The sequence below is a fragment of the Peromyscus californicus genome, unplaced genomic scaffold, assembly GCF_007827085.1.
Source record: "Peromyscus californicus insignis strain IS unplaced genomic scaffold, ASM782708v3 Scaffold_10__1_contigs__length_136768540, whole genome shotgun sequence".
Classification (NCBI taxonomy): Eukaryota; Metazoa; Chordata; class Mammalia; order Rodentia; family Cricetidae; genus Peromyscus; species Peromyscus californicus.
In genome coordinates, this window is record NW_026294391.1 from 122856160 (window position 1) to 123000338 (window position 144179).

A 144179-nucleotide genomic window follows, 5' to 3' on the forward strand; every position below is an offset into this window, starting at 1 on the left:
AATCTAAAACTTAGGCAAGAAATTGTGGGAACCCTAAATAGTTCAGATAACCCAAAATACAACTTTGGACAAAGAACAAAACAATTCAGAGATTTAACTTGGTCTCTTCACTCAGTAGCATGGAGTCTTTACACCTCTGGCAAAAGCTAAGTAGGAAAGGACCAGTAACCCTGATCACAACAGCACACACAACCTTAAGAGGTATCTATAACACTTGCAAGCTTTAAAACCAGTTACCCAATCTTACTGATCTGATGTGGACTCTTCAATTCCAGCGAAGGTGTTCACTTTGGACCTGCTTAACCCTTAAAACACCAACTGCTGCAACTACCACCATTATGCATTATTTTGATTTAGGGGATGTCAGCTTAATGTTTGACCTTTCCAAAAGCAACTGTTCTTTGTGAACCTTATTGGATGGAAGATAGCTCACTCAAAATCATACAGCTTCAGGACAGTGGCCAAAGACCCATCTATATATTCCTGTGTTAATTAGGAAATACATACATTCAAGTCAACTATCTAGAAACTGCAGTCATTTTTGCAAAATACCATCTTTAGTGAAAAAAAAAAACTTCCATGAAACACAAGAACAAGAAAAAGAAAGAATCTCTGAAATAGATAATTGGTATCTTGAATTAATATTGATGTAGCCAGACAAAAACAAAACAATTTAAAGAAATCTTATTAGACTTGTGAAGTACTCTTAAGTGAACAAATGATTGCATTATGGGAATTTTCAGAGAGAAAATACAGAAAGGAAAGGCATTGAAATCTTATTTCATAAAATAATAGCTACAACACTTCCAAATCTTCAAAGATATATGAATATCCAGATTCGAGGAGCTTAAAAAATCCTAAACAGATTTACTAAACACACCTTCACATAAATTGAATATTGAAAAAAAAAACAAGACAAAGAAGCCTGAAAGCAATAAAAGCCTCAAGTCATGTATAAGGAAAGATCCATCAGACTTAGTAACAGATTTATGAGTAGAAACTGTATGCAACATAAAAGAAGGAGATGATACATTCAAGATACCAAGGAAAAGCCTGCTAATCAAGAATACTAAGTGAAGCAGAACTATCCTTTGAAGCTAAAGGAGAATTAGTACTTCTCATAAAAGCAGAAATTTAAGGGCATATGACACTAGAAATGAAGCAAAAATATAAACGAATGCTGATACAAGAAAGAGAAAATAAACAGAATAGAATCAAACATTAATATGATGGAATAGCATTAAATTACAAAGACAAATACTAAGAAAGATGGAAATGAAGAAAAATAAATAAGATAGGCAGAAACTGCTAAATGATAGAAAATAATAATAAAAAAATAATTTTAGTGAAAATAGATTAATTTACTAATCAAAAGGCAGGCAGGGCAAAAAAAAAGAAAAACATGATAAAAAGAAAAAGATGCACTGCATAGCAGATAGTTATGTCACTGTGAACACATATGTTAGAAGACATTGAAAACTTTAAATAATAAAGCCAATGTTATCCTGAAACTATAAAACTAAAATTCTTGATGATCAAATTGGTGAAAAAAATTGTAAAACATTGGCAAGTACTTTATAAAAGATCTTATCTTATGATCATATCCTAGATGCAAAGATGTTTTAACACAGTCGAATGAATAAATCTGATCACATTAACACAATTTCTGTATATATAATTTGTATACATTATAAAACAATCCAATCCAATGTAAAGTATTTAAAACTAGTAATTGTCTTTTCTTTTCTTTCTTTTTTTAAGCAAGAACCTTAAATCTAATTTGCTTTGCTTAGCCATTTTCCTAACCCTTGACAACAACTTGTAACCAACCCTCCTAAACAATGAAAATTATCCCAGATGCAAAACCCATTAAAAGACCAAAAAACCACGCATCCCACACCACCTCTTTGGGAATATGGGCATCCTATTCTTAAAATTGCTTCCTGCTGGGTATGGGTGAAGGTATCTTTATTCTGAAAAAAATTTTGGGTTAATTGTCAAATTCTAGGAAAGGTAGCTATATCCTTTGTTGTCCAGTTTGAGCATAATGCCAGAGTTCAGGGCTTATCTCAAGTCCTTATTCAAGTAGTATTTGAAACTGGATCATCTCAGCTACCCCTCTCAAAATTGCTCCGAACAGTTTGTAGTCCAAAGCTGATCTGTAGATGATGTTTGTCAGCTTATTGGTATTATCATTTTACATGTTCTTTGTCTTCCAGCAGTCTTTAGTTGTCTGTAGTTCTTTGTCTAGGAGGTGGGGCCCCATGAGATTTTCCCCTTCCTTATTAACATGCATATTGATAGTGTCTTGCTCAGGTCTTGTTTACGCAACAATATTAATGGAGTGTCATGGATCTTAGAATAGGACCTACTACTACCACTTTCCTAAAAACAAATTGATTATTTTTTTTTTTTTTGGTTTTTTGAGACAGGGTTTCTCTGTGTAGCTTTGCGCCTTTCCTGGAACTCACTCTGTAGCCCAGGCTGGCCTTGAACTCACAGAGATCCACCTGGCTCTGCCTCCCAAGTGCTGGGATTAAAGGCGTGTGCCACCACCGCCCGGCAAAACAAATTAATTCTAAATATTTATCCTTATACCTACAGATAAGTATATTTCTTACCCTTCATATAAGAAACTTTTCTTTATAGCAGAGACCATAACAGAAAAGCACAACTGGTCATAATGTAGAGATCAGTGATTTGTGGAGAACCTAGTCTCAACATAAGGCTCAGAGAATGTTGTGGAAGAGGAAACAGAAAGATTTTAAGGGCCAGATCCCCTGCTGTAAGCGTATATCTCCTAGAACTATCAGCTTGAATTTTTAAGAATAAAAAGAATTTAAGAAATGATTGGCCAATGACAAACTTTTGTGAAATATGCTATGAGGTAATCCCTCCCCCAGTTTATGGCACTTCTATAACTTTAGGAAGAAACTTCAGTGGAAATTTTTAGAATTTTTTTTCTGGATGCTGTCACCTTGCTGTGCAGGGACATTGGTCCTACTTGAAGAAGAACTTTTTGCATGCACCTAATTGACCATCTAATAGAAACTGCTTATAAAAGTCCCCTGTACTACAAGAAGTTGCTTCATTCACACCTGTTTAATCCATCAGAGAAACCCTCAAGTTGTAATTACTTTCATTCTTCTCCAATCAACCTGGGCCAGATTTAAACTCCTGACCCTGAGAAAAGATTGTCATCACAAATTTCAGGATGCAACTTTATGATGTCTTCTGGAATGTTCAGAATAATAATAAACAATCAATGAAGGGGATTATTTTATTTTACATCTTCTTGTATAATAGTAGTGGGTCCAGCCTTAATATTATACATCCCAGGGGCTCAGGAGAGAGAACTACTAATGGCGAGGACTATTTTCGGGAAATAGAACCAGCACACCAAGCTCTAGAGTCCACTTGCTTTAATTCCTCTGGCATAACATCATATATACACAGTTTTAGTTCTGTTCTCATGCCTAGCTCCTTTCTTGTCTGATTTCTCTCTATATTTATCTACTGTTCCCTCTAAGTTCTAGCTTAATTCTCTCATCTTAATTCTGCCTCATCTAGGTCCTTTTCATCTTGTTCTTACCCAGCTAGTACTTCCCCATCTGACTCTTCCTCATCTTCCATCTCTTTCCTCTAGTACTCTCTTCTAGCCCTTTCAATCTAGTTCTTCCCCATATCAGTTTGTTCCTCTCAAGTTCTTACCCATCTAGTTATTCCATTCTCTTTTCTCTTCTCCATCCTCCGTTCTCCACGTTCTACCTAAGTGTTAGTTATTTGGTGGCACTCTTACCCTGCGAGGAAATGTCACGAAACATGACAGAATCCACTAACAAGAGTTTCCTTACTGCCTGAATATTTCTGATGGTCCTTTTTGCCTCCAGCTCTGTGTGGCCCTAGTTGGGAAAGGAAGGGGTGATACTTTATTCCTCTGGAATAAAAGACCTGGTGTTAGAACTGGCCTTCCATACATTAGTTCAAATGGAGAAATTGAAAGAGACTTTTTAGGAAGAGCCCTGAGCCTGAGAAGAGCTAGAGGCAATAATCTTACCCAGTCAAGGTGAAGTTCCTGTGACATCTTAGTAATAATAGTTTTTAAAGACCAGTTGGTATGCTCCACCTTTCCTGAGGATTGAGGACGGTATGGGATATGAAAATTCCAAACAATGTTAAGAGCCTTAGCTAGTGTCTGAGAAATCTGAGAGGTGAACTCTGGGCCATTGTCAGACTGAAGAGAAGCAGGAACCCCAAACCGAGGAATAATTTCTTGGAGAAGGAGGTCTGCAAATGTCTGAGCCCGCTTATTAGAAACCGGATATGCCTCCACCCAATGTGAAAATGAGTCCACCATCACAAGGAGATATTTAACTTTCCTGACAGTGGGCATATGGGTAAAATCGAGCTGCCAGTCAGTCCCTGGAAGGGAACCTCTAGCCTGGTGGGTGGGAAAAGGCTGACTCCTGTATTTGGTATTGGGATCTGTTTTTTGGCAGATCTTCACAAGAGGCAGTGATAGTTCTTAAGAACTGTAAGTCCTCAGAGGTGGGCTGCAGGTGGGCTTTTATGAATTGAGACAGAGCAAGATTATTAGGATGAAAGAGCTGATGTATATAGGAAAGAATTTGCCTAGTGTCAGGGGTTCCCTGTGAGGGTGTAGGCTGTACTGTATGGATTCCCTGTGGTGGGTGAGGTGATATTTGGCCCTGGAGGGCTGCTGTTCTGGCTGCCTGGTCAGCCCAATTGTTTCCCTTAGAGATGGTGGAGCTATCGGTCTGATGAGACTGGCAGTGGACAATTCCTACAGCCTTGGGGAGGAGGGAAGCCCCCAGCATGGCTGTTTTTTGGCCTGAGTTAGATATAGATCCCCCTTTTGCTGTGAGGAGGCCATGCTCCCTCCAAATAGCAGCACGGGACAGGAGGATATGGAAAGCATATTTGGAGTCTGTGTAAACATTTAGGGATTGCCCCTGTGCCAATTGGAAGGCATAGGTGAGAGCTATCAGCTCAGCCTGTTGGTTAGTGGTGTGTGTGGGTAATGCCTGTGCCTCTATTATCTCAGTATCTGACACTATGGCATAACCCGCTTTACAGTTCCCTTCACATAAGAAGGAGGTGCCATGTGTGTACCAGGCATAAGTAGCCTGAGGCAATGTGACCTCCTGTATGTGTGAAGGGTGAGGTAACAGTTCCTCCACAGTTTCAGTGCAGGATTGAGAAGGAGAATAGTTAGCATTAGGTTGAGGGAGGAGGCTTGAAATATTAAGTCATAGACAGGTCTGGAAAGTAAGTGTGGCATCCTCTAGTAATGCCACCTGGAGAGTGTAGTGGGCAGCCATTCCAGCTTTGATCTGGAAGATCAAACCCCCATCGATGCTTTGGTAACTGTCACGCCTACAAGGCAGGGTGAAGAGAGGACCCTGAAGACCTGAGATCTGCTTCTGCCACCTCTCTTCCTGCTTGGACCGGGGACACTAGAGGTAGACCTAGGAAAGTTCTCCAGAGAACACCTCAGAACTGCGCTGCATCTTTCACAGAACCCACAACCTACCAATCCCTTCATTTGTAAGTTATGCCATTAAATATATCTCCCTTTTCACTACGTGGAGTGGCCTTAATAATTTCACCAATATCTGGCACCCAACGTAAAGGACAATGACTTCAAAATTGTGACAATACACAAGATATTTATAACAGAGGTAGGAATGTATAGTGCAATATACAATATGACAATAATCTTAAATATATATCAATATACAGAATATCCTAAACAGAAGTAGAACATATGTAAAGTATGACAGATATAAATTTACATTTGTATCAATATACAAATATTTCAAATAAGAGTAGAAATATATGTACATTATAACAAATATAGTTCTGTATTTGTATCAATATACAAATTATCTTAAACAGTAATATAAAATAGTTTACATTTGTATCAACATTTAAGGATCTATAATAGTGCAAATTACAGTGCAAATTATCTAAGGCTGCTATTTTACTAAATTTGTTTACTAGTACATACAATAATCTACCATAATATCTTATACCTATTCATTCCATTTCTTCTTTTCCCTTTTTTTCAGGAGACACTTTTTCTTTTCTTAAGGAGAATACTGAGTCTAATAATTTCTTCCACCCCCAACCCTATAACCATCATCCATAACCCTGAGAAATATGAAACCTTAGGGAGAAAGGGTGTCATTTTCTTAGAATTGCTTCCTGCTGTTTTTGGGGTGATGGTATCTCTGTTGTGTATTGTGAGAAAGCTCAGATAGTTGAATCTCAGTTATACTAGCTGTAGATTCCATAGCAAGTCTTAGAGTAATGGGTAAAATTGTCTGAAATTCTAGCAAGAAGTGTAGTATGATGATGATTACCATGGTATCATTCTGGATTGGGTAGAGTTGTTATTGTTGGGGCCCCATCTTCCTTCTGGAGACATCAGAGATTGCTATTGGAAAAACTTATTTTTTATCAAAATGGAAAGCTTGGATATAAAGAGGACATAACATGTAAGAAAGGATTCCGAGAACTCAAGGGTGAGCATGGAGAGAATTAGAATCTTGGAGACAATGGTCCCTTTTTATTGGTTTCCTTCTGTCCCACACCAGAGGGATCTTCTGATATGGGGCTGAAGAATCTCTCAACCTTTTCTTTCAGCAATATGCTTGGGTTTAGAGAAGGAGTGAGCCAATTCCATCTCCAAAGCCAGCTTGGTTTATAATTGAATTGGAACCACAACTATTCTAGATTGATAGAGATATAGATATTAGACAGTGAGATTTTACCCTGTGTAGATTGGTATCAATAGATTCTTTCTTTCTGCTGTAAACATCTGGATATCCAAGGCCTTATGATTTCTGGAAGATGGGTATTTCCATTATCCTGGAAAGACAAAAACAGAACCCTACCCCAACCTTTGATTGTTAAATTTGTCTTACAACTTGTAGAGATGTCACATTGGTGGATGATCTTTTACTTCTCCTTATCAAGGGTTTTTTCCTGTTCAAATCAAATTTTTATTAATTTTGTTGGTATCCATAGCTTTTCTTCTCCTACATAAACAAAAGCAAAACCACTTCCCCAGCATAGAACATATCCAGGTTTCCATTCTGAGGTCAGCAATCCTTGAAATAAACCAGTTGGTTTAGCTTAGGAGTTTTGTCTGTCGTCCAATGTCTCTCCGCAGTCATTGTTCCTTTCTCATCAGCATTGAGAAAATTGAAGGTTAATAAAGCACTATACAATCCGTTTCAAGGAGTCATTGTTACCTGTTGATGTTTATTTAGCATATCCTTTAAAGTTCGATTGGATCTTTCTATGACTGCTTGGCCTGTGGGATTGTGTGGTATACCTGTAACATGCTTTATATTGTAATAAGCAAGGAATTCACTCATTTTATTGGAGACATATGCTGGGGCACTGTCTGTTTTAATTTGTACAGGTATTCCCATGATGACCATAACTTCTAATAGGTGTGTAATCACAGAATCAGCCTTTTCAGAACTCATATATATATATATATATATATAGGATGTTCCCTTTTTCTGATGATTTCCTGCAATTGTATGAATAATGAAGTTAATTCTGTATTATCGGGAATAAATTCAGCAGTTTCAATATGTAAAACAACTCTCTCTGCATATTGAGAGTCAGTGACTATATTGAGGGGTTCTGTGAAGTCCATCAGTACCATAAGAATGGCATACAGTTCTGCCTTTTGTACAGAGCTGTATGGACTTTGTACCACTTTACTTAAGTCTCCTGATTTATATCCTGCCTTCCCTGATTTATTTGCATCAGTATAGAAAGTGAGGACTCCAGAAATTGGCTTTTGTCATACAATGTGAGCAAGGACCCATTCAGTCTTCTTTACGAATTCTGTTCTCTTACTTTTGGGATAGTGGTTGTTAATCTCTCCCAAAAAGTTACTGCAGGCTCTCTGCCAGTATTCATTATGTTACCATAGTGATGACAATTCCTCATTAGTTAAAGGTACTACAATTTCTGCTGGGTCCATTCCTGTCAACTGGCAAAGTCTTAATTTACCTTTTTGAATCAAATCAGAGATATTTTCTATATATGTCTTTAATTTCTTATTTGGTGGTAGGAATAGCCATTCCAATATAATATCTTCCCTCTGCATGAATATACCTGTTGGGGAATGTCTGGAGGGGAATATGACAAGAATGCATTTAAGTTCTGGATCCACATGATCCATGTGTGCTTTTCAAATTGTCTTTTCTACTAAAGCCAATTACTTCTCTGCTTCAGCTGATAATTCTCTTGAACTATTTAATTCTTTATCCCCTTCTAGAGTATTAGCCAAATTTTGTAGTCCATCTTTGGGTATTCCCATGATACCCAGTTAGTTGGAAATGCTTCCTAATAACTTTTGAAAATCATTAAGAGTCTTTAATTGATCTCTCCTTAGTTGTACCTTTTGGGGTCTAATTTTTTGTAGCTCTATCTTATATCCTTAGTAATTAATAGAATCTCCTCTTTGTATTTTTTCAGGAGAAATTTGCAGTCCCAGGTGAGGCAAAACCTTTTTTTTTACTTCTTCAAACACGCTTTTTAATATATCTAACTTTGGATCGGCTAATAGGATATCATCCATATAGTGATAAATTATGGATTGTGGAAACTTTACATGAATTATCTCCAATGGTTTTTGCACAAAGTATTGGCACAAAGTAGGGCTGTTTAGCATTCCCTGTGGGAGGACCTTCCATTGATATCTCTTGACTGGCTGAGAATTGTTATTATTAGTTACTGTGAAGGCAAATTTTTCTCTATCATTTTCTTGTAAGGGTATGGTAAAGAAACAGTCTTTTAAGTCCATAACTATTATAGGCCATTCTTTGGGTAGCAGAGAGGGCAAGGGCATCCCAGTCTGTAGGGAGCCCATTGGCTGAATTACTTTATTAATAGCTCTAAGATCTGTCAGCATTCTCCAATTACCACACTTTTTTTAAAAAAACAAATATAGGAGAATTCCAAGGGCTGGTAGATTCTTCAATGTGTTGAGCATTTAACTGCTCTTGAACCAGCTGTTCTAAAGCTTGTAGCTTCTCTTTTGTCAAAGGCCATTGTTCAACCCAGACAGGTTTATTAGTTGGCCATTTTAAAGGTAAGGCAGTTGGTACTTCTGAGAGTTCAACAGCAGTTGTGCTCTGCTTGTGTACAGCCTGAATGGTTGGTGACTGCTTTTTATAGCATGTCATATTATTCCTAGAAACATGCATTGGTCTGTATTCCTTTTCTGAGATTGTAGGAATTTTAATCTGGGTATTCCACTGTTGTAACAGATCTCGGCCCCAAAGATTTACTGCTACATTTGCTACATATGGCTTCAGCCTTCCTCTCTGTCATTCTGGCCCTATGCATTCAACCCATCTTGAACTCTGTTTTATCTGAGATAGGATGCCAAACCTTAAAAGTTGGACATCCACCTCTTGAAGAGGCCAATTCGGATGCCATGATATTGGTGTAAAAAAAGTCACATCCTCACCTGTGTCTACCAGTTCCTTCAGAAACAGGCCATTAATTTGAATTCTAAGCTTTGGTCTTTGTTCATTTATGGAAGTCTGCCAAAATATTTGTTTTATAGTGTTCCTTGTAAACTGTGATCCATCTATCAGAGCTATTTTATCATCCATTGCAGTATCGGTTTTTACATTAGGCATTGGTTTATTCAGTTGTCCTGGAGAGGAATTTCTTCCACAGTGACTGGTAATGTTCATACTACATTTGATTTGGGGGACTGCAAGAGGCCTCCTGAGGCATTTCCCACCAGTAAAGGGTTGCCTCGTATATCTATTTTTGATCTGCACTCACTGGTTCAATGTTGGCCTTTGTCACACCTTCTATATTATCCAGGAGGTGGTTGGGGTCTCCTGTTTAGGCTATTCCTAAAAGGAGTATTACTTCTAGGAGTACCCCATGTACAATTTTTACTTATATGACCTGGTGTACCACATTTCAAACATTTGGTACCACAGGTCCTTCTTTCACCTCTGGGATTTGTCTCTCCTATGCAAACCACATTACTGTAGTTAAGAGACTCAATACCATTAGTATACCAAATCCATTCTTCCAAAGGAACTGATCAGATCTTTAATGGTGTAAGTATTCTTCTGCATTCTGCATTATCGAACACCGAGGACTCAGTTAATACTTTTCTTAATTCTTTATCTGATACAGCTTTTGTTATAGCTGTGTTCAGCCTTTGTAAAAAATCAGTGAAGGGTTCATGCGGTCCCTGAAATATCTTTGTGTATACCTCAGTTGGTTTTCCAGGTTCTGGAACTTTTTCCAAGCATTTAGAGCTGCTATACAGCATAGGGATATTGTATGCTCATCATAAGTGGCTTGTACATTCCTGTCAGTGAAACATCCCTCACCAAGTATTTGATCTTGGGAGATCACAAAACCTCTGAGTTTACCTGGTTGTTCTAAATTTTTTGCCTCTTCTCTCAACCAGCTTTTCCACTGTAACTGCTGGCTATATTCTAGAACAGCTGAAATTAACTGATGCCAGTCATCTGGAATGATTCTATGTGAGGTAGACCATGAATTTAGCATCTGTCTTATATATGTGGAGTGTATCCCATATTTAACTACCATTTCCTTTGTATTTTTAAAGTCCCTTGTTGAAATTGGTTGTAATGTATATGTATTATATGGCTCAGGGTGTGTGTCATCTGCTGGCTTCTCATGGATGATAACAGGATAAGCCATTGTATGAGAGCCATTTGGAGATGTTACAACCTCTATGGTCTTGCTCTTCTGCTTATTAGGTCCCTTGTCATGTTTACTGAGAGTTTCTTCTAGAGAGTGCAAACGAGCACCTAGGCTCTGTACTAGGGAGTGAACCTTCTCTCTTGCAAGGGATGCCTGATTTCTCATGGAATCATAGAAGTTTTTATGTTCCTCAGAAACACATGATTCCATGGACCTTATCTTATCAATTAATGATCATCTTTCTTCCTTATATAGTGTCTGGAGTGTTAGTGTTCTATCCATTAAATATTCACATTTATTATCAATAAGATCAATTTTTGGTACAAGCCTGTTTTGTAAATCCTGATCAGCAGACTCCAGAGAAAGAATCTTTTTCTGTAAGCTTTCATTGCTATCTTTTAAAGCAGATTCCAGAAAGAGAATCTTTTTCTGTAAGCTTTCATTGCTATCTTTGAAAGCAGATTCCAGAAAGAGAATCTTTTTCTGTAAGCTTTCATTGCTATTTTTTAAAGCCTGTATCAGTCCCAATAATGACACATCTTTGTTCTTATTATTAAACCAGTGTTTGAACACTGTGTGAATTATTACAATGAATGCCAAAATGGCACAGGCCAAATATGCCTGAGGAAGGTCGTATATTTCTAGGAGAATGTCATTCATCATACAGACAAAAAAAAATTTAAATTCCTGTGAGGTAATGTTGTCGGCAATATTATAAGAATTACTCAAAATTTGTTAGTCAATTTTAAGGTATAAAATTATCAAGTGCTTTTACTTGAAATAAGACACTGCTTTGCCTATCTTACCTTTCTGTGGGTCTGGGGGTGTAGTAGGACTTTTCAGCCAGAAGGAGGCATTGGTATAGCGCTAAAGCAGGTCCTGTTGAATGCCTTGGCTGGCAGCAGAGTGAGCACTGGCAGGCAACATCAGTTTTTCCTGTGACCCCCTGGAGCTTCAGGGCATGGAGACTTCCAGGCCACTGTAAGCCTCTCTCTACCTCTACAGATAATAGATCTGCCAGCAGTCACAGCTCCAAACCCCCACCTGGACAGGGGACAGTGCCCTGTCTATTTTAATTAGGTGAAACTGTGGAAGTCTTGGGCTAGGGTGGGTAGCTGGCACTCAGGGAGCCCCACTCACAGTGATTTCACTAGTCTGGGGCTAAACATGCTTCAGAAGTGAGATCAGATTAGTTCTTTTTTAGGAATGGAACTGTGTAGTTTTTTCCTGGTTTTACGGAACTCTGCAGGTGGTAACCTGCAGCTTCTAGTGCCTGGCAGCTGGGGAGGAAGCTGAGGGTGGGAGTCACCCAGGCCTTTGGAATTCGCCCCACGTTGGGTGCCAGATATTTGTGAAATTATTAAGACCACTCCACGTAGTGAAAAGGGAGATTTATTTAACGGCGTAACTTACAAATGAAGGGATAGATAGGTTGCAGGTACTGTGAAAGACGAAGCGCAGTCCAGAGGTGTTCTCTGGAGAACTCTCCTTGGTCTACCTCTAGTGTCCCCGGTCCAAGCAGGAAGAGAGGTGGCAGAAGCAGATCTCAGGTCTTCAGGGTCCTCTCTTCACCCTGCCTTGTAGGCGTGACAGTTACCGAAGCCTCAATGGGGGTTTGATCTTCCAGATCAAAGCTGGAATGGCTACCCACTACAGGAGAGAATGAACCCGGGAGGGAGGTAAAGTTTTTAAACCTTTGTAAGTTAAGAGATGGGACAGGTTATGGGGAGAGAAGACAGTAATAGGTGACCCAAAGCTTAGTTTCTTTGATTACTGAATAAGGAGCTCTGCAGCTGCTAAGGCACGGATGCAAGGTGCCCAGCCCTGACTGGTAAGGTCTAACTTCTTTGACAGATAGACTACAGGTGCAAAGGAGGGTCCCACCTGATGCCCTAGAGTTCCCAGGGCAAATCCCTCCTTCTCTGCTACATAGAGGGAGAAGGGAGGAGTTAAGTCTGGAAGATGAAGCACTGGGGCCTGAAGAAGAGCCTGTTGGAGCTTCTGGAAAAGTTTAGTGACAGGATGGAGGAGGGGCTCATGTGGCAAGGCCCGAGCTGCTTCATATAAGGGGCGAGCAAGGAGAGAAAAAGATGGAACGCAAGGCTGTAGGAAGCCAGCTATTCCTAGGAAAGACAGAATCTCCTGTTTAGTAGAAGAGACTGTAAGAGACTGGATTAGATGCTTTCTGTCTACAGTAATAGCCTTATGGGTTGTTGCTGTGGGATGTTTTGTATGGCAAATATGTTGCTGATTGGTCAATAAATAAATCATTGATTGGCCATTGGCTAGGCAAGAAATATAGGTGGGACAAGGAGGAGAATTCTGGGAAGTGGAAGGCTGAGTCACAGAGACACAGCCAGCCGCCATCAGGGCAAGGAAGATGTAAAGTACCGATAAGCCACAAGCCACATGGCAAGGTATAGATTAATAGAAATGGATTAATTTAAGCTGTAAAAACAGTTAGCAAGAAGCCTGCCACGGCCATACAGTTTGAAACCAATATAAGTCTCTATGTTTACTTGGTCGGCTTTGAATGGCTGTGGGACTGGAGGGTGACAAAGATTTATCCTGACTGTGGGCCAGGCAGGAAAACTCTAGCTACAAATGGCGCCCAACGTGGGGCAAGAGTTTCCACCTAAAAACTAAGAAAAGATTCTAAAACGGAGCTAAAAACAGTTCCTAGTTGTCTCTTTCAAGCTAGCTGCAGCCTGTGTGTTTGAGCTACTATGGCGGGTTCCTGGCATGCATGCTTGACCTGCAATATGGTGGGAATGAGGCCTCTACAAATGGCACATTAAGCTATGTGATGGATTTTGCCATTGCTAGTACAAAACAAAACAAAAAAAAAAAGAGGTTTCTGGGCTACATGCTGCTTTGATAGAAGCATAGACCCACTATTTTTGAGAGTTGATGGCTCCCAGAGCTGGCGAAAAATGTATCACCGCCATGTTGGGAAGCTAAAATGGGCGGAGCCAGCAGCGCCAGCGCCATTTCAGGCTTAGAAGGCTGCAGTTCAAAGCAATAGGCTCAAGCTAATATAAAAAAAATAAGCCACATAAAGATGGCTACCACACAAAGAATCTGGATTATGTTCTCTTTGATATTCATAACTAAAGAAAAACATTTGATTACAAAAGCTGTTGAGTTATGCCAAAATATATATTTTAAAGGTACCTTGACTTCAAAATTTAGATATAAGGATATGTTGCTTTGGAAAGGAGATTCTGCTTTTGTTCCCACAGAAAGCCAGAGGCTATGGATTTGTTCCAGATTAAGATACATCAGGTTTGACCAGCCAAGACCACCTGAAAGGTCTCTGATGACATCATGGCCCAGATGATTCAACATCCAGAATGGTTTGAAGGCAACTGGCTCAGATGATACACCCTCATGGACTATTCCATAATCCTAAAATTTTCTTTATGTCCCTATAAGATACAGCGCCCCCCTCTAACAGGATGTAGTAAGAGAAGCTATGCCCAAATTCCCAAATTTTATGTAATTTTATTTTGTTAAGGTTAAAACCTTCCTTTTTAAAAAAAGAAAAGGGGAAATGCTGTGGGATGTTCTGTATGGCAAATATGTTGCTGATTGGTCAATAAATATATCACTGATTGGCCATTGGCTAGGCAGGAAATATAGGCGGGACAAGGAGGAGAATTCTGGGAAGTGGAAGGCTGAGTCACAGAGACACAGCCACCCACCATCAGGACAAGGAAGATGTAAAGTACCGATAAGCCACAAGCCACATGGCAAGGTATAGATTAATAGAAATGGTTTAATTTAAGCTGTAAAAACAGTTAGCAAGAAGCCTGCCACGGCCATACAGTTTAAAACCAATATAAGTCTCTATGTTTACTTGGTCGGGTTTGAATGGCTGTGGGACTGGCGGGTGACAAAGATTTGTCCTGACTGTGGGCCAGGCAGGAAAACTCTAGCTACAGGTTGTAGTAATAGTTAGACCCAAATAGGTGACCTGGGGAGTTACAGGAGATACCCTGTAACCTCGGCTGGATAAGAAATTTAGGAGATCAGAGGTGTCAGTTTGGCTAACCTGTAAGGACATGCTACAGAGTAAAATATCATCTACATACTTTATTAGTTTAGAGCCAGGGAGAGACAGAGAATGCAGGTCAGAGGCCAGAGCCTGACCAAATAGGTGTGGACTGTCTCTGAATCCCTGTGACAGAACAGTGCAGGTCAGCTGTGTCAACAGGTGAGTGTCAGGGTCAGTCCTGGTGAAAGCAAAGGTATTTTGAGACTGAGGACTGAGAGGAATAGAAAAGAAGGTGTCTTTGAGATCTAGAACTGAGAAGTGAGAGGTTCCTGAAGGGATAGTGTACAGGAGAGTATAAGGGTTAGACACTGCAGGATGGAGGGGGACCACTGCAGAGATAATGGGCTGGAGGTCTTGAACCAGGCAGTAGGTTCCATTAGACATTTTAACTGCATGTATGGGAATGTTAAAAGATGAAGAGGTTAGGTGGAGCAGCTTTTTCCTTAGAAGGTCAGAAATGACAGGCTTAAGTCCTCTTAGGCTCTGGAGTGAGAAAGGGTACTGAGCTTGGGTGATATATCTGGTAGGGTTTTGTAGCTGGATAGTAATAGGCTGATAGTGCCTAGTGATAGAAGGGTTCTGGGTATCCCAGACTTTTGGGTCTACCTGAGAGGCTGGCAAGGGAAAAGAACTGTTTGAGTCAGTAGAGTGAGTGGCTAGGAGAAGGAGGAGGGGAGCTGCTGGTGCATTTGGGGTGAGGCGAATGTGTGGAGTGAAAGAAAAGGACTCTCCTACCTTAGTTTGAAGATCCCTTCCCATTAAAGATACAGGGCAACTTGGCACCACTAAGAATGTGTGTGTGAGAGGGATGCCTCTAAAATGCAATTAAGTGGTGGTGTCTGATGAGGTAGGTAAGGCTGTGCCCCAACCCCAACAGTAGGGAGAGGAGAAGGAGAGATAGGCCCCCAAAACTCTCTCTGGACAGAGTAGGTAGCTCCAGTGTCCAAAAGGAATGAGATGGGGCGCCCATTTACTTTTATTACTACCCTTGCTTCCCTGTGTGAGATGGGAGTGACTGGGGTGGAAACCAGGCAGCATCAGTCGTCACTGTAGGTCAAGCCTAGAAAGTCAGCTGGAGGGTGGTCTTTGGCATTCCTATGTCACTTGAGACATTAGGACAGTCAGCTGACCAGTTACCCTTTTGGCAACATTTTGGACAAGGCCTTCTCAGGGCCCTTTGTGGGGTGGTGGTGCAAGCCTGGGCCCAATGGCCTTCTTTCCCTCACTTGAAACAGGGACCAGATGGCTTTCGAGGACCCGGTCGGATAGTGTTTGCCAGCATCTGGCAGTTCCTTTTTTGGGCCTTCTCATCTCTCCCATGGTATATCTTAAATGTTATCACCAGCACATCTGCCTGTGGGGTCAGAGGGCTGTTCTCTAAACATTTAAGTTTATCCCTAATGTTGGGGAAGCTCTGTGAGACAAAGTGGGCCATTAGGAGCTGCCTGCCCTCAAGGCTTTCAGGGTCTAAGCTAGTGAACTGAAGTAGCTTGGTGAGCTGCTCTAAGAAGTGAGACAGATTTTCGTCCTTATCCTGAATTATCATTTTTAGTTTTCATAGTTTATTGGTTTTAGGGCAGTCTTACAGTGGCCTGTCAGGAGACAGGTAATAAACCTATCTCTGGCTAGAGAGCCACCTTGAATGTTATAGTCCCAGTGTGGTTCTTGATCAGGAAACGCCTTGGCTCCTGGAGGATGTGAGGGGTTAGTCTGCTGAACTTCATCTGCTTGGGTCCTAGCCTGTTCCCATACCTGCCTGCGCTCCTCAGGAAGTAAATTATTAGAAAGTATCATGTATATATCATGAAAGGTGAGACTATAAGATTGAGTTATATATTGAAATTGTTTAATAAAGGAAGCAGAATTAGAAGTATAAGAACCCAGCTTAGTTTCTATCTGAGAGAGTTCTGCAAGAGAGAATGGAACATGAACCTTAATCAGTCCATCCACACCAGCCACCTCTTGCAAAGGAAGAATAGTGGATGGGTTTGGATGGCTGGAATCAGGCACTTTAGCAGTTTGGGAACAAGTAGTAGGAGAAGTGAAAATTGGAGCCAGGGCAGGGCCTTTGGAAATGGCCATTGCTGAGGAAGAAACAGCTGTTGCTGAGGAAGAATCAGCTTTAGAGGAAGAAGAATCCAGAAGAGGAGCTGAAGGAATAGTTGCCCTAGGAGTAGAGGTGGGAGCAGGAGGTCAGATAGGTGGAAGTTCATTAGCAGGATCTAGAGTCAGAGATTGCAGAGTCAGAGAATCCTCCAGTTTAGGCATAGCTAAGAGCATATGAGTAGGAGAGAAGAAATCCAGAAGAGACAGTTTAGCACTGAGAAAGAAGAAAGCTATGATATAGGGCAACGTTTTCCATTTGCCTGTTCACTGGCAGAAATTAGATAACTCCTGTAAAATATCGGGATCTAAGGAGCCACTTGGCGGTCATTTTTTGTTATTTTCTAAAACATATTTTGGCCATCTATTAGTACGGAGACAGATAAGCTTAGGAATCTTTAAGTACGGCATTAAACTGAGAGGTTTCAAAGCTTCAAGAAGACAGCTTAAGGGAGAAGTAGGACTAATAGGGTTGGAAGCCTTATTTCCCATGTCTGCAGCAGAGGCAGAAAAGTAAAAAAACAAACAAACAAACAAAAACAAAACAAAATAAACAAACAAACAAACAAACGTAATCCGGAGCCAGAAGTCCCTAAGGCCTAGGACAGATACTGGGCACAGGCTGCTAGATAGCTCATCAGCTGAAAAGCAGCCCCCCCCCCCCATGTGAAGCAAGGATTCCCCAGGAATCCCGAACAGCGTCTACCGCTTCAAGTCGGAAAAACGTGCTGCCCTCACACAGCCCCCAGGATGCACCCAACAGTAGTGGTCCAACCACGAGGAATATCTCAGGCTGCAGATGTGGGAGATGGCCAGAAATTTAGGCCTGCAATAGGGGCCGACTGTAGCCAATAAAGACCATGGCCAGGGGTTCCCCGGTTTCAAGAATACTCAGTGAGGTACCAGACGCTCAACAATTGTTCTCACAGATTCAGGAAACTGTTTACACTGGCCGAAAAGTGGGGGACTCACCAATTGGAGTAGCAGTTTTGCATGGAGGTTCATGTGGCCAGGCAAATGGACAGTGGTCTGTCACATATGGAGCAGAGTCCCCGGTTTACGGGTTTCCAGGTGCAGAGTGCCCAGTAGCGCCCATTTCATTACGACACCAGATGTTAGTTATTTGGTGGCACTCTTACCCTGTGAGGAAATGTCATAAACATGACAGAATCTACTAACAAGAGTTTTATTAAGATGAGAGAGAGAGGCAGATGTGCTCAGGCATGCGGAAAAGACACATGCATAAGGAGAGAAGCTGGGAATATGGTGCCTGCCTATAAAGGCTTGGCTATGCCTACGTACACAGGCCCATGTAGCTACTCCATGCATGAGTGAAGATCACATGGTTGCGCTGCGCACTTTATGCAACCACACAAAGCCAGGGGGTCCTGGTCACACGAGATGTTTTGACCCAGAAATGGCTATTTTTGACCCGGAAATGGCTAGGCAGAAGTGTCTAGGTCCACCTGGCATGCCCAACCATGGGGGCATGTTTTGAATTCATATCACTAAGTCTCCCCAGAATCCAGTTATATCAAGCCCCTGGTCCAGCAAGGTCACCAGGCTTGAATTCTACAGGGTCATAAAGGCAGGTAAGAATTTTTCCTCCAGCAGTGAGCACCAGGCTTTCTTTAACAATCCAAAATGGAAGTGGTAAAAGAGAAGGTCAACTGTGTGCTAATGACCAGTTAGCATATCACTGATAGTCCTTGAAAGTGCTAAGAGAAATATCTGATTCCAGAGAAAGCCTTTCCTGAGGCTGTTCTCCAAATACCTGGAATGTGTATGTCCAAAGAGTGATCAGTACACACTGTTAGCCCTTCTTAGGGAAAAGTCAATTGGGAAAACTATGAAGGCACACATGATTTTCCTAACAGAATACAGCTGATATATAACAAGCCAAACAACACCCAAAACTCCTTGGAATTTGGCTTCCTCTGGAGGAATTCCCTGATCCCTCCAGGTAGTAACTTTGCCATAACCAGCTGTGTTCTTATGATATATTCCTTACCTCACAAACTCTGCAACTTCTAAACGTGAGTTCCTTCCTGTCTACCCACACCTTTATTGCCTTGCTGTTCTGCCCTTTCATTGGCTCACTTAGCCCAGCTACCTCACTTTCCTCTTCCTACACAGCTCTATCACTTTCTGTCTGTCTGTACAGACCTCCAGGCCTCTATGGTTGGTACTAGCATTAAAGGTGTGTGTCACCACACTTGGCTGTGTTCCCTAGTGTGGCCTTGAACACAGAAATCCTGCCTGCTAAGTGATAGGATTAAGGGTGTGTGCTACTGTGTGCTACTGCTGCCTAACTTTTTGTTTACTTAAAATGGCTTGCTATTTCCTCTGATCTCCAGGGAAACTTTATTAAAGCACAAATAAGATATCACCACATTTCAGCACAAATAAAATATCACCACAGACAATAATACCTAAAAACACATTGTTGTTCTTATAAAGTATGAGGAATGAAATCATTACGATTTGTGCATTGTTTCATGCAATGCCAGCATAAAACAAGTACATAAGTATTTAGTGGACAAACTGTGATTTGTTATTCTAGTTATTCCTATATCCAAACTACTTTATCCTTCAGTATTTCAAGAAATGTAATTTTATCCTCAATTGATTACTCAGACACTTATTCATTCATCATCATATAATGTTCTTTTTTTCTTTACTACTCCCCAATGCATTGCAGAATTGCCCTTGCCACAAAGCTCTCCACATTTTCAATGTCACCACTGAACTGTCACTATCCAATCTCAGTGCTTTTCTTCTGTCCCATTGTACTTTAATGGATTTTAGTGTTAAATATTTCTTAGCAAATGATGCCTTAATTTGTATTATTTTCAATATAACTTATATTATTCCCTTTAGTTTAATAATATTTTTAATGAAAATAATAGCTTGTTCCAAACTAACACTAAACAAGTAAAGAGAACTTGAAAATCAAAATAAAATATTATTTTCTTCTTTTTTAAAAAAATTTATCTTTTTCTTTTTAATTTTTATTTATTTATTTATTTGTCTTTTTTTTTCCAGAACCGAGGACTGAACCCAGGGTCTTGTGCTTGCTAGGCAAGCACTCTACCACAGATCCATAAGAATGGAATCAAATTCAGAAGACTTGAAAAATAAAGGTTATTTGAGATAGAAATTGAGACTGCATAAGTCCCTGAAAAATAGAAAGTACTGCGTATTGACAGATGAGAACTGATTCACTGTACTATATGCCTGTGTTCAATGGGATAAAATGTATAGTAATAGTTGGTTTTGTTTATTTTTCCAATGTAACAGTCATATTACCTTTCAGGTTATAATTCTCTTCACAGTAACTTGGCTTGATAAATAGTTAAAAGCAGAGTCAGAGCTAGTTGTTTCACATCTTTAAGTCTCAGTATCTTCAGCTATAAACAGCATATGTGAGGACATGACTTTGATCTCAAGAACCCATGAAAAAGCTGGATACCTTTGTGTGAGCATCTATAATCTCAGAACACATATGTGGATATAGAAGGTAAAGTCAGGACAATCCTAGAAGCTTTTTTATGGCCAGAACTGACATGAGAAATTATGTTCTGACCTCCACACATGGGTTGTGGTATTTATTCATTTAACTACTCTCAAGCACAAGGATTCACACACACATATCATACATACACTCATAGTGTGTATATATATATATATATATATATATATATATATATATATATATATATATATATACATGAGTGCATAGATATGATATCAAATATCACTTAAATTCAGGGATTAAATGAGTTGACACATATAAGGTACATAACACAATATGTGTCATATAATTAAGTTTTAGCAAATGGTAGATTCTCATTCTTCCTCACCAAATTATAAATCTTACCCAAAACAATATTTTTGCCATTGTAGCTCCCACAGAATACATTAGATTGTTTTATATGTAGTAGGTTTGCAATATTTATTACTTTAAATAGATATAAGTACTAGCAAGCACATATTTTTGTCAAATAAAAGGATACTAGCAAATGTAATTATTTCTTAGAATCTCTGATATTTCTCTGTAGCCAATTAATTTTTATAAGCTCTAGTTCAGTGAGAAATGCATCAACTTCCTATACTTACAATTGTCCACTTACAGTATAAATCCATTTGCATGTAATATCTTCTACATATTTTATACAACTATTTAATTAAAACTGTGGGATTCACTGTCCTCAGTTCATTAGCTCCAAAAAGAATGAACTTGACATTATTTCCCCCTGAGGAAGGGGGGATAAGAAGTAGCTTTATCTAGGAAATCTGCTCTGTAATTTTGTTCAGGGATTTTGGAGTATACATGAATTCTTCTCTGCTATCAATAAAGCAAGGCAACTTCTCTATCTTAGGTACAGCTGCTTGGACTTCACAATAATACATAGAACTTACATGGACACCTGTATAGTTATAAGGGGGCTAATTGTGAACACATGGATTCTGATCTTCTCTTTCTACTATGGTGATATTATATTTGTATTAAAATGTTATTTGTATATTAATAAATAAAGTTGCCCGGGGGTCAGAGCTATTAGCAAGCCATAGGAAAGCAGGGCAGTGGTAGCGTACCCTTGTAATTCCAGCACTTGGTAGGCAGAGCTCGGTAAGTCTCTGTGTGTTCAGGGATACAGCCATTATTGGATACACATGCCTTTAATCTTAATACCAATCATGGAAAACCTGGAGGCCTATACAGGCAGGCTGTGAGGAGGCGGTCATGTGGTTGGGTTTACAACCAATGAGAAGGCAGGACAGGAACTCTATATAAAGACTTTAACACAGGGGTAGCTCCGGTTCGGAGAGGTAGGACTACCGCAGGAGGAAGGGTAAGGTTTTAGCTCTTAGCTCTGACCTCTTGGCTTTCTTCTTTGCATTGGTTCTGTGTTTCTTATTTAATAAGAAGGTTGGATACATCTACATTTGGCACCCAACATGACAAGAATTCATTAAAAACCGCTTTGCTTGGCTTGGCGGCAGGTCCGGTTTCCGGCCTGGGCGGCCCGGCTGCCTAGCTTGGGCCCAGGCCTGACTGACCTGCAGCTGGAGCTACTTGCAACTGCTACAAACAACTCAGGCCTGCCCTGCCGAACAGGGCCCCTGCCTGTAAAGCCAAGACTTGACTCAGCTCAAGCGGCTACGCTTTCTCTCTCTCTCTCTCTCTCTCTCTCTCTCTCTCTCTCTCTCTCTCTCGCTGGATTCACACCTCGAACACCAGGTGGCTGTGAAATTCCCTGGGATTCTACTTTTCTAACCAGACTTGGTAAGTCAATTAACATATCTATTTAAAAGAGAATTTTTTTCTACATTAAAAAAAATGGGCTTTATGTGTACATTGGAAGAAAATTGGGCTTTGTTTGAAATTTTAGGCACTCTGACAATGGAACAACTATATGAAAAGATTAATATTGATCGAATTATTCAGTTTATTACTTTTCTTATCCTCATTTTACTATTTAAAAAGATCATCAACTTAAGTGCCAGGATAACAGTCTTAGAAAAACTTGTTAAACTGGTAAAAATGAATTATAGAGAAATTCAAATTCAGACAGAAGAAATAAATAGTGAAGTTGTTTCAAAATTGGATCATAAGGTTACAGAAAAAAAGCCAGTTTTCAGACAATCACCCTTAATTTATCCAGTAGCCGTACAGCAGCTACCTGATGAAGAGAATGAACAAAATACTTGGATTCCAGTTGAAATGTTAGACTTACAAAGATTTAAGGAGGCAATAGCATCTTATGGCATGCACTCCCCATATGTAAAGCAAATGTTAAACTCCTGGTCAACTTGTAATAGGATTCTACCAAAGGACTGGCGGGAATTGGCACAGGCTGTTCTTGAACCCAGACAAAACCTCCAGTGGAAAATGTGGTTCAGTAATGAGGCTAAAAATATAGAAAGACAATGGAGGGATAGCGGAATACAAGTCTGCCAGGATCAGCTTATTGGAGAAGGCCAATATGCTTCAGTACAAACACAGTGTTCATATGATGTCCAAACCCTAGTTCTATGTCGAACGGCAGCTTTGAATGCATGGGACAGAGTTGCAGAACCAGGAAAAAAAAACTGAGTCATTTACAAAGGTTATACAGGGCCCCAAAGAATCTTTCACAGATTTCTTACAAAGATTGACTTCAGCAGTACAAAAAATGGTCCCGAATTCAGAGGCTAGCCAGATAATAATTGAATCTTTAGCCTTTGAGAATGCAAATGCAGCATGCAAAAGAATAATCAGGCCGTTAAAGGCAAGATCTGCACCTTTGGAAGATTGGATTAGAGATACAGTTAATGTAGAGGCTTATGACCATGATGATATGTGGGTAGGAAAAGCAATTTCAAAAGGTTTGAGCAATGTTAGATGTTTTGGATGTGGAAAGCAAGGACATTAGAAAAGGGATTGTAAACAGGTCATTCCTAGGAATGTTTCTTCAAGGAACACTGGCAACAGAATGCCCCTTCCTTCTGGAGTATGGAGAAGGTGTGGGAAGGGAAAACACTGGACCAACGAATGTAAATCAGCAAGGGACAGACAGGGTAACCCTCTGCCTCGAGCTTCGGGAAACTCCCAGAGGGGCTTCAGGCAGGCCCCCACAGTAAATCCAGTTCAAACCTTTCCTGCAGTTGTAGAGGAAACCCCTACTCAAAGTAACTAAATAACCAAATGTCTATTGGAATAAATCATGTTAGTCGAGATGATGAAACAGAGAAAATAGGAAATACAGGAAAAAACATAAAGAAAATTTTTTGGCAAACTTCTATTAATGAACAAAGATCAAAACTAACAATAAAAATAAATGGTGTTTTGTTGTCTGGTCTGGTAGACACAGGTGCTGACATTACCATAATTGCACCAGAATTTTGGCATCCAACTTGGCCTCTTCAGGAGGTAAACATTCAACTCTTAGGAATTGGGACATTATCTAGAGTGAAACAAAGTACAAGATGGCTTGAATGTATAGGTCCAGAAGGACAGAAAGGAAAATTAAAACCATATATGGCTAACATAGCTATTAACCTGTGGGGTTGAACCTGTTACAACAATGGAATACTCAGATTAATATCCCTCCAATCTCAGAAACAAATCATAAATTAGTACATGTTTCTGAGAGAAATATTAAAAGATATTATTCTAATGAGTGCTCACCAGCCATCCATGTCATACAAGAACAGGGCACAACAACTGATAATCTTCCAAAAACACTAACAGCCCTACCTTTAAAATGGTCAAGAGACAAGCCTGTATGGGTTCAGCAATGGCCTTTAACAACAGAGAAACTCCAGGCTTTAGAAGAGCTGGTAGAAGAACAGTTAAATGCTCATCATATTGAAGAATCAACCAGCCCTTGGAATTCTCCTGTATTTGTTATAAAAAAAAATCTGGTAAATGGAGAATGGTAACAGACCTTAGAGCAATTAACAAAGTAATTCAGCCAATGGGCTCTTTACAATCTGGAATTCCTTTGCCTACTCTGTTACCAAAAGGATGGCCTCTCATAGTTATTGATTTAAAAGACTGTTTCTTTTCAATACCCTTACAAGAAAAAGACAGAGAAAGATTTGCCTTCACAGTGCCTACTTATAATAATTCTCAACCGGTTAAAAGATTTCAATGGAGGGTTCTCCCACAGGGAATGTTGAATAGCCCAACTTTGTGCCAATATTTTGTAAAACAGCCATTAGAAGTGGTACGTAAAAAATTTCCTAAATCTATAATTTATCATTAAATGGATGACATTTTCTTAGCTGATTCAAATGCAGATACTTTAGAAAGAATGTTTGAAAAAGTAAAGAAAATTTTGCCTTGCTGGGGATTACAAATTGCTTCAGAAAAGGTACAGAGGAGATTCTATTAATTATTTAGGATATAAAATAGAACTTCAACAAATTAGACCTCAAAAGGTGCAAATTAGGAGAGATCGACTACAGACTATTAATGACTTTCAAAGATTATTTGGAGACATTTCTCATCTAAGAACTATTGTTGGGGTAAAAAATGATGAACTGAATAATTTGTTTAAAACCTTAGAAGGTGATAAGGACTTAAATAGTCCAAGAGAATTATCACCTGAAGCTGAGAAAGAATTGGCCTTGGTAGAAAAGAAAGTAGTACATGAAGGGCACGTAGATCGTATTGATCCAAAGCTGGATTGCATTTTAGTTATTTTACCTTCTAGGCATTCCCCAACAGGAATATTAATGCAAAGGGAAGATATTATATTGGAATGGATATTTTTACCAAATAAACCAAATAAAAAATTAAAAACTTATGTGGAAAAAAATCTCTGACTTGATTTGGAAAGGAAAATTGAGACTTCGTCAATTAGCAGGAATAGACCCAGCAGAAACTGTTGTACCTTTAACTAAGGAGGACATTGAAAAATTATGGATAGAAAATGAAGCTTGGCAAAAAGCTTGCTTGGTTGTAATTCCAGCACTTGGTAGGCAGAGCTCGGTAAGTCTCTGTGTGTTCAGGGATACCGCCATTATTGGATACACATGCCTTTAATCTTAATACCAATCATGGAAAACCTGGAGGCCTATACAGGCAGGCTGTGAGGAGGCGGTCATGTGGTTGGGTTTACAACCAATGAGAAGGCAGGACAGGAACTCTATATAAAGACTTTAACACAGGGGTAGCTCTGGTTCAGAGAGGTAGGACCACCGCAGGAGGAAGGGTAAGGTTTTAGCTCTTAGCTCTGACCTCTTGGCTTTCTTCTTTGCATTGGTTGTGTTTCTTATTTAATAAGAAGGTTGGATACATCTACATTCTACCTTTAGTGTTTATCATTCATTAAGAGAAGCACCTTGAAGTTCTTCCTAGGCTCTGAAAAGCTTTATAATCATTGACTGGCTCTTGCTTTCCTTTCATTTGGAGAGACAGAAAATGTTGTTTCAGAGGTGGAGAGACTGCTCAGCAGTTAACAGCACTTGCTGCTCTTACAAAGGATTGCACTTAGGGTCAGCACCAACATAGGTGGCTCAAAACTGCCTGTAAATTCAGTCCCTAGACATCTGATGATGCCCTCTTCTGACTTATGTGGGCATTGCACACATGTGGAACACATGCATACACCCAGGCACAGACACATGCACACATAAAAAATAAATCTTTTTTTAAGATATTATTTTAGTATTATCTAGGAAAATCATTATCATTAAAATTATCTATCAACTATACCCAGTAAATTTGAAATAACTGTTTTTGTGCACTCTAAATCTATTAAGAAACCTCTGTGAAACTTAACAGTTTTTATGATTGGAGCTGATGAAAGGGAAAAAATGTGATTTCATACATTTATTTATTTACATCTTCCATCTTCAATGTGAAAGGTATCCAAAAATAAATTAAAGATCTTGTTATTCAGTGTTAATACTAAGTCTTACTGGAGTGTTACTAGATGTGAGAGAAATTTAATATAGTCATTAAAAAGCAAATGTAACAAAGCAATCTGAAAAAATTACACATAAAGAAAATGAAACATTAAAGACAAGAACAAAACTTTTATTTGTGGACAGTCTTGAAGTGAAGATAAAGCAACCAAGCAGATGAGCATAAATTTAAAAGAAGCATAATTAAATAATACAGTAGATATTAGAATCCTCATGACTAGACTTGATTTTGAAGAATTTGGAAAATTTGAAGTGACTACATTTGAAGACTTTGTCAATTTATACTAAGCATTTTAATATATCATTTTGGTCACCCTTTAAGTCTGTCTATATTGCCAAATGATGATGGAATCTAAAATGCATCACTGAAAATGATTACCTAGGGAATGGAGAATCATGGAAATGTGCAGCGTGCCATTCATTAGCATGTCAGAAATGCCTCCTCAACAGGATGACATTAAATTATTGTGGTGATAATTGAGACACTAAAAAGAGACAGATGCAGGGCCTGTAGTTCCAAAGATCTTATAACCCATTAGCAATTCAATTTCAATGGGTTGACATAACTTTACTCTCAGTAAATTAACAACTGGGAATATTCTTTTTGAAGCTGCCTTTTTTAAAAAATAGGTTTTGCCTGATTTTAAAAGCAAATTCAAGCTCTGCTGTAGGGCCAGAATCAGAAGACACAGGATATATAAATACAAGGAAGCATTCTACTCTCAATATTGGAATTTGGGTGTCAGACAACCAAATCAGAAAATCTGTACAGTATAAAGAATATGAACTATAGAACCATATAGTCATTTGATTAGTTATTCTAGAGACTTTTCACTTATTTGCTAGCTGTTGTAGTTTGAATTGCAAACACCCCTTTATAAGTTCATGGATTGAATGCTTTAGACGAAATTTGTCATTTTTTAAAGGCCAGGGAATCATTTATTGTTCAGGTATGCTTGGAGGGAGTATGTAACTAGAAGCAAGCCTTTGTAGGTTTTACTCATCCATGGTACCTGCTGTTTGGTCCATGACATATGAACTTACACCAACACAATAGAAGCTCCCTTTCTCATGCCTCTTCCACCCCAATGGTTTGAAAATTCTGAGCTTAAATAAGCCTACCTTCTCTTAAATTGTTTCTGTCAGGTGTTTTGTCATGGAGACAGAAAATAACTAATACAGAAAATTAGTTTGAGACACATGGAGTCATTGATATACTAAATTTGACCAAGTGGTTTGTGGGCCATTGGCTCTGGTTTGTGGGAAGAATGTTGTCGAGTTTGGAAATGTAGATTAGAGGAGCCCTAAAATGCTATGAACAGAGCTTACTGGATGATTCACAAAAATGGAATAATAATAATAAAATTGTAGATAGTAAAGAATGTGCTCATGGGTTTCAGATGAGAATAAGGACCTTAGCAGGCTTGGAGACCATGTTACATCCTGGTAAAGAATCTGACTGCATTTTACCTGTGTCTCAACTATCTGAGTGAAGGTAAATTAAAAATTAATGGGTTAATTAATGGAGGACTTCAAGACAGCATCACATTTAGACTATATCATAGTTGTTGTGACTGCTTATAGATAGGTTTATAATAGAAAGCAAGAGCAAGATGCAGAACATGAAGATGGGAAAAATTGTGTTTTGGCAAAGAAATGAGTTTGAATACATTTAAAGTTATAGTCAGGAAAGTTTGGCCAAAGCAGAGGTGATTTAAAAAAAACAGGTACCATTAAACATAAGTCTTAAATTTTGGAGTGGAACTATAGAAAAGGTGGTTTGGTGTCAAGGGTGCACCAACTGAATGCTGTATGGTAAGAACATGTAAAGTCCTTTGAAACAAAGCCATTCATCTGAAATTCATTTGAATCCTACAAAATGCCATAGCTGGAAAGGGAGCCTCCTGGGAAACACATAGCAAAATGGCCACATAGGGAAGTTCTTTTCAGGTTTAGCTGCCCAGGCACTCAGAAACCTCCATTGTGGTGGTTAAAGAGGACCAAGCTACATCAAAAATTAACAGCAGAACTTGGCATTATGCATATAGTGTTGGTTTTGTATGCATGAAGAATACATGACTTTCAGGGTTGTGAAGGCTTTTACCAGGATTGCAAAGAGAAGCCTCAGGCTAGACAATATGTGGCAAGGCTGGATTTCCTGAAAAAATTACACATAAAATAAAAATTTGAATTAAAAGTAAATAAATAAATAAATGGAGTCAGCATGAGATGGCAAAGACACAACAACAAACAGAAAGCAAAAACAAAAGCAAAACAAAGAATAATAAAAAAAGATGTGCAAAATGAAGTCACTGGAGAGGGCTCTAAGCCAATATGAGTAATGCCTTTATAAGATGAAGAGATTGAGACACAGAAACACAGACAAGAATAGCCATATCAAGATATCCAAGTGAAGAAAAGAGATTATAAGAAAAAATAAAGCGTGTTGACACCCAATTTAGGACTGCATCCCCATAGAATTCTGAAAAAAAATTATTTTTAATTGATGCATTTAGTGTACCTTTTTATGTCAACTCCAGAAGATGAATTCATGTGAAAAAAATATAATATCAGTATATGCTCATTTTTCTGTAAAAACATACAAAAATCACAAAAGTTAATAGGATACTAAACCATGTGAAAAATAATTTATTCACAGATTCAAAGGTGATAAATATTGAAGGATGATGTTCAGGAAGATCCCTGATAGAAGTAACACTAGAGTAACTGAACCCTAAACAAGTCTTTACTAAATGAAATATCCCTAATATGCTCATGGTTTGAAGTAGAGTCAATATGTAAAGACATTATTGTGCTGTTTATAACAAAGGGGCACAGAAGTGAACACTCACATAAGTACTAAAAGTAAATGAACAATATTTTCTTTATTGTGTAATGACATCATAAAACACTCAATAACCTCGTCATGACATTTCATTGTGTTTCAAATGATAACAATGCATTTAAGACCTTCAGTGAGTTTAAATGTGAATGCAGTGCCTTCACTGAGGACATCTGAATATAAAGAACAATTCATTTTCTGCACAACTTCTTGTGCAAGCCACTTTTCTCAATTATGAGGAATAGAGAGGTAAGTAAGATCCAGTTCCTGGTCTCAAGAGCTTGCAAAACTTGGCTGTTTGTAAATGATTCTTCTTTTTTCATACAAATAAGCAAAATATAAGTAAATGTAGCTAGAGAGTTTTCTCTCTGGGTCCTGCCAAGCCCTGGCAGTCCGACAACCCACTTATAAAATAAACACACAGATGCTTATATTATTTAAACTGTTTGGCCTAATGGCTCAGGCTTTTTGTTAACTGATCTTATATCTTAAATTAACCCATTTCTATTAATCTATACTTCGCCACATGGCTTGTGACTTACCGGTACCTCACATCTTCCTTGTCATGGCAGCAGCTGGCAGCGGCTCTCTGCCTCAGCCTTTCACTTCCCAGAATTCTCCTTTCTCCTTGTCCCGTCTATACTTCCTGCCTGGCTACTGGCCAATCAGTGTTTTATTTATTAACCAATCAGAGCAACACATTTGACATACAAAACATCCCATAGCACTTCCCCTTTTCTTTTTTTTAAAAAGGAAGGTTTTAACTTTCACATAGTAAAATTACAGATAACAAAACAATTATCAAGCAAGAATTACAGTTATAATATCTAGTCTATTTATAATAATTAGTTCATTTGGCAAAATTAAAGAAGATATTCTATATATCTTATATTTGTGAGTCTAAGGTTTTATATCTAACTTATCTTTTATCATAACTAAGGAAAATTATAACTATCTCTCGTCTTCAACAACATCAAAGACCTCAGAAGGATATAATACTACCTGAGAAATGGGAGAAGGATGCAAGCAACTTTTGGGAGTCTTGCAAGAGTAGACAGAGACAGCTGGCAGCCTAGACCGTCACCTAATGTTCCTTTGTAAAGTTGGGGCACCTGTCTTAAGCCCACAGGCCTAGAGTCTCTCTGTCACTTCTCTCTGTGTCCTGTGGAATGTCTGGCAGTTTCTTCTGCGAAGCAGGAACCTGAAGGACCATTTTGTCAAGCAAAGTTCAGTGGTCACCTTCCTATGGGTCCTGCATGTCCACTCGATCAAGCAGTCCAGGCGAGAACAGTTTCTTGACCAAATGGCTATTTTTGTCAAGAAGAAGATAAACTTTATATAGAGTGTCTTTGATGCCCATCCTCCTCTCTGAAGTAAATCGGTGCTGCCAGGACCAGACATGTCTTATTGTCCAGAAAGTCTAAATTTTTAAAACATTTTAAATGTCATATTCTGTAGGTCTTTGAAGTGTTTGAAGATCACCTATCTATCTGAAATATATCTATGTGTACCTAGAAGACTTAACTAGCATGGCTACAAGTATGATTGTCATAGATGACTATTATTCTATTTCTTAATTATCCATTACAATTTTAAATGAACTGCACAAACATAATACCTTAAACAAGAGTAGACATATACACACAGTATAACAAAATTAACTTTAAATTTGTATCAATAAACTAAAATCTATACCAATGTAAAACATTTTAAACAAGTTGTTGCTCTTTAAAATAGGTTCAGCAATTTACCCTTTTATCCTCTCATATCTATATCATATCCCCTTTTCGTCTTTAGAAAGAGATTGCATTTATAATCAACCTGTTTTAAATAAAATATTGTTTTTTTTTCTGTCCCACACTAGAGGGCTCTTTTTTTTATTTTACAATACAATTCAGTTCTACATATCAGCCACGGATTCCCTTGTTCTCCCCCCTCCCGGCCCTCTCCCCTTCCCCCCAGCCCGCCCCCCATTCCCACCTCCTCCAGGGCAAAGCCTCCCCCGAGGACTAGGATCAACGTGGCAGACTCAGTCCAGGCAGGTCTAGTCCCAGAGGGCTCTTTTGATTTAGGACATAAGAATCTGTTATCATTTTGTTTGTTTGTTTATTTGTTTTTTTAGCAATATGCCTGGGTTTAGAGACAGAATGGAAACTCAAGCCGTTGGGTGCCATTTGTAGCTGGAGAGTTTTCTCTCTGGGACCTGCCAAGCCCTGGCAGTCTGACAGCCCACTTATAAAATAAACACACAGATGCTTATATTATTTAAACTGTTTGGCCTAATGGCTCAGGCTTTTTGTTAACTGTTCTTATATCTTAAATTAACCAATTTCTATTAATCTATACTTCACCACATGGCTCGTGGCTTACTGGTACCTTACATCTTCCTTGTCATGGCAGCAGCTGGCAGTGACTCTCTGCCTCAGCCTTTCACTTCCCAGAATTCTCCTCTCTCCTTGTCCCATCTATACTTCCATCTGGCTACTGGCCAATCAGTGTTTTATTTATTAACCAATCAGAACAACATATTTGACATACAGAACATCCCACAGCAAGCAAATACACACCTGTGTTTGTATAGTCACATAAAAATAAATAGCTGTGAGGCTAATCTGGAAAATAATAATTGCATCTCAAATAATCCCCCTGAATGTAGCACAAATCTTAGAAGGTTTTATTAATAAAAACAAACCTGGAACCAGGTATTGTGAACACAGAAAGATCAGAGAAACAGAACCAGCTACAGCTAATCTCATTTTGCCAATACCTCAGCTGATCTCGTTTCCTCAAACTGGAAGCCTCTGTGTTCTCATCTGAATGGATCTCAGCTGAACTGCTGCTCAAAAGCCTAAAAGCTTAACAGAATCTAGTTCCTGGTTTTCATGCCTTATATACCTTTTTGCTTCCTGCCATCACTTCCTGGGGTTAAAGGTGTGTGTCACCATGCCTGGCTGTTTCTAGTGTGACTTTGAACTCATAGAGATCCGAATGGATCTCTGCCCCCAAAATGCTAAGATTAAAGGTGTATGTGCCACCATTTTCTGGCCTCTATGTCTATCTAGTGGCTGTTCTCATCTCTGTGCCCAGATAAGTTTATTAAGGCGCACAATATACCCGGGGACACAATATCACCACACCTGAAGCCTAAAATAATTTATTTGCATTTTCAGATAAAGAAACTGAAGTTAAAATATACACAGACCCATAGTAAGTGTCAATTGAGTTGAACAGACTAAATCCTTGTTATGACCAACAGTAAAATACCTTCAGGCCATCTAGGAGAGTTAAGTCAAGGACACAGTAATCTCTAGAAAATGGAACAGAACAGTTGTCCTAGATTGTCACTGTACCCAAGGATACCAGGATGTATTAATTTTCTTTCTTTCAAAAGTAGGTAACTATGTAAATATTTAATTCCCATTTTCCAAAGACTATCTTCAAAATATTTGAAAATAATCTCTTTGGCATATTCAAAATGTTTAATCCATCATTACTTTATCTCTGCTGTGAACTCATAGATCTATGTTTGTGATAGGTACATAATTGCAAACACAATGTAATTTTTCTACTTGAAATTACTTTCATTATTAGCCCTTTGCCCTTTGCCATTCTAGACTGCAAGAGAATAGAATGTCTTACAGATGATCTACAAAAGTATGAACTGGTACTTTGAGCAGCAGTTGTAGACAAGTCTTGTGGTCATAATGATGAAAGCATTGACTAAAATGTACAAGATTTGAAGGTAAAATGAAAGAAACAGTGAGAACATCTAGACATAAACTTGGATATTATATCTGGACTTTGCTTTGAGTTGGTATTACTGTGCTTAGAGTAGGGATGGTACTAACAGTAATAGCAGTAGCAATCACATGCGCTTACATATTAAAATTCATATGTTGTCTAAAATGTCCATATGCTCTTCATCATTAACCAAGTAATAAAAAACTGAATCCCAGAATAAATGCCAAAGTAAAAATAAACAAACAAACAAAAAACTGCATGGTGTGCCTTAGTTACTTTTCTATGGCTATTAAGAGACTCTATGACCAAGGCAACTCATAGAAAAGTGAGTTTAATCGTGGCTTACATCTTCAAAGGGTAAGTCCATGACCATCATGGCAGGGGCATGGCAGCAGGTAGGCAGGCATGGCACTGGAGCAGTGGCTGAGAACTTACATTTTGATTGCACAAAGAAGAAAGAGAGAGACGAGGGGAGAGCTCACACAGAATCGCATGAGTTTTTGAAACCTCACAGCTCACTCCTAGTAACATACCTCGTCCAACAAGGCCAGACCTTCTCAAATAGTGCCACCAATTGGAAACCAAGTATTCAAATATATGAGCCTATGGGGAGCATTCTCATTCAAACCAACAAAAAGTGAAAACAGTAGATTTTTACTTAGGACAGTATGATTTATTGTCCCCAAATATCTCATTACAAAGCAGAGATGAAAACACCACAGAACAATAGTGGTATGGCCATTCTCAGCTTTGGTTTCTAGATTCATCATTGTACTATTATTAGTTTTCATGTCTATCAAAAATAATGGTGCTCTGATGAGTATTTGAAATGTGGTTGGTATCATTTGCTTGCTTCTGTTATATATATATATAGTCAGTTTTAGGCAATTCAGGTAAAGTCATTGAACATGTAGATTAAGGAAGAGGTACACCGAACTGAGTTATTTAGGACAACTTCAGCATACTATGGGATGCAAGCACATATCACAGCTGCAGAATGAACTTTTAAATAATGGTTTAAATATTTCAATGAATTAAGAATGGATTTACATGAGTGGACTAAACAGTTCCAAAGGTAAAGGTGCCTACTACTAAGCCTGATAACCTGAGTGAAAGCCCAAGGACCCATATGATGGAAGCAAAGAATAGACAGACACATATTGTTCTCTGATCTCTACCAAATCCAGTGGAACACACACATCTTTACCCTCACAAAGTCCATAAGCAAAATGTTTAATAAACCGACCAGTAGTATTTTACCTCAAACCAAGTAGGGTCAGGAATCTCTCTAAAATGTAATCCAATTTACTAATACAGAAGTTTGGCACACACCCAGCTCCTCAGTGAGGATATCTTTGTGTCACTGGTCTAGTACCCTTAATATTTTTTCAAAAGTACCCTAGTCTTGATGATGATAAAAATTGATTCCCACAGGATAAGCAGAAACTGAAATAAACCTACTAATATACCCCAAACTGCAGTACTTGTAATGTATTTAACAGTAACACAAATAACATTGTAAGTGGATATTAAGATGTTAAAAAAAGTAGTTTATAAAAAATTGGGAAGTGAGACAACAGATTAGGCTATGAAAATGAATTATTGAAATATTTTATAGAACACTATTCTAAGTTCCATATATATCCAAATAGAATCCATATGCAGTTCTGAAACATAGGTCAGCATGAAAACTTATTTGTCTGCAGCTAAGGTATTTTAGAATATGCTCAAACAAGAATCTTAATATATTTAATACATATATATATATATCCATGTCTATATAACATACAAGATAGCAAAGCATAAACACTGCCATTTTATTAATTGTTGTATATACATATATACTCATGAGTCATTATGAAACAAGCTACATATAGTCTCTATTATCTCTCTATGTATGTATGTATGTATGTATGTATGTATGTATCTATCTATCTATCTATCTATCATCATCATCATCTAGACATCATTTGTATACTTATTTTTATTACTATTTAAATTTATTCTCAGTTAATTTATCTTTCAAAGATTAAAAATAAATGGCTTCAGAGGATATTTGACCAATGGCACATAGTTATTTGATCTAGGACAATGGTTTCAAAGGTCATTAAATGACAGAAAAGATTTCAGTGTTGTGAAAGCATTCTAATCTTGTTCATTTGTGTTTTCCTAATATAAGACATTTGAGACCTTTCCTATGAGACCTATTGTCTCTAAACTTCTGAATGTATAATACTGGTTTCCATAAATATTTTCAATGATAAACCCCCTTTCTAGAATTAAAAACTTCATTTAAACCTCTCTACATTATGCTAACACAAAAAATAAACAGTAAAATTAGAGAATTATGTAGTATCAGAGTCTTGATTATTAAATACATTATAGTATCTGATAGGTTTAACCTTCTTGGAACCATTAGGTATGGTAGAAGCCAACTGTTGTATTCTGAATGGCCCCACAGAGGGCTCAGCTGTGGATATCTGTATGCTGTGAATGTGTTGCTCTGATTGGTTAATTAAAAAAAGTGCTGATTGTCCACTTACAGATGGCAACTTACAGATTAATAGAAATGGGTTAATTTAAGACATAAGAACTAGATATCAAGAAGCCTGAGCCATTAGCCTTAACAGTTTAAATAATATAAGAGTCTGTGTGTTTATTTGGGTCTGAGTGACTGCAGGCCCAGGAGGGACTGGAGATAACTCCAGCTACAGGATCAGACACATAATAGGGAAAAGAAACCTTCTATCAATAGCTACTGAATTGAGGGTAAGACAGCTTTAAAGGAATACCTCCATCTTTGGCCAAACCTTAAGATGAGTGGAAAGGACTGCTTGATCTTAACTCATGAGAAATTGGATTCCAAAACCACTTTCTAAATTGACCAAAATTCCTACCCAAAGAAACTATGTGTTGTATCAAAGATGATTGCTTTTGTCACAATTGGTTGCACAATAATATAACATTTTCTTTTAGTTAGCAATTTTGGCCTAGCCAACTTGATGTCAAAAATATGTTTTTCATTACTTTGTCACAGTGCATATGCATATCTATATATCTATATCTATCTCTACCTCTATCTCTATCTCTATCTTTATCTATATCTATATCTGTATGCATGTCTATATCTATATCTATCTGTCTGTCTGTCTTTCTGTCTGTATATCTATCCATCCATCCATCTATCTAATCTATCTATCGATCTATCCATATATACATAAGTACAATAGCCAAGTTTTCTTTTTAACTTTGTAAAAAGCACCTTTAAAATACAAGCGTTATACAGTTCAAACTTTCCTAGTGTTTGCTCCTATTTAGATATTTAAGGATACTGGATGTGGTGGTTTGAAAGAAAATGGCCCCCTTGCAGGCCAATATGATGTAAGAATTGTTAGTGATAATTAGCTGCATAATTTTTTCTGTTCCTCTACCAGCCAATCTTTTCCTATCCACAATCATTGATTTATATGTCTACAAATGCTAATAATAGAATGACACCTTTTCTCAATCTTGTACTCATCTACAGAACCAAATACATGATATAAAGACAAAAACCTATAATAGAATATAGAATTAAAATAATATAGGAACACTGGGAATTGTATATCACTTCTAGTGCTGCCTTGTGACTTAAAATAATCATTTTTGTTATTTTCATTCTTTATCTCAAAGACTTCATTGATAAATGGAGGTAACAATGGCGGTAATAACACATTCCTACAGAGTTATTTTGATGCTCAACTCACAAAGTGATATCTATGCCAAGCTCCATAAATAAAACTGAGTTAGTCTATTTAAATGTTGTAGGGATTCAGATCATGCTTTTCTAAAATTATGACTCAAGTTTCTTTAAATATGTCAGCTAATAACTGTTATTCCTTATTAAAGCTAGAGTCTGGTGTGCCTTTTAAAGAACAAATAAATCATAAGGAAATCCTGATATAATCTAGCAATATAAGCATAAATATATAAGGGGGAATTCCAGTAGTTCATGCATGCTTTGCTGCTATTGCATTTATGAACTACAAGAGTGAATACACATCCCTACATGTCCCTAAAATGCATGATTCCAACTTAAAAATCTATTCTGGTCTCTTAAAAAATGTGATGTTAAAAATATTCTCTCTCCAAATCATGTGCTGAGATGCCTGAGATGCTGCATTTTCTTTCATTCCAATTCGGTCCCCTTGCTCTAAATCCTTCCTTGTTTCATTGCCTTAAACTAGGAAATCAGAGCATGCTGCTTAGAAATGGATTTGCTAGTTGGTATTTTCTGGCACAGCAGTAACCTAACTAAATAATTCACAGTCCATCACTCTAAAGGAGATTCAGGTTTAGCATTGCCCTGAGGTGTCAGGGTATTATTAATTTAGAAAATATACAGATTCTTATGAATGACCCAAGTTTTTCAAATACAAACAAGCAGGAGAAAACCTATGATATTGAAAATAAAATGGATCATGTAAAAAAAGTTTGCTAGAAGTTCTGTTCACAGACTACACAAACAAAATATTCACACAACTTAGTAGAGTTTGGATTCAATTCACTCATAAAAGAATGCTTTATATATTCAAATACAATTTAAAATATTTATAATATTAGATTAAATTCAGTGTTATTCTCCTCATTTTATGTGATAGACATGTTTCCATGTTCTCCTCTAGGGACTTAGAAACTAGAAGATTTCTATGTAAATATAATGTATAATGTGAAACATAATGGGAAAGTGAGGATAGTACTTTGGATGCAGATCAAGCCTATGGGAAGAAGAATGTAAGACGTGGGGAAAATGAAGTTATGTGGCTATTCTGTCAAAGGTATAAGAGATGCTAACCAATGAAAATAGAAGTCACTGAAAGGATTTGAATAGCATTATTTGAATTACCACCTTTGCTTTATTATGAAAATGATAGAATCATTATGAATATTGGACTAAGGAAACAGACTAAAGCTAAAAAGGCTAGTTGGAAGGATGATGTCTTGCAGTGAAAGATTTAGTCCACCTCTGTGGGGAATAATAATGAACATGTCCAGCCTCCAGCATCTGAGTCACTGTTTCACCAAGGAGAACTAGACTTTCAGCTTTCAGTTGAGATAGTGTGGCCTTCTAAATGTTCTTAAAAACCCCACAGGATAAAATGAAAACTAGTATTGGAGGAGTGATAGGTTGAAAGTCAAGATAGTTTCATGAAGCAGGAAGGCAACCAAACTGAAATGACTTGCTAGGTGTTCAGGCGGGCTGAATCAGATCCAGTACTCACTCATCAACAGAAACAGTGACTGTTATACTGGAAGAGTTGGTAACTATATTTTTAGGGCAACCACTGAGATAACCCTGTTTTGTCTTAAATATAGCAATAACACTGTATAATGAGGGTACATTTATTATATTTCATTTCATTGGTAGATCTGGTAGCTTAAGATTGAAGTATTTGGCAATTATTCAACAATGTAAGAAACTAAGAAAAATAGCAACGATTTTATGAGCATTAATATAAAATAAGAAACAGACACTGGTGGGTTCAGCAACATGTCTCAGCAGATAAAGGTACTTGCCACCAAGGCTAACAACTTGAGTTCAGTTTCCAAAACCCATGTAATGGAAGGAGAGAAGCAGTTTCTGAAAGCTGGTCTCTGACCTTCATATATATGGGTGCATATGTACCTGCCTATATGACTGTATATACAAAAATGATAATAAATAATATGAAATTTTATTTTAAAAAGAGAAATAAGTACTAGCAGTAATAGCTGGTGGATGAGACACTAATAAGTACCATAGAATCACTTTCCACTCAGGCATATCAACATTAACTCATTTATTAAATGTTCACCATATTTCTCCTGTTTCAGATACTGCTTGGTAAATGATGTGTTTGTTTAGGAAGGGTAAAGTGAGAGCAATTTAGCAATCACGTTTGTTGTCTATTTCTAAAGCTAAAATTTATGCAATAGCAACATAACAAAAGCTGCATATATATAGCCTTGATTCAGCATCTATCATATGACACATGCTGAGCTAAGAGTTATGTTGTTCATATCTACTTACTCTTCATGGTACAAAGTAAAGGTTGTTGCCCCAGAAATTTAGATACAGAGATTCAATGCAGTTTTAAAAATTCCAATAAGATTATAAGATAGAATTGTTACAAATAGCAATTAAAAATAGATCTCCTTTAAGTCAAAAGACATTTTTTAAATCCATATTCCACATAATCACTTGGGGATTTATAGCTAAGGAGATATGAGGAAGAAAATTTAGAATGTCAGATTTTCTAGTCATGTCTGGGTAAAGGTAACCTGTAAGTGTTGAGTATAAAGAGAACTAAGAATTGACAGAAGTCACTCCAGGTAAACACATGAAGACTGAGAAGGTAGGGAAAGTGTTGGGCTATATAGACAGTATCAATGAAAGCACTATGAAGTACAGCAGAGACACAGTTGTTTGAAGTCTAGTGCCATATTGAGCATCTAATTTCCCAAACAGTGGCCCAACTTTCTCAGTGAATCTCCAGAAATCTTAGCTTGAGTGTATTATCAATTTAGTTCTTCAAATTCCACCTCTGCCCAAATTCTTAATTAATTGCAGGCTCCTAGAAATTGGTGAAAATGTTAACAAGCTGAAAGCATCATCTCTGTGAAAGCATCTTCCAGCTGGGAAAAGCTTACTCTGTGGGTGACTGCTTTTAGGTTGGTGATAAGGACAGTGCAGTTCTGAAGCCCTGCTGGAATGCTGTTGCCTCAGATGTGTGTGTCAGCAAACAACTGGGGCATTTCCCGTCAGGAGGCTACCTGAGTCACAGTGCCCACTGGGACAAGTGCAGGCCAAGGCCTTAGCTTCATGAAGATCTGGCTGTAATGTAATGCTATCATTTTAGGTTCTGATTTTCTACTTGATGACATGCTTTAATCAGTTGATTCAGGACCAAAAATGATCAGAGATGTTATAAGATCAACTCATTCCAAAATTTGTGCTTGATTTAATCCCTGTGCTCATATGAGAAAGCAGAATGGAATATAAATTTATGAAAATGCATAAATATCTCTCCAGTTCAAAACCTGCAGTAGAGAGAGAGAGAGAGAGAGAGAGAGAGAGAGAGAGAGAGAGAGCGCTGAGCACAAACATTAACAATTTAACACTATTACATCTATTCTTTACATAAATTACTACTTAGAAATACAATGTATTCTCAAAGTGATATGATGTCATACTTCTCAAAATGACTACATAGTCATAATCTCAGGGCCCTAAGGTTAATTTATCAGACGGAGTATATAGACAAATATTGCTTTATCAACTCTCCAGAATACAGTAAGCAATACCAGGCTACTTTGGGTCAGCCACAGAAAAACTTCAATATACCATAATATTGAAACTTGGAATCTGATTTTGCTTTAAAGAATACCATTATGAAGTTTGCATGTATGTTGTTTTTAATCAGTTGGTACCAATCAGCAGTAGATGACCAACAGAAAATTAACTCAATGCTATTTTTCTAGGCATTTCATCTTCTACTGCTTTTATTCACATCTGTCTACCTATCTATCTACTATCTACCTATACATGCTGTGGGATGGACTGTATGTCAAATGTGTTGCTGATTGGTCAATGAATAAATCACTGATTGGTCAGTGGCCAGGCAGGAAGTATAGGCAGGACTAAGAGAGAGGAGAATTGAGAGAACAAGAAGCTGGGTGAGGGAGACACTGCCAGCCGCCATCAGGACAAGGAAGATGTAAAGTACTGGTAAGCCACAAGCCACATGGCAAGGTATAGATTAATAGAAATGGATTAATTTAAGCTGTAAGAACAGTTAGCAAGAAGCCTGCCACGGCCATACAGTTCAAAACCAATTTAAGTCTCTGTGTTTACTTGGTCAGGTCTGAGCGGTTGTGGGACTGGCGGGTGGCAGAGATTTGTCCTGACTGTGGGCCAGGCAGGAAAACTTAGCTACAAATGGCGCCCAATGTGGGACAAGAGTTTCCACCTAAAACCTGAGAAAAAAGATTCTAAAACGGAGCTAAAAACACCTTCCTAATTGTCTCTCTCAAATGAGCTGCAGCTGCCGATTTGAGCTACTGGTGGGTTCCTAGCGTGCGTGCAAGCTCTACCTGTAGTATGGCGGGAATGAGGCCTCTGCAAGTGGCACATTAGGCTGTGTGGTGGATTTAGCCTTTGCTAGTACAAAAAAAAGAGGTTTCTGGGCTGCACGCTGCTTTGATAGAAGCATAGACCCACTATTTCTGAGAGTTGATGGCTCCCAGAGCTGGCAGAAAATGTATCACAGCCATGCTGGGAAGCTGAAGTGGGCGGAGCCAGCAGCGCCAGCGCCGTTTCAGGCTTAGAAGGCTGCAGTTCAAAACAATAGGCTCAAGCTAATATAAAAAAAATAAGCCACGTAAAGATGGCTACCACACAGAGAATCTGGATTATGTTCTCTTTGATATTCATAACTGAAGAAAAACATTTGATTACAAAAGCTGTTGAGTTATGCCAAAATGTATATTTTAAAGGTACCTTGACTTCAAAAACAGAAAGCCAGAGGCTATGGATCTGTTCCAGATTAAGACACATCAGGTTTGACCAGCCAAGACCACCTGAAAGGTCTTCGATGACACCATGGCCCAGATGATCCAACATCCAGAACCGTTTGAAGGCAACTGGCTCAGATGATACACCCTCATGGACTACTCCATAACCCTAAAATATTCTTTGTGTCCCATAAGATACAGCGCCCCCTTCCAGCAGGAAGTAGTAAGAGAAGCTATGCCCAAATTCCCAAATATACCAAGTTGACTTTGGAGATGTGTAAAGGTTAAAACCTTCCTTTTTAAGAAAAGAAAAGGGGAAGTGCTGTGGGATGGACTGTATGTCAAATGTGTTGCTGATTGGTCAATGAATAAATCACTGATTGGTCAGTGGCCAGGCAGGAAGTATAGGCAGGACTAAGAGAGAGGAGAATTGAGAGAACAAGAAGCTGGGTGAGGGAGACACTGCCAGCTGCCATTAGGACAAGGAAGATGTAAAGTACCGGTAAGCCACAAGCCATGTGGCAAGGTATAGATTAATAGAAATGGATTAATTTAAGCTGTAAGAACAGTTAGCAAGAAGCCTGCCACGGCCATACAGTTTAAAACCAATTTAAGTCTCTGTGTTTACTTGGTCGGGTCTGAGCAGTTGTGGGACTGGCAGGTGGTAGAGATTTGTCCTGACTGTGGGCCAGGCAGGAAAACTTAGCTACATATACATATATATGTAGATAGATAGTATAAGAAAAATTTTATTGTAGATAAGAGAAAGAGTGTAGCCAGAGGCAGGGACATCTGGGAGAATCCAGAGTGGACATGACCCTGAACCACGTGAGGAGACAAGGGAGGGCAAGAGAGAAGAGAGAGAGGGGAACCTGATGCCTCAGCCAGGAGGCCCAAAAGAGGGTAGACAAAAAGACTAGGCAAACAAAATAGCTGGATTATATATGGAAGGACAGCTGTGGGTAGGGCAGCTCAGCACATACCCTGGGCTGGAGAAATCTAGGGCAGGAGACACGGTATGCCAGCTAGGAGGGCCCTGTAGTAGGTATGGAGTGAGGGATGCAGGGAAAACATGGTGACCAGAGTCGTTTTCATATGTTAATGTTTGCCTCAGTCATTTGCCCCAGGTTTGAGACTTAACAGCCTGCATCAACTCTATGTTCAATGAGCTGTGGGGATGTTGTCTTCCGCCATGGGGCCTTCTGTCAGTTTTCAGAGAGCCACCTTTTGTCCTAGCATCAGCTTGGGGTGTTTAATGATCTACACTGGACCTCCTCAGCGAACCACTCAGATGAATATAACCAATTCTCACCACTAGAAGCCTTGCCTGAGTACAAAAAATGGCCAGTTCAGAATCCATGTCCTCCATTACTAGAAGTCCCCACTAGGGTCACCCTGATAGTTTCCAGGAAGTTTTCAGTGCACTATGTTTCCATTCCATCCACCCCCATGCTCCCCAGTTGCAGCTGTATCTTCCTGAATTCTATTCCTCCAGTCTTCCTTCCTTACCACCTGATCCTTCCTGCTCTCTTTTTTTGGGATTTTGCTTGTTTGTTTGTTTTTTACCTTACCAATATTTTGCTTGACTATTATGGTTTCTGATATCTTGTTTTTATAGCTTTTACTTGTGTGCATTTCTTGTGCTCTTTCTTTTTTATTCTGTTTATTTTATGTTTTACCTGTTTCTTTTCTAAAGAGAAAGAAGGTGTGATTGGGTGGAGAGGTGGGGATAATCTGGGAGTAGATGAATGAGGGGAAACTGTAATCAGAATATACTGTATAAAATTATTTCCAATAAACAAAATCAGTGTTCTGTCATATGTCTGTGATGGTATGTTGTGTACCCTAATAAATTTCCCTGAAGATCAGAGAACAAAATAAACCACTAGATTAAACATAGAAGCCAGGCAGTGGTTTAATCTTAGCACTGGGAGGCAGAGATCTGAACCTCTGTGAGTTCAATGTCACCCTAGACTACATGAGATTGACTCAGTCTAGGAAAGAAACAGAGCCAGGCAGCGGTGGCACACACCTTTAATCCCAATACTTGGGAAGCACACATGCCATTAATTCCAGCACTAAGAAAGTTGAGATAGGAAATGATATGGGTAGGTGGAGAAAGGTATATAAGATATGAGAAGACAAGAACTAAAGTTTTCAGCTAAGGAAAGCTTTTTCAGGCTGAGGAGTCCTAGAGGTAAAATGTGGCTTCTTCCTTTGTCTCTTTAATCTTTTAGTATGTACCCCAATATCAGGCTACAGGTTTTTATCATAAGACCATTTAGCAATTTGTGTTACATATGTCATTATCTATTCTGCTTCTACCCTTAACTATTCTATTAAAAACCATCAATGATGTCAAACTCCAAAGCTCTCAGCTTTATGGCTGCTCACTGCTCCTTAGGTTAATTGACTTTTCAAAGGTATTTGAGAGACTGTTTCTCCTTTCCTTATTTTTTAAAATTACCTTTTCACCCCTACTTGCAAATATTAAGACACTCCTGTCTTCAACCTGTCTGGCTATTTTTTTTCTTACTCTCCTGATACAATTATTATTTGCCTGCCTGTTCAGTATATATTTATTGAGGCTTCTAAAAGCTTTTCTCTACTTTCTGTTCATTATTAACATTTCTTGTACCTGACATGTGGAAATTCATGGGCTTTTGAGGCAGTGGCTCTCAACTTGCCTAATGTTATGACCCTTTAATACAATTCCTCATTTTATGGTGACCTCCAACCACAAAATTATTTTCATTGCTATGTCATAATGTAATTTTGCTACTGTTATGAATCATAATGTAAATATCTGTGTTTTCTGATGGTCTTAGACGACTCCTCTGAAAGGGTCATTTGACACCCCTCAAAGGAGTCATGACCTACAGGTTCACAACTATTGTTTTAAGGCTTCAGTCACTCTTTACACGGTAATGGCAATTTTTATTATGTAAACACATTACATTTTTTAGCTTCAAATCTGTATCTGTAAGTCTGCACTTGGAATCCCTAGCTGAATGATTCATAGATGTTTCAGATATAGGATATGTAAAACTGAACTCATCAGGTGCATACATAAACATTTTTACATACTCCTCAGTTCCACATTTTCTGACTTTCCCTGTTTTGTGAATAGCAGCTATTCCTAATTCCTCCTGTGTTTTTTTAATCATGTACAGAAATATGCAGTAGATATTTAGAAATGAACTCAAGGATTGGGTGTGGGTTAAACAAAAGCAAACAGAAACTATGGGGTTAAGAGTACAGGCTGTTCTCCCTGAGGATCTGGATTAAATTCCCTACACTTACATGTTAGTTGACAATTATATCCAACTCCATTCCCAGGAGATCTAATGACCTCTCTGGCCTCCTTGGCCACCAGGCACACACATAATACAAAGACATACATTCAGGCAAAACATCAATATACAAAAAAATTAAAGAAAAAAAAACACTAAGGCATAAACTTCATCAGTTCTTGTAACATTCACATTCAAACTCACATCTATAACTTCTTTAACAAATTTTTAGGGATTATATCATTTTCTTTCCTTTCTCCAAACCCTCCAATGTAACTTCATCTGCTACACAGTCTTTGCTCACTTTCAAATGCATAGCATGTGTTTATTTAATTGTTGTTATGTATATATATATATATATATATATATATATATATATATATATATATCACACACACACACACACATATATATATATATATATATATATATATATATATGTATTCATAAAACAACATACTCAGTTCATATAATGTTACTCATATGTAGTTTTCAGGGCTGACTATTCGGCATTACTTAAGGCTTAGGATTCATTGTCAAAGAGGAGGAGAAAAGAATGTAAACAGGGAGTTTGCTCTGAGATTGTGTCTTCTAGTAATGTGAGAGGACCTATACTCATTAAATCTCATCAACACGCTGCCTAAACATGAGCTAAATAAGAATGAAACCAGTAGACATGCTAATGTGGACAGGGGAAAGGTCAGGACATCTTAATCCTAGAGAAAAAACAACAAGCAACTAAGGAAATTTGAAAGTGGGGAGACATAGTCTTTCCCAGGGAAGAGCACACCAATTGCAACTTCTTTAATGTCAGTTCTAGTTACTTTTTTCATCATTGTGAGAAAATACCTGACAGAGGCAAGTTAAGGGAGGAAAGGTCTATTTTGGCTCATAGCTTCAAAGGATGCATTTCATCACTGTAGACAGGTAGGGTGGCTTGAATGACTACTCTGTTACAGTAGCATAGCTTGTAGATTAGGAAGCAGATAACAGGACTAGAAGTTGGGATGGAATAAATACTTCAAAAAATAATTCAGAAGTCTGTCTGCAATGACCCATCTTAATAAACCATTTCCAAAGATTCTTCAACCTCTCCAAACTGGACAATTATCTAGGGACCAGCTCTTTAAACACAACTACCCATGAGCTTTTCAGTTAAAACTATACCATTTATTATAACAATTGAGGGAAATTTTTATTTGTCTTTCAATCATTTTTCAAACTCTAGCAAGGATGGGATTTTGTTGTTGTTAATTTTCTACATCATTCTTTCCTGAAACATGGCAAAAAACTGCATTCAAGAGGTATTTGATAAATTGATGAGTGACTGATATCATGCCACATCTTCCCTTCTGACCTCTTTGTAAAATGGTGAGTATGAGGGAAGGAAGTAAGAAACAAGTTACACTTGTTTAGCAATGATAAATAGATGATGGTAAACTTGAGGCTGTAGAAGTTGACCTTTTTAAGATCTAATTGTGACAGTCATTTCCTACAGGCTCACCATCTGACCCTCAGGAAAATAAATTTTTTTTATTTTATTTTCAGTGAACAAACTCCAGAAGAGCAGGACATTCAGTGAAAAACTTTTTTTTAGTGTGTAGGCAGAGATAAATTTAAGACATGATTTTTCAATACCCAATATTTTCAGATAAGAATCAAAGGTATCTCAGGGAACACATGTCAAACTCCTCTTGAAACACTCTTGGATGTTGGATGGCTCTCCGGCCCCACCAGGGTCCCACAGTTCTGCAGCCCACTTAAAAAATAATTACTCAGAAGCTTATATTAATTCTAACTGCTTGGCCATTAGATCAGGCTTATTACTGACTAACTCTTACACTTAAATTAATCCATAATTCTTATCTATGTTTAGTCATGCAGCTTGGTACCTTTTCTCAATTCTGCCTTGACATCTTGCTTCCTCTTTGTCTGGCTGGTGACTCCTGACTCTGCTCTTTCTCTTCCCAGCATTCCTTTAGTCTGCTTGCCCCTCCTATACTTCCTGCTTGGTTACTGGCCAATCAACATTTTATTTATCAACCAATCAGAGCAACACATATCACAGCATACTAATTTGATTGGAGGTAGACAGCAGTCTGTTTTTCCCCACACCCATGGGAGGCAAAGTATATCCACTTGTACCTATAAAGAAAGCTGATTCTGGGGCTTCATTATCTCATATGAATTCTTATTCTTTTGTTAAGACTCCTCAATATGACTCTAGAACTACTGTTAATAAAAATGGTTTGTGGCCATCCTTTTACAATTTCTATGAAAATGAACCCATGTATATGTATGTATGTATGTATGTATGTATGTGTATATATATATATATATATATATATATATATATATAATGATATAATGTCAATCTTCCTCTTAATTCTTTCTCTTACCCTCAATTTTATAATTTTCCACAGTATTTTCTGATATCTCAGGCATACAGATATACATACAACTCCTAGAACTAAGTCTTTGAAACATCCTTGTGCATCAAAACTTTGCATATAATATCCTTTCCTAGAAGATTCTCCCTTTCATGCCATCCCTTCCCATTCCTCATGATGTTCTTCTTCAACTCATCTAAATCATAACTTACTCCATTTTCTACAGGATTAAGATTTACCCATCATCATTAAACTTTCCCAGCATGGTTAGGGAAAAGATGCCACTAACAGAAATATCCTAAATAGTACTTTATGTCTAATAACACTGCTGGAAAAGCCTCTGCTCACTCATACATTTACTCTAACTTCATCTCTTGGTATCAATCATCATAGATGCTAGAGTTAGGAAATTGGGAGGAACATTTATTTTTACTATTTTGCTTGCTATGGTACCCAAATTTGTCCAATGATTTTTAGAAAAAAAATGAGGTCAATAAGAGGTTTTTGGGTTTTTGTTTCTTCCTTGAAAATAGTTGGTATATGTTCTATGAATACAGCTGAGCCTTTAACAGTTCTTAGTGAGCTTAACTTTTGATGTTAGGAACTCAGATAATAAATCCAATAACACCTCAACCAACTTCTTCTGAGTGTATTATTTCATACCCATGAAGATTATTCAAGAAAACCTGAATGAGCAGTAAGAAAAGTAAAGAGAGATCTATCATGATAATTCGAGCAAGAACTCCTAAGAGTAGGATGGGTTTTGTAGCTAGAGTTTACCTGCCTGACCCACAGTCAGGACAAATCTCTCTCACCCGCTAGTCCCAAGCCGCTCAAACCCGATGTAGTTTTCCGCCAGCTCTGGGAGCTATCGTGGGTCTATGCTTTTATCCAAGCAGCGTGTAGCCCAGAAACCTCTTTTTTTTTTGTTTTGTACTAGAAAAGGCTAAATCCACCATGCAGCTTAATGTGCCACTTGCAGAGGCCTCATTCCTGCCATACTGCAGGTCAAGTGCACACGCTAGGAACCCACCAGTAGCTCAAATCGGCAGCTGCCGCTCATTTGAGAAAGACAATTAGGAAGCTGTTTTTAGCTCCGTTTTAGAATCTTTTCTCAGGTTTTAGGTGGAAACTCTTGCCACCACGTTGGACACCATTTGTAGCTAGAGTTTTCCTGCCTGACCCACAGTCAGGACAAATCTCTCTCACCCGCCAGTCCCAAGCCGCTCAAACCCGATCAAGTAAACACAGAGACTTATATTGATTACAAACTGTATGGCCATGGCAGGCTTCTTGTTAACTGTTCTTACAGCTTAAATTAATCCATTTCTATTAATCTATACCTTGCCACGTGGCTTGTGGCTTACCAGTACTTTACATCCTCCTTGTCCTGATGGCGGCTGGCAGTGTCTCCCTCACCCAGCTTCTTGTTCTCTCAATTCTCCTCTCTCTTAGTCCTGCCTATACTTCCTGCCTGGCCACTGACCAATCAGTGATTTATTCATTGACCAATCAGCAACACATTTGACATACAGTCCATCCCACAGCACTTCCCCTTTTCTTTTCTTAAAAAGGAAGGTTTTAACCTTTACACATCTCCAAAGTCAGCTTGGTATATTTGGGAATTTGGGCGTAGCTTCTCTTACTACTTCCTGCTGGAGGGGGGCGCTGTATCTTATGGGGACACAAAGAATATTTTAGGGTTATGGAGTAGTCCATGAGGGTGTATCATCTGAGCCAGTTGCCTTCAAACGGTTCTGGATGTTGGATCATCTGGGCCATGGTGTCATCGAAGACCTTTCAGGTGGTCTTGGCTGGTCAAACCTGATGTGTCTTAATCTGGAACAGATCCATAGCCTCTGGCTTTCTGTTTTTGAAGTCAAGGTACCTTTAAAATATACATTTTGGCATAACTCAACAGCTTTTGTAATCAAATGTTTTTCTTCAGTTATGAATATCAAAGAGAACATAATCCAGATTCTCTGTGTGGTAGCCATCTTTACGTGGCAGGAGGACAGTGAATTCAAAACCAACACTGGTTACATTGCAAATTGGAGTTAAATGTGTTTGATGATCTGACTTCAGGACTTCAGCAGTCACATAAGAAACCAGGTATGTATTGTGCAACTATAACCACAATGTTGTTGTTGGTGGGTAGAAACAGGGACTTGTAGGATACCAGCCTAGGTCCTGTGTGTGTATATATTTCTGAGTATATGCCATATGTGTACAGGAACATGAGAAGTTCAGAAGGTGTTGGGTCCTCTGGAGCTGGAGTTTCAGGCAGTTGTGAGCTAGCAAGTCCATATGGGTGCAGGGAACCAAACTCAGATCCCATGTAAGAGCAGCAAAATCTTGTAACTGCTAAGCTGTGTTTCCAGCTCTCTGACTCTACTCTTAAACCAACATCATCTTCAATATCAAAAATTTCTTAATTTTTACAGATAAGCATTTAGTGTGGTTATGATTACTAACTAGCCCTGATGCTATGATTGTAGCTAGAGTTTTCCTGCCTGGCCCACAGTCAGGACAAATCTCTCTCACCTGCCAGTCCCACAAATGCTCAGACCTGACCAAGTAAACACAGAGACTTATATTGCTTACAAACTGTATGGCTGTGGCAGGCTTCTTGCTAACTGTTCTTACAGCTTAAATTAATCCATTTCTATACCTTGCCACATGGCTTGTGGCTTACCGGCATCTTCACATGCTGTTTCTCATCATGGTGGCTGGCAGTGTCTCTCTGACTCAGCCTTCCACTTCCCAGCTTTATTCTCCTCCTTGTCCCACCTACACTTCCTGCCTAGCCAATGGCCAATCAGTGTTTTATTTATTGACTAATCAGCAACACATTTGCCATACAGAACATCCCACAGCACTTCAATATCAAAAATTTCTTAATTTTTACAGATAAGCATTTAGTGTGGTTATGATTACTAACTAGCCCTGATGCTATGATCATATATTTCCTTTAGATTTCATCATGTATCTGCTCTGAGGAAACTTACTAAAATGAATATCCTTTTTCATTTTCATACCTTCTTTACTATTTTCCTAAGTCTCCTAACGCTCACTTTCCTCATTTCCAACATCCCTGTAAAACCCAATTTTAATATATAATTCTATTCAATAGAAATTGCTTTTACAATACTTAAGAATTTGGTCATATTTGTAGAGCTCTTTTAAATTTAATGCTATTATACAGATCAATGATATTAATTATTATATTCATATATGGAAGAGGGTGTGGCAGGAGTAAAAGTAGAAAGGTAAATGAATATGATCACATGATCTATATGTTTTGAGTATTTGTGGCCATGTCTTCCTAATTCACATGTTGAAACAAAATCTGCCATATTAGTTTACCATAGAAATGCAACTGTCTATGGACTAGTATGCTGGTTTCATCAGATTACCATATATGGGCAGCTTGATCTTACAGTTCTCAGACTTCAGATATGACATATCTAAATGAATGTTGCTTCTGAGGCACATGGCTTACAGTATTGTTTCACAACAACAGGAACAGTCTATACTGGAACATTTACACAGAACAAAGAATTAAAATATTTTCCTAGATCACATCAGCATTAATATTTCCATAGATGATGGTATTGAGGCAGTGGCATGTTGCTAAATGTGTAACAACTGGCAGGAAGAATGAGAAATGGGGACAAGAATTTCAGATATGTAACATTTGCTAGTTTCTACCATCGTCAATGATAGAATATAACTGGCATCATTCTGCACAGAACTGGTCATATGTATAATCAGGCATTTTGAGGTGCTGTGAGTTATTTCAAGCACACATCTTATTGCTCTCTTCATGAAACTTTATGAAGGCCTCTCATAATCTCAAGATCTAAAATAAAGGATTATTGTTTCCCAAGACATTTATTCATCATCAGTGCATGTCACAGGACATCTTTGTGATCTAGTCATTCACTTTCAGATATGATTGACAGCTTCAGTTTAATATATTCTGAATAATTAATTAACATTTGAAAACTATACCAAAAACAATATTTTCTTCTGAAGTTTCATTTCTTTCAAAGACTACATACTTCAAAACTAAAGAACCATTCTTGATGTAAAAATTACTTAAAGTCAAACAATATCTTAATTATGTTTGTAAAGAAGTTGGAACTACTTTGATGAGAAAAAATAGATTGTTTTATTCAAGAAGGAACTATTTCTAAAAATTCCTGAAAATAAATAATTATTTATAGTTCTTGTTAGACTTTAATGACTCTCAGTCATTATTCTGTTTAGTAACAGCAGTTATACATAGGGACATTTTGATGAAAATGCTATTACATTGGTACTGATTATTTTCAATAGTTCTGAAACAACTGATAAATTTTAGAATCCATCACAGACAAATCTCACTTTCTATCTTAAAATCTGGTCCAAGTCAGCAGAGATTTGAGAGCCATCTTATTAGTAATACTTTCACATCTCATTATACATCACACCCACTCAGATGCTGCTTTATGTAATTTGGGAGATTACCGAGAGCCCAAAGTGGATTTTCCCTTTTGAAATTATATAGTGACAAATGGCTTTCAAGGGGCACCATACCATTAAGGAGGAAACTATACTCCCTGGAAAGAAATGTCAAAAGCCCAACTTCTATTTCTTATTAATGCATTTTTATTGCTCTCTTTCAGATGCAGCCCCATGAAGACAGATTCACTAAGGTCACATTCAATTCAATATGGTTGATATTCTTATAAGAGAAAAAGAGACAGTGAATCTCATGTATAGTGATAATGCCATATAACACCTTATAGAGAGATTGCTTCTTCCTATTCTCATGTGGTCTTCATTTACCATGGTCTCCTATTCCTTGTTCTCCCTCTCTGTTGTTGATCCAGCTGGGATCTCCCACTCCCCCAAGCTCTCTTTCCATCAACCCTCGCCCTTCATTACCCCAACTCAAGTCCAGACTGTTCATGTAGATCTCTTCCATTTCTCCATCATTGGGCGATGTCCGCTAGAGAAGCCCACAGAAATCCACAAAGATACCCCCACAACAGACTGCTGGCAATGGTCGAGAGACAGTCCGAACTGACCTACTCTGGTGATGGGATGGCCAAACACCCCAATTGTTGTGCTAGAAACCCCATCCAACAACTGAGGGATCTGGATGCAGAGATCCATGGCTAGGCCCCGGGTGGAGCTCTGGGAGTCCAATTAGTGAGAAAGAGGAGGGTTTATATGAGCGAGAATTGTTGAGACCAAGGTTGGATAAAGCACAAGGACAAATAGCCAAACGAATGGAAACACATGAGCTATGAACCAATGGCTGAGGGGTCCCCAACTGGATCGGGCCCTCTGAATGGGTGAGACAGTTGATTGGCTTGATCTGTTTGGGAGGCACCCAGGCAGTGGGACCGGGTCCTGTGCTCATTGCATGAGTTGGCTGTTTGAAACCTGGGGCCTATGTAGTGTCACTTGGCTTGGCCTGGGAGGAGGGGACTGGACCTGCCTGGACTGAGTCTACCAGATTGATCTCAGTCCTCGGGGGAGGCTTTGCCCTGGAGGAGGTGGAGATGGGGGAGTGGGCTGGGGGGAAGGTGAGGGGGGCGGGAGGGGGGAGAACAAGGGAATCCGTGGCTGATATGCAGAACTGAATTGTATTGCAAAATTAAAAAAAATAAAGAATTTTGTTCAAGAATAAAAAAAAAGAGAGAGATTGAAGTGAAGTTGCTATGATATGAATAACTCATGGAAACACCTGAAGTTGGAAGAAACAAGGAGAAACCATTCCTAGAAGTAACAGAAGGATCATGATCTTTCCCAAACCTTTGCTTTAGACTTATCTCCAGAACCGTGGCTGAATAAGTTGCTGTAAGTTAAATTTTAGATCTCTGATTGCCCTATTTGGTGACTACCCCAAAGAGAAAGATGTCTCAATGTTTAGATAGTGAACAAGCTGTGTGGTTGCATTTCCTGGCATTGTAGTCTCCCAGGAATGTTATTTCTCCCGCAAATGTCCATGTTTCTTACCCATCTATTGCCTAGAAAGAGCATGAGAGGCTCTGTATCTTTCTTTCATAGGGTATACTATCTAAAGGAATTTCCCATCCCATGATTACAATCTCATGATTTATATAGTGATCAAAGATAAAATGAAATAAGGTGCCTACCTAATCTGGAATCAAAGCCCTGACCATTCTGTAGGTTTGTTTATTTTCTGGAGCTCATAGAAGCTGTTTTGGATGTGGGAGGACTACAACTTCCCATTATACTATTCATCCTTCTTAAAAATTGCTTCAATAATATAAATTTCCATTCTTCAGTTTGTTATCTTTCTTATTTTGACTTGGCAAGAAATCAGGCTTTCCTTGGCCTCATTTTTTCCTTTTACTTCCTTTATATGCATGACTATGTTCTTAAGTTATTTTTGTAAGTTTACATCTATACAACAAGACAGAGAACATTTCAAATGAGTCAGCCTCTGTCCCCGACCTGCTCTCCCTCTTCTACCTTACAGGTGTGTCTGTATTTGCTACATTGATCACTCCTATTATGTCACTTTCAATTTTCTTTTGAAGAGAATTGAAACTTAGCACAGCTATTTCTAAATCCAGGATATTTTATGAAGTAGGAAAAATCAGAAATCTGCCATACTGATAATTCAATAATAGGACAGCAAAATAATCAATCTATCTTGACATTTTCAAAATAATGATGGCCACAGAAATATTCCATTTATTTATATGTAATACATGGCTACATATAACAGTATTAATAATTCTTCAGATATTTTTTGATGTGAGGCTAATTTCTCATCATTGTAAGGCACAAACAAAAACTAAAAATAGACTTTTACACAATAAACTGTACAGTTTGTACTTTTTCATTGGAAAGATTATGAATAAGCTATGAAGATACAGCAATGTGGTACCACATGAATGGCTTAGAGGGTAAGAACACTTGCTAAATGAGTATGATGAGTACTTCAGTTTGAATTTCCAGCACACACGTCAAAAACAGATATGTGTGAACAATTGCCAGTAACTCCAGCATTGAGAAGTGACAGAAGCAGGAGAATTACTAGGATTTCCTGACCACCATCCTAGCTTCAAGTTCAATGAGCGATCTTGCCTGAAGGGAATAAGGCAGAGAGTGATAGAATAGGACTCCTGAAAATCTCTTCTAGCCATCACATGTACACAAGAGTGTGCATCTGCACACATATATGCACATATACAGCACACACACACACACACACACACACACACACACACACACACACATCCCAAAAAACCAATAGTAATGTTTACCCAAAGCAAAACTATTTAATTAAATCCATTTTTAGCATTACTTTCCCATTTTGACAATATAGATATTGATTACATGTGGAAATATTCCACTACGTATAACCTTTCACATCAGAACTTCTGGGACTGAGGCCTAGTTGTCTGTCTTTCAACAAGGCTTACAGATAATTTATACAAAACTCATCTTAGAATCACTAAGGACATAACAGAGATAAACTGTTCCAACAAGGTTTCTAGTGCAATTTCCTAAAAGTCTACTGTGTTTAGTCTTTGGTCACACTGCTGTTTTCCCTTATCTTCTCCTACCTGCTGCTTCAGTCTAATTTTTCCCTTTGCCTTGAAGATGAGTAATGATTATATTGTGAAAGGCTTATAACAAAGGAAAACCTCCAAATACTTCTTTGCATTTCTGATTGTTTTTCCTACTGAAATACACAGAAAGCAGAAATGCTGCCTGAAGTAATCCCCTATAAAAATAGAATATGATTGAAGTTTCATATTTTACTAGGAATATTTGTGTATATTGCCTTTGTACTTCTTATACATCTGGTTGTTCCAAAAAAAATCAGTTCCTCTAATTTGAGTGAAATTTGACTATCTGAGAATGTTTGTCCACCATATATTTTTGCCTTTTTCCATCATGCCAATGGCGTAGACATCCACACATTTACAAAGTACAAAGGGAAATATCTTATGTAGTCTTCATCACAATCTTATGAAATATTTGATTCTATTCATACTTTTAGGGTAGTCAAATAAGATGCCTTGATTTTGAAAAGGACTCAAACAGCTTAAGAAATATCACCAAGAATGTGACTACATGAAATAAAATGACAAAGCTTCTACACATATTAAAAAAATAGTCACGTGAATGGGAGAAAAATATTTGCAACCTATAAATATCAAATTGAGGGTGAATAACTAGAATATGTAAAGAACATACAAACTAAATATTAAAATACCAAATAGCCCTTTAAGTAAATTGTCTAATGAAATGAACAGATGGAACTCAAAAGATGAAATAGGAATGTTCAGTAAACATAAAAAATGTTCAATATCCTTATTCATTAGAAAAAAGCAAATTAAAGCATCAAGATTTCATCCTTTCCCAGTCAGAATGGCTATCATTAACAAAATAAATAATAAAAAATGTTGGTAAAAATGCAAGAAAAATGAAAACATTATACACTGAGAAAGGAAGTGTAAATTACTTCACCTACCATGGAAATCAGTATGGAGGTTCTTCAAAAACTTGAAAATAAAATTACCACATGGTCAATAACCAATGTATACCACCTCTGGGTGTACAGCTAAAGGACTCTAAGTAAATAGTATAAAGATACTTGTAGTTACAGTTACATAATTAGACAAGTTGCTGATAAACAAGTGAATTAAAAAAGAAATCATGTCATTTGCTGGAAAGATGGATTCAATCATAGATCATCAAACCAATCAAAATAATCCAAACTGAGAATATTTATACTGAGTTTTCTTTCACTTGTGTTTCTGTTTATATAGATAAATAAACCACATGTCTCTATGTCTATCTGTGTATCATATGACATGATAACTAAAGAAGGACTGGGTAAACAAAGGAAGTTACTAGAAGGGCCAAGGAAAAGAAATAAAAAAAGGAGCAGGTCTTAATATGCTTGAAAGAATTGTTTTTATGGAACAAAGAACTATGTACAATGAATATACAATAATAAAAGTAAGAACATATTTAAATAAATGGAACAAGAGAAAATAAACTACCATTGCTTATGACTCTGGCTTATCTGTAAGTTCAAATAAGATAAACCATATAAACACTGAAGGCTCAAACTCAACCCCTAGATTTTTACCATAGCTTATAGAAGGGAGACAGATTGCCAATTCACTCTCCTGTAGTTACTATAGGGGGTGGGATGTGGGGCAGTAATTTCTGTTTTAACAGGCTTTTTAGTTCTAATGTTCACTAAAAATTGAACTGAAATAGGTACTCTTTCTGTGTATGTGTAACCATGCATATTTGTGTGTGAACATACAATATATCAAATACTCTTAAAAAGTATTGTTTCTTCTCAACAATCCCCTTCAGTAGTAGGAGAGGCAGACATCTATATTACTAAAATTCTGGGAAAATTTGAAAACATTCTAAACTAGCAATATATGTGATGTACACATACTCACATTTCTTACCATGAGGGCTAGTAAAAGTCAGCGGCATTGAAGCTAGATCCTGAAAGAGCAGTACTGTAGAAAAACATATCTTAGCACTCAATAAATAGTAGAATATTATGAGTCTGAGTATCACTGTAGCTGCCATATGACACAGAATAGTATTTAAAATGACCATAATAATGACTCATCTGGGACATTTCCTCAATTCACTCCTTATCCAGTTCAAATTCAGCCTGAAAACTTTTAAAAATACCTTAATCATACAGATGGATATGAGTAGACAATTCCAAATTTCTTGGGATATATTTTTCACATTTAGAGACAACTACTTAGGTGACTACAACTCCCGTAAGTTTGTCAAGTTCCATGCTGTTTTTCTACAGTATAGTCTTAGAAATATGTCTTTGAGCCAGCCTCAGTTGGGCTGTTTAGGGGAGAAAGAGGATGTAAACAGCATTGTTATTTTAGATTCTCAGATCAGGCTATTTTTTTCAGGTTTTTCCTTAATGAACAGATGGTTCTTTAAAAGGTGTTTCTTTGCCTATATCCTTTGAGTGTGAAACTGTGCATATTATGCTGAAGGCAAAATAAAGTAGATAAGTACATTGGACCAGACATTCTTTGGAATGGATCTTTGGATAGGATCATTAAACTCCCATAAAGTTTTCATTACAAGGTCTCTGGAGTCTTTATAAAACAATTTGGGGGTGTGTTTAGAGTCCCTAGATGTTGTTGCTTCCTCTACCACAACACTAGTATGATTTATAGGGTCTTGTACAAATTGATTCATAAGGTCTCTGTTCATCTCTTCAAATCAACAGTGAAGTATATACTATCACCCCCAAAATCCTGTAAAAGAAGGCATGTCCTGGAAGATAGATGTAATAGGTAGTTGTATACATTTGAATCTAACAAGGATTTAACACTCAGATAATCCAACCATTATACTTTAAGAAGAATGTACCATTTTTTTTTAATCAGTGAAGAAGGACTTTTCTGAGGGCTGAGAAAACATGCATAAACACACAGCCAGCACACACAGAAAGACCCTCTACAAAGCAGAATGGGCCTCATGTGGTTAAAAAATCTAATATTTCCTTGAGTACTAATGTTTTTAAAGTCTTTGAAGGGTCTTTCTCTTCTCAGTTGGGGTTAGTCAGCATTCTGAATAAAAACAGGATGGCTGATTGGCCCATAGCTTTTGTGTAAACACATCTTGATCTGGTTTTGAATTCATCTGACTCCATCATCAGGGGAGGGGGAAACTTACCAGTAAAATGAAAATACCCAGACTTTTGTTTGAAGCTTCCAGGCCTCAGGTCAGGTGGATGAGGAAGAAGTCAGCCATCTCAGAAAGGAGGAAGCTTGCTTTCTTGGAAGTTCACTATTGTTATTACCTAGTCATGGCCCCTTTCCCTATCTGTCTGCCTATGAGAGGATCTGTCTAACTTTTAATGACACTCAATGGTCACCTTAACTATTGTTAGGGGGTTAGGGGATGGCCACTTTAGCTTCTTGGATCTGATAAAAAAAAAAAGGGTGACGAGGGAGTCCTAGTAGTCAGAGATCCTCAGAGAACTGTCGATCAGTAAAGCATAACCAGGGGTGAAGATCCAAAACAAAACACAACCATTTGGTGATATCCTTGGAACACAATATGTGAGTGAGGTAGTGTACAGAATCCTTGGCAAGCTTTGCCATACCCATTAGTGAGACTGATGCTTTCTTTTATACTTCTGTTAACTATAAGATGTACACCATGAAGAAGGTCATTAATTTGGCTCAATAGCTTGAGACACTTTTCACGGTCTGGTGTAAGTTCAGAAATTTACCATCAGGTTTCTGCAATGACAACCTCATGGGGAATATTAAGAAAAAAATTAATGAGAAAATTTAGTTGACATTGTGACTAACATAAGTCTTGTTCAGTAAGGCAAAGTATAATTTTAAACTGACTGAGCCTTGTACCAGAACCTTGTAGAGAGATAAGATCAGAGAAATGATGACCACTATATCTAGATGGACATAAGTTTTGTTTGACACATCAAAGCATAGCTATAATCAGCTGTTTGGTACAAACTTCTGCATAGGGAATAAATGTCTAGAATTTTTTAATAAGTAGGTAAGATGCAGAAATTAGGTATTCTCTGTAAAGTTCATGCTTAAAATGCTTCTCTCAATTATTTTTCAGATTGTTTTAAATGAGAAAATGAAGTTTTAAGGCCACTGTACATATGTAGGCACATAGTAGTCTCTGAGAATATAATCCATTGTCTCTCACTTCTGAACAAGATAAAAATTTATGAAAGAAATGGTGGCTATTAAGTACTAGGGTCATATGATTCATCCTAATTCCTGCACTATCCAGCTTTGAAGGTTGATAGGATAAATGTGGATCTGAGGATTACTGTGTTAGATAATGGCAAAAAACCAATAAACATTAAATCACTCAAAAGCCTTATAAAGTAAATACCATTGATGTCCTCACTATACAGACGAGGTAACTTAGATTCAGATTTCATATTATTTTACTGTATTTATAAGTGTGTGTTTGCAGTTCTGTTAAAAATCACATATGTAGTTTTGTGAAATTGTGATTGTGTGTGTGTGTGTTCCTAAGTCCTGATTTCAAGTGCATTTATTTTACTAGAATCTAAACTCTAACCAATTAAGAATTTACCAGAGACTAATTAGTAATCTGTACAGAGAAAAATTCCCTCACTCTAGAATGTTCTTGTTATAATGGAAAAAGAGTTTGTCAAATTCATGCCCCAAACAAACTTCCTGTCTCAATGGGAAAGGATCTATTGAAATCATAGACCAGCTATACTAAAAGACTGAGACATAATCATGCTGACCTAAAGGCATTTTCTCTCCCACATCTTGCTGCTCAATTTTTTGGGTGTCCTGTAAAATTACAATAAGCATAACTAAAAAAAACTGCTTTTCTTAGATCTTTAATATTTAAATACTTCAGTGAAACACATAGATGAAAAGAAAAGCACAACCAGGACAGTACAGTAGCCACTGGTTCTCTTCCAGGCCTATCCAACTGTAAGTTATTGACTGAGTTAACTGTACTAGACATGATTTCAGTCTTGTGTAGCAAACCTTAAATACAAACAGATAGTGAGTAGTTACACCAATAATATTCATGCCACTATTGTACTATTGGGCATATCTTGCAAGATTATTTCTTCTTGTAGTTAGAATGGTTCAAAGTAGGCAAAACTATTCATTAATTATCTTCCCAGCAGTCTGGATAGCATCACTGGAACTGTAAAAGCTGGCCAGTAGAAAGGAAACTTCTAGGTCAGTACCAGCTTGGATTCTCTATTATTTTATGACTCAAACATATGTTGCTTCAACAATAGGGCCTTACCAGCAAGTTATGGTGAATAACCAAGAACAATGGCAATAATATCAAATTGTCCTTTAAATACTTTTCATTACACACATAGATTAGTGCATCTATCAATCATCATCAGAGAAACATCATTTGGCCCTAGATGGTGATTATTACAGGGATGAGGAGCTGGGAAAGAATGCAGAGAATAAGAAACCATGGAGTGCTCAGCCCTAAATGGGACATCTATATAGCAGCCTTTTCCACAAATTTCAAGGATCATCATGGAAGAGGAGGTGGGAAACTGGAAGGACTAGACACTACAGTGGACTGCTGACACTCTTTTACAGACATTGCAGGGCAGTTGCATACAAGAACTCACAACATTGTGACCACACTCACACAATCTACATAAGATCAAACCCAAAAACCTATCAGCATGGATGGGACAGGGGCTCATCAAGTCTCAACCCTAGTTGATGAAATATTGAAAATTGATGACTACTAGTGGATGGAGAGCCTATTTTCTTCAGGGAAAGAGTACCTGATAGGCTAACCATGCTGCAGTAGATTGTCTCATACCCATTCACATACAGAAAGCAGTAAGTAGATTCAATGAGTTGATAAATAAAAGAGAGGCGAGTCACATAAAATTGAGAGCAAAAAGCAGTAAGAGGAATTATGGTGGAATTGGAATGTAGGGAATGAGGTGCTGATTTGGTCAAAACACATATGTATCCATAAAATTATCACACTATTAATTAAAATATCATAAATAAATAAACCAGGGTAGGCAAAGAACATTTTATTTTCTGAAATCACACAGAAAAATAAAAGCCAGCAAAATGCCTAAACTATAGTCAGATAGACATCTATTCTTAATCTAAAACTTACTTCAAAATTCTTTAGCTTATATATGCTCCAATTCCAAAACAAAAAACAAAAACAAATCCTTACTTATAAATCATACAAAAATAATGTTTGCAGAGACAAAGGAAGCATGCTAACTAATCTGAAATACGGCAAATGCAGTGGAACTGACATATTAGGGATCTAAAACCAGGAATGTACTGAGGAGTCTATTGAGAAACAAATTTTATAACATGTAAGTACAAGAGTGTAAGAAGAGAGATGTAAGTGGAAGGAAAAACAAAAGTTTAGAGTTAAAAAAAAACTTCCAGAGAAATGTAGACTGCTTTTTTCAGGCTCCATAGAGACTGTATATGACGAAGGGAAGAACTAACAAACTTTAAAAAAATGTCACCAGAAGTTTCTAAAATTACAGTGTAATAAGAAATCAGAATGGAAGAGGAGAACGATAGTATCCAAGAGTGGTGTGATAAAAGTACAAAGTAAACTTAGAGAAAAAACAACTATGAAAAAGGAATAGGCTGCATGAATGTTCTAGAAAATAGAAGGAATAATTAAATTTAAGTCACTTTTTTCCCCAAAAATAGGAGTCAATAGACAATAAATCATTAAACATATTTTTCATAAACACTGGGAGTTGAACCCAGAGACAAACACATGCAAGGCAGGCACTCTAATCCTGAGCTATACTTCCAGTTCATCAGCTATCTTATAAATAATAACAAGTAGAAACATACACAATAATGACTACTAACTGGAAAACACTCATGATAGAAAAGAAACCAAAAGATGCACATGACTGCTTTTTTAAATGCCATGTAAACAAATGTGCACATAAATTCAATACAGGTATTTTAAAGGCATAAAAACCTAAACAAAACTTATATCATAGAAGAAATAAAACTGCCAAATAGCAAATCTCACCAAACCTCATCAGATACAGATGGTTTCACAGGTGACTCTTCCTAAACCTTTATAAACTACTGTTTCATGAGGGAAAATGCTCTCAATGTTGGAAAATAAAGAAATCCTCAAAGTGGTTTTTTATGAACTTCCTTCTACATTCATAACAAGAAAATATTGCACAGAAAATATTCCACAAAAATCTAGATGAAATATTACTAGTCATAAATGTAAATTTGAGTTAAAATAGTAGAGATTAGCCACAAAGGTATTATATATAAACTCTTCTTTTTTGACATACTGAATGAGGTGTCTTGAACAAGAATGGATCCTATAGGCTCATATTTTTCAATACTTTGTCCCCAGTTTTGTGAAACTGTTTGGGAAGGAATAGGAGGTGTGGTTTCATTGAAGGAGGTGTGTCACAGGGGCCAGACCCTGAGGTTTCAAAAGTCCACACCATTCCCTATTAGGTTTCTCTGCCTGACTATTGTGTCTTAAATTTGAGCTCTCATCTACAGCTACAGCATCATGTCTGCTACCTTAGTCCCTTCCACATTGTTCATGAACTCTAAAACTGTAAAACTCCAATTAATTATTTTCTCTTATAAGGTCAAGGTGTCTTCAAGTAACTAAGATAATGAAGTAAGTATCTTAATTTCTTCTCCTGTTGTCACTTAAGGAAGAGAAGATTCACTTTGGCTCACAATTCCAGGTCCCATTTCACGGCAGGAAAGTCATAGCCACAGGAGCTTGAAGCAGATCATCACCTTGCATTAACAGACAAGAAGCAGAGAAATATGAAACAGCTAGTACAAAACTCCCATTTTAATACAGTCCAGGATCTATCCCTGGAAATAATCTCATTCACATTTATGGTGGGGTCTGCCTCTTAGTTTAAATAAGAAAATTCCCCATGGACATGCTCAGAGACCTATCTCTTGGGTGATTCTATATTCTGTAAAGTTCATAAATAACACTTTACACTTTGTCAACTTGGCATCCAAACTGAATTTTAAAGGCATAGCTTTTTCATAAGCATGTTATAATGTACCATGCATTCATTCAGTCCAACTGTTAAAATTTATGCCATTTTAATAGTCCCAGTAATAAAAATACTTTGTACTTACACTTTATATATTTATTAAGGTTTGTTAAATTGTACGTTTCATGAACAAGAGAAAAGCCTCTTTGTTTTTGCTTTTTATAACCTTTCCCTCTCCCCAAGGCCTACTAGAAATTCATCATTCTAAGGAAAAATTGCAGAAATTCACCCATAATGATAGAAGTTATGTTCAGGCATGCTCTGTGATTAATGGACCTCTGACCTAAGTAAACAGAGGTCTTTTAAAGCTTCATTTGTATATGAAACACCTGGAGAATCCTTTTTTTTAAATCTTAACAGCTTTCCTTGTACATATTCACTGTATATGGTACTGGGTTCCATGAAGATATTTACTTATTAGTATACATTGTATATAGAGAGTATTTACTCTATATTCAAGCACCTTCTCCTTTTCTTACACTTCTCCCATTTTTGTTCCATTTGTTCCCCAGACAGATTAAGTTCCACTTTATTGTTATGCCTACTTTATGTATCTATTAAAAGGCATGCTCCAGCATATCCTCTTTGGACTTCCTAAATGTGACATCCTAGTTTCTTCCTTTGCGTCTTAGTCATGCTATGTTCTCCTTCCAAATAAGAAAACACAGACTTCAATTTCTTCATTAGCTGCTAGGGAGTGACCAATATTTTAGTGGGCCTTTACAATTACTGAAGGAAAAGATAAATGGATCCTCACCAGAACAGATTCAGAATCTAATGCTGACCCAAAGAACTTTCTTTTATATACATCTGATGAAATACCATACTTGACCTTTCATTCCCATATGTTCCTTGCTTACAATCATCAAAAATGCAATCATCTGCCTCTACATGTACTTCTTTCAGTGGACTGTGAGTTTCTAAAATAATGCCTGGCATCTCTGTGACTTGAACAGGAAGACCAATACTATCACTGACTGAGTCATGATCAGAGGTTATTACATCGAAGGTGTGTGAAGACTGTTTTATTCATTTCCCTAGAACTTGGGAGGCTGAAATGTTATTTCTGTTTTCCTTAAGGCAGAGAAAAGTCTTCTTAGATTGAATTTGCTTTACTACAGTTATATCATACAGTTTAACATATTTTAATTATTTGTTGGTGAAATTCACAGCTTGAGGTAAGTTTATGATATCAAGTACAAGTTTGAAAGTCTAATAAAGACAGAATGGTGGTGTTTTATATTTATAGTGTCACTAAAGGGATAAAATTAAATTATGAGCTTCCAAATTATTTCAGAGATGATATTTAATTAGAAATAATTGGTAAATAGGAGAGTTTGTGTTTCTGTTATTGAGATGGAGTTTCATGTCAACCAGAGTGACCTTGAACTTACCATATAGTGGAAGATGGACTTAAATTCTTGATGTTTTTACTTCTGCCTCTGGAATGCGGTATTACAGGTATGTGTCACATATCTAGCTACAAGAATGTTTTTTTTTAAATAAAGTTTTATTAACAACGGCCATACCTCTATATACATATTAACTAAGGCTGTTTTCCTACTAAAGCAGAATCCTTTCTATGATCCTATTATGATTCTATAGTAGAATGCTACTAAGATCCTACTATGATCAGTTTCAGTGAAGAGAGTATACCCCAGAAAGCCAAAAATACTCACTAAGTATACAGGCATTTATAGTTTCAGACCCCTTCCATTATCACTAGAGGGGCTTGATTTTCCCTCAGACAGTGGTATAGGAATTAAACACTACTAAGCATTGACAAATACTGTTAGCCATTATTAAATGCTGTTGAAAATGTTAGTTTTATGTGTTTAATTTCTTTTTCTCTGTGAATGAGTGACATCACTGCAGTGGTGACAGTAGTGGTGGCAGCAAGCAGCAATTAATTGCAGCAGCAGCAGCAGGGGCAGCAGAAGAAAGCTGGTGGTTAAAGAACTCCAGAGACAAACCAGCAGAAGCAGCTTCAAGGAGTAGAGGCAGCTGAGGCTACAGAACAATGAGAGGTGTGGAAAGCCAAGACTGTGGAAGGCAGAGGCCTGTGAGGAGCTGAAGGTGCAAGACTCTGAGTCCCGTCACTGGAACCAGGACACCAGTGAGAACTAGAACAATACTCGCGGCTGGGGGCTGAGGGACCACTTCCTGCTGCTACAGCTGCTCTGAGCCATGGACCTTCAGTTGCTAAGTGTGGGGAACTGGATGATCAAGGTGGCCTGATATGAAAACCTAGAGCTGTATGTCTCTGGCCTTTCAATCTCAGGACCACATGCCTCTTGTTCTCAGGACTAAACCATAAGTGTCTAGGTCTGTTAGTGTCCCCACAGCACTTGGTCTTGGAGGAACTGGAATTGCTAGCACTTAAGATAAGCAGCCTTTTCCCAATTCACATTTCAATAAAGACCTAGCAAAACAAACATACAACAAAACCAAAACCAAAGAAAAATCCAGGCAGGGCTGGAGAGATGGTCCAGTGATCAAGAGCACCAGATGCTCTTCCAGAGGACCCAGGTTCCATTTCCAGCACCCATACTGCAGCTTATAGCTGTAGGCAACTCCAGCTCCAGGGGATCAGATGCTCACTTCTGGCCTCTAAAGGCACTGCACATATATAGTATATAGACATTCATGCAGGCAAAACACTCATACCTGCAAAGAGAAAATTTTATATGAATTTTTTCTATGAGGGGTTTTGAAATATTTGTCTTTGTACTTTTATAGAATTATAATTTTCTGTTAAAATTGTCTTTTGTTCTACATAGTTAGCATTCCAAAGTACAATAAACCGTAAGATTCTATTAAAGACATAATTCTCACAGTGGAGATGTAACTCAGAAATAGAGCCCTTGCCTGGTAAGAATAATGTGACACTGGACTCAATCTCTACTACCACAAAAAAAAAAGCAATCAAAACCACATAATTTTCCTATGATTTCCAGAACCATTGATTTGGGTTAAACATAATGTTAACTCCACATTGTTGAAGTCAGAAATATAAGATCAAGTTTGGCTGTAAACTGTTGTAAGAACTATGAGGGCACTTGTCAAAAGAGCATATCCTCATTCAAACAAAAAGCTTTTGTTAATCCCTCCCCTTCCAGGGAATTAGAATAGGGTCCTGTCCCCAGCATAAGTTTTCCATGAACTTCTGATTTCACATGCAAAGGAACACTGGCCACACGTTTTAAATTGTGGCTTCAATTTTTAATTGTTTTAAACTTTTTGCCTTCTTTGTTTAATGAATGATGTTTTAAATATATCCTCCATAAACAGCATGAAAAGAATGGAATGAGAAGAGTAATGACTGTGGGGCAACTTGGATCTTTTCCCATGAGAGTTGAATACAGAATAAAACTACTTGTGAGGCCAGTTTTCTACTCTGTATTTAGAAAAGTCCTTTTCATCCTTGAGTGTTTAACTCAAATTGTCATGTCAGTTTTGTTGTGAAGACCCGTTCAATGTAATTGCTCATCCTGTACGTTTTTCTACACACATTTTTCTACTTCCTACATTCTATAATAGAACAGAGGTAATATACTTTTGCTAGTTAGCTAGTGTCTACCTAAGAAAATGCTTTAAGTTGGGAAAATAGCTTGATCAGTTAAATATGAGAGCAATAAAACTTGACCTTGGTTCCCAGAAATTTTGTGTGCACTTTGATTAAGGACTAAGAGGAGATAAATTAAAAGATATCCAGTGTAACAAAATGAAAACAGTTATTGGTATTCTAGAGAAATTTCAAAGTGATAGGGTAAAACTCCTAGTAATTGAGAGGAGAAACAGGGATAAGGAATAGGAAGACAGGCATGATAGGGAGCTACTTCAATCACTACAAAATTCCTTGAAAACAAGAATGTCCACACGAGAGAGGTGTAATCTATGAACTAAGCACATTTGTATAAGAACAGCTTTTAAATAAACTTCCTTGCTGTTCTGTAATTTCTAGTATGTTGCCTGTAAATTCTCCATATTCTATAAATCTATACCTTGAGAAAAACATTAGGGTAAATCAAGGGAAGAATATTAGATTTCCTGTTGATAAATAAATGTATTATGCTAAATTAAATTTCAGTTTTAAATAAAAATGGAAATTAAAAATAACTAGACTTATTTCATCCTGCCACAAGGATAAGATAATTCTCTGCAAGCAAAACCAAAGGTAAGGAACAGCTGCATGAGACCTCTGAGATGCTGAACATGGAATGTAGCCTTGATTTTCTTTGTGGGGCTGTAGAGTTTTTAAAACAGGAATATTCTATGAAAATGTAGCTTCGAAGAATTAGGAAACTTGGCAGAAATCAGCATCAGAGTTAATTGAATTTCGTATATAATATTACTTTCTAAAGCTTGGTCTCATACTAGAAGGGAGCCTTAGATGCCCACATGTCACAGGAGTGATACTGCTCAGAACATGAATGCATTTGAGAAAGTCAAGAATACCACAATTTGCCGTATACTTCTTATTCTTTTTTTTCTTTTTTTGTGAAAATAGATTTTCCCCACAAAATATATCCTTATTATCTTTTCCCTTCCCTCTACTTCTTCTAGTTCCTTCCCACTTGCCCAGCCATCTGCATCCACCCCTATTCTGACTCTCATTAGAAACAAACAGGCTTTTTAGGGATAATAATAAAATAAAACAAAAACTAACACATCAGAATTGGACAAAACAAACAAAGGAAAAGAGCCCAAGAGAAGACACAGAATCAGAGACCTACTTGTTTGCACACTTAGGAATCATATAAACCCACTAAACTGGAAGCTATGGTATATATGCAGAGGACCTGGTACAGATTGATGCAGGCCTTGTGCTTGCTACTTCAGTCTCTGTGAGTTCATATGAGCTTTGCTCAACTGATTCAGAGGGCCTTGTTATCCTGTTTTCCTCCATGCCCTCAAGCACTTACAATCTTTCTGCCTCCCACTCTACACAGTTCTCTGATCACCGCACGGGGATGGATTTGATGGAGACATCACATTTAGGGCTGATGCTTTATTTTATTAATAAAGCTAAGGCCATGTAACTAGAATAGGGATATTTGTGGTTTCCTAATGGAATTGAGTTTGTGAAGATCACAAAATCTCAATATAGATTCTGAATAGGACTCCAGGGTCTGGTGAAGTTGTCCTGAGCACAACAAGGTGCCAGTTTTTTGTTTTGTTTAGTTGTTGTTTCTTTAGCTTAATCATTTGCAAATAGATGTGCAAATGTGTTTCTTACTTTAACATTTGTCTATGAATTCTATAATTTAAAGGTCATTATATTTATTCTTTTTGAATATTTACTATACTATCACTCCCTTTACCTTTCTTGGATTGGATAATTATTTCATGAATTCATTCATTCAAAATTGTGTAATTTTCCAATCAAAGAAATGCTTTACTGACATTATTTTCTGTCTAAACCTACATAGGAATTGATTTCACTTAATTCATTGCAAGGATTTTAGAAAGAAAGTAGTTGCCTATATTTACCTATTTTCTTTATAGCAGAGTATGTATACTTGTGATGAAATGTCATTCTATGTAAAAGTTGCAGAAAGTCCTAGGATGCTTTGCTTGTAATTAAAATATTTAACGTATGGTGTGACTATTTTTATGATAAACCAATGGTTGTATTTCTATGAACAAAAAGATACAGTAAACTTGGGACTGAAAAGTTAATATAAAGAAAGTACCCTAGAAGAAATGAGACTCTCTTTAGGGGGAGAAAATAGTAAGGTAGGTAAAAATGAATGCCTAAAAAGTAAATATAAAAAAGTGAAGGACTTCCAGATACAGTAAACAGTATCAATGAAAGGGGTAGTCAGCAATGAAAGAAGGATTTTTTTCCCTAGAGAGCTACTACTTTAGTGTGATAGTAGTTGAGAACTTGAAATGCAAGTTTTATAAAGATATAGCAGGTGTACATAATAACTATGTCAAAGAAGTATGGAATACAGAAGTAAGGGATACAAAAGATATTGGGTTGAAGTATGAAAGTCTGTCCTGAGGAATTACAACCCACTCTTGTTTTATTGCAATTGTTCTTGTTATATCAAGGTATCCTTTTTGGGCACCAATCAGGCAGAAACAATGAGAAGAGTTAATTTAGCTTTTACAGATCAAAAAAGCTGCAAAAGCATTTCCCTTTTCCTTTTGAACAATGCAATCAGTTAGTTGCAAGGTCTGAACTTTTATATGGTCTCTCCACTGTTCCAGTTTTTGAATGACCAGGATGAACTTAGATTTCACACTTTCAAATAAAAATGATATCTAACTCAGATCTACAGTGGGGATGTTCATTCCTATCACAGGTCTGTGTATCACAGCTGCAAGCAATAAGTTACAAGTTTCAAAAAATCATGGCACTTACAAACACCAATGACATGTCACATATTTCAATACCAGTAGTGAAAGATATGGTATAGTCATCATTATTTTAAAATTTATCAGTTAAATTCATTGAGGGTAAGTAACAAAAGCTTCTTTGTACTATTTTAACTTATGTGAATCTGAAGGAGCCTAATGTAAGACATTTAATATTGACTAACTGGATATCATCTTAATAAGTCTTGTCAGATAGAAAGTTCTCTATTGCATGAAAATCATTGTGCCATCACATATCAGAGGCTAATTATAAAAATTGATTTTTCAATTTGCTTTTCACTCTAATTACCCAATTATTTACATTATTTGCTTGCAGGAATTTTCTGTTACATAAAATGGTCCTCTCTGGTCATAAAGGGAAGGAGGCAGACAAAGAGGCAGGGAGAGAAGCAGTCTCACAGCATTGAGGATTTGTCACCACTTGGAGGGCCTGTGCTTATATTATTTTTATTCTAATACAGATAATTTTTTGAGCAATAAGATGAGGAAGGATTACACACAAAGCAGGATCACAAATATTTCTCAATTATTTCTAGAAATAATGATGTGTCCTAAAATACGAACCTCCAAATCATGTTTGTCGATATAGATTACAGAAATATAAAGTTCATAATAAAAATGTAGGGGAAAAGGAGGTGCTCTTGCACTTTATTACATCCAATCTGCCATTCCCTGCAGCGTCAATAAATAACACAAAGGTCTGATAAAGTATATATCCTTATAAGTACATAATTAAGCTGAGTGTCATTTATTTAAATTCCCTAACTGAAAAGCCTTAGATGTAGGTTTCAAATGGAAATCAGCTCTATTCAGGTTGCCATGTACTTTCCATAGCATTTGACTCAGAGCCAATTCCATATCCATTTCCTTTAACACTGGTGCAAGAATCAGCATGGAGTGAGGCAGCTAGCCAACTTCTCTGTGGAACCAGCATTTTTTTTTAAAGAAACTAATGCCATCAAAAGGAAATACAAATACTTTGGGTGAATTGGTTGATCATTATTTTCCCTACCTGTTTTCTAAAAATAAGGACACAAATATTCTAGTACAAAAGTATACAATTTACTATATTTAAGGCTTTGTTCTAAACATTTAAAGATTTTTGAAATTGTATAATTGTGATAATGAATTACATATTCAAATTTAAAGACTGCTATACTTTAAAGAATCCCTGAGAAAGTTGCTTCAGCTTGTAATCTGCTAGTTTGTGAAATGTACCCTATCAGCAAACTTACCCAAGTTAGACAACTTCTTGGAACAGTTACGCTCTTCTTAAGAAACTGCCTAGTTTTGTAAATTTTACTGTCTCTATTGTTTTTGCAAGACAATGGGTCCTGGGAACTACTCACTAGTTTTGCTTCTGCAAAAACTGTTTGCTTGCTGGACATAACTGAGGCATCCACAGGGTGTGTACTGTAAAAATTAGACACTGTGGGATATGAGCTAAGTCGACCCCTCAAAGCTGTAACTTTGCAACTTTGTGATTTCTGCCTTTATAATCCCAGGGCAGATTTAGTTATTTGCTGCATCCTGAGAGTGCTCTTGGATGTAGACATTGCACCATGAGTATCCAGTGCCAGTATTTAATGAAGCCTCTTATTTGTTAAAACTTAGTCATGGTCATGGTGAATCTCTGAGTGACCCCAGAGCCATAACAAAATGTCTTCCTGACATGTCTGCCATGTCCCTTGGAACTGTAGTTATGTAAGGTTGTGAACCAACATATGAGTGCCAGAAACTGAACCCATGTCCTCCAGAGAGCAGCAAATGCTAACTGCTGAGCAATCTCTCCAGCCCCCTAAGCATTTTATTTTAATCATTACAGTAGCTAGCAATGTGTGATTGACATTTTGATTACCATTATTTTAGAAAAGAGGAAACTGAGACACTAACAAGATAAATCATGTAATTGGTATGAAAAGACCACACAAACTGTGTGTGCCAGAACTGGAATTAGAACCCCAAATGGTCTACCGAATTCCTGTTCTTAGCTATTATATTGTAGCATTACACTGAATCATAAATTGAATAATTATTCAATTATGGAAATCTTGCCAGAGATTGCTCTTGCACTTATTAATGTCAACTTTGTTTCTTTGTTTTTCTCTGGGCTGTAAACTTTTAAATTATCTGCAGTTCTTCTTGGGTAAAATACGCTGATTTGACCTGTGGGATTTTTAAATATATAGAACGTTTAATAATTTTTAAAGAATCTGTGCCACCTCAGAAACTCACTCTCATGCAAGCTTTAAAATCCTTTAATACAAAAGTAGGCAAGAATCTGGGCCGTTCTGTTCCTTTATCCCCATCTTTATATCCCCTTATAGAGAAAAAAATTTCTTCCTGTTTGTCTGCATAGAGCAGTTAATCTTTTAAAATTATGTAAAATAAAATATAAATTTATGTGGCATTTAGGTGGTATTCCAGTCATAAACCCAGGCATAAATCCCACTCTACCAGATAGTGTATTCCCTATGGGAAACACACAAACATACACACAAAGACACACACACACACACACATACACACACACACACACACACACACACACACACACACAGGCATACATGCACACACACATGTACTAACAGTAAAACAATGTCTCTTTAGTTTAAAAGGTGCTAGAAGTGCTTCACTCTCCTTATCAGGATGGATTTGCAAAATTGATCAAAACATACATCCTTTCCAATAGCAGTGAGGACCTCTGGTACCTTCAAGGCAAATCCCAATGTCTCTCTGATTGTAAGAGGCATACATAATTTTAATCAATTTAGTATATCGTGAAGATGTTTCCTGTATAATAACTGCTAGAAAACAAGGAAGGAAACAAGAAGGGAAATTCAATGAGTGGAACAAAGATTTCCTCCCTCACAGAAACATTTTCTTCACGAGCTAATTAAACCATTTCCTAAATTGGATCTGTGACTCTAAAATCCATTCTCCATGCAAATACTAGAAGCTTTTAGTGTATAACATTACAATGAATTACCCTCCACCAGAACCACCCAATGCATTGTATCCAAGCAAAAGTTTTATAAATTTGAGAGATAATAGGGGCATACAAAGAACAACGTATGAAAGATGGTGACAGAAATGACCACAATTCCCTGATCTTTCTGTTGTTCTTGCAGATATGAGTGTGTGCTTGAAATCAATACTCTAGTGAAAGTCTTCCACTCTTGTTCTTGTACTTTTTACTATAATCTTGTGACTATGTGGTTATCTGTGCTGGAATATGTTTTGAGCCTTCTACTCTCATTTATGGACCCACAAGCAACTACATAGACTAAAGTATGACAGAAACATTTATAATGGAAACTAAATTTACCCACCCTAAGTATTTCAATTCATGGGCACACTATTGATGCAATTGCTTAGTGCATTTGTGCTAAATTGTAATTTCCATTGCCATAATGCTATAATTTCTCCTTGCCATTATTTCTTGATCTAAGAACTTGATAAAATAAAGGCTATATTTGTCATTAATCCCTTCTTTTTCACAAATGTTGGTGGAATTTTGTAATCATATTTTAATTATTTTTTTAAAAAATTCCATGCTTTTAAACAAAGTATTTTGTGCATATCCAGACATCAGTACCTCCCTTCCACTCCCTCTAATGTTCCCCACCTTCTCTCTTTCCCAATTTTATGTTCTCCTTTTTCAAATTGTGATTATTGATCCCTGAGTTCAATTAGTGCTGCTTATACAAATATGGCTATAGGGTCATCTATTGCAGCATGGGTAACCTATCAGAACCCTTAACCCAAGAGAGAATAATTCTCCCTCCCTTAGCTGCTATCAAGAAACATTGATTCCTCTACTACAGTTGATACTTCATGTGGTCTTTCCCTATCCATGTTGGAATTTTGACTGACTTCATATTTTGAAGGTAATCACAGATGCCAGGAGTTGACATATGCAACATCTGATCCAGAAGTAAGAATTTCACATCAGTCCTTCCCATCTGCCAGTTATTACATCCTTTCTGTCTCCTTCTCCATGATATTCCCTGAGCTATGGATGGGGTCAGGGGAGACTGATGTGGATAATCCATCCATATCTCTGCACTCATACTTACTTATACTCAGCACTTTGACAAGTTGTAAGTCTCTACATTAACTGTTAACCACTGCAAAAGAAGCTTCTCTGAACAAAGTTGATGGCAACACAAATCTATGTATATGAACAAAAATACTTAGAAGGCAGTTTGGCAGCATGATGGTTTAGCAAATCAAAACAACAGTAGGTTACCCCTTAGGGACTATGTTTTCCTCAGCCATGGGCTTTTGACTAGGTTTATGCTGTGGATATCACTCTGTATGCTGTGAATGTGTTGCTCTGACTGGTAAATAAATAAAATGCTGATTGGCCAGTAGCCATGCAGGAAGTATAGGTGGGATAAGCAGAAAGGAGAATTCTGGGAAGAGGAAGAACTGAGGAGAAGACACCAGCCTGACATCTAGGGAGCAGCATGTAATGTCACACAGGTAAAGCCACGGAACACATGGTGACATATAGATTAACAGAAATGGGCTGAGTTTAAGTGTAAGAGCGAGTTAGTAGTTATCATGACCTAATGGCCAAGCAGTTTTAATTAATATAAGCTTCTGAGTGATTATTTTATAAGTGGCTGTGGGGTCCCTGAGGCTGGGCAGGACTGGAAAAATCTTCCAGCTACAAATGGCGCCCAACAGCTCAAGTTTCCACCAAAAACCTGAGAATACTTAATAAGCAATTCTATATGGAGCCAAAAACAGGTTCCTACCTCATGTCTCATGCGGGTGGTGAGACACTACAACATGCAGGCTTGAGCTACTCTATGGCGGGTTCCCGGCATGCAGGCTAGAGCTTCAGCATGGCACATTCTCACTGAGTTACACAGAGGTTTCTGCAAGCTGTGCAGCATGAGGCATGGTGGATATTGATAGAACCATAGCCCCACTTCCTCCCAGAGTCCAGAGGTGAGAATGGTTCCTGCAAAGCTGGCAGTAAACATAGTTCTGCCATGTTGGAAAGATGAGGTGGGCAGAGCCAGCTGCCACAGCTGCCATTTCAGTCCTAGTAATGCTGCAGTCTAAAGCAATAGATTCACAATAAGGCAGATTCAGATGGAACAAGACTTAAAATGGTTTATAATGTGTATAAAAATGTACATAAGCTTGGAAGAGAGAATAAAATGAATATAGTTATATAAAGAAACAGTTTTAAAAAATAAAGTCTTTAAAGAGACAGTAAAGGTAGTATAAAAATAAGCCACATAAAGATGAATATCACACAGAGAATCTGGATTGTGTTGTCTTTGGGATTTTTAACTACAGAAAGACATTTCATTATAAAGGCTGCTCAGTTAATCCAATATGTATATTTTAAAGGTATTTGACTTCAAAATTTGGATCTAAGGATATGTTGCTTTGGAAAGGAGGTTCTGCTTTTGTTACCACAGGAAGCAAGGGACTATGGATTTGTTCCAGGTTAAGATACATCAGGCTTAACCAGCCAAGACCCCCTGAAAGGTCTCTGATGACACTATGGCCCACATCCAAAAACGGCTTCAAGGCAACTGGCTCAGACAATGCAACCTCACAGACTATTCCAGTCAGGACTTGACCATAATTCTTAATTTTCTCAGGATTCCCATAGATTACTAGCACCCACAACCAGCAGGAAGTAGTATGAGAAGCTATGCCCAAATTCCCAAAATATTGTTTAGAAATGATTATTTTTACTTAAAGGGGTTGATTATAAAGGCAATCTCTTTCTAAAGAAGAAAAGGGGGATAATATAGATACAATAGGATAAAAAGGTATGTAGATGTAACCAACAGTCTTATTAAATAAGAAACACAGAGCCGATTCAGAGAAGAAAGCCAAGAGGTCAGAGCTAAGAGCCTCACCCTTCCTGATTCAGGGATCCTCTTCAGCCAAGACAGCTCTCCGAAAAAAGGGGCCTACTTCCTGAGTGTATGACTTTATATACTCTAGCTGTTCTGCCTTCTCATTGGTTGTAAACCCAAACATGTGACTGCCTCATCACTGCCTGAATGTACCGCCCTCCATGTCCTTAAAGGCGTGTGCCACCATCGCCACGCACTTGCTATGGCTCTAATAGCTCTGACCCCCAGACAACTTTATTTATTAACATACAATTAAAATCACATTTCAGTACAAGTAAAATACCACCACATTTGCCCTTTTCTATTTTAATAAAAAGGAAAAAAAAGAAAAAGGTTATAACTAACAAAAGAAAAACTATATACAAAAGTACAATGACTATATACAATATATACAAGTAATAAATGTCTAAACAATGTCTAGTCCATTTGTATTTGACAAATTCAGAGAAAATAATTTCATTATCTATCCTATTTTGTTAAGTCCAAAATGTATCTAATTCACTTTCTATCCTAATTAATCTTCAACTATAACTAACTAATCTTCAACTCCCTCAGAGACCCAAGAAGGAAATAATATTAGCTAACAAAAATAAAAACGGGAAGTGCATGCAAGCAACTTCCAAAAAATTTGTGAGTTGACAGAAACAGCCAGCTGCCTGGACAGTCACCTGAGGTTTCTCCACAGTGTTGGGGCATCATCTTCAGCCTATAGGCTTAGCGTATCTGACAGACTCATTTGTGATGTAGGATGTACACAAGGTCATCAGTTCAACCTCATTTTGGGTGAGAGCAGTCCATGTACCAGAAACACCTGAATTCCACTAGTGTCATGTCATGATTCAGGATTTTAAATTCTAGAAATTGTTGATGGTTTTTTAATTCACCGGTCCATTCTTCTTGGCTGTGTATATATGGCTTCATCTCAGCATCCCATTCTTCTCCACATCCCTCTATCAAATGCCAGTCTACTATTGAGAGGCGTGAGCTTAGTTACTCTTCAAGAATAACTGTTTCAGCTGCTGTTCCATTGCACATCAGAAGCCATCGGCAAACTGCCTGTTCAGCTGCCTTTGAAGAAAAGGGCACTGTACCTTTTCCGAATTGCAAAGGCCACTTCAGGGATGGTGCCTTGTTCTGGCCTCTGAAGATGCCTTTTGATAAAGCCATAACCACACTTGTTTTGGCAAGAATCAGTAGTCCTTTGTTTCATGTCCTGTCTGTCCATTTCGTCAGCAGTTGATTCGAGGATACTTTGTTGTCCAGTGGCTAACTTTTGCCACAATGAAAGTTAACTCCATATGCAGTTTCTTTATTGCCCATATTTTCTCTGAAGTAGATTGGTACTGCCAGAAGCCGACATGTCTCATAATCATAACAAAAAAGAAAAATTTTCTAAGTTATTAAAACATTTTAATTGCCATATTCTGTAGATGTCTGAAGGGTTTGAAGATGACCTGTCTAAAATATATCTGCTCAATTTCTAAAACATATCTAATATGACTGCAAGTTCCATTGTAATGTCTAACTACTAACTTTCATTTCTTTATATCCTAATAGTTGGTAATAATAACATTCAAGGATCAGAAAATTGCATTGTTAAATGAACGGTATAAGTACAATTAAAAATATACATATAGCATTTTCTAACAATATCAATTCCACTATATATATATATTGTATACAATATAAAACAATGCAATCCAATGTAAAGTATTTAAAACTAGTAATTGTCTTTTTCTTCTTCTTTCTTTCTTTCCCTTTTTTTTTAAAAACAAGAAACTTAAATCTAATCTCCTTTGCTTAGCCTTTTTCCTAACCCTTGAAAACAACTTGTAACCAACCCCCTAAACAATGAAAATTATCACAGACCCAAAACCCATTAAAAAGACCAAAAAACCACCTGCCCCACACCACCTCTTTGGGAATGTGGGCGTCGCAATCTTAAAATTGCTTCTGGGTATGGGCGAAGTTATCTTTATCTTGATAGAAAAATTTTAGGTTAATTGTCAAATTCTAGGAAAGGTAACCATATCCTTCATTATCCAGTCTGTGTATAATGCCAAAGTTCAGGGTTTATCTCAAGTCTTCATTCAAGTAGTCTTTGAGACTGGATCATCTCAGCTAGTCATCTCAAAATTGCTCTGAGCACCTTGTAGTTCAAAGCTGATCTGTAGATGATGTTTGTCAGCTTAGTGATATTATTATTGTCCACGTGGAATTGTTGTTGTTGTGGGGCCCCAACTTCTTCCTGGAGACTTCAGTTGATGTTAGTCCTGGCCGTGATTTCCTGCAGAAAACTGATAAGAGACTCGAACACAAAGACATATACATGCAGCTAATTGAAGCCTTTTTTCTAGAATTAATTAGTACTCTATATGACCATTCATATCTTAAAGTTTAAAATGTATATATAACTGTATATCTATATATATTAATCTTGTAAATTTTGATATAAAATTTATACTTTAAGAAAAGTTTTAAAGAATCAGAATAAAATCAAAGAGTTGAGATTAGTAATAGAATAGTCCCTTAGTTAATTTGGCTTTTCTCCTGTCCCATTGCAGAAGATGGCTCTTTTATTCTGGCATGATATAGGGGGTTTGCATTTTCCTTTTAACAACATGCTTGAGTTTAAACAAGGAGGGAGCCATTCTCCAACTCTAAAGTCATATTTAAATTTTAATTGAACTGGGACTATTAGAAGACCAATAGTGTTAAAATTTTAGAGAAAAGCAGAAACAAACATTTAGGAAGACATAAAATTTTTTAGATAATATATACCCATACGCCATTTCACTCTGTTTCCTGGGATAGATGATTTGTCCCTTTTCTTCAGTTGTCTCATTTGTCCAGTGTTCTTCAGATTCCTTAACCTTCATTCCCCTAAAAGACAAAAACAAAAACCTTTCCCCAAGACTAATTTTGGGGATGTTCCTTTTTGGCAATTAATTATCTGATTAAATGAAAAGACATGTATTACTGGTATAAGTTAGTTTAAATTGGATGTTCATGCTGGTTGATGAACTATCACCTCCTCTAATTAAGAGGTTTCTCTTGTTCAAATCGAACCATTATCAATTTTGATGGTACCCACAGCTTATCTTCTCCTGTGGAAACAAAAGCAAAACCTCGTCCCCAACGTAACACATACCCTGGTTTCCATTCTGAGGTCAGCACATCCTTAAAGTATATAGGCTGATTTAATTCTGTAGTTTTTTCTATTATCCAATGTCTCTCTGCAGCTGTTGTTCCTTTCTCATTGGCATTAAGAAAATTCAAAGTTAATAGATCATTTTGCAGTCTGTTTCTGGGGGTTTTTGTTACCCCTTTCTGTTTATTTAGCATATCCTTTAGAGTTCTGTTTGATCTTTCTATAACTGCTTGACCTGTAGGATTATGTGGTATGCCTGTAATATGCTTTATATTGTAATAAGCAAAAAACTGTTTAATTTTAACAGAGACATATGATGGAGAATTCTCAGTTTTGATTTGTGCAGGTACACCCATGATGGCCATAACTTCTAGCAAATGAGTGATTACAGAATCAGCTTTTTCAGAACTCAAAGCAGTTGCCCATTGAAATCCTGAATAAGTATCAATAGTGTGGTGTACATATTTCAGTTTTCCAAATTCTGCAAAGTGAAACACGTCCATCTGCCAGATTTTATTCCTTTGAGTACCTTTTGGGTTACATCCAGCTGGTAATGGCGTTTGACTGTAGAAGGAACAAGTAGGACATTTCTTTACTATTTCTTTGGCTTGTTGCCAGGTTATGGAAAAATCCTTTTTTAAACCTTTACTATTGACATGATTTTTTTTATGAAATTCTGAGGCCTCCGGCACATTTTGTATCAATAATTTATCAATTTCATCATTGCCTTGTGCTAGAGGGCCTGGCAGACCAGTATTGGATCGAATGTGAGTTATATATAAAGGATGACTCCTTTTTCTGATTGTATCTTGTAATTGAATAAATAGTGAAGTTAATTCTGAAGCATCAGGGATAAATTCTGCAGTCTCAATATGCAATACTACTCTTTCAGCATACTGAGAGTCAGTTACTATCATGAGAGGTCCTGAAAAATCCATTAATACCAACAGAATAGCATACAATTCTGATTTTTGAACTGAATTATAAGTACTTTGAACCACTTTACTTAAATTTTCTGATTTGTAACCTGCCTTTCCTTGTTTGTTGGCATCTGTATAAAATGTACGAACTCCAGATATGGGTTTTTTCCTCACAATTCGAGGCAAGATCCAATCAGCTCTCTTTATAAGATCAATTCTATTGCTTTTGGGATATTTGCTGTTAATTTCTCCCAAAAAATTACTGCAAGCTCTTTGCCAAGGTTCACTTTCTGTCCATAATTTTTCAATGTCCTCCTTAGTTAAAGGTACGACAATTTCTGCTGAGTGTATTTCTGCTAATTGACGAAGTCTCAATTTTCCTTTCCAAATCAAGTCAGAGATTTTTTCCACATAAGTTTTTAATTTTTTATTTGGTTTATTTGGTAAAAATATCCATTCTAATATAATATCTTCCCTCTGCATTAATATTCCTGTAGGAGAATGCCTAGAAGGTAAAATAACCAAAATGCAATCCAGCTTTGGATCAATACGATCCACGTGCCCTTCATGTACTTTCTTTTCTACCAAGGCCAATTCTTTCTCAGCTTCAGGTGATAATTCTGTTGGACTATTTAAGTCCTTGTCACCTTCTAAGGTTTTGAACAAATTATGCAGTTCATCATTTTTTACCCCAACAATAGTTCTTAGATGAGAAATATCTCCAAATAACCTTTGAAAGTCATTAAGAGTCTGTAGTCTATCTCTCCTAATTTGCACCTTCTGGGGTCTAATTTTTTGTAGCTCTATTTTATATCCTAAATAATTAATAGAATCTCCTCTTTGTATCTTTTCAGGAGCAATTTGCAATCCCCAGCAAGGCAAAATTTTCTTTACTTCTTCAAACATTCTTTCTAAAGTATCTGCATTTGAGTCAGCTAGTAAAATATCATCCATATAATGATAAATTATAGATTTAGGAAATTTTTTATGTATCACTTCCAATGGATGTTGTACAAAATATTGGTACAGAGTTGGGCTATTCAACATTCCCTGTGGGAGGACCCTCCATTGAAGTCTTTTAACCGGTTGAGAATTATTGTAAGTAGGCACTGTGAAAGCAAATCTTTCTCTGTCTTTTTCTTGTAAGGGTATTGAAAAGAAACAGTCTTTTAAATCAATAACTATGAGAGGCCATCCTTTTGGTAACAGAGAAGGCAAAGGAATTCCAGACTGTAGAGAGCCCATTGGCTGAATTACTTTGTTAATTGCTCTAGGGTCTGTTACCGTTCTCCATTTACCAGATTTCTTCTTAATAACAAATACAGGAGAGTTCCAAGGGCTGGTTGATTCCTCAATATGCTGAGCATTTAACTGTTCTTCTACCAGCTCTTCTAAAGCCTGGAGTTTCTCTCTTGTTAAAGGCCACTGCTGGACCCATACAGGCTTGTCTGTTAACCATTTTAAAGGTAGAGCTGTTGATGTCTTTGGAAGATCATCGGTTGTTGTGCCCTGTTCTTGTATAACATGGATGGTTGGTGACCATTCAGAATATCGCCTTCTAATATTTCTCTCAGAAACATGTGCTAGTTTATGATTTGTTTCTGAGATTGGAGGGATGTTAATCTGAGTATTCCATTGTTGCAACAAGTCTCGACCCCACAGGTTCATAGCTATGTTAGACACATATGGTTTTAATTTTCCTCTCTGTCCTTCTGGACCTATACATTCGAGCCATCTTGCACTCTGTTTCACCTGAGATAATGTCCCAATTCCTAAAAGTTGAATGTTTACCTCCTGAAGAGGCCAAGTTGGATGCCAAAATTCTGGTGCAATTATGGTAATGTCTGCACCTGTGTCTACCAGACTAGACAACAAAACACCATTTATTTTTATCGATAATTTTGGTCTTTGTTCATTAATAGAAGTTTGCCAAAAAATTTTCTTTGTTTTCTCCTGAATTTTCTATTCTCTCTGTTTCATCATCCTGACCAGCATGACTTATTCCAATAGGCATTTGGTTGTTTAATTGCTCTGAGTAGGGGTTTCCTCTATGACTGCAAGAAAGGTTTGAACTGGATTTGCTATTGGGGCCTGCATGAGGCCCCTCTGTGAGTTTCCCGAAGACTGAGGCAAAGGATTACCCTGTCTGTCCCTTGTTGATCTGCATTCGTTGGTCCAGTGTTTTCCCTTACCACACCTTCTGCATACTCCAGAAGGAAGGGGCATTCTGTTGCCATTGTTCCTTGAGGAAACATTGTTTCTAGGAATGACCTGTTTACAGTCCCTTTTCAAATGTCCTTGCTTTCCACATCCAAAACATCTAACATTCCTCAAACCTTTTGAAATTGCTTCTCCTACCCACGTATCATCATGCTCATGAGCTTCAACATTAACCGTGTCTCTAATCCAATCTTCCAAAGGTGCAGCAGATCTTGCCTTTAACGGCCTGATTATTGTTTTGCATGCTTCATTCGCATTCTCAAAGGCCAAAGATTCAATTATTATCTTACTAGCTTCTGAATCCAGGACCATTCTCTTTACTGCTCAAGCCAGTCTTTGTAAAAAATCTGTGAAAGATTCTTTTGGGCATTGTACAACCTTTGTAAATGACTCCGTTTTTTTTCCTGGTTCCTCAACTCTGTCCCATGCATTCAAGGCTGCTGTTCGACATAAAATTAGGGTTTGGACATCATATAAACATTGTGCTTGTGCTGAAGCATATTGACCTTCTCCAATAAGCTGATCCTGGCAGACTTGTATTCCTTTATCCCTCCACTGTTTTTCTATGTTTTTAGCTTCATCCTTGAACCAAGTTAGCCACTGAAGCCTTTGACAGGGTTCCAGAACAGCTTGTGCCAGCTCCCACCAATCCTGTGGTACAATCCTATTATATGTTGACCAAGAGTTTAACATTTGCTTTACATATGGGGAATGCATGCCATAAGATACTATTGCCTCCTTAAACCTTCATAATCTAACATTTCAATTGGAGCCCAAATATTTTGTGTAGTCATTTGATCAGGCAACTGCTGTACGGTTACTGGACAAACTAAGGGTGACTGTGTGAAAACAGGCTTTCTTTCTGTAACCCTATGATCCAATCTTGAAGCAACTTCACTGTTAGTTTCTTCTGTCTGAGTTTTTACATGTGTATCAAGTTTTTCTAAAGCTGTCACTCTGGCACTTAAATTGACTATCTTTTTAAATAGTAAAATGAGAATAAGCATAGTAATAAAATGCATAATTTGATCAACATTAATCTTCTCATATAGCTGTTCCATTGTCAGACTGCTTAAAATTGCAAACAAAGCCCAATTTTCTTCCAATGAACACAGAAAACCCATTTTTTTTAATGTGGAAAAAAATTTCTCTTTTAAATAGTTTCCTTTAAATTATCTGATATGTAAAGTGACTTACCAAGTCCTCGTAGAACAGTACGAATCCGAGGGAATTTCAAAACAGCCACCTAGTGTCCGAGGTGTGAATCCAGAGAGAGAGAGAGAGAGAGAGAGAGAGAACATGCAAGAACCATAGCTGCAAGTTCTGCCTAAGAGCTTGAATCCAGCCATGTGTTCCCGCTTGAGCCTAGTCAAGCCTTGGCTCTGGCTACCTTAAGCTCCAACCACGTGCGTTGGCTTTACAGGCAGGGGCCCTCTTCGGCAGGGCAGGCCTGAGTTGTTTGTAGCACCGGCTTTAAGCAAGTAGCTCAAGGTTAGTCTGGCCTGAGGCCAAGCCGACCTGGGCCTGGGCTAGGGAGCCGGCTGCCCTGGCGGGAAACGGGACCTGCAGGCCGCCCTGGTGGGAAACTGGACCTGCAGTCAAGCCAAGTTAAGCGGTTTTTAATGGATTCTTGTCACGTTGGGTGCCAAATGTAGATGTAACCAACGATCTTATTAAATAAGAAACACAGAGCCGATTCAGAGAAGAAAGCCAAGAGGTCAGAGCTAAGAGCCTCACCCTTCCTGATTCAGGGATCCTCTTCAGCCAAGACAGCTCTCCGAAAAAAGGGGCCTACTTCCTGTGTGTATGACTTTATATACTCTAGCTGTTCTGCCTTCTCATTGGTTGTAAACCCAAACATGTGACTGCCTCATCACTGCCTGAATGTACCGCCCTCCATGTCCTTAAAGGCATGTGCCACTGCCGCCACGCACTTGCTATGGCTCTAATAGCTCTGACCCCCAGACAACTTTATTTATTAACATACAATTAAAATCACATTTCAGTACAAGTAAAATACCACCACAAAGGTATATTATTGAATCTACTTTTAATGAGCAACAACTTCCTTAAAATATTTTACATTTCTATGGATTTTGGGTTATTGATACAAATTTGAAGTTAATTTTGTTATATTTTAAGTATATTTTTACTCTTGTTTAAGGTTTTATGTTCATTTAACTCAATTAAATTGTAATGAATAATTAAGAAATAGATTAGTAATTAGTCATCTATGATAATCACACTTGTAATCATGTTAGTTAAGTTTTCTAGAAAAAAAATAGATATATTTCAGTTAGGTAGATAATCTTCAAACATTTCAAAGACCTACAGAATATGGTATTTAAAATGTTTTAAGAACTTAGACTTTTCTGGACAATGAGACACATCTCCTCCTGGCAGCATCAAAAACGTCAAGGAAGATGATGGGCATTGAAGAAACTCATTATAGAGCTTGCTTTCTTTGTGGCAAAAGGTAGCCACTGGGCAAAAAAGTGCCCTTGCATCGACTGATTGACAGTATGTTATACAAACTGGACATGTAGGTCTCATAGGAAGGTGACCGCTTAACTTTGCAAGACGAGATGGTCCTTCAGGTTCCTGTTTTGCAGAGGAGATTGTCAGATATTCTACAGGACACATGGGGAAGTGACTAAAAAACTCTAGGTCTATAGGCTGAAGATGGATGCCCCAACATTGCAGAGGAACTCTGGATGACTGCCCGGGCAGCTAGCTCTCTCTGTCATTCTAGATTTTTGGAAGTTGTTTACAATGCACTTCATGTTTACTTAGATAATATTGTATCCTTCTGAGGTCTTTGTTGTAGTTGAAGACTAGATAGTTACAATTTTCCTTGGTTATGATAAAAGATAAATTACATATGAAACTTTAGACTAACAAATACAGGATACATAGAATATTTTCTTTGATTTTACAAAATATAAATATACTTGATATTGTAACTGCAACTCTTGCTTAATAACTGTTTGCAATATATAATTTTACTATGTTAAAATTAAACCCTTCCTTTTTGCTTAGACAGAAAAGGGCATATCTGTGGATATAACTCTGTATGATGGGGATGTGTTGCTCTGATTGGTTGATAAATAAAATGCTGATTGGTCAGTAGCCAGGCAGGAAGTATAGGCATGATAAGCAGACAAGAATTCTGGGAAGAGGAAGAACTGAGGAGGAGATGCCAATCCACTGTCCAGGGAATAGCATGTAATAGTACCCAGGTAAAGCCACAGAACACGTGGTGACATATAGATTAACAGAAATGGGCTGAGTTTAAGTGTAAGAGCTAGTCAGCAGTAATTATCCTGAGTTAATGGCCAAGCAGTTTTAATTAATATAAACTTCTTTTTATTATTATTATTTTATAAGTGAATGTCGGGGTCCATGGCACTTGGCAGGACTGGAGAAATCTTCCAGCTGCATGTTTACAGTAACAGTCATGAAGTTCTGCTTGTGGAATGGGCCTATCTAAACAAAACAATTTTTCCTCCAATATTGTTATGCCACTACTGAAGCAATGAGTATATCTAGGCTGCCAGGTTATTACTGCAGTTTTCAGAGTCCAACACTAGCTAAAGACCATTAATGTCTTTTTTTTTTACCAGTAGCCTTGTAGAATCACAAGTTCATATTTTTACTGCATTGCTTCCCTGCCGAACCACATACCATATACACAAATCTCCATTTTTATTCCATTATGTTTAGTAGTAGTTTTTGATGACCTATTATGTTATAGAGATGTTATTGACCTTCACTATCTCCTTCACTTTCTGCTTTTTCTCATAATATTATTTGTGCCAGCAAGATCATTTTTTGCTGTAATATAAATTCCTAATCTCCCTAGAGAAGAACACCCCTTATTTATTTAAGGTACATTTGAAGCTTCCTGTTATTATGACACAAATCCTTATACATAGATAGGAAATAATAAAGTTATTCTGTAAATAATTTCAAGTAATCTTCATTTTTAAACCCTGATACCTATACTTTTTAACTCTTGGAACAGAACTAGAAAATTGATAGGTAGTTTCTTAAGTTTTCCCTTAGGCTGTTCTTCTTCTATTTGAATTTAAATGGCCAGTGTTTTTATTTTCCATCTTCTAGTTTAACTACCAGTAACATACTTCCCATTCTCTCACATCTTGGACATGTATTTCCGTTTTTGTTACCAATAAACTCAATTAGCGTTGCACACCAATGAAACACAAAACTTAATATCATATAACTATAAACATGTTAATAGTTTATTCTTCACCATGTGTTCACCTGCATTCAGCTCTGCACAGTTCATTTTAGCTGGGCTCATTCTTACATATGCAATCAACTTGAAGTACATTTAGTTACTGTTTTGGTTTGATGAATACTTGGTCTCCAGCTGTTGGCATATATGCTGAGAAGTGCTGCATACAGAGAGTACAACCAACTCGTGAGTGAAAAGTATGTATACAACCAAGAGCTACTTAGATCATTTGAAACTGAATCCTTAGCTGCCAGACATGATATTGTAAGATGTGGTGTTTGTCCGTCTGGAGTTTGGGTCTTTTTTGGTACAATAATTCCTCATTTAGCCTCAAATCATTACTTTTAGAATTTAAATGGACATTCCATGCCATCACATGTTAGATGTATATAATTTATTTTTGTTTTCCATTTTACAGGCAGTCACAGATTTTCTTGAACTTCAGAAGAGATTTTAAAATAGTATTAGGACTGCTAAGGACTGTGGTACCATTTAAAGTGGGACTAAATGCATTTTACATTGTGATATAGCCATAAAGCTTAGAGAGATTAGGGGCAGAATATTAAGAGTTGAGAATGAAATGTCCCCCATGGGCTCATGCATTTGAGCACCTGGTCTTTACTTGGTGGCACTGTTTTGTATGGTTATGATACATCTAGTAGACAGAACCTTGCAGAAAGAAGTACATCATTGAAGACATGTTTTGAGGTTTTGTAGTCTGATGTTACTGTCTGTTTGCTTTGTGATTCTGAAGTTTTGATCCAATAGGACACACCAGCCTCATGTTCTTGCCAGCATGCATTTTCTATGATGACAGACTATCTCCCTTCTTGGACTGTAAGCCAAATTAAACAGTTTCTCCAAAGTTACTGTTGCTGTTTATTTTTTAATCGTAGCAAAAAAATAAACTTAATACAGATGTGCATCTTGAGTATGATCTCTGACATGTCTAGGGCAATTATGTAATTATTTCATATACCAGTAAAACTGTCTAGGCTTTTTTAGTAAAGGTAGAAGTATCAGACCAATAAAAATGGAAATTTAAAGCATTTTCCAAGACCCTATGCATTAGTCAGGATTTTTGGTGATATGGTGTGTACCCTAATAAACTTGCCTGAGGATCAGAGGACAGAGATAGCCACTAGATTAGACATAGAGGTCAGGCAATGGTGACACACACCCTTAATCCTATCACTAGGGAAGCAGAGATTTGTCTGAATCTCTGTGAGTTCAAAGCCACACTGGAAATAGAGCCAGGTTGTGGTGGCACATAACTTTAATCCCAGTACTTGGGAAGCACAAAAGCCTTTAATCCTAGGAAGTGATGTCTGGGCAGAGAAAGGTACATAAGGCACGAGGAAACAGGAACTCACTTTCTTTAGGTTGAGGATTTCATAGAGGTGAGAACTAGTGACTGGCTGCTCTGCTTCTTGGATATTTCAGATTTCACTCTAATATCTGGCTTGGGTTTTTTTTTTTTATTAAAAGACCATCTAAGATTCGAACAACAAGGATTCTGTGAAGGGATATAACTGATATAATGAATATATATGTAGATGTATGTGTGTGTGTATGTGTTTGTACTGATGTGCCACTGTGGATGGGTGTGTGAAGCTAAGAAGACAACTTTCAGGAATAGATTATCTTTCTACATCATATGGGTCCTAGGGATCAAATTCAAATAGTCAAGTACCTTTATTCACTGACATACTCCACCTTTGTGTTTTCTAAGAATCCCTTTGAGAAATAAACATGGTGACTTCCAGAGTAAGTATAGCAATAAGTTGTGTGGCAGGAGATATGGAGTTGTAATGAATGGAAGCCATTGCCACTGATGAGTTTGATTTGCCACATTTTTTGTTGTCCTGCATTTGTGTTAATAGTGGAAACGTGGCAAAGGAAAGCAAGTATGAATGCTTAGTCACCAAACTGAATTGGAAGTGTTCATACTTTTGGAGGGCACATGCCATTATCTATTTTGTTTTCTAAGCTGGAATGTCTCTTTCCGTTTTTTCCTCTATAACATCTTTTATAACACATAACAAATTCCATTAATTCGTGAAAGCACTCTATAACCAGTTCTCTTCACTTATTCTCTGTCTATTATTGTTCAGATAATAGAATTACAAACTTGCTTTGGGTATCTGACATGTCCCATTAGTCCTTTTCTATGAAACAATACATACTGTTCAACTCCAGAGGTGGGTATGTGATTTAAAAACCAGCACTGCTTCCCTTGGTGATAGTGACATAGTCACATACAGATACCTTAATCAACCTAGTCCAAGTCAAAGATAGTGTTGGGACTTAGACCAGAAGTATCAGAAACAGTCTAAAGCTCTTTAGAGGAACTGCCAAGCAGTTGGGCTAGAACCCTAATGCTTTTGGAGTTTATCTTCCTCACAAAATATCACTGAGTAAAGAAAACATGGAAAAGTAGAGTGAACTGATGAAAACAGAGATTTTTTAGCATGAACAGAAAATCTAGGTCATTTATTATTTTCAGTTAATTTTAGAGCTTTTCAATACTCATGAGCACTAAGTTACATAAATCAGGCTGTATAATTCAGGCCTATTCTTTAAACTCCAAATAAATTTTTATTCGTTCCCTGAAAAACAAATGCCTGCTTGTGTTTTTCTGTGGTGCTTGGGTGCACATTTTTTGAGCATTATTTCTGTATCCATTCTCTATCTTGAAAACTTTTAGTATGGATATATAACAAATAGAGTTGTGCAGAATCACCAAGTAGAAGACTTCTTTCTTACTACTTGCAGCTGACCTGGAGATTCAACTGTACCTTCCAGCTGTCAGTTCACTCTGCAGTGAGCATCTACTGAAGTAAGTTGATTGTATCTATTAAAATGTAAGTAATACATGATTTTACAGAGTTTAAGAAGCACTATCAGCTGTGCTTTGCAATTCAAAATCACACAGTACTGTTTGTAAATTAACATCTATTACGAAAAGTTTGTTTTTGCATTTCAGCTGCAAATTTGTGTGTCATGTTCCCAGGTATTTTTTACTCAAGTTATTTTCAGGGCTCTAAGACAATTTATGATACTCTGAAGATAAATGTTTTATGAATTAATATTGAAATGTATTCAACATTTTATTCTCCTCAATAAGTTAACTCTGCTAAGTATTAAAATGAAATAAATGTAGTGACCCAATCTGTCTTAAGCCGCGAGTTTGTTATTTCACACCCCTTACCACCACTCCATTCCCATTTGTATCCCAGCCTTCTATATTCATGGTTAACACTCCCATGGATGCAGAGCTTCTATTATCTTTATTAACATCTAATAACTGAACATTTGAATAATGCTCAGTGTGACATTTATGTGCAAGCATACATCTTACACTGATCAAATATAGACTCCCTTTATCTAACCTCCTACTGCAATTTCCAAAATATAGTAAATGCTATAGAGCTTTTGATGTGTTTGTCCTTGATTGTATTCCTTTCTTTATATTTTCTTCCAAAGTCCCTTTTAAATTAGGGATGTTCATGTAAAGCTTCATTTGTTTCATTTAATGCATTCTCTTTTGCTTATTCAGTGGAATAATTTGTCATTGATAGCCTTAATTGCATCACTCCAGGCTTCTATTACTTTAACTTTATTTCCATTGAGAGTTCCAGACCATTGAATTATAACTGCTTTTCCTATGACTTCTCTGATCTGAATGTCAAAGGTAGGCAGCATCTTTAACCTGTATCTGTACCTCCATCTTCAGGTGTCAAGAAGAAACCCCAGAGATAATATTCTAAGGAATAAACTGTCTTTCATAATGTTTTTAATGAAAGCTCTGATACTCTCTGAGCTCCAGAGATGCCGGCCTCTATTCTTGCTTCCAAACGTAAAAGAGAAAAAGAAAAATATACTTTCTTTCTGCAAGTTCATATTGTCACCCTCCTTGCAGTTCTATATTCTGCCTCTAGACTACCAAACTATGCTCTTCATTTATTTATGCCAGTTTTCATAAACAGCCACATATCCTGCAGATGCTCTATCCCCTGAATTCTAATACTTCCATGCATGGTGCATCCTCTTCTCTGATACATCTCTTGTTTGATTGGGTGACAAGAGTCATTCTATTCAATATCATGAACCTCATGATATATGTTCAATGAAAACACTTTTGAATTTTCTATCAATTTTCTCATAAACATCTTGATTTTACAGCAGTTACTTTTTGTGGTCATCTCTTCACCTACCACCCTCCTTCTGGTGGTGGTCTACTCTTTGAACTATCTTTATATCTTTAAATTAGAAAGTTTGTACCCCTTACCATTACCAGACAACTATTCTTTTTTAATTTATTCAATATTGAGTAACAACTTGTTAAGACTATATAGCTTTGTTTCTTCTATATAATAGAAATGGACTAATATCCTAAAGTGATATCGTTTATCCTTAGAAGAATTGGTTATTGGTCTATGAACATTTATTCCAACACTGTTTGTATCACAATTATTGATTCGGTACTCAATAGACTATCATTCTAACAAACAATTCAATTCAATATGTTGCCCCTTCTCTTTCCAATACTTTTCCATTAAGAACATTCATAATAGTACTATATACATTCACATTATCAATAAATGTAACTAGTCAATAATATTGATGTCAGGTACCATATTCTTGATCTAATACCTTCCAGTTTTCAATTTTTTCTACTTCTCTGACAAATTTCTCTGACTTTAATTCAGCTCCCTATTTCTCTTCCTAATGACTCTTTGATCTTATTAGTTTCTAGCCTATTGGTACATACATGCTATTATTGCCTTTACCTCTTGATGCTTCTCTTCTCTACTTATTCTACAACACATCATTATGATCACACACTGTTTTGTCATCTTGGAAATCTATGTTATCCATACTTTCTATTTTAAATGATTGAATCTATCAAACCTATTACAAGAAAAAGTGAAAGATCAAATAGTAAATAGCATCTAGAGCAGCAGATACATCTCAAAACATCCTCAAAGCAGACACTTGCAACATCCAACAGAGACTACTGAAGTAGCCTGATGGATGTTGCAGAGACAGGAGCTCCCCATTTTCTGTCTGAAGAGTCGTGGAGGTAAGAGGTGACTTTGGCTGCTCCTTTACTTATCTGATCTTTCAGCATTTACCCTGATATCTGACTCTGGGTTTTTATTGTTAAGACAAATTAGAATTCATGCTACACATCCTCAAATTAGAGTTTATAACACCCAGAAGAAATAAACCAATGAAGCCATGTTGAGACAGTCAACTGAAGTTCATAATTGAGAGTTTTGTTCTGTTTTCTTTTTCCATGGATGAGTTCTCAACTTCTTGTTCCCACTGTGAGAAATTTCATACAATAGGGTAAATAATAGTAAACAATGATGGAAAATGTTTCATTTCTAACTGTTCTCAAGAACTTAATTGTAACTGTAAGTTTCCTGTGTCCCACCTGGCTCACAGTCGGGACAAATCTCTCCTACTCATGTCCCCCAAGTAAACACACAGAGGCTTATATTAATTATAACTGCTCAACCATTAGCTCAGGTTTATTATTGACTAACTCTTACACTTAAATTAACCCATAATTCTTACTTATGTTTAGCCACGTGGCTTGGTACCATTTCTCAGCTCTGCCTTGTCATCTTGCTTCCTCTGTGTCTGGCTGGTGACTCCGACTCAGCCTTCCTCTTCCCAGAATTCTCCTTGTCTGCTTATCCCATCTATACTTTCTGCCTGCCTACTGGCCAATCAACATTTTATTTATCAACCAATCAGAGCAACACACATTGACAGCATACAGAATAATATTCCACAGCACTTCCCCTTCTTTGTCTAATCAAAAAGGAAGGTTTTAACTTTAACATAGTAAAATTACATATAATAGAACAGTTATCAAACAAGAATTACAGTTACAATATCTAGTCTATTTGTATTTGGCAAAAATAAAGAAAATATACTATCTAGCCTATATTTGTGAGTCTAAAGTTTCATATCTAATTTATCTTTTATCATAACCAAGGAAAATCATATCTATCTAGTCTTCAACTATATGAAAGACCCTAGAAGGATATAATATTATCTAATCAAACAGGAAGTGCATTGTAAGTAACTTCCAAAAATCTAGAATGACAGGGACAGCTGGTTGCCTGGACAGTCACCCAAACTTCCTAGAGGCCTAGAGTCTCTCAGTTGCTTCTCTCTGTGTCCTATAGAATGTTTGGTAGTCTCCTCTGTGAAGCAGGAACCTGAAGGACCATTTCATCTTGCAAAGTTCAGTAGTCATATTCTTATGGGTCCTGTATGTCCCTTTGATATAACATTTTGTCAAGCAGTCCAGGCAAGAACATTTTCTTGCCCAAATGGTTATTTTTGCCAAGAAGAAGATAAACTCCATATGGAGTGCCTTCAGCACCCATCTTCCTCTTTGAAGTAAATCAGTGCTGCCAGGAGCAGACATGTCTCATTTTATGGAAAGTCTGTTTTTAAAACATTTTAAATGCCATATTCTATAGGTCTTTTAAGTGTTTGAAGATTACCTGCCTAATTGAAATGTATTATGTATACCTAGAAAACTGAACTAACATTATTATAAGTTTGATTATCATGGATGACTAATTTTAATCTGTATTTCTTAATTATATATTACAATTGTAAATGAGTTGCACAAATAGAATACCTTAAACAGGAGTAGAAATATACATGCAGCACAACAAAATTAACTTTAAATTTGTATCAATAAACTAAAGTCCATAGCAATGTAAAACATTTTAAACAAGTTGCTGCTCTTTAATGGTAGATTCATTAATTCACCCTTTTATTCTATCATATCTATATCCTATATTTCTATATCATGTCCCCCTTTCTTCTTTTAGAAAGAGATTGACTATGACCAATAACAATTTGTAACCAACAACCTAAACAAAGACAAACATCCATAATCCATTTTTGGGGAATGTGGGCATAGTGTTCTAGGTTACTTCCTGCTGATAGGGCGCACTGGTAGACTTATGGGGATCCTGATAAAATTCAAGATAATGTTCAAGTCCTGGGAAGACTGGCTATAATCTTTGTTAATAGGTATCATCCGTTAAGGTTCAGGAGGTCTGCCTTGATCAAATCTGGTCCATCTTAACATGGAACAAATCCATAGTCTCTAGCTTCCTGTGGAAACTGAAACAGAGCTTTCTTTCCAAAGCAACATATCCTTAGATCCAAATTTTGATGTCAAGATACCTTTAAAATACATATATTGGTTTAATGTAAGAGCTTTCTTTTTTTATGACTATGAGACATGTTTGCTCCTGGCAGCACCAATCTACTTCAGAGAAGATATGGACATGGAAGAAAATGCACATGGAGTTAACTTTCATTGTGGCAAATGTTAGCCACTGGGCAACAAAGTTCTCTCACATAGACTGCTGACTGTATGCTATCCAAAATGGACAAACAGGACACAAAACAAAGGACTACCAATTCCTGCCAAGACAAGTGTGGTTGCAGTTTTGGCAACAGACATATTCTGAGGCCAGAACAATATGGCACCATTGCTGAAGTGGCTTTGCAATCTATAAAAGATACAGTGCCCCTTCCTTTGAAGACAGATGAACAAGCAGTGGACTGATGACTTCTGGTGTACAGTGGAACAGGAGCTGAAACAGTTATTCTTGAAGGAGTAACTAGGCTGACAGAGTCTAACCTCTCAGTGGTAGACTGGCATTTAATAAAGGAGATGAAGCCACTCACAAGCCAAGAAGAATGGGAAGCTGATTTCAAAAACACCAGCAATTTCCAGAATTTAAAATCCTGAATCATGACAGGAGACTGGTGGAATTCAAGTTTATCTGGTACATGGAATATTTGCACCAAATGTGAGCTCAAGCTGTAGGGCTTGCATACATCCTACTTCACAAATGAGACTGTAAGGTATGCTAAGTCTGTAGGGTGAAGATGATGCCCCAACATTGCAGAGAAACCTCTGGTGACTGTCCAGGAAGCTGGCTGTTTCTGTCATAACTAACAATTTTTTGGAAGTCACTTGTTAGCACTTTCTGTTTTACTAGGTAATATTATTTCCTTCTCAGGTCTCTGAGGCAGTTGAAGATTAGATAGTTGTAGTTACAGCTTTCTTTGTTAAAAATTTTCAGGAAAGAAACTCAATAAAATGTGTTAACTGTGTAAGTTTGAAAGATATCATAAGATAATTTTCTATTGGTAATATGTTAGGATAGAAAGTGAATTAGGTGCATTTTGGACTCACCAAAATAGGATAGATAATAGGATATTTTCTCTGAATTTGTCAAATACAAATGGACTAGACACTGTTGATGTATTTATTGCTTGTATATATTGTATATAGTTATTGTACTTATTGTATATAGCTTTTCTTATATTAGTTGTATTTTTTTATTTTTTAAAATTTTTTATTAGACAAAAAAGGGGAAATGTGGAGATACTTTATTTGTGCTTTAATAAATAAAGCTTGCCTAGAGATCAGAGGAAAACGCAAGTCATTTTAAGTAAACGAAGAAGTTATGCAGTGTTAGCACATGCAAGTTAATCGTATCACTTGGCAGGCAGGATCTCTGTGTGTTCAAGGCCACACTGAAAACTGAGCTAGGTGTGGTGGCACATGCCTTAAATTCCAAAACTAGATAACAATGGAGATATGGAGGTCTGTACAGACAGACAGGAAGTGACAGAGCTAGGTAGGAATAGAAGTAATGTAGCTGAATGGAGAGAGCAAATCAGATGGCAGAACAGCAAGGCAATAAAGGCGTGGGTAGACAGGAAGTAACTCAAATTTGGAAGCTGCAGAGTTGGTGAGGTAAGGTTGGCTGGTGGCTTTCCCTATTTCCCTCATCTCTCTAAGGTTTTCACCCCTATATTTGGCTCTGTATTTTTTATTTTATAAAACCATTTAGAAATTCATCTACACTTAATGTACTGTTTAGCTGTTCTCCTTTCTCCCTGTCATAAAGTCAGAGAGCTACTTTGCCCCAGAAAAGGGTCTCTTGGAGGACACTTTAAATAAATGTGGTGGAGTCTCAAATAAGGTAGGACCTCCTTGTTACCAGAGTCTGTTTTCAGTAAGCTTAAGAAAGATGACAATTTATCAATGTAATATATATCATAATTACTTATATAGACAAACAACCACTTACCTTTCTCTTGCTTTATTGTACTCATGATAGAATTGCAACCTCATTAAACCAGACTACTATTTACTATTCAAACATGTATAATAGAATGTGGCTTGAAAAAAAATGTGTTTACTTACTTTAATTCAAATTTTTGGCTACTTACTTCAAAGTGATCTAAAAGTTCCACATTGTAATCATGTCATGATAAGTGATCCATTCATCTCACCAAATGATCCTGCTACACATGCTCTGCTATCTTTATCCTCAACCCATGGGAAAAAATGGTTGCATCTTTCCTGAGCAAATGACATTCATTAGAATAGGCATACTATACTCCTAAGTTACACCATTTTATTGTGGTGCCTCTGTAGGGATGTATTAGTCCTTCCTTCTTATTGACCTGGGTCTTATATCTATGTTCATTTCCAATTTAATCATGTATATGAAACCACTGTTCCAATATAACCACTTTGCTTTTCCCTGGTTATTATAATTTTCTTTATATATGAATGAAACATTTTGTTACTTCTTAATGGCTGAGAAATACTTTTTGTGTAAAGGTACCATATTTTCTTTATCCATTTTTCTGTTGAAGGACATCTAGGTTGTTTCCAGTTTCTGAGCAGCAATTAACATAGTTAAGTATGTTTCTCTGTAGTGTGATGAAACAACCTTTGGATATATAGCCAAGAGTTGTATAGCTGGATCTTGTGGTAGATTGATTCCCATCTTCCCAAGGTACTACCACATTGATTTTCATAGTGGCTGTATAAATTGGTACTCCTACTGCAATGTATAAGTGTCCCCTTTGCTTTATATCCTTGCTCACATGAGCTGTCACACTTTTTATTGATCCTAGTCACTTTAACAGGTGTAACATGAAATCTTATAGTTCTAATTTGCATTTCTTTATGACTAAGGATATTGAACATTTCTTTAAGCATTTCTCAGCCATTTGAGACTCCTCTTTTGATAATTTTGTTTAGATCAGTATCCCATATTTAATTTTTTTAAATATCTAGTTGTTTTTTAGTTCTGTATATATTTTAGATATTAGCCCTCTACCAGATGACTTTGGGGGGGGAAAAAAGAAAAAAATAAAACAACTTCTGCCATTCTGTGGGCTGCTGCTTTCTCTTAATAATGATATCCTTAGCTGTACAGAAGTTTTTAATTTCATGAATTCCCATTTATTATTTGCTGATCTTAGTGCATGTGTTAGCAGTGTTATGTTCAGAAAGTCTTTTCATGTACCAATGAGTTCAAGGGTATTCCCTACTTTCTCTTCTATAATGTTCAGTGTATCTATGTTGAGGTCTTTGATCCATTTGGAATTGATCTTTGTTCAAGGTGATAAGTATGGATTGATTTGCATTCTTGTATGTGCAGCCATCCAGTTTCACCATCACCATTTGTTAAAGATGTTGTCTTTTTTGATTCAGTGTGTATTGGACCTTTATCTGTTTGTTCCAAATGAAGCCATGATTAATGAGCTATACTTTATATTCTTGTGTCACTGATATTTATGTTTTGATTATATTTATTATCTTTTACTCAATTTGAACACCTTTTGTTCTTTTTCTAAATTTTATTGTATAAAATTTGTGTCTCTATTTTCCTTTTGAGAATTTTGGAGGGAGGGGAAAGCAGAAAGATAAAGTCTCACTATGTAGCCCAACCTGGCCTCAAATCCAGCATGCTCCTAACTTTATCACTAATGTGTTAGGATTATGCATCACCCAGATGCTTTTATTGTACTGATATAGAAGGTTATTATAATAAATTAACACTTGAGAATTGTTTTGTTATATCCCACGTGTTTCTAAATGTATTTCAATTTTCCTTTCTTCTGGCATGTTTTAAAAATAATATACATTAAAGTTTATTAGAATCATGGCTTTAGGAAGAAAGAATTGGTTATTTCAATGTAACTGAATTATCCATTAACATGGATTTGGAAAACAAATTATATGATTTAGTTCTCCTCAAATGTGTTATGATTTGCTTCAGTGTGTGAATTAAGATCTATTCCCAATGATATTCTATGTCTGCTTGAATATTGTGCTCTTCTGTTGTTGGATAGGATGTTCTGCATATTTTTGGTCTGTTTGGCCCAAAATATTGTTCAAATTTGTCATTTACTTAATGGCTCATCTGAATGCTATAGTTATTGTTGAAATAGGATGTTAAAGTTCCTATAATAATATTTTTAACCGGTGACAAAACATTGTTTCAGGTTTAGTAATTTGGATGCAATATGAAAGAAAAAGTGACACTAATAAAATTGATAATAACTTACTGTATGTTCTTATACATTCATTCTCTTTGTTCACAAATATTCAAGCAAATTTTACAAATTATTTTATTCCAGAAGCTGAGATTACCATCTCAGTGTTTTAAAAACATAGACTCTAAGAGTTTTTTTTACACACATTAAAACCAAAGCATTTAATTATGTGATACACATGTTCAACACTGAGTACAGCCTTTCTGCTTCAGTTCACTGGTATCCAAATATTGAATGGATGGTGTAAAGGTTGAATGACCAAAAACATTGACCTTATGTGTTTGGTCAATCAAATCTAAAGCCAGACAGCATAAAGAGAAATAGTATCAGCTCTCATATAGACATCAAAGTTCTCTGATTAAAAAAAAAAAACTATATTTTTTATCTTGCCAGAGAATTATTTTACTCAAAGGATGACATTTTGGAAATTTTATGTATGGTGTTTTCATAATCTGATGTCTTAAAGTTTCTATGGTGTGAAGGAATTTATGCATGCCAATAGGCAAGTTTTTTTTAATGGATGTAAGTGTCTCAAGTATAAATAATTCACCTCTTCTGAAAACTTCAGAATTTTATTTTTTTGACAGTAAAAGTGAACCACTGGCCAGGTGGTGGTGGTGCATGCCTTTAATCCCAGCAATCGGGAGGCAGAGGTAGGAAGATCTCTGTGAGTTCAAGGCCAACCTGGTCTACAAGATAGGCTCAAAAAGCTACACAGAGAAACCCTGTCTTGAAATAAATAAATAAGAAGTGAACCACTGATTGTACTATATAGTCACTTAAAATGCCTTTGTGGTAATATATTGTGTACCTTAATAATCTTTGCCTGTAGATCAGAGAACAGAATAAGCCACTAGATTAAACATAGACGCCAGACTGTGGCAGCATACACCTTTAATCCCAGCACTCAGGAGGCAGAGATCTGTCTGGATCTCTGTAAGTTCAAAGTCACCCTAGACTACATGAGATTGACTCAGTCTAGGAGAGAAATAGAGCCAAGCAGTGGTGACACACACTTTTAATCCCAATACTTGGGAGTCACAGGCCTTTAATCCAATCACTTGAGATCTCATGCCTTTGCTTGGGAAGCATACACACTTTTAATCCCATGCCCACTATGATGGGCAGAGAAAGGTTTGTAAGGTGTGAGGAGACAAGAACTAAAGCCTTTACAACTGAGGAAACTCATTCAGGTAGAGGCCTATTGGTTGAGGCTCTTTCAGGCTGAGGAGTGGGTGAGGTAAGAGGTGGTGGCTGTGGCTTTGCTGTGCTTCTCTGATCTTTCAACTTTTACCCGAATATCAATTTCCAGGATTTTTTTTATTAAAAGACCAATTAGAATTCGTGTAATACCTTCTTACTTTGTGAAATTTGGACTTTGAATTTTTTTTATTTTCCAAAATTTTTGCAGTATTTGCTCAGAAACAAAATGTAAATCAATATCACGTTGAATGATATTTTTATAGTTCTTAAATATAAATGACAACTTCAATTTGATTAAAACAGGAGTGCATGAAGTATTAAAAGCTTCTTCTCCCCATGGCATCTAGTGCCAATTTCTTTCTGTCCATAAAAACCATCCTATTTACTGTGGCATATATAAAATATTCAGTTTCTCTGATTTATTCTCTGTTGTGTCTTCTGAGTGACAGCTAAAAATTAGAAAGAACATGCGAATACCAATATCTGGGTGCAGCTACTGGGGAAAGGGTGAAAGTACAACACTGTTCATGCACGAATCATGCAGCAATATCTTTGTGTTTTGGTTCTTCAGTGACTGGCATCAGCATTAGAGATGACTATCATATATGAGATGGTTTTGTGTTTACTTTATGGAAAATATTTACACTTCAAAATGATGTAGCAACAGATTTGCAGCACAATTAGGTGAAAATAATCTTGTTGGTTCTTAGTAGTTATGATAGCCTCACCTGTCATTCTTCTTCTACACATTTCTCAGGCTCAAATAAACCAGGTTTTCCCTGAATAATGTCTTCATGATATCCTCCAACTGTATGTGTACATTATCAATCTACCCACTATTGTATTTTATTACTATGCATATTTAGATGTTTTCCTCTTTGAATTCTTTTCCAAATAGGATTATAGTTGATTATTTATATAATTAAACATACTTTTAGTAGTTACTAAGTCTCGTAATGTGTGATTAAAAAAACCTCATTGTACGCCTTTGTGAGGAACACTTTATTCACAAAACATATGCACTTGTTAAAACTTTGATCAGCCTTTCTAAATATTACTTGACAATTGCCTATGAAAAGGTAGAGTTGAAAATTCTTATCATTTTTAATTAATAATCTTCTTTATAAAAAAGCTTACTAGTATGAATATTATATACCAAAATTAAGTAGATCCAAAGTCTATACAACTCAATGAATGTCTATATGGTTGTATCAGCCATTCTGAAAATATGAACTTTCATGCTGGATTTTACACTTTCACTATCAAATATAGTTTTATGTGCTTATTCATTTATGAGGAAGGAGTAAAATCAAGTAATTGAGACAAGTTATAAAAGGACATATAAAGCTAATTGTTTTCTTAAGTTTAACTTTATTATGGATTTTTCATTTTTTGGTGGTTACATAAATTCTTTCATTGCTAGTCAATATTTTTCAAAGGTCAAAATTTATGACTGATTTTGTCATGAAAATATCAATAAATACTAATACAGAAAGCACATACAATATTTTCCTTTAAATGTATATTTGCACTGTAATGATATTAATTGTTTTGAAAAATAAAAAGTAATAATAATATGATGTGGGAAAATTGGGATTAACAAACGAAACACTTACAAGGCCTATAAATGCATGAATGTAGTTTCATCTATTCAGGAGCTTGAGACAAGATAAAAAGTTCAGTGCCTTCCTGTCCTACAAAATATGTTCAAGAACAGGCCTGGAAACTTTGTGAGAGTTTGTTTCATTGCAAAAAATAAAAGATGTTAGAGGTGTAGTCCACTGGGAAAGCTTGACTAGTGTGTGCAAAGTCCTGGGTTCACTTTCTACTGTCGTAAACAAAATAAAGCAGAGTGAAGGAAAATAAAGTAAGGAAAGTTCTTTTCTTAATAAAACTAAAATATTGAGGGGGTTGGGGAAGAGAGTACAAGGAGAGACACTGGAATTGGAAAGCATTTGGGGGTGATATGGAAAAGTAGTTCAGTGGAAAGTCCAGCAAAGACTCCTAGTAGTGGGGGATAAGGAGCCTGAAATGTCGGTCTTATGTAAGCAGACGAGGCTTCCAGTTGTGAAACTGGGATAAAAACCCAGGCACAAAACCTTTGACCTACAATTTGCCATGAATACAAGATGTACTGGGGCAATGGTTGAACAGAACTTGTGGGAGTGGTCACCCAATGGGTGGTCACTAATTTGAGGCCCAAACTAAGAGAGGGAGCCCATGTCCTACACTGCCTGCAGGGCCAGGAACTAGAGGCTTGTGGTAATATTTTATCTGTGTCCCCCAATAAAGTTTGTCTGAGGATCAGAGGAAAAAGTCAGTCAGTATAATAGACATAGAAGTCAGACACACATCTTTAATCCTGTCACTTGGGAGGCAGGTATCTGTCTGGATCTCTGGGAGTTCAAGGCCACACTCGAACAAACCAGGTGTGGTGGCACATGCCTTAAATTCCAACACTAGTTAACCATAAAAGGTCTGGAGGTCTGTATAGACAGACAGGGAGTGACAGAGCTTGGAAGGAAGAGGAAGTGATGTAGCTGGACAGAGAGAGCAAATGAGATAGCAGAACAGAAAGGCATATAGGTGTGGGTATACATACTATGTAGACCATGCTGGCCTCAAACTCACAGAGAGCCATCTACCTGTGTCTCCAGAGTAGATAGAATCTTTTGAGTTATTAATAGATATATCCTATTAGCTGTGTTTCTTGTGTGAGATTCTAGCCTGCTAGACATGTGTACAAGCTGGGCCAAGGGAATGTGTGAAGGCTTTGGATGCCATGGGTAGGCAAAGTATCAGGTACTCACTAGGCTGGGTCCTTGAACAGATGTGAAATCTAGGTAGTTCTGGGAATTCAATATGTTGTGGGTGGGCTAAGGTCCAGGGAATTCATCAAATTGAACATTAGGACAGCATTTTGACCTGGACCAAGCCTGGGCTGGGGAAATTCATAGGCAAGACTGTGCAGAGTGGGCCAATGCACAGAATCTGTAACCTGGGCTAGGTGTGAGGATTAGAGAGGGTATAGGTGAGCTAGAATTCAAGAAATTCACAAGGCTGGATATGGGCCAGGACTTGAGAACCAGGCAATGCCTAAAGTTTGGATGTAGTATGAGCAACTAGAGTGAAGGAGGAAAGGGGGATAGTGCAGGTAGTGTATCTGGTCTACCCTACAGTTGCCAGCTACACTGTCCCTCAAATTTTCAAAAGTAGAGACTATAGAGATAATTAATTGGATTAAGCTCTTACAACACAAATGTAAAAACCTGAGTTTGAGGCCCCAGATAAAATGTAAAGGTAGACTAGATCTGTAAACCCAGCCTGTCTATGGCGAGTTAGGAAGCAAATGAGGAGAATATCTTAATGCTCATGGGCCAGTTATACTGACATACAAAGCAAGAAAAAAGAATTTAGAAGGCAAGGACTAAAACCTCTTCCTGTTTCTCCTCATGATGCTTCTCCCCCTGCTGAAGCTGTGCTCTGATCTACACAAGAACACTATGAAACACATATACCTGGAATTATACACATGAATTCTCACGCACATAACATATATACATGCATCACATATAGATGTACATAAACACATAACACAAAATAAAAAAATATTTTTTAAAGACTATAAGAGATATTAGAGAAACTGTAAGGGCCAGGCTTGAGAAATTAATGCACAATTACAAAAGCAGGCAAAGATAAGTATAGACACCTATGCAGAATAAGGTGACAGAAGGGAGAATAAAGCAAATAATAGGTATGGTTGACAAAGAAGGCTCAGAATTCACATACTAGATTTTCCCAAAGGAACAAAGTGAACAGAAGAAACAGTATTGAAAGTTATAATAGCAGTAGAATTTTCTGAAGTAATGGAAGACATTTCCATGAATGCTAAAACTTCATAGTATTCTAAAGAAAAATGAATGTAATAAATACTAACCATATACTATAGTCAGCCTTTCTCTGTTTTGCCAACCAGCTCCCAAATTGTAGCATGGAGACTTATTATTAATTATGAAAGCTTGGCCGATAGCTTACACTTGTTTTTAGCTAGGTTTTATAACTTAAATCAATCCATTTCTATTAATTTATTTACTACCCTGAGGCTCATTTACCTCATCTACATACTGTCCATCTTGCTTTCTGGCTTTTTGTTTCCTTACATCTCTGTTCTTTTTCTTTCCAGCATTCTCTGTGCCTGGAAACCCTGCCGAGTTATTGCTGTTCACCTTTTTATTATATCAATCAGAGTGATACTTCTTCGCAGTGTACAAAATGATTATTCCACAACATCCCCCTTTATGTCTAAATAAAAAGAAAGTATTTTATCTCTAATACAGTAAAACTATATACAATAGGAACAATTATTAGGTAAGAATTACATTGACAATATCTAGTCCATTTGTATTTTGCAAATTCAGAGAAAATACTCCATCAAATATCTTATCTTGATGAGTCCAGAGATTTATACTTAATTTACTTTATATCATAACTAAGAAAAATTCTAACTATCTAATCTTCAACCCAATCAAAGACCTGTGGAGGAAATAATATTACCTGAAAAAATAGGAAGTACAGAGAAAGCAATTTTCAAAACTATAAAAAATGGCAGAAACATTTGGCTGTCTGGATAACCACTCAAGGTTCCTCTGTAATGTTGGGGCATCCATTTTCAGTCTACAGGTCTAGAATATCTGACAGACTTTTCTGTGAAAAAGGAATTTTGAAGGACTGCTCTGTGTTGTCTTGGTAAAGTTTGGCAGACACTTTCCTTCGTGTCTTGTTTGTCCAATTTGAACAGAATAAGGTCAGCAATTGAAGAAAGGGCAGTTTCTTGCCCATGTGGCTAGCTTTCATTGTAAACAAAGCAAACTCCATATGGAGGTTCTTCAATACCTATCATCCTTCTATGAAGTAGATCGGTGCTGCCAGGAGCAGACATGTCTCACTGTCATGAAAAGCCTTATGTTATTAAAACATTTTAAATGCCATATTCTGTAGGTCTTTGAAGTGTTTGAAGATCACCTATCTAAAATATATTTATCTATGACCTTGAAAACATATCTAAAATGACTATAACTTTGATTGTTATTGATGACTAACTACTAACCTGTATTTCTTAATTATATATTACATTTTTTTTTTTTTTTTTTTTTTTTTTTTTTTTTTTTTTTTTGGTTTTTCAAGACAGGGTTTCTCTGTGTAGCTTTGCGCCTTTCCTGGAACTCACTTGGTAGTCCAGGCTGGCCTCGAACTCACAGAGATCCGCCTGGCTCTGTATATATTACATTTTTAAATGAACTATGTAAGCACAAAACCCCAAAGAATAGTAGAAGTATACATTTAGTATGAGAAAAATAGCTTTAAATTTGTACTAATATATTAAAATCCATACCAATGTAAAATATTTGAGACTATTGGCTGTTCAAAAGTAAACTCAACAATCCTTTTTATCCCATCACTTCTATACTATATCTTCCCTTTATCTCTTCAGAACAAGATTCCTGAATCTAATCTCTTTTGCTCAGTTTTTTTCTGACCCTTACCAATAACAATTTGTAACTAATACCCCTAAACAATGACAAACATCATAACCCATCATCCATAACCCATTTAAATGACCAAAAACCACTCACCCCATCTCTTGGGAATGTGGGCATTGTGTTCTCTAGACTGCTTTCTGTTGTCCAGGGTTGCTGGAATCTTTGTGGGACCCTGAAAAAATTAGAATAATGGTCAAGTCCTAGATAGAATAGTCTGTGATACTGGACCATATCATCTAGCAACCTTGAAGCTGTCTGGATGCAGAACTCTAAGGAAACTACAAAAGAGGCACTTTGAGAGGCTGGATCACCTGGACCACCCATTTTCTTTGGTGTCTGATCCCTTTGCTTTGAAAATGTACAAACTTTTAGAGGTAACATACATATCTGCATTAACACAAGTATGGAATTTGTGGTGTGCACAAGTTAGTTAAAGATGATTTTTTGTTCTATGTTTGAACAGATAAAAGGTGTCTATCAACTATATAACTTCACTTGTACTGCATAACCAAACTGTAAAATAAATCTCTATCCATGTCATATGAAAGGATGGCATGTAATAATAATTCATGAGAACTCTGTAGCCAATAAGATTTATCATGTCTCATCTCATTTCTGAACTGTTCCCATGCAGAAGGATAAGCTTGCACATCATCTGCCCTGTAGTCTTTCTTGGCTTTCTCCCCCGTGTCTGTAGTCAAGATAATCAGGAGGTCTCCTTCAGTCAACTCTGATCTCTATTAACCTGGAAGGAATCCACAGCCTTGTGAAAACATAAGCATAACCTCTTTCCCAATGTAACATATTTTTTAACTTTCATTTTGAAATGAAGACTTTTTAAAAAATATAAATTGGTTAAATTGAGTAGTTTTTAATAATCCAATGCCTCTTAGTGGCTATAGTTTGCTTATCAGCAATCAAAAAAATTAAGTAAACAAGATACCATATAGGATCCAAATGCGCTATATATTTTCATCTTTATGTGGCTTATCCTTTTATATTTTTTTCCTTAAAGACTTTATCTTATTATTTATAAACTATTTTTTCTATGACTGTCTATACCTATGTTATTTACTTTTTTAAGCCTATGCACAATTTTTAAAACACAACATAATCTGTTTAGTGCAGTTTTCTGTCTGAACCTGCTTTACTGCATATCTGTAACCTTTTCTGTCTATGTGAGCAAAATCTGAAACTGATGTACAACTTAGCTCATGGCATATTGGTGGCTCACGCTCTCAGGCACTGGCTGGGAGACATGTCTGTGTACCATGGTTGGCATAAGAGATTGTGGAAAATAAGAAGCTGTGTTTGTCTCCATTTTTGTGTGTTCAGAATCTTTTTTAAAGCTTTCTCAGGTATTATGTGGAAATTCGTGCCCCACATTTGGCACTATTTGTAGTGGGCCTTTCTCTGTCCCACCAGCCAGCTCCCAAATCATGACACAGAGACTTATTATCAATTATTAAAGCATGGCTGATAGCTTAGGCTTGCTTTTAGCTATCCTTATAATTTAAATCAACCCATCTCTATTAATTTATGTGCTGCCCCAAGGCTTGCTTACCTCATCTATGTACTGTCCATCTTGCTTTCCTGCCTCCTCCATGTTTCCTCACATTACTGCCTTTCTTTTCTTTCTAACTTCTTCTGTACCTGAAAATCCTGCCTAGCTATTGGCCATTCAGCTTTTTATTAAACCATTCAGAGTAACATTTCTTCACAGTGTACAAAAAGATTTTTCCACAATAACTTGGAGCTAATTAACTAGGTTATATAGTTGAAATTCTGAGCTTTGGGTTCAATTAAGGATGATGTCTCTAAAAATACAATGGAGGGTGACTTAATAAGACACTCAGCCTCAACCTCTGTCTTCCATTAATGGCCACTCAAGTGCATGCACACACACACACACACACACACACACACACACACACACACACACACCCCCTTATCATCACCAAAGTATAAAAACATTATTGTTATTGCTTGAATGTCCATTCAAAAACTGACATTGAAATATAATTGACATTAGAACAAAGAAATCATACAGAAAAAATTTAAAATTCTTGAAACAACTCAAAATGGAAACAAAATATACAGAGAGCTCTGGAATATGGAAAAATCTATTCCATAGTAATTTGTAGCAACTAATACCCCTGTCTAAAATGTAGAAAACTTGTTCATAATTGACTTAACTAACATTGCCTCTCAAAAAACTAGAAAATCAAATGAATATAAGGAGGAAACAATAAAGATCAGAACAGAAAAATGAAATGGACCCTAAAACAAAAACAATACAAAAGAATAAAAGGAGGAAAGAGAAAACTCAAATAAAATGAAAAGTGACACAGTACAACTAACACCACAGAAAACATAAAATATCCTTAGAGACAGTTATGATCAATAATATGACAGAAAAGTTGGTAATCTAGAAGAAATAGAAACAACCTTAGTTTCCATCTATCGATGAATGAATAGAAAAAATACAGTGCATTTAAAAATGAAGTACTGTTTAGCTATAAGTAGGAATGGGGACTTGTCACTTGTGATAATATGGATGGAAGAAGAGATCATTTTGTTAATAGGGCAAGTACTGTGTGTTCTGATTCATATGTGCAATCTTAAATAGTTTAATCTTATGGATATTGACAAGAAAATAGTACCTCACAAGGATTGGACAAAATAGAAATGATGTATGAGAATAATTGATCAATAAAAACTAAGTTTCAGTTTGATAGTAGAAAGCTCTGGTGTACTGTAATATGGAAAAGAATTATGAACTATATATTTCAAAGAAGCAGAAAAAAATTATGAAATATTTACCACAAAGAAATAATTAGTTTGTAGTTATAAGCATATTTAACTCAACTGAATCTTTTTACAGTGTATATGAGTTTCAGAAGTTGCACAGTTACCCATTAATATAATATAAACAAGTGTCCTGTTTTGTATATCAAATAAAAATTCAATTTTACTTGAAACACAATGTCTTCAAACACTTTAGTGGATATCCTGATCATTGGTAGGGCCTTGCTTATCCTATGTGAAGCCTTGGGTTTGACTTTGTTCAGAGCGAGAGAGAGAATAGAAGAGAGAGAGAGAGAGAGAAAGAGAGAGAAAGAGAGAGAGAAAGAGAGAGAGAGAAAGAGAGAGAGACTCAAGCATAGAAAAGGAAATTGGTACAATATACAATGAAGAGTTTGCTGTCCTGAAACTTTATGTGTGAATAATACAGTATTCATAGAACTGAGTTTCTAAAATAGGGAGAAATGGAAACATATTACTTTATAGAGACTTTAACTCATATTTTAATTCACAACAAATCAATTAAGCAGAAAAAATAGTGCAGGCAACTGTTTAAATAATTAATGAGGTTATATTTATATGCTATTATGTACTCTACATTTGGACAATAAACTTTCTCTCAAGCACTTACATGCACATCAAGACACAGATCAAACAATGACAAAATTCTTGAAGCAGAAAATGTAAAGTTCAGATTATTCAGACACAGGATAAAAATCAGGAAGTTGTACAAAATATGAAGACTAGGATTTTAAAAAGTGATATTGAAATTATAATCTACAATCAACTATTTTCTCCATAATTTTGTGTTCTTTAGGACGTTAAATTAAGATAGATATTTCAGATGAAATATAAAACATATATAACTTGATTTGACTAATGCTATCTCAAAAACTATGCTGTTCTAGAAAACTATATAATTGAGTGAAGAAGAAAAGAAATAAGTAAATAAAATTTAATAAAATTGTTTCAGTACCAGTAAAGGCCTATTAAGAGAAAACTAGTTCCTTCTGGTCAACAGAGATTGTTGGTCAAATGGAGACCTACCATTCCAGTTGCACAGGTCAATCAGCTAAGTTAATAAGCCTCAGGAAAGAGGGTTTCTTACGTCCTGCTAAACACATAATCCTCTAATGGGATTATGTATTTTTCTTCACCAAATTACTGCTCCCAAGTGCAGCTTTTACAAGCCACCATGAAATTCTTTGTAGTCTGCCCACCTTTCTGAGTCCTACCTTTCCTTTTTCTTCATTTCTAACTTTTGTTCAAATGCTGGCCAGAGCCTAAGCTTTTTGCTGGTACTTTAAGATTCCTTACTATTTCATTAAAACTTCCCTCCCTGCCATGTTGGCTACTTGTTCACAAGGTGACTGACCTTCATGCCAGAGGACATGGCTTTTGTCCTTCTTTTCTCTATTCTTCTCCAAGCATCTACCAAGATTTATAGCTTGCTTGCCATGGGGTTTTTCTTTTAAGCTGTAATAAAATGGTCTTCCGTCTTAGTCCATTCTCAAATTATTTTATCAATGAGACTAAGAACCCCAAGAGGTGTCCCTGATTTCTCTAATATTATATGGCAACTCTGATGAGTCTCCTCCAAATTTTCTTTGCCAAATTCAATGACCAGGAAAGAAATGAAGTACATCAGCACAAGAATAAATGATTAATAGTGCAAAACATTAATGACTATAAACTATGCAATACTTTCAAGAGTGACTTGTGTAAAAAAAAAACACAAGGGATTGAGATTACTGATATAAGAAGGGAAGAACTGGGAAGTCACAAGGGCAAAAAAGTGCAAATTACATAGGGTAAATGATTTTAGATACTAATATTAAAAATAATAGAATAACTCATAGAATGCATCATCAAACTGAATTTTGAAATCTAGATTATATTATTTACTACAGACATATAAATCATTAGAATTGGTTCAAATTAAAAACTAAGATGTAAATAATTCAACATCTATGCAGTCAGCTGAAGATCTGTTTTGAAAAGCTAATCTCCCTCCATGTGTTTCAACATAGTTTCACAGATATGTTTTGGTAAATAGAAAATACAATTTTTAATACTGAACACAACAAAACAAATTCAGATATCCATGTTTCTACTAACACTAGTAAAAGCAAATATAGAAAAAAATTGGAACATAAGACAGTGCAAACAACAGATCAATCTACCTCTGTATTATTGATATAAAATGTTTAAATAAAATAGCACATGAACTTCCATTAGTATGTTAAGAGAACAATATCAATCATGTTATACTATAGTTTTGTAACATGAAAATGGAAAATTAGCCTTATAGGAGGAAGTTTTGAGTGTCACATTTTATGAAGGTCAATCTATATAAAGGGCTTGGAAAACTGTGACTATTTTATAGTAAGAAGCAACTCTGCATCTGCTTCTATCAGTCACTGGATGAGAGTTCTGTCATGACAGTTAAGGTGTTCTGTAGAAGTAACCAACCGTCTTATTGAATAAGAAATACAGAGCCAATGTAAAGATAAAAGCCCAAGAGGTCAGAGCTAAGAGCCTTACCCTTCCTGCTTCAGCGATCCTCTTCAGCCAAGAGAGACCTACTTCCTGTGTGTTTGTCTTTATATAGACTTTCTGTTCTGCCTTCTCATTGGTTGTAAACTCAACCACATGACTGCCTCATCACTGCCTATCTGTACAGACTTCTATGGTTGGTATTGAGTTTAAAGGCGTGTGTCTCCAATGCTGGCTGTATCCTTGACCACACAGAGATCTACCTAGCTCTGCCTACCAAGTGCTGGGATTAAAGGCATGTGCCATGAATGCCAAGCTCTGCTATGGCTTGCTATTAGCTCTGACCCCCAGGCAAATTTATTTATTGACATACAAATAAAATCACATTTCAGTACAAATAAAATATCACCATAGTGTTCAGTCATCCGATCACCAGAGTAGGTCAGCTCAGGCATTCTCTCAACCATTACCAGTAGTCTATAGTGAAGGTATCTTTGTGGATTCTCGGCCAAGCCCCAAGTGGAGCTCCAGGAGTCCAATCGGTGAGAGAGGAGGGATTATATGAGCAAGAGATATTGAGACCATGATTGGAAAAATCCAGGGACAAATAGCCAAGCTAGTGGAAACATGTGAACTGTGAACCAATAGCTGAGGAGCCTCCATGGAACTGGACCAGGCTCTCTGGATAAGTGACACAGTTGATTAGCTTGAACTGCTTAGGAGGCCCCCAGGCAGTGGAAACTGGGACCTGTCCTTGGTGCATGAGCTGGCTTTTTGGAACCTAGGGCCTATGCTGGGACACTTTGCTCAGTCTTGGTGTAGCAAGGAGGGGACTGGACCTGCCTCAACTGAATCTACCAGACTGAGCTGAATCCCCAGGGGAGACCTTGACTTGGAGGAAGTGGGAATGGGGGGTGGACTGGGGGGGGGGAAGGCGGGAAGATAGGGGAATCTGTGGCTGATATGTAAAATTAAATTAATTATAAAATAAAAACATTTAAAAAAGAAGCAACTGGATTGACTAAAAATGACAATGAGAGTTGACATAGACACAGATACTCCTTGATTTGAGATGAAGTCATACCTTCATAAGTATATTATAAATTGAAAACATCATATATTAAAATTCATTTTATGTTCATCATCTACTAAACACCACAGTTCAGTAACACTATAGACTGAATGAGTATTAGCTGTTTCCCTCATGAACACATGGGTGACTGGGAACTGTACCTCACTGCTACTGCTCAACATCAAAGGAGAAGGTAGCTGTTGCATCTTACTAATCTAGGAAAATACTCAAATTTAAATTTGATGAAATATTTCTCCTGAATATATATAATATTAAGCTATCTTTTAAATCTTTGTTCACTCTGTAGGTCATTTCTTATTGTGTTGTATTTTTATTACTTATTTATAAAATATAGTCATTAATAAATATAGTATTTTCAAAGTATCACTTTACTTTTGATTTTCTATGAACCTAGTTTGTAAGTTTTATGATAAAATTAATTCATTTGCCATGTTTTTTTGTTTTATATTATCTGGAAAATGTACTTTTGAATGAATACCAATTCAAAGGCTTTTCAATAGATAGTTTCTTCATTATATAAGTTTCAATCATTATTATTCTAATTGGCCAACAATTGTCATTTCTATCAATACTGATTTGGAAAACTTCATTATTTTCTCATAGATTTAAAATAATATGTGTATTTTAAGTCTAGTATATATAGGATCATTCATTTATTCATTCATTTTGCTGTATGGTTTATCAAACCTAAAATGTCACCCCTACTATGAATGGGCTTTACCATCAAGCAGTATACTTAGTCTGTATTTCTTCATCTTCTATTCTACTAGTTCTTAAACCATCCAAAAGTTCTATTAATTTTTATAATTTTATAAAGGATGCAGCTGAGCAATGCACATTTTTTAAATAATTTTAAAGCTGTACATCCCCATCTCCCACCAGTTTGTGAAAACTCAACAAGCTGTTTATAGTAACATCTCTTTTAATGCATTTCTAAGCCCAGTTTCTTCTAATAACTTTATGTTTCCTAAGTCCAAATCTCTTCTCTGAGTTCCAGAATGATGCACATTGAATGGTGCCTTTGGGGTAAGTGAATGAATAGTATAGTATATAAGCAGGGTATACAAGAACTTGCATGGTTCACTTAATGTTTTCTCAATGCTGACCATGGAAATACCACATTTGTTCCCATATCCATTGTCTATCTTGTCTCTTATAATAAGTAATTCAAGTGTGAAGGTATTTTGCACCTTGAACACATGAGTAAATTGTCACCAGCACTGAATAATACTGAACTTTGTCCTTATGAGATTATGGGCCTCTGATGAACAAGAGTTTCATAAACTGTCTAATTGAGAAACAATTTTCCATTTTGCTTCAAGCTCCAGCAAGGTTGAAGATGATTGGTTACTTGGAATTATATTAACTCAAGAAAGAATTCTGTGAATAAATGTGTATTTATGGAGATGAAATTGGTTTATTTGGGCAAGTGTGACATCATTTCCATAGATGATGCTAGGGTTACTTGGAAGTAGAAAAGCAAGAATCTTCAAAATTCACCTGAATCCAGGCCCTTCAATAGAGACATATTTTCTCACTTGAGAAGTTCTTCTTTCTTTTTCTTTCTTTCTTTCTTTCTTTCTTTCTTTCTTTCTTTCTTTATTTATTTATTTATTTATTTATTTATTTTATAATTTAATTTAATTTTACATATCAGCCACGGATTCCCCTGTCCTCCCGTGCCCGCCACCCCCTGCCTTCCCCCCAACCCACCTCCTATCCCATCTCCTCCAGGGCAAGGATTCCCCTGGGGATTCAGCTCAGCCTGGTAGATTCAGTCGAGGCAGGTCCAGTCCCCTCATCCCTTCACCCAGGTTGAGCAAAGTGTCCCTGCATAGGCCCCAGGCTCCAAACAGCCAGATCATGCACTAAGGACAGGTCCTGGTCCCACTGCCTGGGGGCCTCCCAAACAGTTCAAGTTAATCAAGTGTCTCAATTATCCAGAGGGCCTGATCCAGTTAGGGGCTCCTCAGCTATTGGCTCATAGTTCATGTGTTTCCACCAGTTTGGCTATTTGTCCCTGTGTTTTTTCCAATCTTGGTCTCAACAATTCTCTCTCACACAATCCCTCCTCTTTCTTGCCGATTGAACTCCCAGAGCTCCACCTGGGGCCTGGCCATGGATCTCTGCATCCGCTTCCATCAGTCATTGGATGAGAGTTCTACCACAGCAGTTAGGGTGTTTGGCCATCCTATCACCAGAGTAGGTCAGTTCGGGCTTTCTCTTGACCATTGCCGTAGTCTATTGTGGAGGTATCTTTGTGGATTTCTGGGGACCTCTCTAGCACTTTGCTTCTTCCTATTGCCATGGGGTCTTCATTTATCATGGTCTCTCTTTCCTTGTTCTCCCTCTCTGTTCTTGATCCAGCTGGGATCTCCTGTTCCCCTAAGCTCTCTTTCCCTCAACCCTTACCCTTCATTACCCCCCCAAGTCCAGTTTGCTCACATAGATCTCATCCATTTCTCTGTCGTTGAGCGATCCCTGAGAAGTTCTAACCCAGTTTCTTGGAGGCACATTTGCTAGTCAAACTCCTTATGGAAGCCTATGCACTTCATTGTAATACAGTGGAACCACTCATCAGATGATCTAATTGCCTGTCCTTCTAAAGCTGTCAGCCAAAGGAATTGAATGGCTGATTTTAAAGGGGAAAAGTAAGTGTTTGAAAGTGTTCCATTCTTAATGGATGGGGTGGAAATGTCATTAGTGACATTACTAAAAGTCATCACTGTGTCAAGAGCACAGAGTGCCCTACTTATAAATGTAGAATTTCATTAGGGCATCCACCCACTACTATCACACTTTCCTTTTCAAAAAGCTTTCTGCCATTTGTCATAATCAGACCTATAGGTCTGATTTCAGCAAGCCCAAGCATTCTGCACAGTAGATGAAGTGTCAGAAACAAAAAGTCAATCAAGACAACATCATAGTTTTATTAAAAGGCACATTTAAGATTACCTATTATACCTCCTACATTTTGAACATTCTAAAATAATGACAGCCTACAATAACAATGATATTCCCCACTATTCCATGACAATTTCATGTCAATCTGATGTAAAGCAACTTGGATAATAAACAGAAAATGAAGATGTATTCAAGAGCAGATTTGAACTAGACAAAATTGATAAGGACAATACATTATGAAATGTGTCACATGTAGAATTAGTAGATCTTGAAGTAGATTTTGGAGCATAGCCAAGACAGAGTCATTTCTAGAATGACAGAATAAGGACCACCAAAGTTTAGTCTTATCCTAAATTAACAAAAATACTTTCAAAATGAAGAAAAGAAGAAATCTAACACATTAATGAAAGACTTTCTAAAACCCGGGGAAAGATTACTGGCTTAAAAATCACTGCATGTCAATAGAACAAGTGAACTTTGCACTGGTTTCATTGTCACAGTGCCCTGAACTGTATCTCAACCACAAAAGCTGTTAAGCAAACTAGCAAGCTCTATAGGCTGAAGAACAGTGTTTTGAATCCTCCAGAATGCTCCATCTCCAAACATTTGTTACTCTTTGACCATTTAGAAACTCATAAAAAAACTTTCTGTAAAAGATATGATACTTGTCCCGTTGGATCTGATTCAGAGTTTTCTCACCCGGAAAACCCTCAGACTGTTTGTCACAACATTCAACATCAATAATTGCAACATCATAAAAAACTAATTTCATTGGCAATAAAGGACAGATTGGTCAAAAATAACACAAAATTACTGAAAAATGACATGTCAACTGCTGTGGGATGGTCTGTATGTCAAATGTGTTGCTGATTGGTCAGTAAATAAATCACTGATTGGTCCGTGGCCAGGCAGGAAGTATAGGCGGGACAAGGAGGAGAATAGAGCTGGGAAGTGGAAGGCTGAGTCAGAGAGACACTGCCAGCCGCCATGATGACAAGCCGCATGTGAAGATGCCGGTAAGCCACGAGCCATGTGGCAAGGTATAGATTAATGAAAATGGATTAATTTAAGCTGTAAGAACAGTTAGCAAGAAGCCTGCCACGGCCATACAGTTTGTAACCAATATAAGTCTCTGTGTTTACTTGGTCGGGTTTGAGTGGCTTGGGACTGGCGGGTGAGAGAGATTTGTCCTGACTGTGGGCCAGGCAGGAAAACTCTAGCAAGAAATGGCGTCCAACGTGGTGGCAAGAGTTTCCACCTAAAAACTAAAAAAAAAAAAAGATTCTAAAATGGAGCTAAAAACAGCTTCCTAATTGTCTCTCTCAAATGAGCGGCAGCTGCTGGTTTGAGCTACTGGCGGGTTCCTAGCATGCGCGCTAGACCTGCGGTATGGCAGGAATGAGGCCTCTGCAAGTGGCACATTAAGCTGCTTGATGGATTTAGCCTTTGCTAGTACAAAACAAAAAAAAGAGGTTTCTGGGCTACAAGCTGCTTGGATAAAAGCATAGACCCACGATGGCTCCCAGAGCTGGTGGTAAACCACCGCCATGTTGGGAAGCTGAGGTGGGCGGAGCCAGCAGCCACAGCTGCTGCAGTTTAAGGCAATAGATTCACAATAAGACAGATTCAGATGTGATAGTTTACAATGTATGTAAAATATACGTAGGCTTGAAAGAGACAAAAAAGGTGATATATAAAGTTATATAAACAAATACATAGTTTTAAAAAATAAAGTCTTTAAAGAGACAGTAAAATTAATATAGAAAATAAGCCACGTAAAGATGAATATTACACAAAGAATCTGGATTATGTTCTCTTTGATATTCGTAACTAAAGAAAAACATTTGATTACAAAAGCTGTTGAGTTATGCCAAAATGCATATTTTAAAGGTACTTTGACTTCAAAATTTGGATATAAGGATATGTTACTTTGGAAAGGAGACTCTGCTTTTGTTTCCACAGAAAGCCAGAGGCTATGGATTTGTTCCAGATTAAGATACATCAGGTTTGACCAGCCAAGACCCCCTGAAAGGTCTCCGATGACACCATGGCCCAGATGATCCAACATCCAGAACTGTTTCAAGGCACCTGGCTCAGAGGATACACCCTCATGGACTACTCCATAATCCTAAAGTATTCTTTGTGTCCCCATAAGATACAGCGCCCCCTTCCAGCAGGAAGTAGTAAGAGAAGCTACGCCCAAATTCCCAAATATACCAAGCTGACTTTGGAGATGTGTAAAGGTTAAAACTTTCCTTTTTAAGAAAAGAAAAGGGGAGGTGCTGTGGGATGGTCTGTATGTCAAATGTGTTGCTGATTGGTCAGTAAATAAATCACTGATTGGTCCGTGGCCAGGCAGGAAGTATGGGCGGGACAAGGAGGAGAATAGACCTGGGAAGTGGAAGGCTGAGTGAGAGAGACACTGCCAGCCGCCATGATGACAAGCCGCATGTGAAGATGCCGGTAAGCCACGAGCCATGTGGCAAGGTATAGATTAATGAAAATGGATTAATTTAAGCTGTAAGAACAGTTAGCAAGAAGCCTGCCATGGCCATACAGTTTGTAACCAATATAAGTCTCTGTGTTTACTTGGTCGGGTTTGAGCGGCTTGGGACTGGCGGGTGAGAGAGATTTGTCCTGACTGTGGGCCAGGCAGGAAAACTCTAGCAACAGTCAACAGTAAATTTTGAAAAATTCCATGATTTTCTGAGCACTAAGAAAGCAAGTTCTATATGATGGGGTGTGATAGTGCCCCAAAATGTAACTGAATAGAATCAAAGCTTTAACTTCTAATTAAACTTATAGTTTTACACTAGTTGAACATGAAAGCTAGGATACTGAAACCTGAAAGTCATGTGGATTAATAATATTTTGACATAGTCACGCAAGCTGGCTTATGTTGCTATTGGATGTAGTTCTAATTTTTATGAACGTTATGGGTTTGGGTCATTAGTAAGCACCTGTGTATAGCACAATCTACAGAGTAGACAGCACTGAAGGAACACTAGTTGCTCTTGTTATTTGCTGGATTCATCTAGAGCTCCAATCACCTCACGAGGGGTCATGGCAGTAAAAGCCTTGGCCTCACATTAGCAGCTTAATCTTATTTAAGGCCAAACTGACTATGGTTTATGAATCATTTATTGTCTGTATTGAATCTTCATTCTATGCAAACATAAAAGTAAAGATGAGGTTTATGGCTTCATTAAATACAAAACCCAAGCACTGTTTTTTCTACTTTTGTGTGTGTGTCTTTTTCTCTGTGTGAGTGTGTGGTCTAGGCATGTGCGTCTGTGCTTACAAATGTGTTGCACAGAGATTTGTGTGTAGAAAACAGAAGACAACCTTGGGTGTTGTTCCTTTGGTGCCATCCACCTTGTTTTTTGAGAAAGGGTCTCTTGATTTGAAATTCACTTAGTGCTCAGAGGAACTCACAGCGACTGAAGCAGCAAGCACTGGGCTGGCAATGGTCTGCACCAGGTGCTCTCTGAATATATTATAGCTTTCAGTGAAGTATTTTTTATGGGAATCCTGATTCTGTGAAGGATTGTGTCTGTGATTCTTGTGCCTGTTCTTGGAGCACTTTTCCTTCAGTTGTGTTGCTTTGTCCAGCCTCAAAGTGTTGATTTTTGTTTCATCTTATTACGTTTTATTTTGCCAGCAAAAAAGAAATTGAAGAAATGCTACTAACCACCCCTTCAACCCCCAGAAATAAAAAGGGAAAAAAGAAACTCATTTAGTATGCTAAGCAGCATGGTCATTGATAGCTATGGATCCACCTGTCTCCAATTTTTCTACTTTGGGATTACAAGTGTACATCACTGCACTACCTTGTTCACAGGGCTTCTGGGGATCAAACTCAAGTCCCTTTGCTTTTGTGGCAATAACTATGTCACCTAGATATCTTCATTTCTCATTTTTTCTCTTAATGCCACTTTTTAATATCCTAGAGAAGAGTGAAAAGTATAAAATTAAGGACCTGATACATTCAGCTTTATAAAATAAGTGAAGTAAATTAATTTGCTAGAAATTTCATTAAAGAATTCTTTAATATGTAAGAAAAGGAAGGAAAATGAAGAAAAATGTATTACCTGTATAAATTTCATTAAATTAAATCACATTTTGCTTCTCTCTCTCTCTCTCTCTCTCTCTCTCTCTCTCTCTCTCTCACTCACTCTCTTGCTCTCTCGCTCTCTCTCCCCCTCCCTCCCTCCCCCTCTCTCTCTATCACACACACATACTAACTAAAATTTTAACACTATATAAGATTGGTAGAAAGTTATTTTATATATCAACAGTCTCCCTCTGGCTTATAAAATATTTTCACTAAATTCTATCTATTACCATTTTAATCAGGAGTTTCTACTGAAGTTGTCTATGTGTTTATATCCCATTCTCTCCAGTCATGGTATATCAGGATTTTCACAGATGACTGAATGGAGGCAAATTTCAGTACCCTGACTCGACAAGTACATGTCTTTGATCCATGGGCCCAAAGGTAATTGAATTCTAGTTAAATAGAATCCTAAATTGAGCAGTCTTTTTTTCCAAGTGGGTAAGAGGAAAGCATTTACTTTCATTTCAAATAGGACACAGCAGTATGAAGCATAAGAATTTCTGGTAGATGTGACTTATATATTGTTCAGGAAATCAGAGTTGATTTATTAAACCATGGAAGAAAGAAAGTAAGTGAAAGACAGATGTTCCAAGTGGTCCTGGAGTTTATTTCCACAATTTTCCTGGATGATCTTTGCACCACTGAATTTTCTATGTTTACATGAACCTTAGAATCTATCCTCCTTGCTTCAGGTACTTAGAATTAGATTAGATTTCTGTTACATGTATCTAAAAAATACTTGACTACTATGGAGAGAATTTTAATCATAGACAAACTGAACAGAATAAAAAGAAAGCATTAAGGAAATTGGACTTTAGAAAAAAATGAAAATATGTGATGTAGATTTTAAGGGTAAATAGACTACTAGTTATCAGAGAAGTACAATATATTGAAGTCAGAAGGACATTGAGAATAGAAATTAACTGCCTGACAAAGGAAAGATGATTTGAAGTATTAAATTTAAAAGACAATGAATAGGTTCTGCAGAGACAGCTCAACAATTATGATTACTTGCTACTTGGGAAGAGGACCTGGATTTAATTTTTATCACCCATACAGCACCTCACAACCACCAATAACTCCACTTCCAGAGGTCCTGACTCCCACTTCTGATATTAGTGAGCACCAGGCATACATGCAAGTAGTATACATACATACATACACGCTGTGAAAAAAAACCACAAGAGTGTATACCTTGTTTAAAAAGTAAATAAATACAAGTTAATAAATAAAATAAAATATGTATAGCCATATCAACTTTGAAAAGAGTACTGGAAAGACATCACAGTGAAAGGACAGGTTCTTCAACAAATGCCCTTGAGAAAACTGCCAGAGAATAAATTGGATCTCTACTTTATACCATGAACAAGACATAAGCTAAGATGAATTGTAGGTGTACAGAACATTGAGGAGAAGCACATATAATGGATAAGGGAACTAAGGAGCTAAGAAAAAAAATTAAGTAGTGAGAAAAACAGAGGATAATAATTTCAGAAGCCAAAAGGCAGGAAAGTACTATATCTGTTTTGGTATAGAAGATTAATATGACAAGTAAATGACTGATGCAGACAGGCATCAAAAGGTTATTGTGTCACTCTAGGCAAAAGATAAAAAAAAATGTTGGCTGCATGTATAGGTTATGCAAGAGACAATAGGTAAATATTGAGGTGATAATGTTGGAAAAACAGTCATGCAGCTCATAACAGCATTTTAGTAAACAGTGGATTATATAATCAGCAGTAGCTCCATGAAAACATAATGGAGCTGAAAATTTACCACCTAATGACATCACAGACCACAACATCACTCACATGTTTTTGATGATGCTGATGTAGACAAACCTAATTGTCTGGAAGATGTTGCATTATATACATGCTTGCTACGCTTACATGAAGACCTCAGTTCATATCCTTAGCACCCCCACAAAAATCAGGGTATAAGTGAGGGACAAAGGTAAACAGACAGCTGGAGCTTGCTGGCTACCAACCTAGCAACGTGTTCAATGAGAGACCCTTTCTGAAAAGAATAAGTTGGTGGGTGATATAACAGGATACTCAGTGCTTGCCAGTAGCCTCTGCAAACAAGTGCACATGTGAAAAGGCACACAGACATGCACGTGGACACACACACAAGCACACATTCACACACATACTCCACTGTACTGACAGTACATGCAGGCATAACACATACAATTATATACTGTATATAGTATTTAATGTGTGTTAACTATACAATAGCATATTTTTACAATTTATGTATTGACTGGACTATATTGTGATAATTTTTAGCATAAACCTCCTTATTAATAGTGGTTTTTATAAACCATAGATGTCATGTTATTAACAGTAGTATATATCTCATGTTTGCAACTATAGACTGCATTGTTTATTATTAAACTTTGTTTAACAGCATGCAGTTTTATTTACAATGACCTAAGGTAAAATAGGTCACATTATATATGGACATACCCTATAACCTAAGAGTGTAGTTGGATATAGTATCAAAGTCTGTACAAATATATGCTCTCATGTTTGTACAATAATGAGATCAGCCAGAAAAAAAACATTTCTCAGGAGACAGTCTCATTATTAAGAAACAGGTTAATATTTAGCAATTAATTACATTGAAATTGTGTGCATACACACACATATAATGTATATGATGCAATACATATATGCATACAACAACAATAATGAGAAAAATGTTATGAGTTTTAAAGAGAGCAAGAAAGGATATATGGAAAAAAGGAAGAAAATGAAGGGGAAATTATGCAATTACATTATAATCTGAAAATAAAAGAAATAATAAAAAGTAAAATCATTGATATTGCCTAAACTTCTGGATAGAAGAGTTGATTGAATGATGTCATTCATGGTTTAGAAACAAAGAAAGTTTATATGAAGAAGAAAAATGATGATTTAAATTTTGGATATGATGACTTTCAAGAGCCTATTCAAGGTTCACATGCATATAATTTTGTAGTAAACTGAAAGAAATTTGTTAGAAATACAAAGTTGTGATTTGGAGCCAATTAATTATAATTAAATTCAGAAAGTATAGCACAAAATGAGTTTTGAAGAATTAGAAGACTCCAACTTTTCAGGTTTGACTAGGTAATAAATCAATAAAAGGGAATTAGGAGGGAAAAAACAAAAAAGTAAGAGAAATCTATACCTTTTCAGAAGCCAAAGGAATGTACATGAAAAAACTGTCAATTCTGTCAAATGTAGTAGATATTTCTAGAATAAGGACAAAATGTTATAAATATGGACTCATTGAGACTCAAAATGTAAGTCATTTATATTAGAAACATTAATGATGGGGCACCTGATCTTTGCTTTAATATATTTTTTGTTACAAAGGGAACAAATTAAAACAGATAAATAGGATGGATTGAAAATGAAAAAAAATAAAACTTTCTAAATATCTGTAAAGCAAAGTAAATAATAAGTGAAAACAAATACAGAGAATTGGAGGAAATTTATGCAAATGATACACATTAATACAAAATGTGTAAGACCAAAACAAATATATATTGCACTTACATAATTCATGTCTAAAATTTAACTAAAAAGAATAAATAATCCATTCAAAATGTGGTGAAAAGACCTTAATATCCATTTGTCAAAAGAATGCATAAGAAAGTTGAATAGTATATGAAAAAATGCTTACCATTAGTAACCATCCCAGGAATAAACTATAATATCAAGGCACTAAGAATAGAAATTATTCTAAATAAAAAGTGTGATGCTTGTAAGGACATGGGAAAAGAGAGTTTTTATTTGTTGGTGAAGATGTACATTAATTCAGTCATAAAGAACAACATTGTGGATTTACCTCAAAAAGTCGATAAAAGTATACTTAGTTCACTGTCATTACTGCATTATTTTGAAACATACATTGGTTTGTACAGTGCCCTATTCATTCTCTCATCAACTATACACAAAAAATGATTCAGAATTATAGGAAATTCTCAGATAATCATTACTATACTGAACTTAGGAGTTTACTACTTTTATGCCTATTCTATGACTTTATATATAATTAATCACCAGGCTTTCATTTGAAGCTGCAAAGAGCTACCATTCTGAATCCATTTTAAACATCTCATATTCTTAAATCGCCGAATTTTTGAGCCACCCATACCTCTTTTGTTACGTTACCAAAAACTGTTGATTTAATCTGTACATGAAAACTCTATTGTGTTTGTTAATCATTTTGGATGATCATTACAGCTAAAGCCATATTGTCTATAATAAGTTGTCTCTCTAGTATAGTATCTATGAAAGATGTAAATGATTTACAACTAGGATAAAGAGTCTACAGTTTCAAAACCAACAGAAACTCATTCACCTAATCCTAGGATAGTCAAGTTTGTGGTGAAAGATGAATAGTATACAAATAAGTATAATTATATTTTCTAAAGGCAAAGAGAAGGTAAGAAAATTTATGAAGGACAGCATTCCATATGATGTTTTGCTGACCATAGTTCAATGCTATAACAATTTGAAATTAGGGAGTGAATAATTATTCAAATTATTTTTATGTAAAAAAATTAGCAAGATTATATTGTAGATTTCATGGCAGAGAGCTTAGTGCTCTGTGGGTAATGTGAAGTTTTATAAAACAGACATTTCCTCAAGTTTCACATACCTCATTAGTTCACTTCCAAAGGAGTAAACTATGGCTAACACCACCTAGAATCTGTGCACGATGTAATTTTTAGAAAGAGTAACTTTGCCTATAATTTTCTATTTGAAAATATTGGGAAATTTTATAGGCATGCACACAAAACTTTGTGACCTCGATAAAAATATATTCCTCTCAGTTATGCTAAAACATATAAAATACATTAAAAAGAAAGGTGAGGTTGATGGAAATTATGAACATTTCCTTACAACAGATGACTTCAGAAGCCTTTAAAATGCTCATAACAATAATCCTTACTGATTTTTATAACAGTTCATTTATTACTTCTTAAAACATTATCAGAGTACCTACTGTGTTCACTATTTTGCAGCTATAAATGAGTTTTTGCCCCAGCCCTGAAGGAATTAGAAGTTCTAATTGGATGGATAAGACTATCTTTTCTTCATTTAACCAAAATTCTTTTTGTGCACAAGATACTGCTATGTATTGTGAGTGAGCACAAGGAAGTATTGAAAAAAGAAATCGATCCTAAATTGGGAAACTATGTATTGATAAAGTACTAGATAAAGAACAGAAGTGGTAGACACAGAAATTCAGACAAAGAAAATAAAACCAGTTTTGGAATAAGAAATATGCTCCATAGAACTTGAAGCTGTTTTTCTGTTATGATCAGTATCTCTAACAAGGAGGTTAATTTTATTTTCTTATTTTGAAATAGTTATGGAGTCATATCAAGGTGTGAAAACAGTACAGAAAGATCTATTTAGTCTCTCTAAATCTTATATATTATATAAATAAAATATCAGAACTACAATTCAACATTGGTACATTGTGTTAGTACAGTTCCCTCTTTTGAAAAACATGTGTAGATCAGTATCACTGCTACAATAGCAGAGATAGAGGACAACTCCATCATGATGATTTCTCTCTTGTTACTTAGGTATTGTCACAATCACTGTCCCCACTACCAAGACCATCTCTAATCCTAGACAATTACTAATAAACATTCTATCTCAGTTGCTTCCGATAAGGGCTTTGTAATCCTACATTTGAGGATGATATCCTTCTAATTATGTGGTGAATCTATGTCTTGACAAAACTTTTCCAAACATGAAAGTCTCCACTATTTTCTGACTCTGCAGGAAGAAGCATGAGCTTTCAAGAAACAGTTACAATTCAGTAACAGCAGCAAAAGAAAACAGGCTTAGAGGTGACATACTAAGATGATGGTGGATCAGCTAACGTGAGGAAATGAGTTTTCAAGGAGTGATCTCATTTTCTTATATCCTCTTAGCTCTCCCTATTTCCTACAGCTATTTATTATTGTCTATATAGTACAGGAAGGATGAACATGGTCTGTAGATATAACCAACGGTCTTATTAAATAAGAAACACAGAGCCAATTCAGAGAAGAAAGCCAAGAGGTCAGAGCTAAGAGCCTCACCCTTCCTGAATCAGGGATCCTCTCCAGCCAAGAGAGCTCTCCGAAAGAGACCTACTTCCTGTGTGTCTGTCTTTATAGTCTTTCTGTTCTGCCTTCTCATTGGTTGTAAACCCAAACATGTGACTGCCTCGTCACTGCTTGTATGTACCGCCCTCCAGGTCCTTAAAGGCGTGCGCCACCACTGCCACAAATTTGCTATGGCTCTAATAGCTCTGAAGCCCAGGCAACTTTATTTATTAACATACAATTAAAATCACATTTCAGTACAAGTAAAATACCACCACATTTCCCCTTTTCTATTTTAATAAAAAGGAAAAAAAAGAAAAAGGCTATAACTAACAAAAGAAAAACTATATACAAAAGTACAATAACTATATACAATATATACAAGTAATAAATGTCTAAATAATTTCTAGTTCATTTGTATTTGACAAATTCAGAGAAAATAATTTCATTATATATTTTATTTTGTTAAGTCCAAAATGTATCTAATTCACTTTCTATCCTAATTAATCTTCAACTATAACTAACTAATCTTCAACTCCCTCAGAGACCCAAGAAGGAAATAATATTAGCTAACAAAATTAAAAACGGGAAGTGCATGCAAGCAACTTCCAAAAAATTTGTGAGTTGACAGAAACAGCCAGCTGCCTGGACAGTCACCTGAGGTTTCTCCGCAATGCTGGGGCATCATCTTCAGCCTATAGGCTTAGCATATCTGACAGACTCATTTGTGAAGTAGGATGTACACAAGGTCAACAGTTCAACCTCACATTGGGTGAGAGCAGTCCATGTACCAGAAACACCTGAATTCCACTAGTGTCATGTCATGATTCAGGATTTTAAATTCTGGAAATTGTTGATGGTTTTTTAATTCAACTGTCCATTCTTCTTGGCTGTGTATATATGGCTTCATCTCAGCATCCCATTCTTCTCCGTATCCCTCTATCAAATGCCAGTCTACCATTGAGAGGCGTGAGCTTAGTTACTCTTCAAGAATAACTGTTTCAGCTGCTGTTCCATTGCACATCAGAAGCCATCGGCCCACTGCCTATTCAGCTGCCTTCAAAGAAAAGGGCACTGTACCTTTTCCGAATTGTGAAGGCCATTTCAGGGATGGTGCCATATTGTCCTGACCTCAGAAGATGCCTTTTGATAAAGCCATAACCACACTTGTTTTGGCAAGAATCAGTAGTTTTTTGTTTCATGTCCTGTCTGTCCATTTTGTCAGCAGTTGATTTGAGGATACTTTGTTGTCCAGTGGCTAACTTTTGCCACAATGAAAGTTAACTCCATATGCAGTTTCTTTATTGCCCATATTTTCTCTGAAGTAGATTGGTACTGCCAGGAGCCAACATGTCTCATAATCATAACAAAAAAGAAAAATTTTCTAAGTTATTAAAACATTTTAATTGCCATATTCTGTAGATCTCTGAAGGGTTTGAAGATGACCTGTCTAAAATATATCTGCTCAATTTCTAAAACATATCTAATATGACTGCAAGTTCCATTGTAATGTCTAACTACTAACTTTCATTTCTTTATATCCTAATAGTTGGTAATAATAACATTCAAGGATCAGAAAATTGCATTGTTAAATGAACGGTATAAGTACAATTAAAAATATACATATAGCATTTTCTAACAATATCAATTCCAATATATATATAAATTGTATACAATATAAAACAATGCAATCCAATGTAAAGTATTTAAAACTAGTAATTGTCTTTTTCTTCTTCTTTCTTTCTTTCCCTTTTTTTTTAAAAAAACAAGAAACTTAAATCTAATCTCCTTTGCTTAGCCTTTTTCCTAACCCTTGAAAACAACTTGTAACCAACCCCCTAAACAATGAAAATTATCACAGACCCAAAACCCATTAAAAAGACCAAAAAACCACCTGCCCCACACCACCTCTTTGGGAATGTGGGCGTCGCAATCTTAAAATTACTTCTGGGTATGGGCGAAGTTATCTTTATCTTGATAGAAAAATTTTAGGTTAATTGTCAAATTCTAGGAAAGGTAACCATATCCTTCATTATCCAGTCTGTGTATAATGCCAAAGTTCAGGGTTTATCTCAAGTCTTCATTCAAGTAGTCTTTGAGACTGGATCATCTCAGCTAGTCATCTCAAAATTGCTCTGAGCACCTTGTAGTTCAAAGCTGATCTGTAGATGATGTTTGTCAGCTTAGTGATATTATTATTGTCCACGTGGAATTGTTGTTGTTGTGGGGCCCCAACTTCTTCCTGGAGATTCAGTTGATGTTAGTCCTGGCTGTGATTTCCTGCAGAAAACTGATAAGAGACTCAAACACAAAGACATATACATGCAGCTAATTGAAGCCTTTTTTCTAGAATTAATTAGTACTCTATATGACCATTCATATCTTAAAGTTTAAAATGTATATATAACTGTATATCTATATATATTAATCTTGTAAATTTTGATATAAAATTTATACTTTAAGAAAAGTTTTAAAGAATCAGAATAAAATCAAAGAGTTGAGATTAGTAATAGAATAGTCCCTTAGTTAATTTGGCTTTTCTCCTGTCCCATTGCAGAAGATGGCTCTTTTATTCTGGCATGATATAGGGGGTTTGCATTTTCCTTTTAACAACATGCTTGAGTTTAAAGAAGGAGGGAGCCATTCTCCAACTCTAAAGTCATATTTAAATTTTAATTGAACTGGGACTATTAGAAGACCAATAGTGTTAAAATTTTAGAGAAAAGCAGAAACAAACATTTAGGAAGACATAAAATTTTTTAGATAATATATACCCATATGCCGTTTCACTCTGTTTCCTGGGATAGATGATTTGTCCCTTTTCTTCAGTTGTCTCATTTGTCCAGTGTTCTTCAGATTCCTTAACCTTCATTCTCCTAAAAGACAAAACCAAAAACCTTTCCCTAAGACTAAATTTGGGGATGTTCCTTTTTGGCAAGTTACTATCTGATTAAATGAAAAGACATGTGTTACTGGTATAAGTTAGTTTAAATTGGATGTTCATGTTGGTTGATGAACTATCACATCCTCTAATTAAGAGGTTTCTCTTGTTCAAATCGAACCTTTATCAATTTTGATGGTACCCACGACTTATCTTCTCCTGTAGAAACAAAAGCAAAACCTCATCCCCAATGTAACACATACCCTGGTTTCCATTCTGAGGTCAGCACATCCTTAAAGTATATAGGCTGAATTAATTCTGTAGTTTTTTCTATTATCCAATGTCTCTCTGCAGCTGTTGTTCCTTTCTCATTGGCATTAAGAAAATTCAAAGTTAATAGAGCATTATGCAGTCTGTTTCTGGGGTTTTTTTGTTACCCCTTTCTGTTTATTTAGCATATTCTTTAGAGTTCTGTTTGATCTTTCTATACCTGCTTGACCTGTAGGATTATGTGGTATGCCTGAAATATGCTTTATATTGTAATAAGCAAAAAACTGTATCATTTTAACAGAGACATATGATGGAGCATTATCAGTTTTGATTTGTGCAGGTATACCCATGATGGCCATAACTTCTAGCAAATGAATAATTACAGAATCAGCTTTTTCAGAACTCAAAGCAGTTGCCCACTGAAATCCTGAATAAGTATCTATAGTGTGGTGTACATATTTCAGTTTTCCAAATTCTGCAAAGTGAAACATGTCTATCTGCCAGATTTCATTCCTTTGAGTACCTTTTGGGTTACATCCAGCTGGTAATGGCGTTTGATTGTAGAAGGAACAAGTAGGACATTTCTTTACTATTTCTTTGGCTTGTTGCCAGGTTATGGAAAAATCCTTTTTTAAACCTTTGCTATTGACATGATGCTTTTTATGAAATTCTGAGGCATCCAGCACATTTCCTATCAATAATTTATCAATCTCATCATTGCCTTGTGCTAGAGGGCCTGGCAGACCAGTATGGGATCGAATGTGAGTTATATATAAAGGATGACTCCTTTTCCTGATTGTATCTTGTAATTGAATAAATAGTGAAGTTAATTGTGAAGGATCAGGGATAAATTCTGCAGTCTTGATATGTAATACTACTCTTTCAGCATACTGAGGGTCTGTTACTATGTTGAGAAGTTCTGAAAAATCCATTAATACCAACAGAATAGCATACAAATCTGATTTTTGAACTGAATTATAAGGACTTTGAACCACTTTACTTAAGTTTTCTGATTTGTAACCTGCCTTTCCTTGTTTGTTGGCATCTGTATAAAATGTACAAACTCCAAATATGGGTTTTCCCATACAATTTGAGGCAAGATCCAATCAGCTCTCTTTATAAGATCAATTCTATTGCTTTTGGGATATTTGCTGTTAATTTCTCCCAAAAAATTACTGCAAGCTCTTTGCAATGGTTCACTTTCTGTCCATAATTTTTCAATGTCCTCCTTAGTTAAAGGTACGACAATTTCTGCTGGGTCTATTCCTGCTAATTGATGAAGTCTCAATTTTCCTTTCCAAATCAAGTCACAGATTTTTTCCACATAAGTTTTTAATTTTTTATTTGGTTTATTTGGTAAAAATATCCATTCTAATATAATATCTTCCCTCTGCATTAATATTCCTGTAGGAGAATGCCTAGAAGGTAAAATAACCAAAATGCAATCCAGCTTTGGATCAATACGATCCACGTGCCCTTCATGTACTTTCTTTTCTACCAAGGCCAATTCTTTCTCAGCTTCAGGTGATAATTCTCTTGGACTATTTAAGTCCTTGTCACCTTCTAAGGTTTTGAACAAATTATTGAGTTCATCATTTTTTACCCCAACAATAGTTCGTAAATGAGAAATATCTACAAATAATCTTTGAAAGTCATTAAGAGTCTGTAGTCTATCTCTCCTAATTTGCACCTTTTGGGGTCTAATTTTTTGTAGCTCTATTTTATATCCTAAATAATTAATAGAATCTCCTCTTTGTATCTTTTCAGGAACAATTTGTAATCCCCAGCAAGGCAAAATTTTCTTTACTTCTTCAAACATTCTTTCTAAAGTATCTGCATTTGAGTCAGCTAGTAAAATATCATCCATATAATGATAAATTATAGATTTAGGAAATTTTTTATGTATCACTTCCAATGGCTGTTGTACAAAATATTGGCACAGAGTTGGGCTATTCAACATTCCCTGTGGGAGGACCCTCCATTGAAATCTTTTAACCGGTTGATAATTATTATAAGTAGGCACTGTGAAAGCAAATCTTTCTCTGTCTTTTTCTTGTAAGGGTATGGAAAAGAAACAGTCTTTTAAATCAATAACTATGAGAGGCCATCCTTTTGGTAACAGAGTGGGCAAAGGAATTCCAGATTGTAGAGAGCCCATTGGCTGAATTACTTTGTTAATTGCTCTAAGGTCTGTTACCATTCTCCATTTACCAGATTTCTTTTTAATAACAAATACAGGAGAATTCCAAGGGCTGGTTGATTCTTCAATATGCTGAGCATTTAACTGTTCTTCTACCAGCTCTTCTAAAGCCTGGAGTTTCTCTCTTGTTAAAGGCCATTGCTGGACCCATACAGGCTTGACTGTCAACCATTTTAAAGGTAGAGCTCTTGATGTCTTTGGAAGATCATCAGATGTTGTGCCCTGTTCTTGTATAACATGGATGTTTGGTGACCATTCAGAATATCGCCTTCTAATATTTCTCTCAGAAACATGTGCTAGTTTATGATTTGTTTCTGAGATTGGAGGGATGTTAATCTGAGTATTCCATTGTTGCAACAAGTCTCGACCCCACAGGTTCATAGCTATGTTACCTACATATGGTTTCAATTTTCCTCTCTGTCCTTCTGGACCTATACATTCGAGCCATCTTGCACTCTGTTTCACCTGAGATAATGTTCCAATACCTAACAGTTGAAAGTTTACCTCCTGTCGAGGCCAAGTTGGATGCCAAAATTCTGGTGCAATTATGACAACATCCGCACCTCTGTCTACCAGACCAGACAACAAAACACCATTTATTTTTATCGATAATTTTAGTCTTTGTTCATTAATAGAAGTTTGCCAAAAAATTTTCTTTATGTTTTCTCCTGAATTTTCTCTTCTCTCTGTTTCATCATCCTGACCAGCATGACTTATTCCAATAGGCATTTGGTTATTTAACTGCTCTGAGTAAGGATTTTCTCTACGACTGCAGGAAAGGTTTGAACTGGATTTGCTATTGGGGCCTGCATAAGGCCCCTCTGTGAGTTTCCCGAAGACTGAGGCAAAGGATTACCCTGTCTGTCCCTTGTTGATCTACATTCGTTGGTCCAGTGTTTTCCCTTACCACACCTTCTGCATACTCCAGAAGGAAGGGGCATTCTGTTGCCATTGTTCCTTGAGGAAACATTGTTTCTAGGAATGAACTGTTTACAGTCCCTTTTCAAATGTCCTTGCTTTCTACATCCAAAACATCTAACATACCTCAAAGCTTTTGAAATTGCTTCTCCTACCAACATATCATCATGCTCATGAGCTTCAACATTAACCGTGTCTCTAATCCAATCTTCCAAAGGTGCAGATCTTGCCTTTAACGGCCTGATTATTGTTTTGCATGCTGCATTCGCATTCTCAAAGGCCAAAGATTCAATTATTATCTTACTACCTTCTGAATCCGGGACCATTCTCTTTACTGCTGAAGCCAGTCTTTGTAAAAAATCTGTGAAAGATTCTTTTGGGCCTTGTACAACCTTTGTAAATGACTCAGTGTTTTTTTTCCTGGTTCCTCAACTCTGGCTGCTGTTCGACATAAAATTAGGATTTGGACATCATATAAACATTGTGCTTGTGCTGAAGCATATTGACCTTCTCCAATAAGCTGATCCTGGCAGACTTGTATTCCTTTATCCCTCCACTGTTTTTCTATGTTTTTGGCTTCATCCTTGAACCAAGTTAGCCACTGAAGCCTTTGACTGGGTTCCAGAACAGCTTGTGCCAGCTCCCACCAATCCTGTGGTACAATCCTATTATATGTTGACCAAGAGTTTAACATTTGCTTTACATATGGGGAATGCATGCCATAAGATACTATTGCCTCCTTAAACCTTCATAATCTAACATTTCAATTGGAGCCCAAATATTTTGTGTAGTCATTTGATCAGGCAACTGCTGTACGGTTACTGGACAAACTAAGGGTGACTGTGTGAAAACAGGCTTTCTTTCTGTAACCCTATGATCCAATCTTGAAGCAACTTCACTGTTAGTTTCTTCTGTCTGAATTTTTACAGGTGTATCAAGTTTTTCTAAAGCTGTCACCCTGGCACTTAAATTGACTTTCTTTTTAAATAGTAAAATGAGAATAAGCATAGTAATAAAATGCATAAATCGATCAACATTAATCTTCTCATATAGCTGTTCCATTGTCAGACTGCTTAAAATTGCAAACAAAGCCCAATTTTCTTCCAATGAACACAGAAAACCCATTTTTTTTAAATGTGGAAAAAAATTTCTCTTTTAAATACTTTCCTTTAAAATATTGGATAACCAAGTCCTCATAGAACTGTACAAATCTGAGGGAATTTCAAAACAGCCACCTAGTGTCCGAGGTGTGAATCCTGCTCAGCAGTTAAACGTTTTTTTAACGGATTCTTGTCACGTTGGGCGCCAAATGTAGATGTAACCAACGGTCTTATTAAATAAGAAACACAGAGACAATTCAGAGAAGAAAGCGAAGAGGTCAGAGCTAAGAGCCTCACCCTTCCTGATTCAGCCAAGAGAGCACTCCGAAAAAGACCTACTTCCTGTGTGTCTGTCTTTATAGTCTTTCTGTTCTGCCTTCTCATTGTTTGTAAACCCAAACATGTGACTGCCTCGTCACTGCCTGTATGTAACGCCCTCCAGGTCCTTAAAGGCGTGCGCCACTGCCGCCACACACTTGCTATGGCTCTAATAGCTCTGATCCCCAGGCAACTTTATTTATTAACATACAATTAAAATCACATTTCAGTACAAGTAAAATACCACCACAGATACGTGGGTAGGAGAAGCAATTTCAAAAGGTTTGAGGAATGTTAGATGTTTTGGATGTGGAAAGCAAGGACATTTGAAAAGGGACTGTAAACAGGTCATTTCTAGAAACAACGTTCCTTCAAGGAACAATGGCGACAGAATGCCCCTTCCTTCTGGAGTATGAAGAAGGTGTGGTAAGGGAAAACACTGGACCAACGAATGTAGATCAACAAGGGACAGACAGGGTAGTCCTTTGCCTCAGTCTTCAGGAAACTCCCAGAGGAGCCTCATGCAGGCCCCAACAGCAAATCCAGTTCAAACCTTTCCTGCAGTCATAGAGGAAACCCCTACTCAGAGCAATTAAATAACCAAATGCCTATTGGAATAAGTCATGCTGGTCAGGATGATGAAACAGAGAGAAGAGAAAATTCAGGAGAAAACATAAAGAAAATTTTTTGGCAAACTTCTATTAATGAACAAAGACCAAAATTATTGAAAAAAAAATAAATGGTGTTTTGTTGTCTGGTCTGGTAAACACAGGTGCGGATGTTATCATAATTGCACCAGAATTTTGGCATCCAACTTGGCCTCTTCAGGAGGTAAACTTTCAACTGTTAGGAATTGGGACATTATCTCAGGTAAAACAGAGTGCAAGATGCCTCGAATGTATAGGTCCAGAAGGACAGAGAGGAAATTTGAAACCATATGTAGCTAACATAGCTATGAACCTGTGGGGTCGAGACTTGTTGCAACAATGGAATACTCAGATTAACATCCCTCCAATCTCAGAAACAAATCATAAACTAGCACATGATTCTGAGAGAAACATTAGAAGACAATATTCTGAATGGTCACCAACCATCCATGTTATACAAGAACAGGGCACAGCATCTAATGATCTTCCAAAGACATCAAGAGCTCTACCTTGAAAATGGTTGACAGTCAAGCCTGTATGAGTCCAGTAATGGCCTTTAACAAGAGAGAAACTCCAGGCTTTAGAAGAGCTGGTAGAAGAACAGTTAAATGCTCAGCATATTGAAGAATCAACCAGCCCTTGGAATTCTCCTGTATTTGTTATTAAAAAGAAATCTGGTAAATGGAGAATGGTAACAGACCTTAGAGCAATTAACAAAGTAATTCAGCCAATGGGCTCTCTAAAATCTGGAATTCCTTTGCCTACTCTGTTACCAAAAGGATGGCCTCTCATAGTTATTGATTTAAAAGACTGTTTCTTTTCAATACCCTTACAAGATAAAGACAGAGAAAGATTTGCTTTCATAGTAACTACTTATAATAATTCTCAACCGGTTAAAAGATTTCAATGGAGGGTCCTCCCACAGGGAATGTTGAATAGCCCAACTCTGTGCCAATATTTTGTACAACAGCCATTGGAAGTGATACATAAAAAATTTCCTAAATCTATAATTTATCATTATATGGATGATATTTTACTAGCTGACTCAAATGCAGATACTTTAGAAAGAATGTTTGAAGAAGTAAAGAAAATTTTGCCTTGCTGGGGATTACAAATTGTTCCTGAAAAGATACAAAGAGGAGATTCTATTAATTATTTAGGATATAAAATAGAGCTACAAAAAAATAGACCCCAAAAGGTGCAAATTAGGAGAGATAGACTACAGACTCTTAATGACTTTCAAAGATTATTTGTAGATATTTCTCATTTACGAACTATTGTTGGGGTAAAAAATGATGAACTCAATAATTTGTTCAAAACCTTAGAAGGTGACAAGGACTTAAATAGTCCAAGAGAATTATCACCTGAAGCTGAGAAAGAATTGGCCTTGGTAGAAAAGAAAGTACATGAAGGGCACGTGGATCGTATTGATCCAAAGTTGGATTGCATTTTGGTTATTTTACCTTCTAGGCATTCTCCTACAGGAATACTAATGCAGAGGGAAGATATTATATTAGAAAGGATATTTTTACCAAAAAAAACGAACAAAAAATTAAAAACTTATGTGGAAAAAATCTGTGACTTGATTTGGAAAGGAAAATTGAGACTTCGTCAATTAGCAGAAATAGACCCAGCAGAAATTGTCGTACCTTTAACTAAGGAGGACATTGAAAAATTATGGACAGAAAGTGAACCATTGCAAAGAGCTTGCAGTAATTTTTAGGGAGAAATTAACATCAAATATCCCAAAAGCGATAGAATTGATCTTATAAAGAGAGCTGATTGGATCTTGCCTCAAATTGTACAGGAAAAACCCATATTTGGAGTTTGTACATTTTATACAGATGCCAACAAACAAGGAAAGGCAGGTTACAAATCAGAAAATTTAAGTAAAGTGGTTCAAAGTCCTTATAATTCAGTTCAGAAATCAGAATTGTATGCTTTTCTGTTGGTATTAATGGATTTTTCAGAACCTCTCATGATAGTAACGGACTCTCAGTATGCTGAAAGAGTAGTATTATATATTGAGACTGTAGAATTTATCCACGATGCTTCAGCATTAACTTCATTATTTATTCAATTCCAAGATACAATCAGGAAAAGGAGTCATCCTTTATCTATAACTCATATCTGATCCCATACTGGTCTGCCAGGCCCTCAAGCACAAGGCAATGATGAGATTGATAAATTATTGATAGGAAATGTGCTGGAAGCCTCAGAATTTGATTAAAAACGTCATGTCAATAGTAAAGGTTAAAAAAGGATTTTTCCATAACCTGGCAACAAGCCAAAGAAATAGTAAAGAAATGTCCTACTTGTTCCTTCTACAATCAAACGCCATTACCAGCTGGATGTAACCCAAAAGGTACTCAAAGGAATGAAATCTGGCAGATGGACATGTTTCACTTTGCAGAATTTGGAAAACTGAAATATGTACACCACACTATAGATACTTATTCAGGATTTCAGTGGGCAACTGCTTTGAGTTCTGAAAAAGCTGATTCTGTAATTACTCATTTGCTAGAAGTTATGGCCATCATGGGTATACCTGCACAAATCAAAACTGATAATGCTCCATCATATGTCTCTGTTAAAATGATACAGTTTTTTGCTTATTACAATATAAAGCATATTTCAGGCATACCACATAATCCTACAGGTCAAGCAGGTATAGAAAGATCAAACAGAACTCTAAAGAATATGCTAAATAAACAGAAAGGGGTAACAAAAAAACCCAGAAACAGACTGCATAATGCTCTATTAACTTTGAATTTTCTTAATGCCAATGAGAAAGGAACAACAGCTGCAGAGAGACATTGGATAATAGAAAAAACTACAGAATTAATTCAGCCTATATACTTTAAGGATGTGCTGACCTCAGAATGGAAACCATAGTATGTGTTACATTGGGGACGAGGTTTTGCTTTTGTTTCTACAGGAGAAGATAAGCTGTGGGTACCATCAAAATTGATAAAGGTTCGATATGAACAAGAGAAACCTGTTAATTAAGGAGGTGATAGTTCATCAACCAGCATGAACATCCAATTTAAACTAACTTATACCAGTAACACATGTCTTTTCATTTAATCAGATAATAACTTGCCAAAAAGGAACATCCCCAAAATTAGTCTTGGGGAAAGGTTTTTGTTTTTGTCTTTTAGGAGAATTAAGGTTAAGGAATCTGAAGAACACAGGACAAATGAGGCAACTGAAGCAAAGGGAAAAATCATCTATCCCAGGAAACAGGGTGAAATGGCATATGGGTATATATTATCTAAAAAATTTTATGTCTTCCTAAATGTTTGTTTCTGCTTTTCTCTAAAGATTTAACACTATTGGTCTTCTAATAGTCCCAGTTCAATTAAAATTTATAGCTGACTTTGGAGTTGGAGAATGGCTCTCTCCTTCTTTAAACTCAAGCATGTTGTTAAAAGGAAAATGCAAACTCCCTGTATCATGCCAGAATAAAAGAGCCATCTTCTGCTATGGGACAGGAGAAAAGCCAAATTAATTAAGGGACTATTCTATTACTAATCTCAACTCTTTGATTCTATTCTGATTCTTTAAAACTTTTCTTAAAGTATAAATTTTATATCAAAATTTACAAGATTAATATATATAGATATATATACATTTTAAACTTTGTTAAGATATGAATGGTCATATAGAGTACTAATTAATTCTAGAAAAAAGGCTTCAATTAGCTGTATATATATGTCTTTGTGTAAGAGTCTTTTATCAGTTTTCTGCAGCAAATCATGGCCAGGCCTAACATCAACTGAAGTCTCTAGGAAGAAGTTGGAGCCCCACAACAACAACAATACCATGTGGACAATAATAACATCACTATGCTGACAAACATCATCTACAGATCAGCTTTGAACTACAAGGTGCTCAGAGCAATTTTGAGATGACTAGCTGAGATGATCCAGTCTCAAAGACTACTTGAATAAGGACTTGAGATAAACCCTGAACTTTGGCATTATACACAGACTGGATAATGACGGATATATTTACCTTTCCTAGAATTTGACAATTAACCTAAAATTTTTCTTTCAGGATAAAGATAACTTCGCCCATACCCAGCAGGAAGCAATTTTAAGAATATGACGCCCACATTCCCAAAGAGGTGGTGTGGGGCAAGTGGTATTTTGGTCTTTTTAATGGGTTTTGAGTCTGGGATAATTTTCATTGTTTAGGGGAGTTGGTTACAAGTTGTTGTCAAAGCTTAGGAAAACGCCTAAGCAAAGGAGAGTAGAATAAAAAAAAGAGAGAGAAAGAAAGAAAAGAAAAGAAGAAAAAGACAATTACTAGTTTTAAATACTTTACATTGGATTGGATTGTTTTATATTGTATACAAATTATATATATTGAAATTGATATTGTTAGAAAATGCTATATGTATATTTTTAACTGTACTTATACCGTTCATTTAACAATGCAATTTTCTGATCCTTGAATGTTGTTATTACCAACTATTAGGATATAAAGAAATGAAAGTTAGTAGTTAGACATTCAATAGAACTTGTAGTCATATTAGATATGTTTTAAAAATTGAGCAGATATATTTTAGACAGGTCATCTTCAAACCCTTCAGAGATCTACAGAATATGGCATTTAAAATGTTTTAATAACTTAGAAAATTTTTCTTTTTTGTTATGATTATGAGACATGTCAGCTCCTGGCAGAACCAATCTAATTCAGAGAAAATATGGGCATTGAAGAAACTGCATATGGAGTTAACTTTCATTGTGGCAAAAGTTAGCCACTGGACAACAAAGTATCCTCGAATCAACTGCTGACAAAATGGACAGACAGGACATGAAACAAAGGACTACTGATTCTTGCCAAAACAAGTGTGGTTATGGCTTTATCAAAAGGCATCTTCTGAGGCCAGGACAATATGGCACCATCCATGAAGTGGCCTTCGCAATTTGGAAAAGGTACAGTGCCCTTTTCTTCGAAGGCAGCTGAACAGGCATTGGGCCAATGGCTTCTGATGTGCAATGGAACAGCAGCTGAAACAGTTATTCTTGCAGAGTAACTAAGCTCATGCCTCTCAATAGTAGACTGGCATTTGATTGAGGGATGTGGAGAAGAATGGGATGCTGAGATAAAGCCATATATACACAGCCAAAAAGAATGGACAGTTGAATTAAAAAACCATCAACAATTTCCAGAATTTAAAATCCTGAATCATGACATGACACTAGTGGAATTCAGGTGTTTCTGGTACATGGACTGCTCTCACCCAAAATGAGGTTGAACTGTTGACCTTGTGTACATCCTACTTCACAAATGAGTCTGTCAGATACACTAAGCCTATAGGCTGAAGATGATGCCCCAGCACTGCGGAGAAGCCTCAGGTGACTGTCCAGGCAGCTGGCTGTTTCTGTCAACTCACAAATCTTTTGGAAGTTGCTTGCTTATACTTCCTGCTTTTATTTTTGTTAGCTAATATTATTTCCTTCTTGGTTTTCTGAGGGAGTTGAAGATTAGTTATTTATAGTTGAAGGTTAGTTAGTTATAGTTGAAGATTAATTAGGATAGAAAGTGAATTAGATACATTTTGGACTTAACAAAATAGGATAGATAATGAAATTATTTTCTCTGAATTTGTCAAATAAAAATGGACTAGACATTGTTTAGACATTTATTACTTGTATATATTGTATATAGTTATTGTACTTTTGTATATAGTTTTTCTTTTGTTAGTTATAACCTTTTTCTTTTTTTTTCCTTTTTTTTTTAAAATAGAAAAGGGGAAATGTGGTGGTATTTTACTTGTTCTGAAATGTGATTTTAATTGTATGTTAATAAATAAATTTGCCTGGGGGTCAGAGCTATTAGAGCCATAGCAAGTGCGTGGCAGCGGTGGCACACGCCTTTTAGTACCTGGAGGGCAGTACATACAGGCAGTGACGAGGCAGTCACATGTTTGGGTTTACAACCAATGAGAAGGCAGAACAGCTAGACTATATAAAGACATACACACAGGAAGTAGGTCCCTTTTCAGAGAGCTCTCTTGACTGAAGAGGATCACTGAAGCAGGAAGGGTGAGGCTCTTAGCTCTGACCTCTTGGCTTTCTTCTCTGAATCGGCTCTGTGTTTCTTATTTGATAAGACGGTTGGTTACATCTACACATCCCTGGTGCATGAGCTGGCTTTTTGGAGCCCACTATCTATGAGGGGGAGAGTCTTGTACCTGCCTCTACTGAGTATACTTCCCAGGGATGGGATCTAGGCTGAGCCCAGGCACTCACCTCTTGTCTAGAAGGGAAGTCCCACGCAGGATGGGAGCTGGGGGCCAGTCTCTAAATCTCAGGAAGTGGCTGAGGTCTCTGGTGATGATGGGTGTGGGGGCAGGGAGTGGAGATTGCAGGGTCTGCCAGGGGTCTTGGAGAAGGGGAGCCTTCCCAGTTGGGGTGGGGGTAGAAGGGTTCCTGCCCAATAGCCAGAACCTGGGGCCAAGTTGGGCAGGTCTTCCCAGAGTGGCTGGTGCCCAGGAATGGGATCTAGGCTGAGCCCAGGCACTCACCTCTTAGGCATAATTCTTTATCATTATTCCAATGACTCATTTATATTGTTTTATATGACTCATCAGGTATTGTGCAATTAGCTCAAAATTTCACAACATTTGAGGTGGCCCAAATTTGAACAACATAAATGAAACTTCCTCATATTTATACTCAAAGAGAAATAGGACAAAAATGACATCTCAAATTCAAAGTCAAAAAGGGCAAAAGTGATGATGCTTCCTGTCTCTATTTCTTATTTCTAAAGGTCATTATTAGAAGAATATATTATGCAAGTAGAAAACTGGGTTTTAATCTTCAATTTGTGAGATTGTTTTCTCTTGGAAATATATGAGTACACTAGCACTTCATCTACATCTAAAATAATGAAACATCAAATCTCTCCTGTCTTGCTTTTCCTAAGCATCATAGAATCAGTCTCATACCTAGAAAACAAACAAAAAAACAAAAGAAACCTAAGTTACAAGTCCAGCCACATAAAAGTTATCTCAAGAATAGCCCAGATATTCTTTCATTTTCCCAAAGTATACTCTAGGCCAGTTTAAGTAAGCTGAGAGGTAATTGTTCTTGGTCTCACCTGGATAAGCTGGCTGTTATCTCCTGAAGTTCAACCTCATTCTCTTTGGGTTACAGAAACTGTGTACTTGTTTCTTGATGTTTGAATTACTGGGTCCTCATGTAACTGTCAGCAATATCTTATGATATTCCCTTGGCTGTACCTTACTAAAAATTCTGAAGTTCCTTCAGTACAACCACCTTCAGTGAATCAAGGAAAATATGTCCTTTTAGCTACTTCAAGAAGAGAGATTCTACAACCATGTTCCAGATCTATTGACTGATAGCACTATAGAATGTATCTGACATTTTGTATCAAAACACACAAATCTCAATTTGAATATTGAAATACTATTACTGTGTAAATTGTGGTAAAAGGAGGAAATTAAGAGAGGTAATACAATTAGTCTTAGTTATAGTATCTTCACAACTTTATATTGATCACATCACATGGATACTAATAATTTACTTGTCCACAGTCTGGGTATATGGCATTTAAATTGCTTTATTTTTTAAACACTGGATAAGTGTCCTGTTAATTACTCTGTTGTATAAAATTTTGATAAACTAGTTAAAGAGTTAATATAAAGTTATTGGATGGCTATATATTATTTTCCACTAATATTCTGCTAATGTTTGATTTTTCTAATATATATCCACTTAATGATTATAAAATGACAATTACTACACTAGTTTAGACTAAAAAAGTACATATAAATTTGACCATTCCTTCAATCATTGGGCATTTGGATTTTTTTTTTTTTGTAAAGAGTTATTGTTTGTCAGGCCATTTTATTCACAAATGTCATATATTTTGCTTATCAGCCTGTAGGAATTCTTTGTAATACAAAGCATTACAAATATTTGTTTTCACTCCTTTCATTGCCCTGTGAATTATGTGAATTATGTGAAGGACTTACAATCATAATATTTAATTCTTATCAAATATGTTTCTCTTTTGGTGGATGGTCATTGGACTTAAAGTGTTGTTTACAAACTGAAAATTTTAGGTTCTTAGAATATTATATGGATTAATTACATAAGCATTTATGGAAATGGAGCTCCATAACAAATACTTTCATAAGAGTTTCCAGTTGTACTATTGAACTATTTATTAAACAATTATTTTCTGAGAAATACTGAACTCTCTACCACTTAACTAAAATATCAGATGCACTGATATAACTCTTAGTATGTAATAGTTATCTATCTGGTCCTGACTCACACCATAATTCTCCCAAAGCCAGAGCTCTATATTGTGGGCTGGTATCTACTCAAGTAGTGATTTCTATTTTTCTCAGATATTTTGGAGTATAAAAGTTTAAGAATATTTATTATGTTTTCCAAAGTAAATCTTTGGGGACCTTAATTGCAACTAGACTAAATTTTCACATTAATTTCACAAATTAATATTTAATGGCTTTAAATATATAAGAAAAATACTATCATATTGTATATTTGTTTTATTACAGATAAAAAGAATGAACTAAATGTCTAGTTATTTACTGATCTAACTAGTTATACTTTAAACTGAATAATCCTACAAAATATATTTAAATTTAAAAGATCTCTTCATGTAAAATTATATGCCACTTTTTTAAAATTTAGAAACATAAAACAATACTCTATCATTTATATATTATTGCATATATAACATTTTAGTTAACAGAAAACATATGCATCATCCATAATAAGGTCTTACTTCAATATAGGGCAAAATACTAGAGTAGTACAGTTTCAGTCATGTTAAATACATATCTTAGTTTTAAAACATATTTGAATAATATAGCAAGCAGATATACACATTTTGTTCAATATATTATGATAGCAAATAAGATGTCATCTCCCTCAATTTTGAAGTGAATTTGAAATACGTCATACTTCATAAATTTATTTTTATATTAATTTTTTAGAAATTCATACATGAGTACTGCATTACATCATTTCCATATTTCCTCCCCCTCCATCTTCTCCTGTGTGCTTACTTCTCCCTCCCACATTCATGACGTATCTTAATGTTTAATATTTATAAATTAATAAATAATAATTATTTAGTTTTATAATAAGGCTAGGAGGAGATAGAAAGAAAGAAGGAAGGAAGGAAAGAAGAAAGGAAGAAAAAGAAAGGAAGGAAGAAAAATATCACAAACAAGAAAAAGAAAGATAAGTGCTTTGAACTGAAGAACCTTTCCTGCTGGCTTCCATCATACCTCACCAGGGGCATATAATTAACTGAATATTTACTTAATGAGTGAAACAAATGATAAATTCATAAGTGAAATAAATTTTCTCTGAAGCTGAATACATTCATTTTCAGATTACAAACATCAGGCATGACTTTTCTACCTGTCTTAACTTTAAAAACTATTTTGTTTAAGACATTATGGAAGAATAAGAAATTATTAGGTTGTCTTTCTGAGTCTGGGTTACCTCACTCAGGATGATTTTTTCTAGAGCCATCCATTTGTCTGCAAACCTCATGATGTCATTGTTTGTCTCTGCTGAGTAGTATTCCATTGTATATATGTACCACATTTCGTTTATTCATTCTTCAGTTGAAGGGCATCTAGGTTGTTTCCATGTTCTGGCTATTACAAACAATGCTGATATGAACATAGCTGAACAAGTGCTCTTGTGGTGTGGTTGAGCATTCCTTGGGTATATGCCCAAGAGTGGTATAGCTGGATCTTGGGGGAGATGGATTCCCAATTTTCTAAGAAAGTGCCATATTGATTTCCAAAGTGGTTGTACAAGCTTGCATTCCCACCAGCAGTGGAGGAGAGTTCCCCTAGCTCCACATCCTCTCCAGCATAAGTTGTCTTCAGTGTTTTTGATCTTAGTCATTCTGACAGGCGTAAGGTGGTATCTCAGAGTTGTTTTGATTTGCATTTCCCTGATGATTAGGGATGTTGAGCAATTCCTTAAATGTCTTTCAGCCATTTGAGTTTCCTCTGTTGAGAATTCTCTATTTAGTTCTATAGCCCATTTCTTAATTGGACTGTTGGGCATTTTGATGTCTAATTTCTTAAGTTCCTTATATATTCTGGATATCAGTCCTCTGTCAGATGTGGGGATGGTGAAGATCATGGTATGTACTCACTCATAGGAGGATACTAGATGTGGAACAGGGATGACTGGACTGCTACTCACATCACCAGGGAGGCTACCTGGAAAACAGGACCCCAAGAAAGACACGGGGATCGCCCAATGATGGAGAAATGGAAGAGATCTACATGAACAGCCTGGACATTAGTGGGGGTAATGAAGGGCGAGGGTTGAGGGAAAGAGAGCTTGGGGGAGCGGGAGATCCCAGCTGGATCAACAACAGAGAGGGAGAACAAGTAATAGGAGACCATGGTAGATGAAGACCACATGAGAATAGGAAGAAGCAAAGTGCTAGAGAGGCCCACAGAAATCCACAAAGATAACGCCACAACAGACTGCTGGCAATGGTCGAGAGACAGCCCGAACTAACCTACTCTGGTGATGGGATGGCCAAACACCCTAATTGTCGTGCTAGAAACCCCATCCAACTACTGAGGGATCTAGATGCAGAGATCCATGGCTAGGCCCTGGGTGGATCTCTGGGAGTCCAATTAGCGAGAATGAGGAGGGTTTATATGAGCGAGAATTGTTGAGACCACAGTTGGATAAAGCACAAGGACAAATAGCCAAACAAGTGGAAACACATGAAATATGAACTAATGGCTGAGGGGTCACCAACTGGATCAGGCCCTCTGAATGGGTGAGACAGTTTATTGGCTTGATCTGTTTGGGAGGTACCCAGGTAGTGGGATCGGGTCCTGTGCTCATTGCATGAGTTGACTGTTTGAAACCTGGAGCCTATGCAGGATCACTTGGCTTGGCCTGGGAGGAGGGGACTGGACCTACCTGGACTGAGTCTACCAGGTTGATATCAGTCCACAGGGGGAGTCTTTGCCCTGGAGGAGGTGGGAATGGGGGGTAGGCTGGGAGGAATGTGAGGGGGGCTGGAGGGGGGAGAACAAGGTAATCTATGGCTGATATGTAGAACTGAATTGTATTGCAAAATAAAAATAAAAATTAAAAAAAAAGAAATTATTAGGAAGCCTTTGAGAATCTGTCCACAGTTCTCTAAATTCTTACATGAATCTATAAAATTCCAAGTATAGAAAAATTATAAATATAGGAATAATAATGATGTTGGGCACAGTGGCACATGACTTTAATCCCAGTACTCAGGAGGCAGAGGCAGGCATTTCTTTATAACATCAAGGCAAGCCTGATCTGAAGTGTGAATAAAAAAGAATAATAATTTATCAGAATTGATCTCTTTCTCAGTTAACACAACACAGAAAACAGCAACACCAGAATGCTGTGGGATGGTCTGTTTGTCAAGTGTGTTGCTAATTAGTCAATAAATAAAACACTGATTGGCCATTGGCTAGGTAGGAAGTGTAGGTGGGACAAGGAGGAGAATAAAGCTGGGAAGTGGAAGGCTGAGTCAGAGAGACACTGTCAGCCGCCACGATGACAAACAGCATGTGAAGATGCCGATAAGCCACGAGCCATGTGGCAAGGTATAGATTAATGGAAATGGATTAATTTAAGCTGTAAGAACAGTTAGCAAGAACCCTCCAGGGCCATACAGTTTGTAACCAATATAAGTCTCTGTGTTTACTTGGTTGGGTCTGAGGGGCTGTGGGACTGGCAGGTGATAGAGATTTGTCCTGACTGTGGGCCAGGCAGGAAAACTTAAGCTACACCAGAATGCTTTATGGCTTTTCATGTTGTAGATTATGACGAGATCATTAGTCTTTCATTTGGACAGAGATATATCAAGGGCAGTTAAGCATATCATGAAGATTTTTCTCTAGATAGAACTTTTAGCACTCAGGAGGAATAAGTAGAAAGAATAGGATAGCAAACTTAAGGTGGAGACATTGTAGTAACTATGGCTGTTATGACTAATACGAGTTATAATTTTCTGTGAGGCAATTTTATTTCAGAACTATGAGTAATAACTAATATTAATTTGGAGTAAAAATATTTTTCCTTTTTCTGAAGTGACTTGAAAATTAAAACAATATTTAGTTGGTTGGTATAATAATGATAAAATCACATTGTTACAAGGTAATTTGTATACCAAATATTGTATCAAATTCCTTTTCTCAATTTGCCTTAGGTTATTTAATCATCTCATTTATCCTATGAGACTAATAGTGTTATCAATGCTAATTTTGCAACTGAGGATAGTGAGACAAAGTGTTCAATTATTAATCAAATACAAGTCTCCAAAATGTGTACACTCTTAATATTTACATTATATATACTACATTCATTAGACCCCAGCCAATCACACTAGGAAAATAATGTGGCTCATAATAATGATTGGCTGGAAATATGTAAGTAGTGATAGTAATTTAAAAGAATTTTCTCCTAAACCAAGTAGGAAGGAAGTTGCCAGCAATTAAAGACTAACTTCCTTAAAAGCCAATTAGAGATGACCAAGAGGGT